We start from the raw sequence: 128833 nt of genomic DNA on the forward strand, positions 1-128833 counted from the left end.
TTTACGTAATAAATGTTGACCAGTATTATTTTCATTTTCTTGATCATTATTTTCCTGTAGAAACAAAATCACAGAGAGATAAATGTCCTGTGTCCAAACCTGCTTATCCATCTCTAGGAACGGTAGAGCCTGAAAAGCCATTGGATGTAAATTCCCATTTCTCTTCTGGCTCTGCTTCCCGCTTCCCTGAATTAGTCCAGATGATACATTTTCTCACTATCCTACCATAGTCTCCCTGTCCTGCACCACTTCTTGGGAACTCAGTCCCTTTGCTTGATTTTCATACATTAAAAATTAAGAAGGACACAAGAGCTTTTGGTGTATAGCAGACTTCCTGATATTTGAGGTAGCAAAGCAAACATCAAGTGGTTGACCAAGAGCCATCCCTTATCTAAATTTTTTTTTAAGAAGTTGTTGGCGGTAGGAGTTTAGTAAATTAATTTATTTATTTTTGCTGTGTTGGGTCTTCGTTTCTGTGTGAGGGCTTTCTTTAGTTGTGGCAAGCGGGGGCCACTCTTTACCGCGGTGTGCGGGCCTCTCGCTATCGTGGCCTCTCTTGTTGCGGGGCACAGGCTCCAGACACACAGGTTCAGTAGTTGTGGCTCATGGGTCTAGTTGCTCCGCGGCATGTGGGATCCTCCCAGACCAGGGCTCGAACCCATGTCCCCTGCGTTAGCAGGCAGATTCTCAACCACTGTGCCACCAGGGAAGCCCCCTTATCTAAGTTTTTAACAACCTGAGTACCTGTACATTTCATCCATCGGGATTCCTCTTTCCCATCTCATCTCTCTTCCACACTTTAACCCTTCTGGATCACCTAATAGAAATCCAAGTCCTTCTCTCTCTATTGTGCAGAGGAAGTTGGCTCTTGTGTGTCACTAACTCAAGTTAGTTGGCTCTTGTGTGTCACTAACTCAAGTCCCATCATTTTGCCTTTCCAGCAGCTATTAGGATACACAGCTTAAAAAAAAAAAGGATTTGCAGAGACATTGCAATTTCTCCTAAAAATTTCTCCTCTTTAGATAGCGATTGTAGTTTAAGAGGGAAATTTTTCCATCAGTTACACTTTTTTTTAATGTTCACATTTATTTCAAATGAAAAAAAATTATTGCAGTACAGTTGAGCTACAATATTGTATTAGTTTCAGGTGTACAACATAGCGATCCAAACTTTTTACAGATTATACTCCATTTAAAGTTGTTACAAAAGAAGAGCTACATTCCCTTTGCTGTACGGTACATCCTCGCAGCTTATTTATTTTATACACAGTAGTTTGTACCTCTTCATCCCCTACCTCTATTTTGCCCCTTCCCCCTTTCCCTCTCCCCACTAGTAACCACCAGTCTGTTCTCTATATCTGGGAGTCTGCTTCCGTTTTGTAATATCAGTTCCTTTGTTTTATTTTTCAGGTTCCACATATAAGTGATATCATACAGTATTTGTCTTTCTCTATCTGACTTACTTCACGAAGCATAATACACTCCAGGTCCATCCATGTTGTTGTAAATGGCAAAATTTCATTCTTTTTATGGCTGAATATTATTCTACACCTGTTACACTTTTATTAAAGTTGTTGCCCTTATCTTATGTCACTACTACGCCATGAGCTCCTTGAGGTCAGCAAGCTGTGTCCCGTCCCTGTGGGTCTTCCTTCCTTTCCTGCAGCCCCACACCACCCGTAACCTAGCACACTCAGCAGAAACGTGCAAAGAGAAGGTGCTTAGCAACAAGGGACGGGGTGGTGGAGAGGAAAGAGGCTCATCCTCCAAAGCTCTCTGATACGTCTGTTGATAGAGGCACATATGGCGATTCAAGAAATAATTGGGGGCGTCCCTGGTGGCGCAGTGGTTGAGAGTCCGCCTGCCGATGCAGGGGACACAGGTTCGTGCCCCGGTCCGGGAAGATCCCACATGCCACGGAGCGGCTAGGCCCGTGAGCCATGGCCGCTGAGCCTGCGCGTCCGGAGCCTGTGCTCCGCAACGGGAGAGGCCACAGCAGTGAGAGGCCCGCGTACCGCAAAATAAAATAAAATAAAATAAGAAATAATTGGTTCAGATGCTAACATTAAAAAAGAAAAAAAAGGTCATTTTGATAATCACATCCACATTTCTCTTGAAATCTCAGATCTGGCCAAACGAGACCTTCTGCCCACAAGGCAACAATCAGAGCTCAATACGTTGCTGTCCCCTTGAGTGTGTCACATACTCTCCCGAATGCCATTGAGTGAAAGCCAGCCCGCCATACCCGCATCACTATTTACATCAGCTGCTTGTCACCAGGAGGAGTGTGAATTTCCTCCACTCCTGCCCTGGAGGAAAATCTGACATGAGTCCAGTTGAAGTCTTCTAAATTTACCTGCCTTTTTTTTTTTTTTTTTTTTTAGTTTTCTGCCTCTGTCAGGTTTTCTCCTGGTCCTGACATTTTTGCAATACATTATGCATTACTGTTTTATTATTTGCTCACTAGACAAGGTCAGTTTGCCCTTTCAGTTGCTCTTCTTTTGGAAATATCAGCCTAAAACAGAGCAAAGGGCAATTTTAGGTAAGCAAAAAAAAAAAAAAAAAAAAAAAAAAGAGTTTATTTGGGAATAGCAGAGGAATTGCATTTCAGGACAAGCAAACTATGGTTAAAACATAGACAAGTCCAGGGGCTTCCCTGGTGGCACAGTGGTTGAGAGTCCACCTGCGATGCAGGGGACACGGGTTCGTGCCCCGGTCCGGGAGTATCCCACATGCCGCGGAGCGGCTGGGCCCGTGAGCCGTGGCCGATGAGCCTGCTTGTCCAGAGCCTGTGCTCCGCAACGGGAGAGGCCGCAGCAGTGAGAGGCCTGCGTACCGCAAAAACAAACAAACAAAAAACATAGACAAGTCCAGAGAATAAAAGAGGAGAGCATTCTTTTATAGAGGAAAGGAGAAAGTTGGGAGGGGTTGTTCTAAACAAAAATTCATTGGAGGACAATGAGAGTTCGAAGTGGTGGAGGATCTTATTGGTTGCAGACCAGGGGAGCCTGCGTTGCTGGGTAAGAGGAAATCTTCCTTCTTCTTGCTGAACTATGCAAGCTGTAATGAGTAGCATGTGCATGAAAGCCCTCCCTTCATGGCTTCCCAACTCCAATTTTGAGTTCCCCTTAACATATTCTCACACTAATGACATGCCAGGTCAACTACAGTGACAGCATAATGACTGCATTTCCTACCTGGAGCAATTAGCCCTAACCCAGACCTACTGAGTTTGTGGTTCAATTTTCAATGCACATTTTTCCAAGAGAACAGGTTGCAAAAATCAGGTCTTGGCAGTAAAGCATCATTTATTTGTTCTGCATCAGTGTTAAACAAGGCTCAGCTCACCAGATTCTGCAGACTGAATGTGCACCAACGAAATGCCTTTTACCTGGAAAATAACTACAAAGGCTGGAAAGCTGGACGCATAGGCCTTATGCAGTTTACCCAAATCATACTTGGCCAAAAGAAAAGGGAGTCTTCATGTGTGGTAACCTGAGATTTTCAGGAGAAGTGGAGCGGGGGAGGTGCGGATGCAATCTCTACAGAGGCTGTGATGCTGTGAATCTTTGCATAGGTCAGACTCATGGTGTTGCAGTCATAATTTAGAAACGTGCAAATTTATGCTTAGTCCCTCATCTCCTCCTCCTCTCTTTATGCTTCTCTCTCAAGGATCTCAGGATCCTTATGTTGCCCAATCTGCTAAGCGTGTGCAAAGTTACAAATTCCTCCCCAAAACAGTCACATTCCCTCGGAATAGCTTATTTGGGGACTATGAAGGGGAACACGGTAAAAAGAAGATTCTATCTTTTCAAATGCATGAGTAGTTAGTGGAAATAAGGGTAGTGCAATTACCAACAGAAGTGGAAAACTTCACCAGTGGAATCCTCCTTATCAATTTGGAGACCATCTTAATGGTCCCAGAGAACTCAGTGATGTTGCTGGAGCACTGGACCATTACACGGGATGATTTTGAGTCTCCCTTCTCCCAGCTCTTCTCATTTCCTTAATGTTTCTTGGTCCTTTCTCTAGATTAATGTTTCAGCCAAAATGCTTGCCTTAGATGGTATCCAGATGCTGAGAACATTGGAGAAATCCCTGAGGGGAAAAAAACCCCTGAGTCCATGAAGGTAAAGATGGGAGCTTCTATGGGCGAGTATGAAGCTCAATCTCTATTGTGATACAGTCTATGGGGGTCAGCATCCCCTGACTCATGCATGCCCCTTCACCTTAACCTCATAATATTCCTGGAAGGAGACACCAATAGTCAAAGATTATGAATAGGGGGGCTGAGGCCTGGGAAGGATGAGCAAAGACTAGCAAATAGTAGAGCTGAGGTTGGCCTGACTCACATTTATCTGACCCTGAAACACTCCAGTCTTTCCCAGATAAGATTTCATGGCAGAGGTGATTTTTACAGGTTATCTCCTCAAATCAAACAAGCGTGCAAACTTACGTCCAAAGTTAGCTTTGATTATTCTCTCAGACATTAGGGAGGATATGCTGACATGGTATTTATTTGAATAGTGTGACAAATCATATCCCGGAATTTTCCAAACAACATACATATGGACATCAGCTACAGTCAGTATTCTGTGGACTAAGGGGGTCACTGGTGGAGACTTCAGAACCATTGGTTCTCATTTGCTCCTCATTCAATGCCTACTAATAGCCAGGTTCTGTGCCAAGCACTAAGGAGGTAGGCGGAGATAAGACACAGATAGGCTGTACCCTCCAGAGTCCTCTAGTCAGAGGGGACAGGGAGGGGCTTCCCTGGTGGTGGTGGTTAAGAAGCCGCCTGCCAATGCAGGGGGCACGGGTTCGAGCCCTGATCCAGGAAGATCCGACATGCCGCGGAGCATCTAAGCCTGTGCGCCACAACTACTGAGCCCACGCGCCTAGAACCCATGCTCCACAGCAAGAGAAGTCCGTGCACCGCATCGAAGAGTAGCCCCCGCTCACCGCAACTAGAGAAAGCCCGCGTGCAGCAACAAAGGCCCAACACAGCCAAAAATAAATTAATTAATTAATTAATTAAAAAGAAAAGAAGGGGACAGGGATAATAAGGAAGAAGCAATACTTGTCCATCAACAGATGCATGAATAAAGAAAATGTGGGATGTATATACAATAAAATACTACTCAGCCATAAGAAAGAATGAAATATTGCCATTTGCAATGGACAGACTTGGAGGGCATTATGCTAAGTGAAATAAGTTAGACAGAGAAAGACAAATACTGTATGATATCACTTATATGTGAAATCTACAAATACAACAAACTAGTGGATATAACAAAAAGGAAACATACTCACAGATATGGAGAACAAACTAGTGGTTACCTACCACTGGGGAAAGGAAGTGCAGAGGGGCAAAACAGGGGAAAGGAATTAAGAGGTACAAACTATTATGTATAAAATAAGCTACAAGGATATATTGTACAATGCAGGGAATATAGCCAATGTATTATAACTACTCTAAATGGCATATAACCTTTAAAAACTGTGAATCACTATGTTATACACCAGTAGCTTATATAATATTGTACATCAACTATATCTCAGTATAAAAAGAAAAAGGAAATAACTATACAAATAACTATATAATTGTAACAAGAGCATGGGAGTATACATACAGGCGGCTAGGAGAACGTACAAGTGGCTCCTAATCTCCTGCAGCAGCTGGAGATCAGCACATCCTTTCCTGGGAAAGTTATTTTAAGCTGCCACCTGCAAGAGAAGTAGGGATTGCCTTTTAATTGGAGTGTTTAATATATTTACATATATTATAAGTTAATAATTATATATTAATTTAATAATTAATATATATTTAACTTGTATATATTATATATAATCCAATAATTAGATTAATCATTAAATTAATTTAATATATTAATATTAATATATTAAATATTTTAATATTTAATATAGTTACATGTCAGCATTCAAAATAAACAGAAATCAATGAAGGTATCAAACTTGAAGTCCCAGTGAGGTAGATTATTAAAGAATGCTAGAATTCACAAATTTATAGTAGATGAGAAGGACATTCCAAGGAATGTGAAGTTTTCAGGTAAAATTATACCTGTATCTATACCCATTTATCTATTTATCTGATTTATGATTTCTTTTAGACTTGTGCCCAAGATTCCTGAGGGAGCAAGGTGGGGAGATGGGGTGAGAGTGAAAAGTAAGGGAGCTGGCAGCAGAGACTCTCATGCTGCTATTAGTTTTCAAAGTATCTGATCCTCACAAAATCCATGTGAGGTAGACAGGTGAGGTGATATTGTCCATCCCTACTGTACATATGTGGAAACTGAGAATCAGGGAAGTGAGGCAGCTCCTCCAATATCACACAGCTACTGGGTGAACTAAGACTTAAAGAATTAAGACTTTAAGTCAGCCTTTGGGGAACCAAAGTTCACTGCTCTTTCAACACAGTGGCTTATCCTGAGAATCTTGCTTCTCTTTCCTTCTCCTGTAGGTTTACAATCCAACTTGGATGAGGTTATAAAAAATGTTGCCTTCACCAAATCAGTTAAGGGCAAGCATGCAGACCATCTTATTTTTGTGAATGCTGAGCTACTGCAGGAACTGTCTTCCTCTCTGCTATATTTAAAGAATTCACCTCCCAGCACTTCCAAACCCAAGGACTCATGAGTTGGTTAATGAACATATGCGGCCATTTCTTTACAGTTTAGGTGACTGTCCAATCTGGTTAGGAAAATAGAACATTTCTGTAAAGTACCTTCTGGTTTCCTACGGATTTGTACTTTAAAAAAATGAAAAATTTCCTAGGGGACATGCAGTCCCAATATTTATTGGGTGTTATATTCCTGGAAGAGCTTTGATACTTTAAAATTTCACAGGCATTATTTTTCAGATGATGAAAGCAAAGATTCTGAAGGAGATGGTATCTAAGCTGAGAAAAGAGGGGACATTTAAGAGTTGACCAGATCAAAAGGGGATGAAGAGTATTCCAAAAGAAGGAATCATATTTTTCACTTATTCATCCATTCAAGCAGTATTTATTGAGCACTTACTATGTGCTCAGATGCTGGGGAAACAGTACTGAAGGCAAAGGCTGTGTCACAATAATGCAGCTGCATTACAGGGAGGAGAGCTGTATACTACTTTGGTCCCTAAGTCTAAGTGGTGTTAGGAAAGACTTGAAGGATGAGTGGAAGCAAGCCAAGCAGAGAAAGATGGGGGAGAGAATGCTCTGAGCAAAGGTAATAGCAAGCAGTGTTCTAGGCCTGAAGCAAAACAGAGCTTAACATATGCACTGAACAGAAAGTACAGGATAATCTGGAGCACAGGTAGGAAGAAGGACATGGTGAGACATGAGGCTGACTAGCTAAGGAAGGAAAAAATTATATAAAGTCTTGTAAGTCATATCAAGGATGTCAGACTATGCTAAAGCTAATGGTTAATGAGAGGCTGTGGAAAGTTACTATGGAAGGTATATTAATCAAGATAGCCTGAATTATATTGCAGTGACAACTCCAAAATCTCAGTGCCTTAAAAAGACAAAGATGAGGGACTTCCCTGATGGTCCAGTGGTTAAGACTCCACGCTCCCAATGCAGGGGCCCAGGTTCGATCCCTCGTCAGGGAACTAGATCCCACATGCATGCCGCAGCTAAGAGTTCACATGCCGCAACTAAAAAATCCTGCATGCTGCAACTAAGACCCGGCACAGCCAAACAAATATATATTTTTAAAAAAAAACAGGCAAGGATGATTTCTCTCTTACTCTTGATCACTTTTGCAATTCAGATGGAGGCTCTGTCCCATGTATCCCCATTCTGGAACCATTTCAAATGTAGCTGCCCACCATGGCAGAAGGGAAAATCAAAAGGATGGTATATTGTGCATTGATTCTTAGGGCTTTCTACCCAGAAATGACACACATAATTTCTGCACTATTTATAACAGCCAAGACATGGAAGCAACCTAAATGTCCATGAACAGATGAACGGATAAAGAAGATGTGATATGTATATACACACACACACACACACACACACACATATACATGCCACTGTATTATACATGTATTCAATGGAATATTACTCAGCCATAAAAAAGAATGAAATAATGCCATTTGCAGCAACACGGATAGACCTAGAGATTATCATACTAAGTGAAGTAAGTCAGACAAAGACAAATATTATATGATATCTCTTATATGTAAATTTATATAAGAGAATTTATATAAGAGATGTTTAAACTCTCATCCCTGGATGTTACTCGCTGTCTTGGTGAATGAATTTTGGCATTTTTGTGGGAATGAGAGGAGCCTAAGATTTATGAAGCACAGTACCCAGACCCTCCCCAACTTCTGTCTGCTGGGACCTGATGGGAATCCTGAGACCTGGACCCTGAAGGACCAAACTGAAAGCTGTGATGGAGATGCCATGCCTGAGTACCAAGAACCTTGTCCCGTATCTTCTACTCTCAGATCCAGGCTCTGAATAAACTAAGTTTTCCTATTTAGGCCCGTGTGGACCACGACTTCCCAGTTATACAAAAGGTCAGCCAAAGCCTGAAATGGATGGCCATGCCCTGTACATGGCACCTGTGGAAGTGTGTGCCCTTGGAAATTTCTCCAGGAAAAGAAATGATGTCAAATAAAGACGTGGGGGGAGTTCCATGGTGGTCCAGTGGTTAGGACTTGGTGCTTTCACTGCTGTGGCTTGGGTTCAGTCCCTGGTCGGGGAACTAAGATCCTGCAAGCCGCACGCCACAGCCAAAAAAATATAAAAAAGACCCAGGACTGTAGTTTAATGAACGGGTATATAGGTAAATAATGAAGACACTAAAGCTTCTTGCTTGCTTGTGTTTCTGGAGTGCCCAGTAGAGTGTTTTTCACATAGCTGTTGTTCAGTAAATGTTCTTTAATAAAAAAGGAAAAACGTATTTGATTAAAAGAAATATTTGCTTAGTGTAATTTAAGAACCCTCTGAGCAGTTTGGATTCATGTAAAAGCAGTGTACGCAGAGTACACCAATTTCGTTGAACAAATAATATCTTGGGAACAAGACAGTGTGTGCACCGTACTTAAGCCAAGATGAGATTAAAACATCCCTGCAGGTGTAACCTGGACCCTGAGATTGAAATGTGAAATCATCAAGGAGACCAATTTCTACCATGCTTTCATGTACCACTCTAAATATTTTGAATGTGAATACTCTTTTCCTCCTTGAACCATTTCTTCTAAATGAATTCCCAGAATTCAGTGGAGACACTGAATCAAAGACGGAGTATGAACAACGTCCTGGTTCTTATACGGATGGCCAGAATGCCCTCTGCGGGGATGGCCCGGTGAAATGTATCAGTTTTCCCGCTCCATCCTTCCGTTAACGCCACGTAGGTAGCACCAGGCTGTACAGTAAACACGTGTATGTGGGCGGCACAGGAAAGAATTGAAGGGAGACAGTGATGCCCCCGTTTACAAATACATGACATACCCTGACGTGTTGAATCAAGGAGAGGAGACGTGCAAAAATAGTTGCTCCGAAAAGTGGAAGGAAATTCTGACACATGTTACAGCGCGAATAAACCTTGAAGACATGAAGCTAAGTGAAATAAGCCAGTCACAAAAAGACAAACACTGTACGGTTCCACTTCTCTGAGGTATCTAGAGTAATCAAATTCATCCAGACAGAAAGTAGAAAGGTGTTGCCAGCGACTGGAGGGGAGGGGTGGGGGCGGGGGAATGGTGAGCTGTTTAATGAGTGCAGAGTTTCAGTTTTGCAAGAGGAAACATTCTGGAGATTGGTTGCACAACATTGTGAATATAGTTAACACTACTGAACTATACAACTAGAAAAGGTAAGGTGGTAAATTTTATGTTACGTGTTTTTTACCGTAATTGAAGGAAAATAAAATTCATTATAGCTCATAAAAGAGCCTGCCAACTGATGTCTCTTGCTGTCTGCACTGCCCTCTGCTGGTCAACGATGCCCACGACGCAGGGAGGAACACTCCCGGCTTCCAGAATAAAATCAACTGCTCACCACTAGGGGGAGCCTTTTATTTTAGTGCTATTGGCTTTTAAAACTGGCAGAAGTATGCTCAGAGGGTAAAACCTCGATCGAAAGCCTGCACCATAAACCAGGAGGGTTGAAAGCCACCGCCATCCTTCACGTTTTCTCCCCTTACGCTTGCCCCTGTGGTTGTATGCCCACATCCTCTCAAAAGTTATTCCAGCCTCTATCAGATAAACCATAACCTGGTGACTTGAAAGATTAAAAGCTACGATTCCAGGAGAAGGGGGATGGGGAATAAATTAGGAGTTTGGGATTAAAATATACACAGTACTATATATAAAATAGATAACCAACAAGGACATACTGTATAGCACAGGGAACTATATTTAATATCTGTAATGACCTATAATGGAAAAGAATCTAAAAAAGAATATATATATATAATGGAATCACTTTGCTGTACACCTGAAACTAACACAACATTGTAAACCAACTATATTTCAATACAAAAGAATTTTTAATAATGAAAGTAATAAGATTTAAAAAAAATGTAAACGCTCTCAGGGGAATTTGCTGGTGGTCCAGTGGTTAGGGCTCCGCACCTTCACTGCAGGGGAACTAAGATCCCGCATGCCATGCGGCAGGGCAAAAAAAAAAAAACCCCAAAAACAAAAACCTCTCAGGATATCAGGATGTATCAGGATAGTGATTTTATCAGCGTAACGCACATTTGATCTACTGGCTTGCAGTGCACATCACAGATTGTTCTGACCCTTGGTGGAGTTTTCCCTAAATTGCTAGTCTCACCTAAAAAGGCCCATTGGCCGCAAAACAGGTTGAATTCATGGAATACTCTTCAGGAGGAGACCAGAAAAAATCAAAGTTTCCACTCAGGAAGCTGAATGTGCTCCTTTCGACTCCAGCAGGGAACTAGGTGATTTCTACTTCCCACTGTGGAAATGGGAAGGCAGTTGAGTGAGACAATGCAAAAAGCCCATAAAGGAGTGGTTTTTGAGATAAGGCTTGAAAGTTCATATTTGGTTGACTACTGCTGTGTAACTAGCCACCACAAAATTTACTGGCTTCAAACAATAATTCTTTATCATTCACTCTTCTGTGCTTTGACTGGGTTCAGCCGGGCACTTTTTCCTTCCATGGGAGGTTGGCTGGGAGCTCCTACATAGCCTCCATGGAGACGGCACGAAGGCTGAGCTAAACCAGGACACTGGCAGAGCAGGCCGTGCATCTCTCCAAATAGTCACATGGTCTCTCCCTCTCTGTATGGCCTCTCCAGGAGAATAGCTGGATGGTTCAGGGCTCTCAGGAGTGCAGGTTTCCGGGTCTTACATTTAGGCCCTAGTGAGGACACAGCTTACTGTCTGCCACATTGAATTAGTTAAAATGAGTCACAGGGCCAGCCCAGATTCACTGTGGGATAGGACCTCACAGGGGCATGAATCCTGGGAGGGGTGGTTAATTGGGGACCATCACTGGAGACTGGTTACAATAACGGTGAGAAAAAGATGCTGAGATATAGAAGGATGAGCAGAGAGAAGAGCCTGGATAAAAGCACAAAGTATCTAAAGACACAAAAGAATGGGCTAAAGTGTATGGTTTGTAAAAAAGAGTCAGTGGACAATTGGTTTGTGAGTGAGGCAACAGTCAGACTACTGGGGACCTTGTACGTTAGGCTCAGCAATTTGGACTTCATTTTGTCCAGTAGTTCTCAAATCCAACTGTGCCATAGAATCTCCTGGGGTCCAGGGAATGCCAGCTCCCCAAATACCATCAAAAAATAATCAGCTGATGAGACAGGGAGGACTCCATCTCAGCAGAGGTTTGGCAGTGTCTCAGAGAGGGAAAGGCAAGGCTAGAATTAGTGAGAACTGGAAGTTTGGTTTACGGCAGGTCCCTCAATGGAGAGGGAGGGTTGTCTTGACTAGGACTGGGTAGAGATCACAACACAACAGTCTAAGGCAGGCAGCAAAAGCAAGACAAGGCAAAGGAGTTGTGCTTTCCTTGAGGCGTTGATGGATATTCTGAAAAGAATAATTAGGCCACTTGTCTAGGCAAGAATCGCCTGGTATAGTAAAATTATGCTAATGAACAGATTGGAATACTAGGTTAACATGAAGAGTAAGCTCTGTGGAGTACAGGTAGTTTGTGTCTCAGAACTTTGTCAAAATACAGATTCTCAGAACTCATCTTCAAAAGTTCCTGTTCAGTGGAACCCAAGAACCTTTATGTTTCACAGGCTTCATTGGGAATCAATGCTATAAGCTGACAGGTAGCAGGGCGGACTGTCCCCAAATATGCTGCTTTGGTATATTGCTTTTTTCAAGCTAAAGGCATTTGGAAAACAGCAAATGCAGGAAGAGGCTTTCTCTGAACTTTCCTTATCTGTCTAAAGAGAAATCTTCCAAAAGGAACTCAATTGTCATAAACCCCCCTCCCGAGGAGCTCATCATCCAGGGAAGATGTACTACTCAACACAGGAGAGGAGACTACAGGTCAACACCAGAACCAGATGAACTTTATCACAATCACACCTCCCATCTGTCTTCTAAGGACCCATTCATCTTTCCTAAAAATCACTTGTTCTCCCTCAAGAGGTCTTTGTGGCCACCTCTTCTTTTCCTATTAAAAGGATATGTAAGCCTAAATTCTAAAGCCAACCTCTCTGAGCTATTCATTTCCCCCTGGGTGTCTCCCATGTATCCATGAGGTAGACATAAACCTGGTTTTCTCTGGTTAATCTGTCTTTTATTACAGGGGGTCTCAGTCAAGAACTCAGAGAGGTGGAGGGACATTATTTTTCCTGCTCCACAAAGCCGTGAAGCACTGTAGGTTAAGATACAACGACGGCATCAACAGGTTAATTCAGTGGCGCTGGTCAGGGTTTTCTAGCGTCTGTACCCACCGCCAGCTTTCCTCATCTCTTCGATGATTCTGGATCTTCTCCAAGCTAAGCTGCAGAGAATACGTGTATCCATCGCCAGGTGAGGCAGACCCGGGAAAAACCCACGAGGAAAAGTATCACAGGAAAGGCAGGGGGTGTGCAGGAAGCAAGGATTCCCGGGTGTCTTTGGAAGGAGGGGAGGAGTGGGGACTGGAAGTTTCTTTATCCTACAAGTCCCTTGGTCAGATGACTCTTGGGCGTCGATGGCAGAGGGAGGGTGGGTTTCCGCACAGAGGCAACAGGAGTCACTTAGAAGTTTAACCCAGAATCCCCATCAGCTTGAATTCAGGACGATTGAGTCCTTAAGACTGGAACTTAGGACCCCTGGGCTGCCCCTGACATTGAACACACCAGACTAAAAGTCCCCCAGACTTTTCAGCCTATCTTGCCCTTAATCGGCATAATCTTGGTTAAATCACCGCGTTCCTCTCCTCCCCCTCACGTTCACAGATGTTTACAGAAAAGAAGTTCAAGGAGATTAAGTCACTCATCGAAGATCCCAGAGCCACTAAGTGCCACGCTCTATCCCAAATCAGTTCTGCCAATCTCCAGCTAACTTCCCCCTCTGCTTCTTTATCATTATTGCCTCTTTCCCTTTGACAGGCAGCATGATTTTTTTCAAGCAGCATGATTACTTGGTCCTTGTCCTTATTTGAAAAATATATACGCAGATAATGCTGCAGTTAATAATGTTGTGATTCTGTTGAAAGGAGTTTCTTCCTCTGTGTTGTTATTTAGGACCACTTTGCATCCTCCTTCATCCATTCATTCATTCATGTATTCCCTCCTCAGATAAGCGTCTAGAAACAAGTAGGGTGTGGAATGAGACTGAAATCAAACAGGACTCTGGAGCTCTCCTGGGTACAAAAGCCCCTCAATGTCCCCTGTTTCTTGTTTGTAGGAAAAAAAAATAAAAACAAGTTTTGAGTCTTCTAGGCCTTCCCCAAGTTCCAAAGAGCAGGCTCAGCAGTTAATAGGCTAATATAGTCACAAGACTCCTAGTTCCTCCTGAAAGGCTATAGATAACAATCTGATACACACCTCTCAGTTCTTCTACAGAAACTAAGATCCACCCACCCAGGTGGATGATAGTGACCACCTGCTGACCACAAGCATGTAGATCCCAGACTAGCTGGAACCAGAAGGTTGAGACTCCGGAGACATCGCCCTGTTACTTCACCACCAACCAATCAGAGGAAAGTCACACAACCTGAAGCCCTCATTCCAAATTCTGCCTTTAATTCTTCCCCCAAGACTATTGGGGAGTTCAGGTCTCTTGAGCAGCTCGCTGCCCATTCTCCTTGTTTGGCGTCCTGCAATAAACCTTCCTGCGCTCCAAATTCCTCACTGGTGTCGGGCACACAAACTTGGTTTCGACCATAAGACCCCTACATGCAGGGGCCAATATTTAGCCAGTAACCCCAGGAAGGCCACTTGCAGCTAGTGTCCGTTCTGACTGGCTTCACCGGCAACTTGCAGGGTGTTAAATATTTGGACTGTTTTCTCTGCCTATCTGCCAGCGTAATTGCATGTGTGTCCCCTAGGACTCTCAACTGGAATTGGCACTGCCTCGGGCTGTGAAGCAGGGTGGGGCCTGGACCGAGCCTGGTTGTCAGGACACAGGGACTCAGAGCTGGCCCTGCTACAGTCCTTGCGCACCACACGTTCCCTGGGAATCCATTTCTCCACAGTAAAATCAACATACGGCCTGGTACCACTTTCGCAGAAGAAAACAGTATGTGTCCATGAGCCTGGGTTCACACAAGGAGACATGTCTGGAAGGATATATACCCACCTGATCACAGTGGTTATTTGTGGGGAATAGAACTGGGTGAAGGAGGACCTTTTCCCTTTATCTAATCTCTTGACTCTTAATTTTCCATAACAATCATTTGTTGTGATATTTTTTTTTTTTTTTTTTTGCGGTACGCGGGTCTCTCACTGTTGTGGCCTCTCCTGTTGCGGAGCACAGGCTCCGGACGCACAGGCTCAGAGGCCATGGCTCACGGGCCCAGCCGCTCCGCGGCATGTGGGATCTTCCCGGACCGGGGCACGAACCCGTGTCCCCTGCATCGGCAGGCAGACTCTCAACCACTGCGCCACCAGGGAAGCTCATTTGTTGTGATTTTTAAAAGTGAATAGCTAGAAAAGTCTTATTTGTTCCTGTTTTGCAGGAAGTCACACTTTTTATCCCTGGTCCCACGGGGGCCTTGACGTCTGACTCAAGGCTGTTCTGCCTGTGTGTTCCTTATGCTGCCTTTGAACAACCGGGGAATGTGAGTGCGGAGCACCATTTGACCCTCTTAGTCCCTGGGTCTCGGCCAAGGCTGCCCAGGGCTGGTAACAAAACATCGTCACGATTTTCCTCGCCCTCCTCTTGCTGGCATCTGATCCACGTCAGCAAAGGCTTAGACACCATTCAACTAATGCATGCTTATCTTCTTTTGTATCCACTGCCATAAAACACCCACAAACCTGCCCAAGGTCCTGGGAAAGAGCTATCACCCAACGTGATACGTTTCCAGTTGCTTTCAATTTATGACTTGAGGTGTTTGTTCCTAAGTCACAAGCGCGGAACGTGGGAAAGCAGTGTGATTACTTGTCCCTGTCATAGGAAGATACACCGAGGGGCGGGGGGGAAGCTTTACTGCTTTCCCAGAGAACGGGAATTTGCTTCTCTAGCAAATTCTCCATCCTAAACTACCTTAGGATAAGTAAATGACACTTTTTGATCAAAGAATTGCAAACATAGAGATCAGAAGAAACCACACGGTGGTAGAGAGAGCACTAGACTTTGGATTCAGACCAACTTGGGTGCGAATTCAGACCTTAAACAAGTCACTTAACCCATTTCACTGAATGAACACCCTATTTTGTGCCAGGCAACTTGCTGGGCATCTTACATCCAATAGCTCAAGCCTGAAGAGCTTTGTATTGCTTCCATCATGTAACAGAGGAGGGAAGTGGGACTCAGAGAAGAAAGCCACGCTAGTGGGAGGGCTCAGCTGCTGCGATGACGGAGCCCAGACTCCAATTCAGATCTTGAGATGTCAAGGCCAGTACCTATTCTTCCAGAAATTACTGTCTCTCCCATACACGATGGGGAGAAAAGACCTCTGCCCCAACCACACCACTGCAAACAGGTGTAACCAGGAGTGATACCACAGGGTTCAGTGATCCCACATGCCCTTTCCAGGAGCCTTCTTTTTTTTTTTTTTTTTTTTTTTTTTTTTTGCGGTAAGTGGGCCTCTCACTGTTGTGGCCTCTCCCGTTGCGGAGCACAGGCTCCGGACGCGCAGGCTCAGAGGCCATGGCTCACGGGCCCAGCCGCTCCGCGGCATGTAGGATCTTCCCGGACCGGGGCACGAACCCGTGTCCCCTGCATCGGCAGGCGGACTCTCAACCAGTGCGCCACCAGGGAAACCCCCAGGGGCCTTCTTGAACCCCAAAAACCCTAGGAGAGACAAATATCAAGAAGACCCTGACACTGAATAGGAAGAAGCAGCCCTGAGCCCAGATCTGTGGATGGAAACTGTGCTTTGGCATCAGATGAACCTGGATTCGAATGCTGCCTCCCCTGGGTACCTAACTGTGACACTGGGTACTTTCCCTGACTTCTCTGGGCCTGTTTCCTAATGTGTAAAAAGAGACTGGTGAGATCTTAGAATGGGATTATAAAGCACTAGCTCAGGGTGTCATTTAGAGCAGCTGCTGACCGCAGGGGGACAGGGGCCCTCGAGAGCTCCAAGCAGATGGAAGAGGAGGAAAATTCTTGGGCCCTGGACTGTTTGTGAAGTGTGCTACGCCCCCTTGAGAAGCTCTGTCCTGCCCATACGTCAGGGCTGTGGAACACTGGCGCAGCCGTACTTGATTTTTTTATTTTAGAGCTGCCCTGAACCTGCTCTAGTCCAGAAAGGGGCTCTTTTCTGTAATATCTGCTGAAGGCCCACAAGGAAATCAGCCTGGAGTGAATGTGACCTCCTAGACACAGTGCCCACAGGTCAACTGGGGAAAGGCCCCGTTTTCCTGGGCTACTTCCTCACCGAGGCTGAACTTGACACTTGGAATAATAGGACCCTAACTGCGTCCAGTGGCTAAGAGAGAGGTGGAGACTGAAATACCAGGTATTCAACAGATGAGGTTGGATTTCCTTCGCAGAGATGAATTCAAGAGGGCCTTCGGGCAATTCGCCACTCTAATTTACTCTTCCCAGGCCCGAAGCCTGGAATTAGTTTCACTCCCCTTGGTGCTTCTGATAGGAGACCTGCCTGCCATTCTTTCCTCTGAAGACTTCAGGAGAGGAACCTGGGAGGGGCTTGAGGTGGGCTGAGTCACTGCCTTGAGGCTCACTTAGCATCAGCTCCCAGGCTGAGAATTCCCCCTCTGCGACCCCAACCCCGGAGGAGCTAAGGCGCAGCAGGCTGCCCAGGCGAAGCTCTCCTCCAGCCATGGCCCTGTGCCTTACCTTGCGCCCTTGCTAGTCCTCCTCTTGGCCAGGTGCGGTGTGATGGGGGAACAGAGGGCGCCGGGCTTCCAAGGCTGCAGGCAGACCCTGAATGTGTCCGTGCTGGGGGCGCTGCCAGGAGGCGGCTGGGACAACCTGCGCAACGTCGAGCTGGGGCTGGTGCTCGGGAGAGACTATTCGCAGTGCCTCACCACCGAGGACGGCGAGTACCTCATCCCAGACCGCGCGCAGGTGGTGCCGCGGCGGGAGAGTATAGTGGAGACCCGCACGGAGCTCTTCGACCACCGGGTCAACGACACTGACACCTGGGCCGCCTCCATCAACGCTGAGCTCTCCTTCCTCCCCGACCTCAATGGTAAGTTCTCCGTGGACTGCCGGAACGTCAGGAAGTACAGCCTGGAGTACCAGACGGTCACGACCAGGGTGCAGATCCGCCACGTTTTCTACTCTGTGAAGGCCCCGGAGAACCCCGACTTCCAGCCCGACTTTCTGCGACATCTGCTGACCCTCAGCGACCACCTGGAGAACAAACAGACCCGGGAGGCCAAATACCTGGCGGAGACGCTTGTGCTTAGGTACGGCACGCACGTTCTCACCGACGTGGAGGCCGGGGCTGCCTTGGTGCAGGAGTACCAGGTGAGGCGGGAGCTGGTGGACAGCGAAGCCCGAGACAAGGTCAACATCACGTTCGCCGCCTCAGCCTTGTTCTTCCACGCGGTCAACGCTGGGGATGGGGTTTCCTGCAGGTGCAGAGCCGGCTTCTCCAGAACCTCGGGCGGAACCCGGTGGCCTCCAAGATGCACAGCCACGGTGGCGTGCCCTTCTACCCGGGCATCACCCTACCGAAGTGGCAGGAGGGCATCGGCAACCGGCTGGCGGCCATCCGTAGGTCGGGCCCGCCCCTGCCGGTGCTGCTCCAGCTGGAGGCGCTGCCCGAGCTCCCAGAGGCCCGGGTGGCGGCCGCGCGTGCGCTGGGCCATCCACCGCTACTACGCGGTCAACACGCGTCCCGGATGCTTGAAGCTTGGGGCTCCCGTCTTCGACCCCAGGCCAATGTGGACGATGGTTCTTGCGGAGGCCGCTGCCGCGCCAACTTCAGCTTCGGCGGTGTCTTCCAGGAATGCGAGGCCGTGTCCGGGCGGCGTGCCAATCACCTCTGCTGGGCCTATCACATCCCGAACCCGCTCACCGGTAAAGCCTCTTGCCCGGCCAACTACACGGCCAGCGCCCGGAGCGGCGGGCTGAAGACGTGGAGCGAGGCCGGTCCTGAGTGCCGGCAGCACTGCCGAAGGTGCCGGCTCTTCTTCCGATGCTGCTCGACGGTGTGCGCCACCCATGAGCATCGGAATGCCGTGCGCCTGGCTGCCTCCTGGTGCGCGCCCTCGGGGGCCTCCCTGCCCACCACTGCGGGCCTCCTCTTTGGAGGCCTGTATAGCTCAGGCAACCCAAACCCGCTCACTGGGTCCCAGGCTTGCCCCTCCCACTTCTACCCACTGACACTCTTTGGCGACCACAAGGTCTGTGTCAGTAGTGACTCAGAGCTGGGTCCAGCCCAGGCAGTCCCCTTTGAGGGTTTCTTCAGCTGCCAGGCGGGCAACCCCTTGGCTGGCCTTGTGAAGGGCCAGAGCCCTGGGCTCATGAAGGAGGTGTTCTACCAGGACAGCCCCACGGATTTCCCCATGAAATGCCCAGCAGGGTACAGCCAACACCAGGCTTACCTCAGCCATGGCTGCCAAATCCTCTGCTGCCTCAGGGCTGGGGTCCTCTTGGACCAGCAGCAGGCAGCTGTTAGGATGCCCCCAGTTATTCCCTGTCCCCCCTTGCTCGACAGAAGCAGCACCCCCAGGCTCTCTGTCCTGGTTGACTCCAGTGGTCAGCAGGGCTGGGCGAGGCTGCAAGGCTCTGACCGCTGGCAGCAGGCCAATATTAATGACCCATGCCTGTCTGCCAAGCTCTTGAGCCAGGCTGGCTGGGGACCCAGCGTGGGGGCCATTGTTGGCTCCTGGGTGGGTGCCACGGTGGCCCTGGTGGCTCTTGCTCTGGGGGTAAGCTGTGGCTTCAGGTTCTGTAAGAAAGGGGGTCACAGGAGGCTGCAGGAAGGCATCCCGACAGAGGAACAGAGGGCCTATGGGGCCACAGAAACCACTGAGAGCCCAGCTCGGTCTGAATGCGTACAGAATGACAAGAATTCTGTCTCGACTTTAACAAAACAGGACTGCTGCATCATTGCTAGTCAGAGCTCTAGCCCCTTCTGTTTCTTCTACTGCCTAGGTAAAAAGATGTAAGATACCTAATCATAGAACTGGCCCCACTTCCTGAAGGTACCAGGACTAAACTGTACTTCCTCAAGCCCGCCTCCAAATCACCTAGCCCAAGCTCAAGTCCCGTAGCAACCTCTCCCTAACGCCCTCTTGCTGAGAGGCGCCCCATTCTCCTTGGTGTGCTCCCATGTTGGGCGCCTCCCTTGTTGCAAGGAGCCAATAAACCCAACTTTGTTCAAATACAGCTCTATTCCTGGTGTTCTCTGCTGGAGGGGTGGGCGAACAGGGGAGACAGTATCAGCATTGACCCCAGGACATATTATGTAGCTTTGAAGTTAGAATTTTTTTTTTTGTAACTGTTATAAAATTCCTTCTGTCCATTTGTTTTCCCAGAATCATTGCCTTGAACCCAAAAAGTTTCCTCTTGGGCTTGGTTTAACTCAGAGGGTCTTTTTGTTTTTTGTTTTCCAAATAGGACCTGACCTACTTGTGGATGATGAAATGAATTAAGTTGTAATCAGCAAAATTTTTTTAATGACAGCAAAAAGTACATTGCATGAAACAGCTATAATAATTATTTTGTGAAATAAGTTAATCACATAAAATTGCCCATATCCAATATATATATATTTTTTTTTTGGCCACGCCATGCAGCTTGCGGGATCTTAGTTCCCCAACCAGGGATTGAACCCTCAGCAGTGAAAGCGCGGAGTTGTAACCACTAACAACTGGACTGCCAGGGAATTCCCTCCAATCATTTTTGATTCACCAAAAAATGTCAGTTTTGGATGGTTTATATGGGATCACAATGTAAGATGTGATACAAACTATCAAGATATGATCACAGTCAAAACACTGGAAAGTCAAGGGAAAACTCTTCCACTCTTCCATTTCATTCTATGTTCCATGAAACTTAGCTTTGGAAAACTAGAGTCGTCACCCCCAATGGAAGAGTTTTCCCTTTGGAGATCCTGTTTCTCTCAAGTACACCAGAGTACATTTTCATTCTTCAACCCAAGACTGCAGTCTCTTGGGACCAGTGTTCAGTTTTGCAACGTTCCTAGAACACAAGCCTCATCGCAATTTAAGCCCAGAGTGTGGGTCAGTAGTTGTCACAAGGACAAACAGGGTGTCACATTAAACCCTAACCTTGGAACCACAGGGCATGCAGGACCTAACCCAAATGGGCCCCTCGTGTGTGAATTTTAGAGCCAATTCCAAAGGTAGGTGGAGAGACCCTAGGGAGCCGGCAAGCGTGGCCTCACAGGGTTGACAAGACCCCATTTCCATGACCTGAGTGACCTGAGTCATTTTTCTTCTTGGTGTTTCATCTACTCTGGCTACAAATTGGAATATATCAGGATATTGATGAGATAGTGCAAACTCTGAGTCCTGAGAGGAAGAGGCAGTTGAAATCCAAATAACTCTAGATGTTTGAGATCATTTCTCCTACTGGTCTGATACGGGCACATTGGAGCCGACTGTGAGCTAAGAACTGACCGACTCGTGGCTCTCCTGAGCCTTCTCCAGACTCGTGGTCACTACCATTTGTAGAGACTTTTTCTGTTTTCCACAGAACTTAAGGTAGGTAAGTAGTTCTTATGCTATGGATGAGGAAATTGAGGCTCACAGAGGTTGACTTGCCCACAGTCATGTGACAAACGACTAGTGCCTACTACAGATTTAGAATTCATTCTTTGCAAAGATTACTTCATTTAATTCTTTGCTGAGCACAGTAGTAAAGCTATGGGCTTGGTCTGGGTCAAATATGGGCCTCTGGAAATCCCTTGTGCCTCAGTTTGGTCCTCTATAAAATGGAGTTAGCATGTTAAATTCCTAGGTTACTTGAGAAGATTAAATGAGCTAATGGACACAAAGCACCTTGGAACAGCCTGGCCTTTCTAAGTTTGAAATTGATGACACTAACACTTTGGGATCTTATTTGCCACTGCTTTAAGAGTGGGATACCAGAATCAAATCTGACAAACTGGCCTCAACTCCCAGCACAGCTGCTAACTAGCTCTGTGATTACGAGAAAATTGTCTCACCCCTCTGAGAACTAATCTCATCTATAAAGTGGGGATAATCATAAGACTGATGTCATACATTGTTGCAAGGATTAAATGAGACAATGCAAAGAAATACCTTGGTGCAGTGCCTCACAGCTGGCATGTCACAGTGAGCTACCACAATGTGCGGACTGGGTACACAAAGTTGTATGATTGGGGCTCACAGTTGAGTGGGTAAGACACCCACAAAACATAAATTACCCATTGTAAAAATGTCATAGAGCTTCAAAGAAAGCATTATGGGAAAATGCATGAGGGTGGCAAATTCTAACTGGGAGGGTGTTAATAATGTTTCTAGCACGGGACGGGACTCTTGTCTCAGCCAGGCCCCTTTTCAGATTTGCTCAGTTCTGCTGGCCCAGGAGAATCCTTTCAACAGAAACCGAATGCCCATTTCTGATGGTCTCAGTTCATTTCCTGGAATAGCCCTCCAGGCTCTAAAAACTGAGCTCTCCGACTGATACGAGCAAGATGGGGATCAGGGCATAATAAAAGATTTTGATGTGGAATAAAGAAGAAAAGGGGCAAAATGAACCATCCTGTAAGTGGGGTGGCTATGTAAGTGCTCATCGAAATCTGGACCCTGTTGAGACAAAAAGGAGGCACTATAAATAATTATATAGGACATGTCAATCAAAAGATAACGTCGCTCCACTTTTATAGGTGACTGTTTGCCATTGGGCCCCGGTCCACTTTATCACCCTGATCTCCAGCTAGTCTCTCCCCATGATACACATTCCCTGTGCTGATTCCCACATCATGTCAATTCCTGGCTGATGAAATATATATATATATATATATATATATATATATATATATTATATATATATAATTTTTTTTTTTTTTTTTTTTGCGGTACGCGGGCCTCTCACTGTTGTGGCCTCTCCCATTGCAGAGCACAGGCTCCGGACGCGCAGGCCCAGCGGCCATGGCTCACGGGCCCAGCCGCTCCGCGGCATATGGGATCCTCCCGGAACGGGGCACAAACCCGTGTCCCCTGCATCGGCAGGCAGACTCTCAACCACTGTGCCACCAGGGAAGCCCCTGGCTGATGAAATCTTGCTCATCAATCAAGGCTGGGTTCAAAGGTCACCTCCCTGAGAATACACAAGAATACATTTCTGTTCGCCCCCTCTCCCCCTACCCTCACATACTCCTTCAATTTCCCAGGAAGAATTTGTCTCTTACTCCTCCTAACCTCTTTAGCAGCATGTAACTACGAGCCTGTCACTTTGCACGAGTTCTCCTTCCAACCCACTCATGAGCTCTTTGAGTGGGAGAAAAGGAAGGTGTTGTGTTCATTGCAGTTATTTCCAGAGCTCAGCATCAGGCAGAACACCTGGTAGCTGCTCTACAAGTTTGCTGAATGAAAGAAAACCAGAAGAGATCTTGGGAGGCCCCAAGTGATTAGACCCAGCTATCAAATCCTTTTAGTTTATCTGCCCTTCTGGGATTCTTAACTGTATTATTTCATGATTGAACAAATTTTTTTTGTTGTTTTTCGTCTTGAGTTTCTTTGGGTTTTGGTTTTTTTGGTTGCACCGCACAGCTTATGGGATTTTAGTTGCCCTGGGATCGAACCCGAGCCCTCGGCAATGATATCGCAGAGTTCTAACCACTGGACCGCCAGGGAATTCTCATGAATGAACCAGTTTTAAGCCTCATTTTGCCCAGTCTAAGTGCTTGAATAAATACAAAGATAAATAAAACTCAGTTTTCACTGTCTCAAAATATTCTAGGCAAGTAGACAAAAAGTAAAAATAAAAAGGATGGGAGAGGGAGAGGTGGTGGCATGGGGTAACCACCACATCTCCAAGTTCCTTTTAGAGCTCTGAGTAACAGGGTGGACAGCCTGCTGAAATTCCATCCCAGCTGATGATAAAATGGGGGCTGATGGACAACTTGCTGTCACGGAGCTGCTCCTTGGATATCACACAATGTCCCCTCCTGGAACAGGCTTCTCTTGAGCAACTGGGTTGTTGCGATCTTACAGACACTGTAAGTCATATAAAACAAAGAGACCTTTCTCCTTATTTTGACTTCCAGAGAGCCTAGAGCCAAATTTTGGCCCCTTCTTCAACATTCTTGTTGCTAAACTCAACCTTAGTCCCAATTTTTCTGTACTTATATTCCCTCTTGATTAACTCATTTTTCAAAATTTTGTAAGATAGGCATTTACATAAAACACCGTGTATTATTTTTAAAAACTAAAGAAATGGATAACAGAACTGAGCAGTTGTGGAGGAAGATTCACGAGGGTGAACCTGGGAAACCTCTGAGCCCCAGCTTCCAAGCCCTCTCCTTATCCCAGTCGCAGTTTCACTACCTATAGCTTTAGCCTTGGTCCAAATCATCCTGTGGTGTTTGTTCTCTGTACTTCATAGAGAGGGACTGTTGTAAAGCAGATAGTCTCTGGTTATCTCAAGGAGTTCCTGAAAATTTGACAATGAAAGCGAATTTTAAATTTAATTTTAAAACTATGGTGTTGTTTTTAAAACAGGTTGGAAGGGGACTTCCTAGGGGTCCAGTGGTTAAGACTCTGTGCTTCCACTGCAGGGGTCACGGGTTTGATCCCTGGTCAGGGAACTAAGATCCTGCATGCCATGAGGCAGCCAATAAATAAATAAATAAATAAATAAAATAAAACAGGTTGGAGGTGCAAATAAAAGTGGCTGTGTGTTTGTTGTAAAAAGAATGTTGCAGCATTGAAAGGCTGGGAATCACTAAGTTATAGGCAAAAAAATCAGCAAGGTTGGGGGTTCAAAAATCAGACTGGGGTTCAAGGAACCTCTGCTGAGCTTCATGGTTTGGAGAGTCCAGGATGGGGAGAGCTCAGGAGGTAAGGAAGAAAGAAGGGTTTTCTGTTCTTTCATTTAAATCATTCATTTATTCATTCTTAAGGGGCTCCTAAGAAGGATGACCCTTTACTAAGTGGGGAAGATAAAAAACACTGGAGGAAAAAATATAGGGGAAAAATCTCTGTGACTTGAGTTAGGCAAAGATTTTTAGATATGATACCAAAAGCACCATTCATAAAAGAACAAATTAATAAATTGGACTTTGAAGGAAACCAGAAAGTCATCCCAAAATATGCTCTTTGACATAAAAATGATTTTGAACTAAAGGCAATTAAGAAGCAGCAAATGCAGAAAAATCTCCCCCTTTTCTGCCTAAAAGCGGAATATAGATTCTATTTTTACTAAGACAGACTCTTATCAGCCCAGAGAAGGCACCAGAGGAACCTGCAAACAAACTTTACTCCATTAATTTTCCTCCCATATATTTATCTTCCCATAGTTCCCCCCCGCCCCCCGGAAGCCTAAGCTTTCCCGTGTCGCGTCATTTCTCTACAAATTTATTATTCTTGCTGACGATGCTACATAAATTGGAATTCTAAGCCACCATTTTGAGTTACTTCTGGTTCAGTTTTCTCCTGAGTGATGTACACTGCATGCTTTTTTTAAAAAAAAATTTATTTATTTAATTTATTTGGTTGTGCTGGGTCTTAGTTGCAGCAGGCGGGCTCCGTAGTTGTGGCATGCAAACTCTTAGTGGCGGCATGCGAAATCTTAGTTGCAGCATGCATGTGGGATCTAGTTCCCTGGTCGAACCCAGGCCCCCTGCACTGGGAGCGGGGAGTCTTAGCCACTGTACCAGCAGGGAAGTCCCCACTGCATACTTTAATCAACTGTCGTTTTTCCCTTTTTGTAAAGAGTCTCAGCTGAAAATCTAAGGTGGGTAGCGGTAAAGTTTTGCCTCCCTTGCAACTTCCTCAAAGTTAAAAACTGGGCTGAGAGGAGAAGGACCCAAAGCTCTGAAGCATAAAATTCATACAGATCTGGGGTCAGCAAACATGGCCAAAGCCTGGGACCTGTTTTTGTAAATAAAGTTTTACTGGAACACAGCCACACTCATTTGTTTACGTGTTGTCTATAACTGTTTCCATGCTGCAGTGGCAGAGTTGAATAGTTGCAACAGAGACCTCATAACACAAAAGTATAAAATACTTACTATCTGGTCCTTAAGAAATAGTTTGTTAACCCTTCATATAAAGCACAGACTGTCCAATGGATGCCAAGATGTACTGATCCCTTCAACACTACAGTAACTAATTGGGGACTGAGGTTGCCAGATTTACAGTCCTTATCATGGTCCACTTTCCTCCATCCTAGGGCACCCTTCTCCTAGAACCCAGATCCTCTCCAAGTTAGCAACATTATCATTTCTGTCAAAAAGGTTGGGAAACATCAATATAAACAGTGATCATTCTACTACACACCACCTTCCATTCCCTTCATCACTATATCTACCTGCCTCCCTCCTCTCATTCAGGTAACCTTTGATGAGCATTTATATGATGCCAGGGAAAACACAGCCCCTGGCTTCAAGGAGCCCACACTCCAGCAGAAGAGAGACATAGACATAAATAACCAATATGCAGGGTACTAAGTCGTATAATAGCTATGTAAAGAAAAAATGTATATTTTTTGTATATTCAAATACCTCAATTTGAATCCCAGCTCTGCCAATTCCCAGCTCTGCAACTTTGGGTGAGTCACTTAACCTTTCTGAACTTCAGTTCTCTTATCTGTAAAGTAGAAATGATTATAACCTTGAGTGTGATGGGCTGTTGTGAGGATTAAGTGAGCTGCTTTGTGCAGAGCACCTAGTTCAGTGTCAGAGCTCAATATTATTATTAGCAGCAGCAGTGGTCGTCATAGTAATCAGTAGTAGAAGCAACGGTGATAGTAGATGGTGTACCAGGTGCAAGTCTCAGCAAAGACGACAGGGCAGTGATACAGGTGTATAGATCAGGGATGTTTTCACAAAGAAAGTGATATGTGATCTGGATCCTGAAGCAAGAACAGGAGTTAGTCATGTGGAAAGGGAGGTAGGGGCACAGATAGAATAAAATGAATAAAATGAAACACTTTAGAGATGCAAATTTTCCCAAGACAGGAGATGTAGAATGGGATGATTTCCTGATATGCCTTAAGTCTAGTAAAGCTGCAGTGACCATCAGAATCAGATCTGCACTTGGATTTGGACAAGAGAACACTTTCAGTTCCCATTACGACTAAGGCAGAAGAACTGACCTGACCTTTGGTGATTTTTATTTTTCCTTTCCTTCCTTCTTGTCCAGGTTTCTTTTATGCTGACTTTAAGAGGGTCATTGATCTAAAACCTTGAATGGTTCCTCACTGCCTATAGAATGAATCAAGATTCTTTAGCATGGGGTTCAAGACCCTTATTGTTGAGTCCCAACATTCCCAACCAGCTTCAATCTCAGTCACTCACCTCCCAACCCCTTCCGCCATGCTACCTGTGCTCCACATTCAACTCAACATATGTGAAAACCAGGCTTGCAACCTCCTGTTACCCCCAGTATCTGTTCCGCCTTCTGTGTGTCCTGCCTAATTTATTCACTCTCCTCCTAGTTGGGAGGGGGTGTTTTGGGGTTCCTCCCTCTTTCTAGGACTCACTATCCTTCTCCCCATCTTCCCATTCCAAACCTCTGTCATGATCTTCAGAGATTTTCTCTTTCGTCCACTCCCACTGTCAGTTTTAATTCAGGTTTTCCATCATCTAGATAATATTTTGCTTCTAGTCTCGCCTCCATAAACCTATCTGTGCATAGTAGCTTGAGCGCACATTTTAAACATGTCAACCCTAACATGTCACTTTACAGCTTAAAAATTGTCAATGGTTTCCCTTTGCAGTGTTGATCCCTTTAGCCAAAGACCTCCAGGACAATACCTATAGTCAAACAAAGTTGAGCTTATTGGCTGGTTGCAATGGGCACCTCAAAAAAAAAGGGCTAGGAGGGATTTGAAGCTATAAGCTTTGGAATTGGGTTAGTTAGTTTTGGGAAGGATTCAATGAGGCATAGTTTTGTTCTGGAGTTGGGTGCTATCAGAAAGCAGGGCCAGTTCTATGACTGGTGTCTTGGTCATTTTTATCTAGGAGGAGCTGTTCTTTGTTATCTACGTGGAAATACTCTTCACACATTGACTTCTGTCAGAGTTGGCTGTAAACCTGTTGCCTGTGTTCAGCAGTTAGAAGAAAATCCAGTTCCCTTTCCTCACAGAATCTTATTAGTAGTGAGGGAGAAAAAAGGTAGCCTCTGATGTCCAGAATTGAAATGACGATCACAGCTGGTCTGCCATAGTGTTAGAAGTCAGCCTGGGGCTCACAGCCAGTGATCCTAAACACGTTAAACAACCCCATAGAATAGCGACCTCACACAGCTCCCTGAGACCATGATAAATGCAGCAAAACAAGGTCACTTTATAGTTTTATCTAATCACACACAAAAGCAAGGTCACTGGGCCACCGACAAAATACCCAGTCATGGACTAGAGCAAATTCCTTAGGCCCTCCCCCAAATCACCCAGCCAAAGACTAAATCCTATATAAGTTCTTTCTAGAACTCTCTTGCTGAGAGAGAGTCTCCCACAGTGTGCGTGCTTCCTCACTGCAACAGGTGATAAACCCACCTGTTTAATTACAGGTGTGTTTCTCCTGGTCTTTGGCTGAGGGCCTTGGCACAGGCATGGTTCCCCTGCTCACTTGGTTTCAGCCATGTTAACCTTCTTTCAGGCTAATGTGGCTTTGAGGACAGAAAGCTCATTCCTGCCTCAGGGTTTGCACTTAATCGTTCTCTGGGACTTCCCTGGTGGCGCAGTGGTTACGAATCCGCCTGCCACTGCAGGGGACACAGGTTCAAGCCTCAGTCCAGGAAGATCTCGCACACGGCGGAGCAACTAAGCCCGTGCGCCACAACTACTGACCTGCGTTCCAGAGCCTGTGAACCACAACTACTGAGCCCATGTGCCACGACTACTGAAGCCCCTGCGCCTAGAGCCTGTGCTCCGCAACAAGAAAAGCCACTGCAATGAGAAGCCTGTGCACTGCAACAAAGAGTAGCCCCCGCTCACTGCAACTAGAGGAAGCCCACGCACAGCAATGAAGACCCAGCCCAGCCAAAAATAAATAAATTAAAAACAAAAACAAAACAGTCCCCTGTGATTGAAAAACCTTCAGGTCTACTGGTGGCTGCCTCCTTGTCATCATTCAGATCTCAGCAGGAAATAACCACTTGAGAAAGGCCTTCATGGCTCCTACTCCCAGTAATTCTGTATCACTTTTTCGAGTTCCTATATCATTTTTAACACTTGGTTATATTATTGTGTGTTCCTGTCTTCCCCCACCAAAATGCAGATTCTAAGAGATCAGGGACTGTGTCGTGTTCACCTTTATCTCCTAGTGCTTCTAACATTTCCACAAATAGCTGAAACATATCTTACCTTGAGCAAAAGAGCATCTTCTTAATGGGTCTCTCTGCTTCCAGCAGCTTTCACCTCTAATACAGCTCTGACTTAGCTGTCTGAATTCCTTTTCTGAAACAAAGAGTAGATGCTAGCATTATCCCTCTTCAAAAACCTTTCATAGATTCTTTCTTCAAGGCATCATCCCCTCACTCCTTGCACCTCATCTTCCACTGGGGCTCTTGGGGGAACATTCTGGAACATGCCACATGCCTTCCAGCAGCCAAATTTTGACAAGTGCTTCTGCTTCTACCTGAGATGTTCTTGCCCATCCCTCACCCCCCCCTTATTTTTTCCTGAGGGCAAAATCCTAGTCATTTTTCAAAGCCTAGCTCCCAAAGTGCCTCTTTTTTTCTTTTTTTTTTTTTTTTTTTTTGCGGTACACGGGCGTCTCACTGTTGTGGCCTCTCCCGTTGCGGAGCACAGGCTCCAGACACGCAGGCTCAGCGGCCATGGCTCACGGGCCCAGCCGCTCCGTGGCATGTGGGATCTTCCCGGACCGGGGCACGAACCCGTGTCCCCTGAATCAGCAGGAGGACTCTCAACCACTGCGCCACCAGGAAAGCCCCCAAAGTGCCTCTTTTGAGAGGCTTCCTCCAATCCTTCCTTCCTCTGGGCTCCCCCAGCCCCTGTTTAGACTCTGGTATGACTAACCACACCCCGATTTCTGTCACAGTTGAGTGTGTACCTGTTGTCTTTCTCAGGAGACCATGAATGTTTCCAGGGCAGGGAAGCATCAGCTCTCTCTGTGCCCCTGTTTCTTCAGTTGTAACATAAAAATCTTTGTACCTACCTCATTGGGTTCTTGTGGGGAGTAAGTGAATGAATGCACATACAGCGATTAGATCGATGAATGGCTGAGTAAACACCATATAAATGTCTGCTACTATCATTAATATTCATTTCCGTATTCTTAGTGCTGGTCCAAAGTAGGTGTCATTATGCATTGTTCTTGAACTTGGTTGGAGTCTGGTAGAAGGCTTCTGAAAGATTTAGAGCTTTATTGCTTAGAACCAGGTTGGGAACTTTTATTGGTCTATTTAAGTTATTTATGTAACTCCCAACCCTCCTTCCACCCCAAGCTTTGGGGATAGGAACTAGGGATTGCTAAGTAAGAAAAGAGAAAATAGTCCTAAACCTTTCCTAGTGGTGTCGCCTAACGGTTGGTCTGACCTAAAGATAAGAAACCTGCCTCAGAAATTTATTTTTAAAAAATTTCCCTGGGCCCTTTGTTCAAATGCTACTCACCTGGAAGAAATAACATATTTAACTGTTACCTACGAATGTGTCCCATTTTCCCCATAATATTAGGGGAGGGATGGGATACGGGACCACCAAATTATAGTAGAGATGGGGTCTGGGGAGGCAAAAGAAGTCTGGGTTATGAGCTGCTGTTCCCAGAGCTTCCAAAGGCTTGTTAGAAGGAAGGGTGCCAGAGAGCACTGGATGCAGAAGAGTGAAAGGATGCAAACAAAGAGAACTGAGGCTTCCTAGGATGATATTGGTCTAATGGAGAAGCAGGGAGGCCCAGTGGGGAATGCGCTGGACCAAATTATACTTGTAATTCTACTTTGCAGCCGGGACACCAGGGCACCTCTCTGGCTTCCTTGTGCAATGTGTTTAACGGTGAGATTGAACTAAATGAAGTTTGAGTTCCTTCTTGTGTTGAGGAGGGTGCTGGCCAATGGCGGGGTGACTCCGAGTCTGAATGCGTGCTTTAACACATCCTGGGCGGTACCTTGGCTTGCGTGTTTCCTTGGTTCTTTACAGAGCCAGCCAGGCTTCACAAGTCTGATGCTTGTGAACACCATCTTAGTGGATGTGGTGAACAGCCTGGTCTCACCGCTCCAGAGAGGTGGATGATTCCTGGAGGCTGTGCGTGAAACTGGGTTGGCCTCTAATGGCCAAAGGCCCATGGGCACAACAAACAGGGTGAAGTCTAGGCTGTGACCAGATGGATCCTGGGAAGCAACTGGTATTTCTAAGATAGTCTCTCCTCAGTCGAAAGTCTTCTGTTAATCCAAGCTGTTTGAGGTATTAAGTATACTTGATGTTTGTATGTCATTTACAAGTATTTTCAGATTCTCAGATTTGTCTAAACCATGTAACAACCTGTGAAGTCATTTCCATTTCATAAATGAGGGAGCTCAGAAAAAGTGACTTGCCCCAAAGTTTGGAAACATAATAGGGTTTGTGACAGAGAGTGATTTTGTACAAGTCTGTGGCTGGCTTTATCCAAGAGAAGTGAATTACAGAGATGGAGAATGGATTTCAGTCTAAGATGATCTCGATTGCTAGCTGTACCGTGGCAGCTGGCTATAGTGGAATGAGTCTTGGAGCCAGAACTCTCCAAATCTGTCATACACTAGAGGAGGGACCGTGGACAAGTTAACACTCATTCTCATTTCCCTTGTTTGTGAAAGAGGAGCAAATGACATAAGACAGGGTAGAGCTGTCTGACATAGTAAGTAAATGCAGTATTCCCTTTCATACGAGTTTGAACATGTGGATAAAAATACTCTTAGCCATGCTGCATATTTTCTCCTGTGTATTTTCCTCAACTTAGTTTCTGCCTTCAAACTGACTAGAAACAGGCTAGTAAGGATCCTTCTGTTTCAAAGGCTTGATTAGGGTTCAAATACTCGAAATTAAACTATATAAAAGGAAATATTTCTCATCTACAGGCTAGCTGATAAATGTAGGGGGAATCTACGTTTTTGAGGCTGACTGGCCTTGGGAGTTGATGCCCGTGGCCTGGCATCATAGAGATTTACCTAGCACGCTTGAGTGAGCCTGGCCCTGGCTGGGAGGATTACATTTCATCCAGTGTTGAAATCACTTGAAATTCCCCTTATTCATCCAGATACAGAAATAAAAGGAGCAACTCGTGGTCTTGCTGAGGCAAAATCTTTATTGTTAGCCATTACTGAATCCTTTATTCTTTCATTCTTGCATCTATCTGCCAAAAACAGACCCATCAAAGTAATCTATTATATAAAGAATCACATGCACATGGATTTTCTTATCTCACACCCCACAATCTCATCAAAAGATCAAATTATATGTTTACTCCATCTTAATCTGTAGACCTTAGAGCTCTATAGAAGCTTTTGAATGAAACAATGACATTTTTATCATTTTCACTTTTTAAATGTACCAACATTCAGAAGGTTCATTCTTGGGTCTGATGCTTGAAGCTGAGGTAGGATGAGGCAGGAGGACAAGCCACCCTTTTAAAATGCCCTGGCCTAAACATTGTTGGTAACACACACACACACTCACACACAGATAAATCAATTCAAGTGATATCCGAAAACTTTTTTTTTTTTCCTTTTCCTCTTCACCGATCCCTTTCTCATTCTGCTGGAGGCCCCTCTGCGTCCTGCATTTCTATTTTACTCAATAGGAGAAGTTGCTCAGCTACATCATGAGGAGTTGAGGATTCACAAACAGAAGTCATTCTAAACAATTTGTCAGGTATGTCTCCCACAAATATTTACTTGTCCTCTCCCTCTCTGACCAGCGGTCACAACAGTGAGTCATCCATTGGGCTTTAATCCACAGCAGCATGAAATAACAGCAATTCCAGGACTATGACCTGACACTTTCCATTTTTATTAAAATTCTCACTTCCCTCAAAACCTGATTGTCTTAAAGTCAATTTTATTCCATGCCTGGACTTTCAGTTTGTGCTAATTTGCAAGTCTTTCCCAAATTATCCTTGTAAATCAATGCGTGAAGTATTTATCAACTCTCATACATACAATTCCTTGACAGATTCAGAACTGAATCTCTCCCCATAGAGAGGACTTTTCTGGAGGGAGTGGGATAGAAGGAATCCCCTTTATGAAATAAGAGTTAGGGGATGGGAACTAAATTTATGCCTTTTAAGACCTTATTAATATATAGAGTTCTATGTATATGGCCTATTGTCAGTCCCTTATTCAGTTTGCTTCATCCATTTTAGATGAGCATGATGCAAAGTCTACAAACTCAGAGCCACACGTTTATGTCTTTGTTATTATGGCTAAGATCCCACATGCTGCAGAGCAACTAAGCCCGTGCGCCACAACCACTGAATCCCGCACACCTAGAACCCGTGCTCCGCGACAAGAGAAGCCACCGCAGTGAGAAGCCCGCGCACCGCAACGAAGACACAACACAGCCAAAAATAAAATAAATATAAATTTATTAAAAAAAAAAGAAATTTGAGTCGCGCCTTTCTTCATTAAATAAAAAAGCCTAAAAGTACTATACAGATAAATCTAAGCGCTTCACATTAATAAGCAAGTATTTTACCAATCAAAATACTGCTCTTAAGCACAAGTAACAACTCAAACAAGGAAAAGCTCGAATGAACTAAGCCTCTATGCATTCACTGCAAAATTTTATACTATTACCAAAATTACAAACAAAACAAAACGATAAACTTCTAGTGGTAGTGGACCCAAATGTTTATTATTGCCTCATTTTCTTCTAACCAGGCAACTCTTCTCTATTTCTCCCCTCATGACTTTTCTCTTTGTTTGGTACTCAGCCAACCTCTGAGACACAACTGAACTCCTCCCTCCTCCAGGAAGCGATTTCTGGCCCTCACTGATCTCCTTCAGCTCCATACCGCTTAAACCCATCCTACGATTCAGGTCTACCAATAGTATTGATCTCCTGTATGCCTACCATTTCCACAGATGCATCCTGGGGAACAGGGCCGGACCTCCCCTGTATTGCTACCTTGCCTCACCCAGAGCCCTCTTAGAATATTGACTTCATGGAGTTTTGGACATAAACCCATGTAGGAAAGGACACAAGCTATGGCAGCTAGCCCCCTCTGACTCATGGTCCTTTTAAGAATATAGAAGCCTCAAATACGTGAACCAAATTGATTTGGGCCCCCCACCCAAGACCTTGAGTTTGAATTGATTGGTAGCGTGAAATAAATGATACACCTGAGAACTTCTGGATTCCCATTTGCACCACGAGTTCATAGGCCTGACTGTAAATGACCTTTTACATTAATGCCCACATTTACTAGTTGGCGCTTTTCATACCGTTTCTCTCAAGAACGTTAAATGCAGAACTGTGCCCTTTGTTCTGAAGCATGGAGGCTTTGCTCGGTATTGTTTCAGAATCACTGGCATTCCCACTGGGAACAGAGTGGGCCTCATCCTCTGCTCATGACTAAGTCCAGAGACTCTGTCTGGTGAAGGAGTTCTGTGACTTTTTAACCTGAGCAGTATTCTACCCATTGCCCGTGAATGCCCGGGTTACAGTGCCTGTATCACTGCACTGCTGATTACAATAAATGTGAGGTAACCTGGTAAGCTGTCCCCAACCCCAAACTCAAGAACATTAGTGGATACTTGAAAGCAAGCTGTATGACTGCACACTCCCAGCTTCCAAAGTTCAAAAGTCTGGTGGACTAATCTTAAGATCTCCACTGCTCTCTTCTTTGCCAAATATGGGCAACAAATACTGCCTTTAACATTATCAGGACACAGTTGGGGGTTGCTTTTTCAGTGCTGGGGATAGATTACATGGATACATTTTCCAACTCTCTGCAGCAAAGAGGTGCAGTGATAGACGTTCATAATCAGGCCCTTAAAGTGAAGGGCACTAGGCTTTGGAATGAGAAAGATCTGGGTTCAAACTCAGGGTGCCATTGGCTAGATGGGTAACCTTGAACGAGTTATAAATTTCTGTGAGCCTGTTTTCTCATCTGCCAAATGGAAATAACACCACCTCCCTCAGCAGGGTTGTGAAAATTATGATATACATAAAACTCCTGACATATTGCTTCAATATAGTAGATACTCAATAAATGTTAGTTACTGTTTTTATTATCCAAGAGTTTGAATTGACTAGAGTTCATGACTTTTAATTCACTATTTCAGTCTTCTCAGAAGAGTCATCCAGGACTAAAGTTAAAAGTATATGGGAGGCTGTTAAATGCCTGTAAAGGTTATTTAGTGGGTAGGAAAGATCACAGCACTGAGGTGGAAGGATGTTGTCCCTGCCCCCACTCCCTTATGGCCCCAACACACACACACACACACACACACACACACACACACACACACACACACACACACACACACACACACACTCACACATCCCTCCCCCCCAGACTAAACCTGTAGGCCCTTTTGTCCATGTCTCCAGCCCTAGCTGATGAAAATGCCTGTGGTTTTAAAGGTTTTCAAAACTAAGAATGGGAAAGTGAGGCCTCAGAAAACTATATATATTCCACTAGAGGAGAAAGCAAGTAAGAGAGAGAGAGAGGGGTAACGCTACATTTTCTTGTCCTTAGCAGTATAATGGCCCCCACGTCCTGGGATCCCAGTTTGACAAGATGAAAGGACTCGAAGGTCATGGACGGACCTCACTGTCCACTGTGAAAGCTCTTGCAGCACCTTTAAGCCCCACAGCTTCTTCTCAAAGAGACCACCATCTCCAACAATAAGGGGCATCCCATCAGCCTCACTGGAAGGGATCTTGTGTTCCAGGAGCACCATTAATTCTTCCAGCTGGTAAGCAAAGGCAGCGACTTGGAGGAGAACGGCATGTATTGCTTGATGGAAGTCATCTTCAGCTGGAGTAAAATGCACCCGTTGGTCTTCTAACATTCTGGCCAACATAACATGGAAGGTACGGTAAGCTTGGAGGTTCTCTTGGAGTCGCTCTGCCCCACTCGCTCGCGCCACCGATCAGTGCTTGCCACTGGCACACCACGCACAGAGTCCAGGTTTACGTTCTCGTTCAGACCTTGGTGCTTCACCTGGTCAAGGATACAGAAAAACTTCACATCTTCTGTAATCACTCCACCAGTCTCACTTAATCTCTAAATCTCATATAAAATCTTATTCACTTCCCTGGTCAAGGATCCAAATTGTAAAGAAAATAGAGAGTCTAGATGAGGAACTCTTTATCTGGGAACCTTGACGGACTTTAGGAAGAAGCTATCCTCCCAGAAACTATCCATACTGCTTTGACTACCTGTTCATTTCTCTTGGGAGAATGTACAGCTTTCACTAGGTTCCAAAGGTTGAAAACCACCCACTGACTGGTCTAGAATAATTTTTCCTTCCCACTTGACACTCCCTCCTGGCAACTGGAGTATTATAATCATACTGGAGTTTAAGTATTTTAAATATACCTGAAGACGCTGGCCACACCTAAGCTCTAAAACATAGGCATCGTAGAATTTCTCTAACAGCCTCTCCATTGCTCACTGTCGATGGCGAGGACAACCCTTTATTACAGGAGTCAATTGCAATTATTTTTAAAAAAACTGGTATTTCAAAGAATCTGATTTCTGACTGCTGGGGTTTTATGAAGATAAACCAATTCTCAGAGAACCTAAATTCCGAACTCTCCACGGGGGCCTGGAGTGTTTCCACGGCAGGCCTTAGATGAAGACCGAGGGGGATCTTCCTCTATCAGAAAACCTGAGATCCATGGTTAGCTCCCTAAGAATCGGACACTTCCCCAGGTCCCCAGTGATTCTTCTACGAGACTTTTTTGATAGTGTAGGTGACCTTTCTATTTAGACACAGGAACACTTTTGATTGTATAGGGTGGCTAATAATGTAATAGGAGAAACTGGTTGGTTTATACTGTTCTTCTCCCAATCCTATAAACCTAACTCCATCTTTCGTTTCTAAGCTCAAAAAATCAGAACAATGTACATGAAGAACCCAAGCTTAGAGGCCTCATGGTTAAGCTATTCTGGCAGAATTCACACAGGTAATGAAATTAGGAACAGCCTCCAGGACATAAAGCCAATTCTACATAGAACCCCATGTATATTTTCTTATTCAAGGAACAACATGTCTCCTGAAGAGCCTAGAGAAAGTAAGGTCGTATGACTTTCCTTAAGGGAAGGGGCCATGTCAAATGACAGGTGCCCAATATATAAATGACTATATGATTAGGGCTTTTGTAACTGATAACGGGGCTGGAACATGATGGTAAAGGGCTGGATCAGAAGAGATGAAGTGAAAATAGACGACAGCAAAATAGGCAACTTACATAAGATTCCATAAGAGCAGTCAGGTCTGAACGGATCTTCCTTGCTAGCCAGACAGAGCGGCTACAGAGGTCCCGGCGGCGAGGGGTCAGCGGTGAATGCTCTGTGAAAGCCATCCCCTAACTCAACTGTCCCGGGAAACAAGTGAGCTGGGTTTGTTTCTGTCTATACTGGTCCAAATAAGAAATGTGACTCTCGGGCTAAATCCACTGGGCATTTCCCTACTAATGGAATTCGGCACCCACGCCCCCTGCCTGACTCAGAGGTGGCAGCAAATTCCTGGCTGTGGACTTCTGCGCCTGTGGAATCAAAGGCCCCTTTTCACTCAGCTTTCTGTCCTGCAGCGTCTGCCTCCAACTCTCTCCTCCACTCAGGGCCTAGTGTACTTGTTTTCATGTCATTGTTTTGCTTTTGCACTTGACAAGGTCATTATCACGCTGATCCTCATGACACCCCTGCCTGATGGAATCTATTTATATACACTTATAATCAGTTCATTTTACTATCACCCTCTCTGTGTTCCCCATGTCCTTTTCTTTCTTGGCCTGGTAAATTATTCAATAATATTAAGTTATTATTATTGATATAGCTGCCATTCATTAAGCATCTACCCTAGGCCAGACACTGCTAACAGCTTTAAAGCCTTTATTTGATCTTTAGAATAATTCTACAAGATAGTTTCCTCATTTTACATAAGAAATGGAGGCTTAAAGAAATTAAATAATGTGCACAAAATCTAATAACTAGGTTCAAAATTTAAATATAGGTCTTTGATTCTATAACTGTTTCTCCCACTGAGTTTCCAATATCATTCTCTAGGTAGTTTATATTTTGTTCCAAGACACAAAGTTTACATGAAATAGATCCTGTAAAACTACAGCATTTTTTCATTCCCATCCTTTTGCTGAGTATTTAAATTTACACTTGATTAAAAATCAGTTAAGGAAGCATCTGTAATCTCAATCATGGTGCCTTCCTTGTAGCTATAGGATGAGGACAGTACTATTTTAGGCCCGTTTTCTTCCAAAGGACAGGAAACACCCAACCCTGACTTGGTAACACTTCTGAGGCAGTCTCACTTAAGTGACAACATGCTTTTCTTTTTCTTCCTTATCCCAGTCATACCACATTGCTTCTTAACAAAATAAGAGAATGAGCTGGACTGTGAAATGAAGGCAGAGTTTAAAAGCACTTGGAGAGTTGTTGTTCTATTGCATTTAACTCTGTAGGTTAGAGGATGACGCCAATTGGGTAAGAGTTACAAGTTTCATCCTCAAATGAATCAGTTTTCACTATTTTGTATCATGGACATTACCTCTAAATTGAAACACATGCCTTCCCAGGAGGAAATTTCCATACGTAAACAATAATCGAGGGGGCTTCCCTGGTGGCACAGTGGTTGAGAGTCCGCCTGCTGATGCAGGGGACACGGGTTTGTGCCCTGGTCCGCGAAGATCCCACATGCCGCGGAGCGGCTGGGCCCGTGAGCCATTGCTGCTGAGCCTGCACATCCGGAGCCTGTGCTCCGCAACGCGAGAGGCCACAGCAGTGAGAGAGTACCACCAAAAAAAAAAAAAAAAAAAAAAGGCAATAATCGAGGGACATAGGGGAGAAAGAAATGAGGCTGGGGTGGCTGTCACAGTAGGCTTTTTAAGAAGGTAGGAGGATTCTACTTTTTTCTTTTTTTTTAACTTTGTATGGACATTGAGTTTTGTGAAGAAGCACTGATATTAAATGCTATCAGGGTTTTGTCATTATCAGAGCAAAATTAACCCCACAGCTTCCTTAACGTTCTCTTTACTAGATTAAGAATCCACCTTTCCTAAGGTTGAAACATGGAAAGGATTTCCAACTTTGTCAAATGATCATAGGATCATATGGCATCTCAGCATTAGAAATCAAGAACTGAACTAAGTCAAAAGTTAACTACCTGATTCTCAACAAGAGCAAACAACAGTATCCGCCACATAAAACCTGCTCTGAGGGCACTTGTTTTTCTTATTTGGCAGCATCAATTATTTCACCCCAGGATAACTGCAACTCAGTACAACCAAGGAAGACCAGTTGCTTCCATGAAGACAACTTTTATTTTTCTTCTTTACATATTTATTTTGGATATGCCTTACCTAGATTAAGAGAAAACAAGGATTTGAAAAGCAGAGTATCCCTTTTATTATAATTTCTTTTTACATAACCTTTTCAACCTAGATTCAGGTAACTACCTGTCTCTCCCACCAAAGGAGAAGGGTCCTGCATATTACAACAGGCAAAAAAGGCTTCTAGGAAATAAAATATTTTAAATTGATTCATTACAATTTTTCAGTTTTCTTGAGTACACTGGAAAGTGGGAAAAAGACAGGAGGGAAAAATGGTGCTTCGAACAGCCGGACTGTAATAACCTTAGTTAGGTTTAGTACACTCTTTATATTTTTTTCTCCAAACAGGTTCTAAGGAAGTTCAAGTGCTCTGTGTGAATGCTTTTCCATACCTCAATGTATCTATTTTTACTCCCAGTAATCTTGGCCAGTGTTTATCTAAATTCTCTGAAGCATATTAAGTCTCAATTTTACAAAATAGCCCTGGGCAACCACAAACAAGGGGAAAGATGTATTTCTACAAGATGTATTTCTATATCTTGTAGAAATAATAGTTGTATTAAGTACATTTTCAGAATTTAGAATTGCTAATTCAAGATGGAGAATATGCTGTGGGAAGAGTTATTAAAAAGGTAGCAGAATTTGATTAACAGTAGGAAATGTTGGGCTTCCCTGGTGGCGCAGTGGTTGAGGGTCCGCCTGCCGATGCAGGGGACACGGGTTCGTGCCCCGGTCCGGGAAGATCCCACGTGCCGCGGAGCGGCTGGGCCCGTGAGCCATGGCTGCTAAGCCTGCGCGTCCGGAGCCTGTGCTCTGCAACGGGAGAGGCCACAACAGTGAGAGGGTCGCGTATCGCAAAAAAAAAAAAAAAAGAGTAGGAAATGTAGAATTTTAAGATTAAGAGTTCCTTAGAAGGACAATGAAGTAAACGTATGAGGAGCAGAATGGAAAAGGGAAAAGAATCTAGTATAAGATAGTTTACTTTAACCAACTCTTTACTTTGCTAGCACCCTTTTCTCAAAAGGAAAAAATCTTAAGTCTGTGAAAAATATTTTAAAATTTATCGCAAACTGCTGTAATAATTTATTGAAACAAATTACAGGCAAATGAAGATGAGTAAAAAACAGAGAAAGGAGAAAGTTTCTGAGAACTAGCTAGCTGCTTTTGGTGGGGAGGAGTGTGATACAGGGAAGAATATATTTTCCCTCTATCTCATAAAGTTTTTTTTTTTTTTAAATGCAGTTTGCTTTTGTGTAGGTGGCTAAAACATCTGATGACTAACAACTGCAAATGTAATTTATGGAGACAAAGGATAAGATAAATGTGATGAAGACAAAAAGTAAAGTGGGGTATAGATGCTAGCTAGTGAAACAGTACAAAATGGACTTAATACGGGAGTGGAACAACTTTGTTTTAGACCCATCCAGTCAATCTTATAATATTTTCAAATTTACTCAACATACCGAAGTCATCTCCAAATCCTTACTGTGGGCAGGAAAGCATACTCTATATCCCTTCTAACCTTATTCCATTTTCTACCCTCACACTGAAGGGGATGGCAAATCTGCAACACTGAAAAGAAACAACAGTACATTTAAGACTGCTCACTGTAGGTGTTTCACTCCCTATTCCCTGGCATCCCAACCACTGACACTAGGTGGGTGTAAAGTAAGCCTCTTTCAGAGATGACGTTTTGTTACCCTTCTTTTTGGGGAAAAAAAAAAATCAAAAGAGAAAACTGATAAACTTTGTAGTTTTAGTGTTTGTGAAAAACAAGCTGTTCCTTATTTTGTTCTCAGCAAAACTTCATTCTTTCCAACAGCCATCATACATTTCTGACAAACAATGAATAGGGCAAGCCTTTAATTCCAGTTTCTGAGGTACGTAGGAGAGACTGCCCTTCTAATTCTCTAAAAATGGGCCAAAATATGCTTTTGGTCTTCTGGAAGTTATGAAGTTGTACAAAACTGTCTTTCCCATGGACAGTAAGTAATCCACCCCATGAAAATCCCTACCTCGAGGGAAATGATAATTCCTACAACTTCAGGTGAAAACCAAAGCATTATACAGATTATTAACTTTGTTGAAGGTTTTCTTCTTCTGAAGTGTTATTAAAAGGGAAACAAAACAGAGCAATTTTCTTTTACTTACAACTGTATGACTCAGACTATTCCTTCACTGATGGCAGTGTCCTTCACTAATTGGGAGCTGGAATCAACCAATGATAAAGCAAAGCAAAGCCAAAGCCAAAGCCAAAGCCAAAGCAAGCAAGGGGCCAGAGCTGGGGTAACAGGGAGGTCTGTACAAAGAAATGATGGGGACAAAAAAGAAAATCAACAAATTCACAAGAGAAAACCTTTTATCTATAATTCAGACCCTGAACAACCTTCCTGACCCCCTCAAAATTCCTAAATCTCGATGCTCTAAAAACTCAGACCACTAATTACCACAAACCTAACATCCTTCCCTAAAGAGGTTTCCGGAAAAGCACTAGGCTACTGTAGTGATTTTGTTAGTGCTGAGGACCAGCTTTCTTTAAAGGCCACTAGAGAGCTATGATTTTAGAGGCTGGCTGTGCTTCTTCAACCCTATATCTTGCCTTCTACAAGTATCTCTTATGCAAAGGACCCCATGTCAGAATAATCTAATCTCTCCCAGCCCCACAAAATATAGCAACAAAGACAAAAAAAAAAAAAAGAGAAATCAGACTTTGTTAATAAATAAGGAATCTCAGGTTCCACAACACAAAAACACACATGTTCAAAGTGCAAATTTCTGCCACTAGTCTGGGACTTTTCTCACTGATATAGAACCCTGTCTTATGGTCAGAGAGACCATGTAGACAGTAGTTCCCTCCCTGTTGGGAGCCTGCTTGCAAAGCAAGTGAGCACCACTGAGAACCTTATGGAGGTGTTGGGAGGGGGACTGAGGAAGGTGGTGAGGTGAAGAGGCAGGAGGTGGTCCCCATGTATCCTTCCTTTCCTAAACCCAGGGGGAATAGAGGGAAAGGGGGTGAGAGATGTGTGCTGTTTTAACAGCTCACCCTGCTAAGGGGCCCTAAAGTGCCAAGTCAAGCTGCCAGCCTCCAGAGATTAGAAGTATATGATACTTTGAAGATAAATGTGCTGCAGGGGATAGAAGCCAGAACCATAGGGAAGCAGTAAAGGAGGAGAAGGGGTTTAGAGAATATTAATATATTATTAAGAGTTAAAAGCTGATCCAGAGCACATCAGAGTTACAGGCTGAAAAAGGGGGATCTGCTGATGAGCAGGAAGTCTGCCTGGCTGGAACTGAGTATAAGAATAACCGTTACTTTAAGAGCTGCTGCTGCTTTTTCTTTGTCTAGCTTTCTGGTAAAGGCAACATCAATTTTATAAAGGGGACAACAGAGGGACAAGAGGGGATGTGTGTGTGTGTGTGCGCGCGTGTGTGTGTGCGCGTGTGTGTGCGCACGTGTGCTGTGATCCACAATGGAAAAAGCAGGCCCTTCAGTTATTTTACTAGATTTTAAATGCTTTAAATTTTTTTTTTTGTCCTTTTTGTCTTTTAAATACAAAGTCTTAGCTGTCCCAGTGCCCAAAGTCTTCCCTTCCTCTAAGGTCCAGTAGAGTCTGAATCTTCAATCAGAACCTCTGTGGTAGCACCGAGTATATCCGAGTTCATGACCAGCCCTTCAGTGCCCCCACTGCTGCCACTTCCCACAAAGATCTTCCCATCAGCCATCAGGCTCATCCGTTCTGTCCCACTACAATATGACTTTGACATCCCTTCAGCTTCTAGCAGAAGGCACTCTCCAGACGTGGAGTTTCCCAAGGGCTCAGGAAGAAGAGGAAGACCCTGACCGTCTGCAGGTTGTGTCAGGGACTCTGGATTAGTGCCCAAGATATCTGTGCTGGTGATGAGGGCGCCTGCATTGGCAGCCAGAGCTTCGGCAATCAGCACCTCAGGGTGGCTTTTTGCTTTGTGAGCCACTACGCTGTCCTTCTTCTCAAATTTTTTGCCACAGATATTGCAAGAAAACTGGTAGAAGGAGTCTGCATCATGCTTCTTCATGTGCCAATTAAGGGATGCCTTTTGCCGACAAGTGAATCCACAGATCTCGCATCTAAGGAGAGTGAAAAACGAAATAGCTGATCAAATAGAGAAATAAAGAGACTCTAATTTAGCGTCAGGGTGAGAATTTAGAGGTGACGTTTATAAGCAACAGTCAGTAATATATACTTCTTGTGAAAGATTAGGAAAAGTTAATAGATAGAAAACTAATCTGATTTTTTCCCCTTTCTGTTTGTTTGAAAAAGAGGAAAACAAAAGAAAAACATGACTAAGTAGCTCCCCTAATCAATACCCACTCTTTTTTTTTTTTTTTTGGCGGTACGCGGGCCTCTCACTGTTGTGGCCTCTCCCGTTGCGGAGCACAGGCTCCGGACGCGCAGGCTCAGCGGCCAGGCTCACGGGCCCAGCCGCTCCGCGGCACGTGGGATCTTCCCAGACTGGGACACAAATCCGTGTCCCCCGCATCGGCAGGCGGCCTCTCAACCACTGCGCCACCAGGGAAGCCCAATACCCACTCTTTAATTTGGTAGAAGTAAAATAGCAGTGCCGGCTGAAATGTCTGTAAAGGGTCTAACCCTCAAGTGGGGTATATGCACTGAGACCCCAGATGTTCACCAGTAAACAAGTACTCACTGTAATGGCTTCTCGCCAGTGTGAATCATCCGGTGCACTGCCAGATTGTGGGAACTCTTGAAGGCTCGAGCACAGTATTCACAGATATAATCTCGTTGATCTAAGAAGAAAAATAATGTGGTTATTTAGTGTTTCATTTAGAATCCCTCTTAAGTATTTTTTCCTAGCTTACAACAAGCAGATGATCAGGCAGGTGAATTTAGAGGACAAGCAATACTGTTTTTAATATATAAGCACTTTGGATAAACAAAACTTATAATAATATCATTTTTATCTCTTCTTAGTCCATTCATTCAGTAGCATACGAACCTATTTTAAAAAACAAAAATAAAAAACACAGCTAGACAGAAATATGAGAACTGGAATCCTAATCTCAATTTTACCAGTAATCCAGACCTTGGATAAATTGGTTAGCAAGTAAACAACTACATTTTACATAGCTTTTATTCTTAAAACAGCTTTTTTCACAGACTGTGAAAGCTGAATGCTTACATATAAAGAATCTAGCGTTCAACAACAACAAAAGAAGTTGGCATTCCCTGAAGAAAAGTGACCCAAATATAAAGTGCTACTCATATCTTCTATTTCAGATTTTTTAAAAAGTTACCCAAGATAAACAATTTAAACTTCTCTCAAAAATTCTATGGGGCAAAGGAACACTGGACTTAATTTCTTATCAACTGGTTGGGGAGAAAGTGGACAAACAGATGCTCAACATACATTTGTTGAATAAATGGCCACTACCCTTTCACTTAAAAATTACTAGAAATAGTCGCAGTAAAAACACAAGGCTAAGTCAAAAGGCAAACAGTATCCAATTTAATCTTACATTCTATCCCAAACAGTTCTAAAACCAAGTGTGGGAGAAGAGTCAAGTTTTCCTCAAACTTGAATGTACTGAGGACTCACCTGGGGATCTTATTAGATGCAGACGCTGATTCAGTTGGTCTAAGGCAAGGCCTGAGATTCTCCATCTCTTAATGGAGCTAAAGTCTGGTCTATGTTCTACATAATGAGTGGTAGGGTCTCAAAATGCACACTTCTAACTCAGGGACAATTTCTTAGTATCTCTCAGGTCTTGTCCACTTTTCCAGCTCCACAGTCGCATGACAAACCCATGTGGGGCATTCTACTTGCTTAAATAAATTGTATTTTCAAAGGGAGCCAGTAAACACTAATTTGGAAAAGGAAACCTCTCTAACACTGACATCATAAAACTGTATCAACCAAATATAAATATCTAGAATGGACTGAATTTCTAAAACACTGTTTGTCATAGTAGGCTTGTAATATTTAACTAAAACAGTCTAAACTGGTTGCCACAAATTACTTTTCTATATGATAAAACAGTGTAGCAGGGAGAAGGAGTGGAGAAATGGCAGCTTCTATCAAGAAACAGTGGAGACAGCATACTCTCTGAAGAAACATAGTGTAATGCAAAGACAGTAGACTTTGGAGTGACTAAGACCTGAGTTTAAATTGCGGTGCTATCAGGTGCCCGGCCCTGTGCAGTAAACAGTACTGTATAGGTTATCTCATTTCATCCTTGTAATAACTCAGTGTTACTGGTAACATTATTAGCTTTATTTTACAAATGAGGAAAAGTGAGAAGAAATTAAGTAACGTTCCTAAGTCACACATTTAGTAAATGATGGAAAGGGTATATATATGACACTGACCATATAACCTTGTGCAAGAGACATGAAATCTCTGCTACTGGAATTCCTAGTCTTACCCTCCAAGGATTATTAAGAATATCAAGTGTCTGGCATATGCTCAATTACCACTAATACCCAGCCTAATTTGTTCCTATTAGCTACACTGCACTGAGACTGTCAAGTGGATAAAAATGAATGACGTCTGAATCCATTCTATAACATGAATTACAAAGACATTCAGTTTCTCTTTTTGAGTCAATAGCTCCTCCTCCAACAGGAGGTTACATGTGAATTTAGTAGCTAGCCTTTACGATTCCAATAGGAGCAGAAGTCGAGAGCTCCTCTCAGTAGGTAACATGAACGATGAGCAGCCCTCCTTCCCGTTTCAGCTTTCTCCACATACTCCTCATTTTCAGTCCAGGTAGTTACTACGAGTATCTATTTACCTGAGACAGAATTAGAAAACCCCGGTTCTGCTAAAACTAGCTGTGTGACCACAGGCAAATTACCTAATGTTGCTCAGCCTCTGGTTTCTTAGCTGTAAAACAAACTTGGTGATGTTGAATCAGTGAATTTAGCTACTTGATAAACATTTTATTTAAAAAATACCTGTATGATGTTTGGCATGTCGTAGAAGTTGCTTCTGGAGCCTGAAAAGTCGCCCACAGGAGGGATGGGGACATACGTATTTCTTCTTCAGCAAATGCTGATATTTAATGTGGTGCTAAAACAGTAAAAGAAAGTGAAGGGGGATAAAAAATAAGGATTCCAGAAAGCTTAGCTTAGCTCATTCCTTTGCTAAGTCAAAAGTGCTGAAGGAAAACCAAATACTCTGTATATGAACAGGAAGCAGTATAATAAAATGATTACGAACATAGGCTACAGAAACAGATAGACGGTGATTCCAGACTAGGTCTGTCATTCACTAGTGGCATGATCTTAGAATATAATACTTCCAGATGGAAGTATTATATGGAGGTAATGATAACTGTGTTGTAGTGTTGTTGTGGGAATACAGAGATCATATATTGTCGGTGCTTAGTGCAGCAAATAGTACATGACAAAAGAAGTGTAGCTATCATTATTATAGTAGAACCAGAATCAGAAAGTAAGGCCTTAGTCTATGTTATACTTGCTGCTAAATAAAGATCAAACACTTCTTAAGCTTTAGTAATTATTATTTCACCTTCATGTTTTCTGCCAGACCTAAATACAAGCTGTATCTTTACTCATTAAAAAAAATCTGGGACTTCCCTGGTGACGCGGTGGTTAAGAATCCGCCTGCCAATGCAGGGGACACGGGTTCGAGTTCTGGTCCGGGAAGATCCCACATGCCGCGGAGCAACTAAGCCCATGCACCACAACTACTGAGCCTGTGCTCTAGAGCCCGCGAGCCACAACTACTGAAGCCCACATGCCTAGAGCCCGTGCTCCGCAACAAGAGAAGCCACCGCCATGAGAAGCCCGCGCACCGCAACAAAGAGTAGCCCCTGCTCACCACAACTAGAGAAAACTCACACGCAGCAACCAAGACCCAAAGCAGCCAAAAATAAATAAAATAAAAAATAAATTTTTAAAAACATGCAGAATGCACAGCAATTTATAAAATTATTTTAAAAAACCCTGCTCACTTAAAAAAACACCTAAAAACTAAAAATTTTAGAATTTATTCTAAATAGGATTCAAAAAGTCATTGGTTTTAGTTGCTAATTTTATTCTTTAAAAATACACATTAAAATAAAATCTGTTCCACTGTGTCTTGGTGTGTTGTTATGCAATCATTTCTTGTATCAGGAGTATTTACACCATGAACACTGGAATATTCCAAGATCCCAAGGAAATATTTAAGCTCAGGTTCTAAATCACTTAAAAACAACAACAACAACAGAAACTCAACTGAAGTAATTTGATGTTTACAAAAAGATTTTCCTTGACATTACACATTTAATGATAAAGCCTACACAAGTCCACAAATTGTAAACTCTCATGAAGTATGAGAACTAGAAATGGAACGTAACCTGCAAGCCTACCTTATTTAACAACTTCACTGACCTGCAAATAGCGAGGGTGAGCAAGAACAGTTCCACATCCTTCCATCTCACAACGGACATACTGGATTGGAGGCTTTTTTCTATTAGCAATATGTAGGAGAAAAGTTAGCAACAGAAAAGAGGCATTCTGCACAGTGGCCAAACTGCACTATAGGGAATAGGTATTTTACAGTATGAAGAATTAAAATCTCTAAGTTTATAGCTTGCATAGAATTTATGTTAGAAGTAACCAGAAACTGCCAAATGTTTAGAGTTTTTAGAAAAGAGCACAAAACAAACTAGTAACTCCCCAAAAGGCAAAGAAGTGTTAAAATTTTTAGAAACTTTAAGATCCTGCAATGGAAATAAAAACATAGTAACTCTGCATCAAGGACACTAATGAAGTTGCTTTTGTGAAATTTTTAACTAGCCATTCCCACAGGATAATTATGAGGGCTGAACATGTGAGTGAAGTGCCGACCACCAGAAAGAAGGCACAACACAGCAGGAGTATAAATTACTCACCTCCTTTTGGGTAATCGTGGACTTTTGTCATCTTTTCGCCTTCTTCCTCTCCTATAATTAAAGAGCAGAGTAACTGTCCACATATTCCAGATTGAAGCTTATATAGTAAAGAAGAGCTGAGGACATACCCTCAAGACCAAAGAGCAGGTGGCAGAAACAAAGGATAACCCAGAATACATAAAGCCAAAGACATATCTGGCAAACCAAACAAAGATTTCACTCTGAAGCAATTTCACTTACAAATAAGTCTGCACCACAAGTTAAAATATATACCTTTCATAAACTACACATTTCTATGGAAGATTTGGATAAACCTCAAGGTTACTACTTGAAGACTTGTTTCAGTGAGAAGTCTATCACTTATATTTAATCAATTTAAAAAGTAGAATAAACAAGTCTATTATCTAAAAACCCTAAGAACATAAACTAGACTCTCCTTGCAATAGAGACAAAAGCCTAGACACTTAAAAAAGCTATTTCTGCAACAGGAAATAATTGCTAGCCAAAAGTTTTCACCTGATCAAGGTTATTATTACATCATTTGCTTTATTTGCCCCTCTTCTGAGGATCCATATTTGCCATACTCTTCTTGCTGCCTCTACCTCCTCGGCATCCCTAGAGCTATTATTGTCCTACCCACTCAACTGAACGTCTCTTAAGTATTGCTTTGAATTAAACTTTTGAAGCTTTTGAGCAGAGTCTTTCCAATGAAATTGTCAGCTGCTTGAGACAGCAATATGTATGTCAATATCATTCCTCACACTCCTACCCTTTTTCCACTAGTGGCTTGAAAATCTGTTAAATTTCCATTTTTAGTAGGAATTGCCTACTCACTTCCTAGGAGGCTCCTCATCTTCTCTAATTTCATTCTCTTCTTCTTTCACCTCTACCTCTACTTCCACTTTTATTTCTTTCTTCTCTTTCTCTTCTTTCACCTTCCCTGATTTTCTCCGTGGCTTTGGGGTTTCCCTGAAAATACAAATACATTTCAATACTGGTATCCAGCAAAGGACCCTTTCAAGGACAACTGTGACAAAAGGGTAAAGCCAGGAGTTATCAATGATTTATTATAAAATTATGCTCCTCAGGCTTCCCTGGTGGCGCAGTGGTTAAGAATCGCCTGCCAATTCTGGTCCGGGAAGATCCCACATGCTGCGGAGCAACTAAGCCCGCGCGCCACAACTACTGAAGCCCACACGCCTACAGCCCATGCTCCGCAACAAGAGAAGCCACCGCAATGAGAAGCCCGTACACCGTAACGAAGAGTAGCCCCTGCTTGCCACAACTAGAGAAAGCCCGCTCGCCACAACTAGAGAAAGCCCACACACAGCAATGAAGACCCAAGGCAACCAAAAATAAATAAATAAAATAAATTTTAAAAAGAGAGTATGTTCATAATATATAAAATGAATAAATGCAAAATTTAAAAAATTAAAATAAAATTATGCTCCTCAGTCCATGAAATGTGGTTTCCAGCCAGCTATTCCTCATATGTACATCATACATATATTTAGAGCCTATGAGACAACCCGCCCCCTCCGCAAGCTAACAATGCCTTAGAATCAAATCTCACTATAGCTGTAAAGAGAAACAAAAGTAAAAAATTCTAAGTATTCAGGCAATTCATGATACCTTAAGATAAAACAGGCAGACATCATAATAATCTGAATATGATCAAAACAAAGTTCTATAAATGGAAGAGAGGGCTATATGAGGGAGTAATAAGATAATGTTAGATTCGCAAAACAAGTGCATAATTAATTACTCATTTAAAATTAAGTCCATATCCATTAGTTTGGCAACAAGGTGAAATAAGAGCATGCAACGATGCTTTCCTAACTTATTTTTCACTGACAAATCTGAGACATACCTTTCTAAGTGGGGTTTGTAGGTCTCATCCCTTGGATCATCTTTGAACGGTATTTCTTCTTCACTGATCAACATCTCGTCTTCCTCCTCTTCCTCCTCATCACTGCTAAAAAGAAGCAAACAGAGGTTAGAAATTCCAGCTGTATGAATTATATCTGACTTGATTTTATTCAGTAATTTATTTAGAGGTAGCTGAAGATTTACAGTAAGTTATCTAGGATTTTCATGCTTATGGTGTAGTTGGACTGCAATCTAGCTGCTTATCCTAAAGAATAATAATTGAAACAAAAAATACATAAATCCTAGACATGCTATCACTCCATTAAAGGCAAGGCAATGATGGCTCAGTGACACTAAGAGTTAAAAAACAACTGACAATTATTTCAAGTAGAAAACAACTTCTGAGTCATGTGATATGACTGACTGTGTTCTACATCCCCAAGGGCTTAAATACGAAATATGCAAAGTTTCTTACCTAATGCCACCTGGAGACTGATGCTCTTCTGCAACATCTAGAAAAAGTCCAAAACAAAACTTTATCTATGTAGGAATAGATATTTTCTCTCTGCAGCCAAGAGACTCAAACCAAATTACTGCCTAGGGTAATTACACAAAAGGAGAATTATCTGCAAAATGTCAAAAAGGAATCCTTCCTATAACACCACACTTACCCCTGAAAGTTAAGCTGTTCTGGTAAATGTTCAACATTACGTTTAAAATCAACAGGCAACTGGTTAATAAATAACCATACTCTATATTCACTGTACCATAATCAAGCTGATCTGTATTTGGTTCTGACTTGCAGATGAGTTGCAATGAACCAGTCTTGGACCTAGAGCTTCGGGTGTTCTCTGTGTCACGATGCCGAGAGGCAGATGTCCTGCTACTGCTACGCCAGCCCCGGCTAGGCTTAGTTGCAGCAACGGAAACTTCCTGAGGGACGGTAGAACCTTCTTCCTCTTTCTCTTCCTTGGGATCTAAATGAAAACATACATCATTCTTTTAAAGTTTATAGTTAACCAGTAACAATCTCTGTATATCTACTCTTATAAATATAGTCAATGGAAAGATGATAAATGGTTTTTTTTCTCCCCCCACCCCGGGGGGGAACCTCAGAATTTTACTGATATAATAGAAACAACAAGACGAGAGTAAAATTTGATAAAACTTATCCTTATTGTCATCAGTCTAAAGAAAAAACTTTGTATGTTGCAAAGTAGTTATTTTACATTTATAGTATATTTTATATATATACTAAAAAATAATGCTAAGAGAAATATACCTAAGATCTAACCTTTTGTTCTATATTTTAACCTTTAGATCTAAGACAGAAGAAACTAAATTGAGTGAGTGGTCCCAAAAAGACCAGATCTACTATAAGAAAGAAGCACACGTCTAGACAATTTAATAATCAAACAATGCTTCAAGTAAGTACTGAAGAGGAATTCCATAAAGAGGAATTCCATGGTAGGAATGCCTTCCCTTGATTCTATTCAATAATTTTACTTAGTATATTAAAAGTGAGCCTATATTGACCATGGAAGATCCTTTTAATAATCTCAGAATGGTAGTCCTTTCTAAGAAGAGCACAGAATTTAGGTCTTAAGACTGATACATCTGACTATATAAACATAAAGTTTTCTGCATGGCAAATTCCTCTATAAGCAGTCTAACAGCCCAACAGAAAAACGGCAACTCAGTAAAAACATGGTTTTCAGATATATGAACAAACAAAAACAATGACAACAAAGCTCAATCCACTCATAACAAGAGAAACTCAAATGAAAATCATATTGCTGTAGCATATTGGCAATGATCCAAATGTTTGTATTGGCAAGGCTGTAGGAAAATAGGAACTCTTAATAGAGATAACAGTGTGAACACCAGCAAAACCTTTCTATAAAGGACAATCTGGCAACATCTATCAAAATTATAAGTACATATACCTTTTCACGTTCATTTCAACTACTAGGAATTTATCCTACAAAACTATAATCACACTTATAAAACCCACATCCATAAAGTGTCCAAATATTATATATATGTGTGTATACCCGTGGTATAAATAAATAAATCTATGTATTTATATCTATATATCACAGCAACACTTCTGGACAAATTTCAAGAAATTGAGATAAATACTGGTCACCTTCCAGGGGAAGGTCCAAAAATGCTTCCAGTAATTCCACCTCAAAGTATCTACCTAGGAAAATGAACTGGCACATGGAGGTTCACTATGACATGTTTGTAACAGCCTAAATATGGAAACAACCGAGCTCTCCACATTAAGGAGCCACTGTTTATTAAATAAACCATGATATATCACCAAGATAGAATAAAACATATGGAGGTATCTGTAAAGAATGACGTGGAATTACTGGCAAAAATGTTGTTAAATGGAAAAAATAAAACTTCATACACACACACACATATAGTATGGTAATTTTTTTTGCTTAACCTTTAAAAAAATGATCTGAAAAACTATAGTTTCCTCCACTATGGAACAAGGTGGTGACTGGGGGATATTTCAGCTTTAACTACACTGTTTGAAAGTTTTATGAGAACATATTAAGGTAATGAAATAACATTCATTTGAAATGCAGATATGAATAGCAGTGGGAACTTTTAAAAAAACGGACATAATTGTTAAATCAGATATACGTTTCCTTTGATTTCCCTTTCACCAGTAAAATGTCTTTCTTACCTTTCTACTATCTGAGCTACTTCAAGTATCAAAATAATAATAATAAAAAGTTTACAGTTGAAAATATCTTAAAGATTAACTAGTCTAAGTACAATCCAATGAATTTTCCCCTTAAAGTAACTGGAATGCCAATGAAGACAACTTGTTCAAGATCACAAAGTTATCTAAGCAGACTTGGATTTTAAAATCCTGTCTTGAGACTAGTAATCAAGGAGTTCTACATGTAGGTCATGGCTGCTTTTAAGAAAATTTCTTCAAAGGGAGCAATTCAATACCCTCCATAAAGTACTGAACATTAAATAATGAGGAGAAAATTATTTCTTTTACTCAACCCAGCTACGCTAATTTGGACTTTAAACCTATTCCATAACTTCCTATACTCAATAAAGCTCTTTTATACTTCACGATGAAAGGACTGTATGCCTACATCTTCTCATACTGTGGATATTATCCACTGGACAAATAACAGCAATTTGATGAGAACTGCTTATCCTTATAAAGCATAATAGCCTATTTTATTGAATAACATACCCATTCCGTAAAACTCTATAGTTTAAAAACAAAGCATTGTCAGAGAGTGACATCAGCAAAAATGTCCCTTTTCAGAAACACACACACACACCACACACCTGCCAGAATCAACTTTGTAAGAACTCTGGGATATTGTCATAGGTTTACAGCAACCAAGTAAACACTGAAGCAAGAAAAAAGTTAAACAAGCCACGTAAGGAAATCTCTGTCAAATCACACGTTGGGCACAAGCTTAACCAAGCAGAGCCTTTAGAGAGACCACACAAGACAAAGAATATGATTTTTTAAAATATGGTCAAACAGCTAAAGGAAATCACTGACAAAGAACTAAAGGAAATCAGGAGAATGATGTCTCAACAAATAGAAAAGTGCCAACAAAAAGACAGTAATTATAAAAAGGAACGAAACAGAAATTCTAGGGCTGAAAAGTATAATATCTGCAATCATTAAACAGCAGATCTGAGAAAGGAGACAAATCAGCAAACTTTAAGACAGGTCACAACTGAGAGCATCTACTCTGAAGAATAGAAAGAGAAGAATGAAGAAAAATTAACAGAGACGAAGAGACCTGTGGGGGACCATTAAGCAAATCAACATACAGAGTCCCAGAAGGAGAGCAGAGAATGGAGCAGAAAGAATACTTGGAGAAATAAAGGATAAAAATGCCCCCAAATCTTAAAAAAACCACAAATCTACACAGACAAGGAACTCAACATCCTCCTTCCAAGTAATGTTACATTCACAGGTACTCAGCATCTTTTGGGGGGAAACAAACTGATAGCAAGTGGTTCCATCAATATCAGACAAAACAGACTTCAAGCCAAAACACTGTTCTAAGAGTCAAAGAGGGACACTGTATATTAATAAAAGGGTCAATCAATCAAGAAGATACAAGAATCATAAACCTATACATACCTAATATATGAAGCAAAAAATGACAGAATTGAAGGGAGAAATAGGTATTACTAAGATAATTTGGAAACTTCAATATCTTACTTTCAGTAATGAATAAAATGACTACTCAGAAATTCAAATAGGAAATGAGGACCTGAGCAACACTATTAAAACAAAATTAAACCTAACAGATATATAATACTTCACCCCAAAACAACAGAATACACCATTTTCCCAAGTACACACAGAAGATTCTCCAGAGTAGACCATATATTAAGCCACTCAAGTAATTTAAAAAGATTGAGGGACTTCCCTGACACCACGCTTCCACTGCAGGGGGCAAGGGTTCGATCTCTGGTCGGGGAACTAAGATCCTGCCTGCCATGGGGTGTGGCCAACCACCACCACCACAACCACAAAACAAAAGAACAACATATCATAAAACATGGGCTGCAGAAAAAGCAGTGTTCTGAGGGAAATTTATAGACATCAATGGCTACATTAAAACAGAAAAAAAAATCACATGTCTAATCAATAACCTAACTTCACACCTTAAAGAAAAAGGGGGCAGAAAGGAGCAAACCAACCCAAAGCTAGCAAAACGAAGGAAATAAAGAGTAGAGCAGAGATATCTAAGAAAATAGTAGACCAACAGAGAAAAATCAATGAAACCAAAAGTTAGTTCTTTGAAAAGATCAACAAAATTGACAAACCTTTAGCTAGACAGAGGGGAAAAAAAGAGGAGGCTCAAATTACCAAAAATCTGAACACACTTCTAAGAAGTGAAGACGCTGAATTAGTAATCAGAAACCTCCCAGTGAAAGAAAAGGCCAGGAGGAACCACTTCCCAACTCATTCTGTAAGGCCAGCATAACTCTGATACCAAAGCCAGACAAAGACATCACAAGAAAACTACAGACCAGTATTCCTGCAAACCAAATCCAGCACATATTAAGACTATGCAGCACATTAAAACTATGATCAAGTGGGATGCATCCCAGGATTATGAGAGCAGTTCAACACACAAAAATCAACTGATGTAATATACCACATTAATAGAATGAAGGAAAAAAGAACCCACACGATCATCTGAATTGATTCAGAAAAAGCATTTAACAAAATCAACAAACTTTCAAGATAAGAATGCACAATAAACTAGGAATAGACTAGAACTTCCTCAACCTGATAAAAGGCATTTATCAAACCCCTAGAGCTAATAAACTCACTGGCAAAAGACTGAAAACTCCTTCCCTAAGATCAGAAACAAAATAAGGATGCCCTTTCCCTCCACTTCTATTTAACACTGTACTGGAAGTTCCAGTCAGAGCATTAGACAAGAGAGAAAAAAGGCACATATATAGGAGGAGGAAGTAAAACTCCTCTATTTGCAAATGAAATGACCTTATTTCTAACGAATCTGCAAAAAAAACCCCCAAACTATTAAAGGTAATACACAAATTTAGCAAAGTTGCAGAATACAAGATAAACAGACAAAAATTACTTTAACTATACCAGCAATGAGCAATCCAAAAAGGGAGTTAAGAAAATGATTCCATTTACAATTCAATCAAAAAGAAAAAAACTACTTAAATATTGCTGAAATGGCAATATTCCCCAAATGGATCTACAGATTGAATATAGTCCCTATCAAAATCTCAGCTTCCTTTTTCCCAGAAATTGAAAATGTGATCCTAAAATTCATATGAAAATGCAAGGCGCCTAGACTAGCCGAAACAATCTTAAAAGTGAATTGGAGGACTCACTTTGTCCAATCTCAAAAGTTACTGCAAAGCTACAGTAATCAATCAGTACTACAGTGTGGGACTGGCATAAGGATGGACATAAAGACCAATGGAACTGTACTGAGAGTCCAGATATAAACCCATACGTCTATGGTCAAATAATTTTCGACGTGGTTGCCAAGACCATTAACGGGGAAAGAATAGCTTCTTCAACAAATGGATATCCACATGCAAAGAATGAAGCTGGACCCTTACCTTATACTATACACAAAAATTAACTCAAAATGGATCAAAGACCTAATTGTAAGAGCTAACACTAAGTAACTCTTAGAAATGAAGAAAATCTACGGAATGGAAAAAAATATTTGCAGGTCATATATCTAGAGTCTAATATCCAGAATATAAAAAACTCTCAATTTAACAACAAAAGACAAACCATCCAATTAAAAAATGGGCAAAGGAATTGAACAGTTATTTCTCCGAAGAAGATACACAAATGGCCAAAAGTCACACAAAAAGATGCTCAATATAAGTCATTAGTGAAATGCAAATCAAAACCACAATGAGATTACCACTTCATACACACTAGGATGGCTACAATAATAATTTTAAAAATGAGAAATAACAAGTGTAGGAGAGAATGTGGAGAAATTGGAACTCTTGTACATTGCTGGTGGGAATGTAAAATGGTGCAGCCACTGTGGAAAATATCTGGTAGTTCCTCAAAAAAAATAAACATAGAATTACCATACTACCTGGCAATTCCACTCCTGGGTATATACCCCTAAAGGTGAAAACAGGTATTCAAACAAATACTTGTGCATGGATGTTCCTAACAGTACAATCCACAAATGTGGAAACAAGTGAGATGTCTGTCAAACAATGAATGGATAAACAAAATGCAGTATATCCACACAACGGAATGTTACTCATAAAAAAAGGAATGCAGTACCTTTGGGACTCACATATACACACTGCTATATTTAAAACAGATAACCAACAAGGACCTACTGTATAGCACAGGGAACTCTGCTCAACATTCTGTAATAACCTAAATGGGAAAAGAATTTGAAAAAGAATAGATACATGTATATGTATAACTGAATCACTTTGCTGTATGCCTGAAATTTAACACAACATTGTTAATAAACTATACTCCAATATACAAAAATAAAAAATAAAATAGATTGTTTTTAAAATTCATAAAAAAAAAGGAATGAAGTACCAATAGGTACTAATACATGCCACAACACAGATGAACCTTGAAAATATTATGCTATAGGACAAAAATCAGACACAAAAGTCACATATCGTACAATTACATGTACATGAAATATTCAGAATAGAGGTAAAGTCAGAGTAATGTTTTAAGGTAACTAAGGTAAAAGCAAATTAATGTTCGTTAGAAGCTAGAAATGGGGGTGGGGTGGGAAATGACTACCTTTAATGGGTATAGGGTCTTCTTTGGTGGGGACAGAGGTGATGGTGGCACAATACTATAAATGTACTAAATGTCACTGAATTCTGTGCTTTAAAATGGTTAATTTTGTTACATGGATTTCACCTTAAAAAGAAAATACAAAGGGAAAAAAAGGAGCACTCCAGGTTCTCAGAGTAGAAACTGACAACAGAGGATAACCCACACATTAGGATAATCATGACAAGACAGAAAAGAACCAAGTTCTGTCTGTGTGATGCTTCAAAAACAATTTGTAGTTGTTTCTCATAACAGTAGGTGACTTTGAAGAGGCTCCTTGATACATAAGTGATAAGAAGAGAAAAGAGCCACAGTAGCCCAGGTGAGGGAAGACACCAGGCAAGCCACTGCAGGCACAGTGAATACAACCACGTTCTGGAAAGAGAAAGAAGGGACAAATCAAGAGTGGCTGATGCTATGAATTGAGATAAAAAGATACTGGTACTACTGGCAGGAATGTTTCTCCCAATTCTTCTAGGTACCAAAAGATGAAACATAAAGTAAATTTTCTCAATCCTAGAGCAACCAATAATCCTTTCAAAACAACCTAACATCAAATTCCAAAAGGTGACAGCCATTTTCATCATGACAAAATACTTCAAGTCTTAAGGTTTATCGTAACATGACCTGGTCCTCCTTCAGATTGCCTCATTTTCCTAACTGAGGCTTAGAGAAATTAAATGACTTACCCAAGATTACAGAGCTAACATTGATTTGGGGTAAATAGGGAATAGTTGGTTGATAGGCTGGAAGAAACCAGAGTAAAAGTCTCATCTCTATTTAAATATTTACGTTTCTTTTGGGAAACTAACAAACCTTAAATACTTGTTAAGTGCCTAATATTTTTTCCCTTTTTCTAAACTTAGTCCTCATAATCCTGCCAAGTAATTATTATTTTTATAGATGAGGAAAGCAAGTAACTGACTTTCCCAAGCTCACATATTAAATCGTGGAGCTGAGACTTGAACTCAGGTATATCTACGTCCAAAGTCTATATTCTTTCTACTATACCACACCTAATCATTAAAAGAGGAATGGGAACGCGCCAGTCCAAGAGCTTAATTCAGATTTGGTTCATTTCCACCCAGCCTTAGGTTCAGAGCCAAAAGAGCAGCTCATTTATGTAAGATACTGACCTAAAAGACCACAAGAAGAATTACTTCAAGGAAGTGAATTCTTAATCTAAAACTGCATGTTTAGAACATTCACAGTATCACTACTCACAGTAGCTAACTAAAAAGTGGATCAACTGATGAACAGATAGATCAAATGGAGTATTTCCATGCAAAGGAATGAAAATATTTATACATGCTACAACATGGATTAACCTCAAAAATCTTATGCTAAGTGAAAGAAGCCAGATTCAAAACAAACCTCACATATTGTATGTACAAGTTTATATATAAGATGTCAGAAAAGGCAAATCTATATAGACTGAATTACACACTTAAGAATGTGTGAATTTTAAGGTATGTAAATTATGCCTCAATAAATATTAATAAAATATGCACCGCAGCACTAGTCATAAAGGCCAGTGATTGAAAACTACCCAAATGCCCATCAGTAGTAAAATGGATAAATTGTGATACATTCCCCCACAATGGAACACTACGTAGCAATGAAAATAAACAATCTATAACAAATACAACATAGAGGAATGTCACATACAGTGAGCAAAAGAGGCCCTACAAAAAGAGAACATAGGGCTTCCCTGGTGGCGCAGTGGTTGAGAGTCTGCCTGCCGATGCAGGGGACACGGGTTCGTGCCCCAGTCCAGGAAGATCCCACGTGCCGCGGAGCGGCTGGGCCCGTGAGCCATGGCCGCTGAGCCTGTGCGTCCGGAGCCTGTGCTCCGCAATAGGAGAGGCCACAACAGTGAGAGGCCCGTGTAATGCAAAAAAAAAAAAAAAAAAAAAAAGAGAACATAATGTATTATTCCATTTATATAAAATTCAAAAACCTGCACAACTAGTTTGTGCTGTTCAAAGTCAGAATGGTGGTTATACATAGGAGTGGTTGATCATGTTCTGTTTCTTGAGCTGGGTAATGGTTACATGACTGGACTTGCCTTGTGAATATTCATGAAGCAGTACACTTCCAATAAGTGTACCTTTGTATACGTATGGTATGTCTTGAGCAGCCAATCAATCAGTAAATAAAATCACCTGTAATTGGGGGGACACCTGAGAAATATCAAATGTCCTTCAATCAAGTAATAGTTAAATAAACACAGAACATACACGTGTAGTCGTCATGGTTGGATGCCCACCAAGTATCTAATTCATCTCTTCCTCTCTCCTTAAAGAATCAAATCCACTATTAAAAAGAGGGTAAGCTAATGGTTTTGAAACTGTAGTTTGCAACCTCCTTTGGGTCCTCAATACCCTTTCAAGAAGTTTTCAAGGTCAAAATTCTTCACAAAAAAACCTGTTGGGATTTTGTTTTTGTTTTTTGGCGGTACATGGGCCTCTCACTGTCGCAGCCTCCCTCATCGCGGAGCACAGGCTCCAGACGCGCAGGCTCGTCGGCCACGGCTCATAGGCCCAGCCGCTCCGCGGCATGTGGGACCCTCCTGGACCAGGGCACGAACCCACGTCCCCTGCATCAGCAGGCGGACCCCCAACCACTGCGCCACCAGGGAAGCCCAAACCTGTTGGGATTTTGACTTGGATTATACTGCATTTATAGATCGATATGAGGAGAAATAACATCTTAACAATATTGAATCTTCAAATTCATGAACAAGGCACATCACTCCATTTATTTAGGTTTTTAATTTCACTCAGCAATGTTTTATACTTTTCAGTGTATAGGAATACTTCACATCTTTTATCAGATTTATCCCTAAGTGTTTTGTATTTTTGATACTATTGTAAAAGATATTTTAAAAATTTTATAATTTCAATGTTTTGCTGCTAATACACAGAAATACAATTGATTTTTGTATGTTCATCTTATATCCTGTGGGGTGACTTCAAGAGGCCTTGCAGCTTTTGGACCATTGACCTGAGCCTACCATGACATGAAAATGTGAACTGAAAGGCCACTGAGGAGAGGGACAACTGAGAAATAACAAATTTTTGTATCTTAAACCACTAAGTTTTTGAATGGTTTGTTATACAACAATGCATTAAGAGTTTAGAGAGTCACAGTAAAGAAAATGGGGTTTAGAAATTTTCAAAGAGGTAAAGTTACAGAATCAGTCAATAAGAAGGTAGGATGTAAGTTGGGAGTTCAGGATCAAAGAAGTAAGCCACACGCAAGGAAGCAGGCAGGCAAAAGACAACCTCAGTTACCTCTAAGGGAATTAACTGCACTGAAGCTAAAGGGGTATCTGCCTGGATGTAGTTAGATCAACCTGGCTAGTTTTAATTCAGAGGAGCTTGATCCTTCTTGGACTTAAAAGGTCAGGGGTCATTAAATCAGAGAACTTTTTTTTGTGAGAGGTTCTCATCCACCTATGATCTCAGTGTGAGGATAATGTTATGCTTGCACGTAGAGACGGGTGTCTCTTCAGGGGTTTCAGATTCTTATATGCTGAGTGTCGGCTTGCCCACTCAGGACCTTAGGCTTCTTCTGCTTCAGTTTTCTTCTACCAGGGCATTCTGTTGCAACTCTCAATTGGTTCTGGCAGGGAAAGGAATCTCAATATAAAATCACTATTATATATAACAGAATAAACTGTGTTGAGATGGTTCGGATATGCTGAATCATAATCAGCAAATCATTATAAAGTTATTTTTTTATATGTAAGGGACAGAAAGACTCATTTACCTGAGTGATGAAACATCCCATAACTGAAAGGAGCTGATAATCAAGGCTTTCTAAGCCTATGTCACAATCCACACTAACCATAAATGAGGTATGTCTGCACTTCAGGAAGAACCACAGGAGGTCTGGATGTTTGAATTAGAAAAATGGTTTAAAGGTTATGGGGCATTGCCAACATGGAACAAGATGTTGAGCTGATCATTCTCATACTGAGAGAAATAATATGGTTCCTGTTACCTTAAGATAAAGGGCTAGGAAGGAAATAGGATAGATAAAATGCCTATCTAAACTACTGTCAGCCTCTTGAGACGTAAGCATTATAATAGTCAGAACTTGAGTTTCGGAAACCAGATCGTACTACTCTGTGTATTTCGATAATTATCTCTACTTCGTTTTCCATAAATAATTAGTAAAGCCCATTTTGAAATATTAGCCAATCTCAGCAATATTAAAAGCAGTCAGGGAAAGCGAGTCCTTTTAATGTTTCAAGAAAGAATTGTGAAGACAATGTTCTGTACATCCTTTGCACAGAAACTCAAATGGTAAAAATTAAGTTAGATTTTTCTCGTTAGAGTGGGAAAAAAAGGTGGGAATTCCTGTTCTATATATTAAAGGATGACACAAATATTGTTTAAAAATACTAGAAATGAGAGGATAAGAAATAATCAAAGGTATTCCAACTCAGGAAAACAGAAACACTCTGATGAAATTACAGCTATGAAAGTTATTAACCAGATAAGGCAAATAGTCAAAACTTTAAACAATCTAAGTAAATTCATAGATCTGTTATGAACTCATTTGGTGATTCTGTCTAGGCAATCTTTTCCAAACATCACTACTCCGTAACAGGAAGAGTAACTAAAAACAGTAAAATGATTTTGAATAAAAGATGAGACCCAAACTTTTATACAATCAAATTTTCAAGCACCCAGGATTCCAAACTGTTTCCCATAAGCTCTAATTTCATGAGCTATTCTTTAAATGGAGGAAAAAAAAAGAAAAAAAGGAGGGGGTGTCTTATAGGTAATTCTGCATATTTTGGTATTTACATTGCATAGTACCCGAAATCAAAGTCTCTGGGAAGTCCTGCAATAAATAACTTTGATGACTCAAACACTGCCCACATTTATTTGACTCTGTAATATTTGTTATTATCCCATGAAACTCTTGAAACATTTAATAAAGATTAAGATACTACTGTCTCCTTTTTTACAATTTATCTTGGGCAGTTCTGGTTGGAGGTTTGAAAAGTGAAAGAAATTAAAATTAGCAGACAAAGTAATGCTGGGATAATTAATAATTACATTTAGTCAAACCATTCCTTTACTTCATTACCTTAAGTATAACATTGGTTCAAAACAAAGACCGGAATGAAAACATAAAGCCAAGTTAAAAAGGCATTAGCCAGGCCCCATCCCTCAGAATTTCTGCTAACATTCTTGGAAGCTCTACAATGATGGTGATAATCTCTGGCAGTGGTAAACCAAGCTTTCATGTTTTAAGCGATCACTTGTTGAATGAATTAATAAACACTATTTGCAAACCAACTTTCCATTCTTTTACATATACCCATCAGGGTTAAAGAAATGTAGTAGGAACAGGGACCTACACTAATATGTTTCTTTACTATTATTTCAGCTTGAAAAATGAACATGGCATTTTGCAATTTAATAATTTAGAAACAACGACAAGCTGTTTTTTTGTGTGTGCCAAGTCATTTATTCTAACATGTCCAAAGTTCTTATCTTTAGTTGAAGGGCAGCACATAATTTCAAGTTGTTTGGAGTAAATAAGAGTAAAAACAATCCTGAAAACATCTTTTCAATGTAAGAAAACAAAAAGATAGCTGTACCTTTAGAAAATCAACCTCCATTTCTTTATTCACTATCTAGTTGTATAAGATAAGATATACTTCTGTACCTATATATACTGTTCATAGAGTTGAACAGCTACTGTACAAGTAAACTAATGCAGAGACTGAGATGGGGGTTGGAGAGTATTTCTTGGAAATTTTACAAACTTAACAACAGCTACCTTTTATTGAGTCCTTACTGGATTCAGTGTATTGGATTATTTGCAATAAAAGGAAGAACTTGAATTCAAACCCTGAGCTCTAACTCTAGATCCAGAGTATTTAACTAGTGGATTAAAGTGGGATTGATTTAGACTGAATTAACCACAATGCAGTTTTAATCTCTCCTCAACTGCAAAACTGTACATAACATGCCAACCTCTGGTTTAAGAAACTGACACAAACAGTGATTAATTTATCTCCAGCAGGGTTCAAAATTTCCACCGTATTCTGTGACCTCGCCTCAAGACAACCCAAAATAATTTCTTTAGACGTAGTCTTTAGACACAGGAGGTACTTTTAGCTCTGATAAAGGCAGGTTGCGGTTTTTGCTTTTTGTCTTAATAGAAACTGCTCTGGTACCTGACTGCCACCTGTCTACATTTCCCCCTCATCCTAAAATTTCTAAAATGATTTCTGAGTAAGGAACACAAGACTTTCCATTCTTAGCAGACATATTCTAATTTCTAAGTATCAACAGCAACAAAATCCAAAACTTGTTAAAATAGTCATGCAAAACTTTCTACACAAAAAACTTGCCTAGTACAAAATACTTACGCCTGGTATACTATGAAATATTAGCCTTAGATTCTAAAATTCAGAGAAAAAAGAAACCTGGTCACTGACGTCTAATTATTTACAAAGCAGCCACCAATTCAAGTTACTGGTTCCTAACCACACTGTCATTCTTCTCAATGGCATCAATTCAGGTTTTACACTTGCCTTATACATATTTGCAAAGCATTCTTTGTAAAAGAAAAGTCTACGTAAGAAAAGTAAGTATTTATGTTATATATATACATAATGAATTAACTGATCAATCCTTTAGGACTGGACCAAGACCAGACACTGTAAATGAAATATGCTTAAAAGTATCTCTGTTCCAGTTTTAAGAAGGACGCTGTGTATCTGAATGCAGCATCAAGGAACACAGCCAATAACTAGGGGAAAAAAATTTAATAAATGAGCAACTGGCCCAACATGACAGGGGCAATTTTAATAACCCCATCTGCAAAGCCCGAATAGTCTTTTTAAAAAAGCATTTAAAAGGATAAAGTGAACATCAGCTTCCCTTCATAATCCAGATAAGCAGAAGAGTACATTTAATACATGTATTTGGTTTGCTTTTTGAAAGACCTAATGACCCGATTTAATTATTCACCAGGCTAAAATCTTAGAAAACTCTTCTCTCCACATTCTTCAAACTGCATTTATAACATGAGTCTCTACAAGCATCAAGAGTTTGTCTATACTCTACTCTCTATACTCTGTATATATAGTCTACATATACTGTCGATATATGCTGTCTATATCATTCCTCTCTGTTACTTTACTGAAAAACCAAATAGTTTTAAAAATTGCAATAAAGTGACATCAAATAATCTGATTTCCCATTATTAGGTTTCTAAATAATGCCAAAATGTTCCACTTGCCCAAACCTGCTGCTAACTTAAATAGGTTCTATCTACTCCAGTAATTCTTTACTAAATAAAAGTCACTTTTAAATAGGAACAATTTGAATTATTAGGCTGAAGCTCATTCTAATTTCTATCAGATTATAAAGCAGTCATATAATGTACATGAGGTAAGAATGACTCAGTCTTACCTTTGTCAGATGATACTTTTTCTGTGCATCTGAAAGAAAAGAGAATCAAATATTAAATGAATAATCTTGCACACTTTCTTAAAACACAAATATTTACCTCTTTCAGGTTCATCTCCAGAGTGATGCAGAAAACATCTAGAGTAGTACTGTCCAACAGAACTTTCTGGAGTGATGAAAATATTCTACATCTGCACTGTCCAATACGGTAGTTGCCATGTGGCTACTGAGTGCCTAAAACAGCTATGTAACTGAGGAACTGAATTTTCAGTTCTGATTAACGTAAATTTAAATAGCCACATGTAGCTATCATATTTGACAGCACACAGCTAGAGTATCATTCAAAAGTTGTTTTTAACTGTAAAAAGATATTAATACAAAGAAAATATTGCTAATTTTGTTGTATTAAATGGTCATAAGAGAAAAATGTCCTTATTCTACACAAATGCAGTAACTTGGGGTGAAATGAAATAACGTTTGAGATTTCCTCTAAAACACTTTTACCGAAAGAAAACGAGGGGGAAGGGGGATAAAGGTAGCAAGCATGGCAAAATCTCAATTGTTAAATTTAGGTGATAAATACTGGGGTTTCAATATACTATTTCTCTACTTTGTGTTTATTTGACAATTTTCATAATAAAAATTTAATGAACCTAAAAGAAAACCCTAAATTTATTCATTTGTTAAACCCAAGTCAAAATCTATTTCTAAAAAGGCAACAGATTGGACCTCAGAAATAAATGTAACTTGCACTTTACAAATTGGAGAGGAACAGTAAAGAGGCTAATGTGTAATAAAATACTGGCTAAAAAAAATGTCATCCCCATGTTTTTAATTCAGGAAAATTTCTATCACACATAACTGTCGAGTAAGGTATAATGAATCCCCTCACAGCCATTACCCACATTCAAAGTTGACATGTCTTGGATCTTTACCATAAAGATGCCACACAGCATCTGAGCAGTACAGTTTTCTCTTTTTCTCTGAAAGCAAACCTAACACAAATGAAGACTCTTATGTTACAAAAGAATATCTAAACAAATACAGAAGCCACCGCATAATATAAATATTCTGTTCTCTTTAGAAAGACTAGATATCATTTTCTCAACCCATTTTTTAAATAAAGCTTGGTATAACTTTAAATTATGTTATTAATGTCCCAATTAACAACTAACACAAGAATACTGCTAACCATGTTAACTCTAAATGAAAAGTACAGAAACAATTGTTAGATCTTGAAACACTATACAATTAACTTTCTGAAAACCTTCTGGAATGGTTCAATGTTTCTTTTACCACACTGATCACTGTTAAGAGGAAAACTCAGGATTTCAGGCTTAAATACAATTGAAGCCTTCTCCAAAGAGTCAAGAAAAGTTTTTCCAATTCAGAATGTTACTGCCTCTTCATTCTCACTATTATGACCATTGCCTTTTCCTTACAAAAGCAGCAAGAAGGTATCATGCTAAGGTTTACTACCATTTTACTTCCAGCAAGACAATAAACCCAAAATGGAACTCCATATACCAGAAAACAGAGCAGTATTTGTTTCCTTCATTTGTAACCCATCTGAGCCTGTAGGTTTACCTCTAGTAATATTCAGTTTTAGCCTGTATTCCCTGTGGTGAGGAAAGAACACCTTTCCTCAACAGCTAAATGAGAAATTAAAAAAAAAAAAAGTATTTAAGTGTTAAATTCTGAAATGCATCAGATAACTAAAGGACTTATTATCACATGGGAGAAAGAAAATAAGCCTTTTACATTTAAAGTAGTCTTATTTTAACAATATATTGTTTCCATATTAGCAGAAAGCAAGAATGTTTTAACTTATGAATCAGAAATAAGCTGGAGTGTGTGGGTGTGTGTGTACATATATAAATTCCCATATACGTATACACACACACATATACATTTTTAAGTTAGATGAGTATATAAACATCTGTATTTGAAACACATATACATTTTTAAGTTAGATGAGTATATAAACATCTGTATTGAAACATAAGAATGTTAACTCCAGAGTTTATTGGTTAAAATACAGCAAATGAAAAGCCTAATTCTTAGTACTGATATATAATCTTTCTTCAAATTTGGCTTATCTTTCCTTAATATTAGCCTTTAAGTTTTAATTTATAATGATTATAGATTTAACTTCATGCCTTTATCTTGAGCACATTCACTGAAAAATTCTTTATTTCCCTTCACAAAGAGTTCCTACTCTTTTCATTAATTTCTGAACATTTCAATGCAAATAGAAAAGTTGTTATAAGCTTAGGAAAGTTTCTAAAAATGATAATTATCATCTAACTATAAAGCTCATTTCACAAATCATAAATTATCAACTAAAGGTGAAGCATATTTAAGGAGATTAAGTGACTTGCCCAAGGTCACTTAGTAAGCAGTAGAAAGCAATGTTTTTTCCTCTGTTATTTTGCCTTGTAAGAGGAAAAGAGGTTACAATCAATCCAAGTCTCTGTATTTACTGACATTATTAAGCTACTGTACACTCTGCTGTCTCTTCTATCAAGAGAAACAAATGTAGGTTTAACAGCTGATGACTGGAAATTTATTGGGGGAAATGTTATTTGGAAAGTAGGGCTGAATCAAGGTGAGAAGGCACTAGACCAGGGTTCAGTAAACTGAAATGTCTTAAAGGACTGTTTCTCACTTAATTAGTTTCAAAATTTATTTTATCATTCTGAAAACCTGTAAACCATGTACACATTTGACAAATCTCCACTAATCAATGCATCTTCCTCCTTTACTGCAAAGTCCTTGAGGATAAAGTCCATGTCTCATTTTCCTTTATAAACCCTGGGTCAACACAGTACCAGGACCAGTTACTGCTCAATCAAGGTTGGAGCTGAAATGCTTTAGTTCTTTGATTTCCAGGGCATGCAGTAAATTGAAAATGTGTAACAAAAAAATTATTACAATGAAAATGTATTGTAACAATCCAATCAAAACTGGATTTATATATATATATATATATATATATATATATATATATATATAAATTAAGAGAGAGTTCTGAGGCTAAGTGAAGGTAAAAGAACACTACTCTCTTTTATGATATTGGATGACAGAGAAAGGGACTTTAAGAATTAAGACTATTCTTCCCTCCCCACAAGGAATATTGTGAAGAAAAAAACTGAAGGGGTTTAATTAAGTCATCTTCATCCAAGTTCAACTACAGTAACATTTATAATGTGGAAATAAAAAAAGACTCATTAGTACTTTTTTGCCAAGAGTTAGGGAACGTAATAAACCATGACAGCCGGTAAAACTACCACTCTATGTATAATCTTAAGAGATCATTTCTATAAGTAAAGCTGGTGGATCAGTAGGAGGGAAACGTGGCAAGGAGATATAGGTATGGGTAGATGAAGATAAAAGGGAATTAAAAAAAATATATTAAGATATTAACCTTCCTGTGTATGGTAACAGAAAAAGAATTAAAAATCCAATTTCACAGAATTTACATGAAAAAGACCACTACACACTAGTTTTACCTTTACCAAAGACATCACTGCTCAAAACAGTAACTTTTAGTAAATATTTCCTACATATCATGCTTTGTGTTAAGTGTTTCACAGGGTGTACTTAAGTCTCACAAACGCAGCTCATAGAGATTAACGTTATCGCCTATAGATAATAAAGTTGAGGCACGAGCAGTTTAATTTGTCCAAGGAATTTATATCCAAATAAGGCTAATGATATATCTCTTCAAATTTATGAGAATACAGAAGCTTAAATTTTCTGTGACCATGAAATTAATTTACAGCAATTAGAATCCTAATTGCAGCTGAACCATTTGTAAGTACATATTTTTGTTGTCCACAGAAATTTAGTTTACACAATTCTCTATATTATGTTAATTTAAATAACATCTAATAATTTGAAAGCACATATAATACACAATAACCCTTTGAATTTTATTTCTCTTTCTGAGAGTCTTCTAAGACAAGCATGCCAAGGTCACAGACTTCACTCTTAATTTCATAACAGGAGTGTTCTAAATCTATCGGGTCTGTACAAGCAAAATATTGCCATGCTCTCTGCTGGGGAGGTAGGGTGGTGGTGGAGGTGGGGGGGCATTTAAAACTGATTTCTCCCCCCACCTTCAACTTTCCCTGCTTTTACTAATTTTTTTCACTTGAAAGTCAAAAGACACAAATGCCTTCAGTAACGAATTCAATGGCTAATGTGATTAATTTCTAGAATTTACAAACACGTGTGCCTCAGTATTTTCAGCACAGAAACATTTTAATAAACAATTTAAAACATTTATATTTCTGATCATCTTAGTTTCTCTATGATCTCTAGGTAATAAAGAAATTACTTTCAGATTATTCTAATTTTTAAGGACGAAGTTCCTACATTAAAACATATGCAAAAACAAACACATAAGCTACTTGTCAAAAAAACTGAAAGAAAACGCCACTCATCTTGTTACATGAAAGACTCTATACTTAAAAATGGCAAGCCACGTTTTACCCGACTACTAAGTCCCAGGTTTTTAAAACGAGTGAAAAGTGATGTGAAAATTCAGTAGAGTGAAAAAAGCTACATAACGATACTAGTACAACTGGCTCTTAAGCTAATTAATGGGACGGGTGGGGGGTGAGGGGAACGACACAATTTTGAAGGCTAAGATCTAAGCTCATGCTGTAGATTTCCTAATGGGGATGTGATGTAATACAGGAGAGCCGCCCTATGCGGGAAAGGGATAGGCTGACAAAGGGAGCGCAGATGCCAGAGTGCGGGAGAAGCCTGAGGCGGCAGGGAAGAGGTGGGTCACTAAGGAGCAGAAGAAGTGTATCCTACAAAGGACGCCTTCAGGGAGTGGGGAAGTGGCCGGACAGACAGACAAGGGGGGCGGAGGAAGCCAGAGAGAAGTGATAAGACCGCTAGGGAAGCGGCGTGACATCTGCCATGCGAGCCGGCAGGGGGCAGAGCAAGCAGTATGTCACGTGGAGTGATCGCTACGGGAGCCGAGAGGGTTGCGTGCGGGTAGAGGGGGGTCTTTCCCACCGCCTGAAAGACTGCGTTACTCACAGGAGTCGCGGACTCTTCTTGCCCTGAGCTGGAGACGGGGGCTTCGCGGCCTGGGACTGCTGCCCTGGGGCGTCGGGAGGCCTGGCGCTGGGGCTGCTCCTCCGCCGGCGGGGATACTCGGCCTTCCTCCGGCGGGACACAGCGGCGGCGGCGGCCGCAGCGGCCCGGCCCCGGTCCCGACCTCCCCTCAGCACGCGGCTGCTAGTGGTCCCCCCAGGGGCCGCCGCCGCCGCTTCAGGGGGCTGTTGCTGGGGCTCCTCCGGAGCCGCCTTGGCCGCCGCCGCCTCTCCCCCTTCCTGGTCCTGCTGCTCCGGGGGTCTCGGCTCTTCCGTCTCCCCCGGCATCGGGACTCGTCCGCCCCCCACCCCCTAGTCCCAGGCGGCGGAGGCGGAGGCGGCGACGGCCGCGGCGCTGCTCCCCCCGCCCCCCGGAGCGACCGGCTCACTCTCACTCGGCGCTCCTCGTTCCCCCCCTCCCCTCCGCCCGGCTCCGAGGGCGCCCCCCCCACCCCCTGCCACTCAAGGCCTTCTACCGCAGGCGGCGCGCGCGCGCCCGCCACAGACGCGCAGCGGACCAATCGGAGAGGAGGAACGGCTTCTTCGCCCCGCCCCCCAAGGTCTCTCACGCAGCGGCGTACCGGTTCCCTCCCCCACCCCTCCCTTCAACCAATCAGGAAACGGCTCCAAGGGAGCGCGCGAGGTTTTCTTCCCCGCGCACCCGTTCTCACCGTTAAACGGCTGTGTCTCGCGACAATGCCAAAATGACCTTTCTCCCCCACCTCCGGAGCTCAATGCGCGCTAAGGGCAGTGGGAGGGGCAGGTCTCGCGAGGAGGTTGGTGGGAAAAAAACGCACCTCTTTCCCCGCCTCGCGCGCACCCTGGAATGGCTGCGCGCGCACCTGCCTCCCTAAGGAGCCGCTAATGCCACAAGGGCTCTTTCTATCCTTCTTCCTTAAGCCGCGGAAGTAGCCTCGGCGTTCTTCTGCCCCCACCCCGATCCCACTTTCCTGTCTGTAGCCTTTCTGTCCCCAGCGCCGCCAGGTCTTGCGGGGAGAAGGGGGAAATTTTTTTGAGCTGTCGCTTCTCCTTTAAGAAAAAAAGCCCCGTCGGCTGCCGGATGAAAGTCTCTGAAAAAATGGCGGCGGTAGGACAGAGGCGGGGTCGTGAGGGCAAGAAGGGCCCGCCTTTTGGCGCATGAGCATGGTTAACTTGCCCAGGGGCATCCTGGGAAATGAAGTTCAGCTTATTCTACGCCTTAGGAAAAAAGATACGGAGCCAGAGGCGGAGAGGATGCTGGGAGTGTCTGACTGATGCGCGATGGGAAAGGTAGTTTACTCTTTTCGAATTTACTCTTCCGGGGAGGCAGTGTTTCCGGGTTAGGCCTCAACGCCTGCGGAGATCTGACTACAATTGTGGGCCCAGTGGCTGGTGGGGTTTGCCTGGCAGGGTTTTCCGTAGTTTCGTACTTGGTGTTGGCGAACCATTTGTAGGGTGGACACGTAATAGCCCTCATCTTTGTCTGGTTAGGTGGCACCTCATCTGGGACCTATTAGCGTTTATATCTGCAATATTCGTCTTCTGTGTCTGACCCACTAACCTGTGAGCGTCTGGAGGTCAGGGATTGAATCTGGTTCCGTTGGATCCTAGGGGGGCTAGCACAATTCCTACCACTCATTTGATCCTTAATAAAAGTTTGTAGAAGTAATTGTAGAATTGCTTTTTTACTAGATGTTGTCGGGGCCGAGGAACTGGTATCGGCTGCTTAACTTGGCTGTGGTCCCTGGGCTGGAAGGAAGGGAGGTGAAGGGTTGTTAGCGTGACCTACCCGGAAAACTGAAGGCCTCCCTCACACTCCCCACCCTGAAACCATCTGCTTCTGCGGTTTTTAAATGTTTCTGCTGCACAGGAAGCATGGTCAGAATAGCAGCTTTGTCAGAAATTACTTTTCTCTCCGCTAGCATGTGAAACTAAATTGCCCTAACGCATCAAACGGGAGTTTCCGTTTGCTTGTCTCCAAGTTGCATTTGGTGATGGCTGTGAGCTTTTTGCGTTGCTTCCTTTTTTCCTTTCATCCATTATAATCGAGGAGCGATTTGCAGGAACAGTTCTTACCCCTGGAAACTAAAGCATCCGGGGTTAAAAATCTCCAACGTAAGTGAATGGAAACAAGATCTCGGAATCCAGTTCTAAATTTCACATTAATCATTTAGTTAAACTGCAGATGGAGTCCAATATCTGCAAGACAAATGCTGAAGAGCATTTTTCCTTCCAGCATTTTGGCTCAGTTACCACTTCAGATTGGGCAAATGTTCGTATTCTCTGTTGAGTGTTTTGCACTTTCATGCGGGTAACGGCATTTCAGTTGTCAAAACTGTTGAGCATAGTGTGGATGGGAATTTTTCAAACCTATGTTTGCAGTGAGCAGACTTTTAGAATGGCACTGACATCCAATGGCTGCTCAAAGTAATGCAGAGATGGGATCTCCTTTACATTAAAAACATTTTTTTAAAGTCTTAGAGTCACAATGGAATGGAGAATGAATGATTCCTTTAGATTAACCTTAAAAAGACCACTGTGTTGTAGAGGAAAGATTACAGGCTTTGAAGTTAAATCTGTTATAGTAAGTAACAAAGCCACCTACTAATTATATTATCTTTAGCAAGTTTCTATCCTTTGTATCTATTTAACCACTGGTAAAAATGGGGATAATATCTATTTCACAGGACGGTAATTTTAGTTCTTTGTGTACTGCCTTCTCATAGTAGGCCTTTTGTAATTGTTTTGTTTTATTCAAGGTGAATAAAATCACAGTGGTTAAAAAAAAAAAAGTGAAAGTTAACCTCAGTGTCACTTTTTAGAGAAACTAAGACAATATAACTAGGCAGGAATTGTGCTTAATCGAGAATGTCTGCATCTTAGAACCTGGTGTCTTAAATCTTCCAGTTTCATTCTTCATGACCCCTATAGTTGTTTGCATTTTGAACCACTGAAATAAACTTGGCCCTGAGAATCCAAATGTGAACCTGGTCCTGAGAATCCTGTTCTGCCTTTTTTTTTTTTAATCTTTTTATTCTTTATTGGAGTATAGTTGATTAACAATGTTGTATTAGTTTCAGGTATATAACAAAGTGATTCAGTTATACATATACATGTATCTATTCTTTTTCAAATTCTTTTCCCAATTAGGTTGTTACAGAATATTGAGCAGAGTTCCCTGTGCTGTACAGTAGGTCCTTGTTGGTTATCCATTTTAAATATAGCAGTGTGTCCATCCCACACTCCCTAACTATCCCTCCCCACCACTACCCCTCTGGTAACCATAAATTCAGTTCTCTAAGTCTGTGAGTCTGCTTCTATTTTATAAATAAGTTCATTTGTATCTCTTTTTTTTTTTCTGCCTTTAATGGGTTGATGATCTATTCAGAAAACCAGGTAAGCACAATTTCTGGATAATTAAGCAAAATGAATTGGGTGCTAGTTAACTCTGATGGAAATTTTATGAAGGAGATTGTGCTTCCGTGGTCCCTCAGGGGAAAAAAAATCAGATTCCATCATGCACAGTTACAGCAGGATATCCACACTGGGCAAAAACACAAATGCAAATCTGCCATTCCCATGAATTCAAAATGAATCCAGGCACATAGTAGGTTCTCAAATTTTTCAAAACTAGTTTTGATTCTTATCACCCTGGCCAATGCACAGCCAGAACTCAAATCCAATTACTCACCTTTTATGTCAGGCTCATTTTTTAAAACTCTGACCTACAAAAAAGAAAAAAAAAAAAAAAAGAAAGAAACTCACCAAATCAAATCAAAAGAGAGGAAGTGCTAAGCAAATACAGGAACCAAAAAGGGTTATAGAGGCTGCTTCACGCTGGCTCATTCAGTTCCTTTGCGGTCCTCTTCTTCAACACATGCCAAAACAGTTCCTCACAACCTGTGGTACCAGAGCATCTTGGGTGTGTGACGATGGAAGAGTTGGGTGAGTGAGGAGCTTCTTGGAGGAGAAACTCTGAGGGAATGAAGACTTGGCTGCCATCTCCATGTGTGGTGGGGTATACTTCTAGCCAGATGGAGGATAGTGTTGGAAGATTTTATTTTCACTTCTTTCCTGACCTCAGGCCAACCAAGAATGAAGCATGAGGAACTATGTTATTTTGGGGAACTATGGGTTTGCTGTTTGCAGAGGCACAATAGGCAGAGAATTTGGTGCTAACCACAGAGTAAACGCTGCACAAATACTTTGGGGCTGAATTGTGATTGAAATTGTCATTTTATTATGAGCATTTTGCCTCTTGGGGGCTGCTGGAGATCATAGGGTGTCACAGAGTTGGCAAGTTCAGAGATGTGATTTGGGGGGAAAAAGAAAGAAAAAGGAGGGGGGTTAAAGGGTGTTCTGAGAAGAAATAGAATAGAAGTACAAGAATGAGGGATTCGCAAAGGTTGGAGAAAGGCCAGAGCAGTTTCATTTGTTCCATGGTTTAGTATTAAATAAGATACAGCACTATTACTCCAGTGCTTTCACTGCTAAGATGTTTATTGAGAGCAGTTCTGAAGGAACAGATTACCATGGCCTGCAAATATGATACCTCCTTCCACTCCAAAGCAATTGAAACCAGCAGTGAAGCCATTGACCACACTGCTCAGAGAGATCCCTGATTTCAAACCTTTGGAGTAATGTAAGGTCTGTCATTCTTGGGACTCATTCCATATCTTTTGCCAACTTTTGTTGCTGTCATCCTTACTAACACTGAGTCACCTTTACCCAATGTTCACGCTGCATAATTACACGGTGTCCTGGGTTTTTGTATGTTTGGGGTATGTCAAAAGTGCCAATGACAACAATAAAAAACATCTTGCATGTTGTCTTTATAAAAAAAATGTATTTTGAGGGCTTCCCTGGTGGCGCAGTGGTTGAGAGTCCGCCTGCCGATGCGGGGGACACGGGGTCGTGCCCCAGTCCGGGAGGATCCCACCTGCCGCGGAGCAGCTGGGCGCGTGAGCCATGGCCGCTGAGCCTGCGCGTCCGGAGCCTGTGCTCCGCAGCGGGAGAGGCCACAACAGTGAGAGGCCCGCGTACCACAAAAAAAAAAAAAAAAAAAAAGTATTTTGAGAGCTGGAGGAGTAGAGGAAGGAAGGAAGGCAAATTACAGGAGGGAAGAGATGTTAATGAGAAGGAGAAGGGTATTTAATGTTTAATAAATATTGAACTGTTTTGGAAATAAAGTCTATTTTGATAGTTGGAGTAGAATATATTTTGGATTTGGGGTAGACTCCCAGTTCTTATCCTGTGTGAAGGTTGGAGAAGTTCACATTTCTGTACAAGTTCCTCCAGAGTCCAGTTCTGCTTTTTTATTTTAGGGCTACCTCATGGCTTTAATGTAGGTAATCGGCAAGGGGAGTAATGCTTTTTCAGTGTAGCTTATTAAGCTACATTTGTACACATGTTAATCATTTTAGTGTTCCAAGCAACCTTCTGAGATAGGTTTTATCCACTGTTTTTTTTCAAATGAAAAAACTAAGAAAAACAAAATAACTTGTTCAGTGTCACTCTTAGGAGCATCTGACACCAAAACCGATTAAGTGACAAGGTGTTCTCCCATTTTAGCAGTTTGTTGGCTCTGGTGTTCCAGCCAATAGGATAACCCAGATAATTTAATATTTTTTTAAAAAGTAGATTTGTGCAGTTTTGCATTTCCTCAGCAGGATGAATGGTAGAGAAATTTGGTCCAGGAATGTGGAAAGTACCAAGTGGCCTGGAAGGTAACATTCATGTATGTTATCCAGGTGGCTAAACATCATTAGGCTGTTAATAGCTACACCTCAATCGCTTCTTCAAATTGTCATCGGCTCAATAACCACCCAAAAGACTTAGGGTGGGTGTTTCCTCTCCAATGTGGAGAAATAGCATGGAGGACAAGTCAGCCCAGGCGGGCCAATATTTCCTCTCTGCAGTACTGCCCCCAAGGTTAGTAGTTTATATCCACCCAGAAAGTCTTACTTAAACCCTCATTACATGGGGATGCTAGATAAAGGGGAAGCGGGAGCAGACTCTGGCTCTGAGTGAAGTCGTTACAGTCTAGTGAGACCTTCAAGACACCTCACTTACTTCCCTTCCTGTGAATGTTGACACTGTTTGATTTCCACAGATGAGGCGCTATGAAAATGGACTGCAGCGTGTTCAGTCTGATACCCCCTACCCTGCACCAGTAATCCCATATTTGTCATGCTGAAATTAGGCATCTTCAAATCACAGCATCTGGCCAAAAGGGAGATAATCTCGGGGTGTTGGTGATATGTACACTCATAGGAAACAGGAAGAGAAAGGCCTGTTAACTCATGACCCAGAAAGGAGTTTTAGTAACTCTGGTTAGCTGGCGCTTCTAAGGGTAACCTTCTACTCCTAGTGGTATTGTTTGCTTCTCTTGCAGAGGGTCTTCCCTCTCCCCTCATCTTTATTGTAAATGCCTTTTTTTTTTTTAAGATTTAATTTTATTCATTTTTGGCTGCGTTGGGTCTTCGTTGCTGTGCTCAGGCTTTCTCTGGTTGTGGCTAGAGGGGGCTACTCTTAGTTGCGGTGCGTAGGCTCTAGGCACGCAGGCTCAGTAGTTGTGGTGCACAGGCTTAGTTGCTCTGCGGCATGTGGGATCTTCCTGGACTAGGGATCAAACCCGTGTCTCCTGCATTGGCAGGCAGATTCTTATCTGCTGCGCCACCAGGGAAGTCCCAATTTTTTATTTTGAATCCAAGAGGAACCATGACTTCTGTTTGGAGCAAAGCTTAAGAAATAGAAAAGAAAGAAGCTATATCTTAATAAAGGGCTATAGAATAAAAATTTGGAACTCAGAGATTTGGCATTCAGTTTGGCTAGTAAAGTCCTGAGAGAAAAAGTTTTACTTTCTATTTCTACCTTACTTTTTCTTTTCTTTCCTCTTCTTTTTAAAAACCTTTTATTATAGAGAATTTTAAAATTTACAGAAGGAAAGAAAATAGTTAAAGAGATCTGAGGTACCCATCAATCACCTTAAACAATTATCAACTCTTGGTTAATCTTATTTCATGTATACATCCACCCATGCCTTCCATTCCTAGATTATTTTAAAGTGATTTCACACATTGTATCATTTCATATGTAAATATTTCAGCATAAATATATATATATACATTTATACAAATAACCATAATACCATTATCATATCCATAATATCCTTAATAGTAATTTCTTAATGTCGTGAAATACCATTATCACACCCAAAATATTAACAGAAATTACTTAATATTATCAAATATCCTATCACAACTAAAATAAGTTAACAGTACTTACTACTTATTGAATTTTCAGTCACTGTTCAGTATTACTAATTGTTTCTTTCTTTGTTTGGATTTTGCTTGTTTATTTAAGAATCATACATTGAAATCGGTTGTAAGTCTCTTATGTCTCTTTTAACCTATTGGTTCCCCCTCTATCTCTTCTTTTCCATTACAGTTTATTTGTTGAAGGATCATTTGCCCTGAAGAGTTTAGCTCAGTTTGCTTATCTCTAAAATGGTGCATAAAATTCATTATATTTGTGAGCTAGATTCTTGAGAAAGATCTGTAGAGGATTTCATTTGTAAGAAATGTGTAGATCTTTTCTTATGCCATTAAGAAATACCCATCCCCGAATATCTGAAATAAAATCTTTTTTTTAATGACCTGTAAAGTTCATTTTCCTCAGCTGAAGACTTTAGAGCTAGGCAGATCCTTAGAAATAATATAATCCAGTGTTTTGCAAAGTTGAAAAACTACAATCTGTGGTAAGATATCCACTGGAGATCTACTAGTGGGTCTCGATCCGCAATTTAAAAAAATACTGTTGTGATACAACTGCTTTATTATGTAGATGAGGAGACAGCTTCAGAAAGGAAAGTGTCGTGCCAAGATGATCCAGAGAATCCACATGGGAATGGGGTCTGGAAGTTTTGACTTGCAGGGGCCAGGGATCAGGTAGCCCAGGATAAGCCGGGTTCTGCACTCAGTAGCAGTGTGGCCTTAAACAAGGTATTTGTCTCTTTCTTAATCTACAAAATAAGGACAATGCTATCACTTGCCTCAAAGCATGAGGATGACTAAATATATAAATATATAATTAAATATATAAGAAGTATATACACTCCTGAGCACAATGCCTGTCCTGTGTTAATTTTATTATTAATATTAATTTCCTCAAAACAGAAAGGTAACAGTGTAATACTCATACAATAAAGTCCATTGGTTTTTCCCAAGAAAACTACGAGAGAAACAAATCTCAGCTGTTTGGATTACAGCATCTTGCTTGACTTTGCAACATCTGTTTCCCCTCTAATCCCTTTTTCTCCCCACACCTTAAATGACAGAATACTTATACTTTGCTTGGAGAATTTTGTTATGTGCTGGGATATAAGAAAAAAAATTATCAGGATTAAGAATAAGTTTTACTGTACAGGTATGTTTTGGAAAACTGTAATGTAATTGCATATATTTTTCTGATGGGAAAAAATATGTAGCATTTACATTTTTCTAATTGGAGATCTTCATGGGTGATCCACTCTAAATAAATGATAAAAATGAATATGCTGCAATATAAAAAGACAAATTGTAGAATAAGACTATGAAATTGAATGCAACCGTAGGAAATAAGAAGCAGGCTACAGTATGTAGAGGGCATTAAACATCTCCTGGTAGAATAGACCATATTCTTGAAGTCAAATAAGGAGTAAGGGAGGATGTTTGAATTTAGCCTTCTCTTAAGACCCAAGAGAAGAGGGAGATGAATGGAGGCACAGTGGGGCTATTTAAGAGGATAATTTTTCCAGAAAACGTACATATTCTATGTCATGATTCCCTTGTATCTTTTGATATAGATGCCTTGTTGGAGGAACTGGAATACTCCACCCTCCAGGAGAGTGATGAATACTCCAACACAGCTTCTCCTCCCCTGGATCAGCATTCCAGAAAGGAGAGTAACCATGCTGAGACCTCAAGTGCCCCTTCCATTCCGGATGACTCAAGTCCCTTTCCGGTAACTTTTCATTTATTGGAGTACCTTGAATATAGATATTTGAGTGCATTTCTGGAAATTAACTGTATCTTACATAAAATGATGCAAAAGGAAAATCATATATCCAAGAAAGAGAGAAGAATTACTCAATGATAAGTTAAAGGTGGTTGTTTTCAGAAAGAAGAGGAGAATGGAGAAAAATCATCATAAAAGAATAAACCTTTGAGAACTTTTTTTTTTTCCTGAGGGCCTGGCAACAGGCAGAGTATTCCCTAATTCACTTGGGATATTCTGATATCACCATCTGGGTATCAGAGATGCATGTTGCAGTTTGACTGGACTGGCACTCAGTAAGGCCAGAGGTCACCTGGGCAAGGCCAGGCAGCAGCTCAGCCAGATCTTCTCAGGATTTTTTAGGATAGCCACTTTCCAGCTCTTATTTTCTGCTGAACATATTAAGAAATTCAATTAGTATATCTAGAGATGACGAAGCTCTAGGGAACCATCACAAACAAACTAAACTTATAAAAGATTATGTATAAAACCCCCCCAGAAATCCAATTTATTAATTTCTGGTTAGAGTTTAAACTATCAAGTAGAACAGATACTAGTATTTGCTGATATATGTATTCCCTTCCTATGGATAAGTCTACATGCATCTACTTTATGATTAGAAGGTTACTTGATGAGAATGGATTAGTGTAAGAGGAATTAAGTAGGTGCTCTTCATAGCTGGTGTTTCTCAACTATGATATTCTGATTCATCCTTGTACACTAAAGGAAATCACTAGTAGCACAGACTTGAAATTTGAGCCTATGGGTAGGTTTCCATTTTAACTGTTCTTCCTTCCAGCTACATACATACAGTTTTAAGGACACACATTTATGTCTCTACTAAGGAGCTATTGTCTTTGTTCTCACTGTGAGATTATAGCCATAGATTCCTAACTGATCCCCTATCCTGACCGCCCCCCTGCAATTTATTCTCCAAAAAGCAGCCAGGATAATCCTGTAAAACTTAAATCAGATCATCTTATTCTTCTACTCAGAACCCCAAGATGAATTCTCATCTCATTTGGAATAAAAGCCACAGTCTTTACACTGACTTTATGGGGTGACCTATGTCTTGGTTCCCTTGGAGGAGCCTGGGTTTATGCTTATTTTCTTGACATCCTGTTACTGACTTTACCTTTTACCCCAGATTTTCCATTTTTTTTGTGTGTGAAATCTTTAAAATTAGTATTTGCATTAAAGTAAACCAGCATGGATTAATAGACCTCCATTTGGTTCTTCTGGCTTCTCTCACAGTCTCATGTAGTAGCATATAAAACACACGTGCAGGGCTTCCCTGGTGGCGCAGTGGTTGAGAGTCCACCTGCCGATGCAGGGGACGCGGGTTCGTGCCCCGGTCCAGGAAGATCCCACATGCCGCGGAGCGGCTAGGCCCGTGAGCCATGGCCGCTGAGCCTGCGCGTCCGGAGCCTGTGCTCTGCAACGGGAGCGGCCACAACAGTGAGAGGCCCGCGTACCGCAAAAATTTAAAAAAAAAAAAAAAAAAAAAAAAACACACGTGCAGTGAACAGAGTTCTTATTTTATTGTAGCTGGATCTAAAAGACTAATGACCACTTGTCTCTCATTTCCTGATCTTGATAAGACAAAATCTAACTGACAGCTCCCTTTGAAGGATAATATGCAAGGTGCTGGCCGTTAAAGCTAAGAGTTCAAGCACAGCCGTCAGGGGCAGCTAACTCCTCTGGTCTCAGGTGGTGGCAGGAAAAACCTTGAGGTTTTTTTTTTTCCCCTGATGGCCACTTGGTATAGCACCACTCATGCTGTGCTGTGGTCCATGTGGTGGTCTGTGAGATGCAGGGAGCCTCTTCAGGGTCAGAAAGAAATATGGGAAATTGTGACTTAAGGTCATAGAAGTTGTGTCTAGGAAATAGAGGCTGAGCATTCTTGCCATAGAGTACAGTATAATCTAAATGTTCTTGTTAAATCAGTTTTGTCACTAATTGTATATTAAAGCTATAACTGTTAGTTTTATTATTTGGTAATGCTTTTAAATTTTGCAACAAACCAAACCAAAAACCAAACCAAACCAAACCAAAACCAAAACTGCACGTTTAATTGTCTCAAGAAACTTGGCTCAAACCAAAACCAAAACTGCACGTTTAATTGTCTCAATAAACTTGATGATGGGACTTACCTGGTGGTGCAGTAGTTTAGACTCTGCACTCCCAATGCAGGGGGCCTGGGTTCGACCCCTGGTCAGGGAACTAGATCCCACATGCATGCCGCAACTAAGAGCTCGCGTGCTGCAACTCAGGAGCCCATCTGCCGCAACTAAGACCCAGAGCAACCAAATTAAAAAAATAATAAAATAAAATAAAGTTGACAATGGATGTGTAATCTAAGTATTTGTTAACGTTTACCATCCACTGTGGGGGGAATAGAATTATCACTGTCCATTTGAAAACCACAAGACACAACTATGGGGAAGAAGCATCAGGATCTACTTCAAAAATTAATGTCTAATTTAAGAAGAATGGGCCAGCAGATGATAATTCAATATGTGAAGCTGCAGGAGGTATGTTTACATGTCATTGAAAAGCACACCTTTCCATTTGGATCAAATTACTCTTCTAAATTAATTTTGCTCGTTTTCAATTCCAAGTTTTCTTGTGCTTGTAAGTAAAGTGAATTAGTGATGATTAATTAATTGATTCCCTTTGCAAGCCATCAAATAATACCAGATTAAAAATAATAATAACAGATTAAATCAATTAGAGACCTCAATTAGAAAATTTAATTTCAAAATGGTTTAATTTTTACATCCAATTCAAAGAATCAAAGCAAAATATTTAGAAGTTCATTCTTTTGTCTAAAATGAGATTGTTAATGCCATTGTAAATTTAGTTGAAAAGTTCAAGAATGGAGACAAAATGTTGTTTTGGGGTGGTGATAATACTAATACAGATTTTGGTGGAGCAGAGCATAGTGGTAAAATCAATGTTCTTACATACTTAAAAGCCTATGGAGCAGATATGTACTTGGAATTGGTTGTGATATGCACAAAATTCATGACTGCATCCAAATAAGCTTTAGTATCCCACCAATCAAAATAGAAACTGCAATTGTTAAAATTTACAAATTATATATGTATGTATATTTGTACACAATCAGAGTATATATATAGCTCATCTACAAAACTTTTGTGACAGAAGCTCTTGTTGAATGTAAAAATATATTAGTGTGGTTGTATGTATTTTCTCTCTTCATTGCCTGTGAGCCTGAGCCTTTGAAAAACCACTTTGTAAAGCAGCCTAAATTTAGGCCACATTATGTGCAAAATCAGTTGGAAATATTTAATCAAATTATTTAATGAATGTAGCATGAAAAGTCAGCTTTTGAAGTTTTTAACAAGTTGCAATTATGTGAAACAAAGCTTACAGAAAGGAAGAAGCTCACATTTCTCCCTACAAAAGCCTGGGAGGAATTCAACAAATCAAAAGATGAGAGTTCAAATGGTTTAATTACCTAACTTGAAAATCGTGCTTTGGAAACATCTTGACTTTGATGGACCTCCTGATCTTAATTGGATAAATTTATATTCCCACCAGAATGGGATGAAATTGTAAAGGCCTGTGATTTTGCAGTATCTACATTTGATGAAGTGTTAAAAGGCATCACAAATAGAGACAAGTTAAGAGCTCTGTCCTGTAAAAATATTATTGAAGAAAGGTGGGCCGAATGGAGGCAGAAATACAGCACATGTGAAAATATTGGAGCTGAAATAATTACACATTTTAATATAAAAAATAGAATTCAGAGTATCTTCCATTTAGCAGAATCTGCTCTGAACTTATAGGTTCATCAGCATCTGGAGAGAGAGTATTTTCTCAGTTGAAACTATTATGGGCTATGGAGAAGCAGTGTTAACAATTTCAAATATACTAACCATAAAATGAAGCTTTGTGGAGGATTGCAATTTTATAAAAAATATAAAAATAAATAAGATCATATTGAAAAGAAAGACATTTTTCAGAAAAATTTTCACATCACAATGTTAAAGGCAACAATGGCTAAGTAGCCAATTAAGGTATATATAAATATATCTATATCTCAAGAATAATTATTTACTTATGCTATTTTTAAATGTTTCAATAATCAATATGAAAGGTTTAAAATTTTTTGGCTTTCATGTTCATAGCTGTGTGTCATTTAAAAATATTCTAGAAAATTTTATTTTGAATAAAATTAGTTTATTGGTTCACCAATATAATAAAATAAAATTTTTGGTCCATAAATACATATTTAAAAAAATTAATGTAATATTAATTATTTTTTAGTCCCCTCTTTCACTCTCACAGGTGTCCCAGTTTGAATAATGAATTATATGGTCACCCTACTTGCATGACTTGGCCCCTTATACTCTTTGCCCCTATCTCACTGGTTCACTCGCCTCCTATCTGTTCCATAGATGCTGCAGGGTGCTGTCTATCTGGATCATGTTACCCTTGATATCTGCATGCTTCCCTCACCCCCTATAAGCCCTTGTCCAAGTGCCCCTTTCTCAGTGAGTCCTTCCCCAACCAATATATTTATAAATGCCATCCCTCCCCCATTTCTTATCTCCTACCCTTCATTAATTTTTATTATTTTTTATATTAATTTATTATGTTTCTCACCACCATAATGTAAGGCTCAGGAACCATTTCTGTTCCTTTGTTTTGTTTTGTTTGTTGACTCCTGCATCCCCAGCCCTGGCACATGACAGGCACTCAATAAATATTTGTTCGTGAAATAAATTACTGGCCAACTACCCTTTAGAGTCACTCATTATTTCTTCTGGTATGTTAAACTTAATTGTGTTACAGTCTTCCCCTAGACACCATCCTGTCTAGTTAAAGGGGCTTTGCTCTGACTCATTTTGTTTGTTTTATGGTTCTTTTCTGAGTACCATGACTTCTCTATGTCAGTGCTTTTAGGGCAGGGAGGGGGACACCGTATTTGTTCACATGCCAGCTACTGTGCTTAGAATTTGACCTTTCTCTGTGGGATGACTGGTACTCCTCTGCCTTGTGAAAGGAGATTTCAGAGATAGGCTAGTTATCATCCCCTTTAGAAGCTAAAAACATCTTCTAACTCTGGGTGTAGATAAGTACCAACATTTTTTTTTTATTTAAAGAATTATTTTATTGAGGTATAGTTGATTTACAATGTTGTGTTAATTTCTGCTGTACAGCAAAGTGATTCAGTTATACATATATATACGTATTCTTTTTTGTATTCTTTTCCATTATGGTTTATCACAGTATATATATATATATATATATATATATATTTTTTTTTTTTTTTTTTTTTGCGGTACACGGGCCTCTCACTGTTGTGGCCTCTCCCGTTGCTCCGGATGCGCAGACCTAGCGGCCATGGCTCACGGGCCTAGCTGCTCCACGACATGTGGGATCTTCCCGGACCGGGGCACGAACCCATGTCCCCTGCATCGGCAGGCAGACTCTCAACCACTGCGCCACCAGGGAAGCCCCACAGTATATTTCTTTTAACATCTTTATTGGAGTATAATTGCTTTACAGTGGTGTGTTAGTATCACAGGGTATTGAATATAGTTCTCTGTGCTATACAGTAGGACCTTGTTGTTTATCCAGCATCCAACAGAAATTCATTCTTTCTTCTCTTTCACTTATATGTCTTAGGTGCAGCTCGTGTATACTACCAAAATCCAGGAGCCCCATGTCCACAGGTATTTTTTAAATTAAATATTTAAAAAATTAAGTTTATTAGATAATTGTTGTCACCTGTGTTTGGACCATAATTTGCTTTGTAGGTGTTTATTATTAGAATTCCTACTACCCTCCCCCTCTTTCCATGATCTGTGAGCAGAGGTGGATTTCTGCCCAGCTGACTTGGCACTTTCTCAAGGAGCCTGGCTTTTAGATGGGTTGTCCAGGCTGGTGGGCTCTGCTATTTCCTTTACCACCTGAAAAAGTGTAAATAGTCCAAGTCACCACAGACGTTTTGGCCCAGCCATTTCAGATATCATGCTTCAGTTCACAAAAGAGAAAACACCTAAAGAAATTTCAGCAGGATGCTGACAAAATCAGACCTAGGATCAGGGCTGCACTAAAACAGTGTGTCTCCATGGAAGATTAATGAATATATACTTCTTTCCATATTTGCTCAAAATGTATTTAGTGATGGAGGGATTTCCTTTTAATAAAAGTTACATATTGAAACAGATCCACTTACTAAATTATCTCTTCTGGCCAAGGCAGAATTGACAGTCTAAAAAAATTAAAAGGCCACTTTTCCTGTCTCTCTTCAGTTATAGCTTGCAATTTTTTTAAAAAAGTGAGACAGCATTCTGGGAAACAAAGGGTTAAAAATGTAGATAGTAAAGGTCCATGCTTGGTGAAGAGTACTACACCACATATTACTTGGTTTCAGAATTGCAACCAATAGTGCACACACGGTGTAAAAATAAGGGAAGGACCTGTGCTATCTTTTGAAGTCTTTTTACAACTCCTCACTTTAAGTCACTTTCTACTTTGATGGGAGTGAAGCCAGTTTACTAATACGTATGCCAGCTTATTCCAGTTCTAGGAAGCTGCCTGGTGGGCCTGTCTCATAGGCCTTCCTGTCTCTCCCCCTTGTAAAAAAATGAAAACAAAGCAAAACAACAACAACAACAAAACAATACCTGGTACAAAATAGGCTCTCAGTTAATATTGATTTTTTTTTAAATTGAGAAAACCAAGACTTTAATGGAAATACTAATAAACACAGGAACGTATACGATGAGAACCAGCCCAACCAACAGCCATTTTCCTGTGTATCTGGCATTGTGATCAGTTGATGGCATGCCAATGGTAACTTATTGACACCCCCTCCTCTGTGGTACAAATCTGTGATCTATTTCCCATCAGACCCTTTTCTCCCTCTTCTCTTGCTCTGCTCTGTACTCCAGGGGAGCTGAACCCTGCAGGTTGGGTTTTCCAGGCTCCAGGGTCTGTAGGCTTTTACTGGTTTCAACCAATGGGAGGCACTGTGGAGAGACTGGAGGGTGAAAGGCAGGGAAATTTAGGGCCTTTGCTCCCCCAATCTCTCTCTCCACAGTGTCTCTGTCAGCAGTTATATCTACTTTTATGGCTTCAGCTGGAGAAAAACAGGCCTGCTGTGGTTCCAGTTTATGCCTGTTAACCTGGACTCCTGGGCTCTGGTAACTTTGCCTCTTTGCTTTGTCCCTTTGGCCTCATGGCTTCCTGCTGTAGCTAATCTCTGGGTTCCCTCAATTTTTCTGTTTGCTTCTTAGCTCTCCCATCACCTGTGTAATCAAATTTCTGGATTAACTTCCTTCTTCTTACTCCTAGTGTTTGTATTTTCCTGAGTGGACCTTGATCGATGTACTTAACCATTACTGAATGATACTTATTGTGTAGATCTGAGTGGGAGAGTGATATGAAATCCAGGTGGCCTAGTAAATATGTAATGGACTGATGCAAACCCAAGGCTGGTATAATTCAGAGCCAGCAAGGCTCACGTGTACAGATGAAGCATGAGACACAGAAACAAGATTCCTGCATTGTTTCCAGCATTTCCTCTGGCTTGCTTAAATTAACCAAACATTAGTTTCAACTTTAAAAGTACCAATACCTTGAAATACTAGTCATGAATATAACAATATGATAGTATTTAGAAATGTATCTTTTATATGAACAGAAAGAATTTTGGTAAGAATAGGGAGGGAGACTTCATAAAAATATTGCAGAGGAATGAATGGGGAAAAAAATTGAAGCCCCTCACTTGAGAAGTCTGGATTTTTTTAAATGCATCTCTTGTATTTGTATTATTAAAACCTCTGAGTAATGAAGTTGTTGCTGATGGCATGCTAAGCGCCTGTATCATCTTCAATAGGTCTGGGGACAAATCAAAGGAGCTCTGATTTGAGGTTTCTCCCTTTTCACAAACATTTCCTGTAGTGAGGCAAACATCAACTCTTCAAGGTCTCTTATTTCCTATTTAGAAGTTTATATTGTTGACTCAATTACTCTTAGGGTATTTTGGCAATGATCTGTTTCTCTTTATACACTGCACTAGGAGTCTAGTTAGAAACCAGTTAAGAGTTCTTTCAATAAGCACAAGTATACCCCACCTGTGAGATGGACAGGTTTTTATGATTTTACAGACCCATATAAGAAACTACATTTATTCTACACTGGGGCACAGGGCAGAAGAATGTGTTCCCAGTCCTGCTGCCTTTTGTATTTCTGAGACACATGCCTGTGGCGGCAATTACTGAGGGATTATGCCTGAAAAGAGTTGTGAGAGAGAGCTCCTCTGTACTTTGTTGGAAGCCTCCAAGAACTAAATCAGTCACTTGTAATCAGTCATCTGACCATTTTTGTTCTTAGATTAAACACCCCTACTCCAAAAAAACAAAAAAACAACCCAAACTTATGTGGGGCAGGAGGCCATGTTGTACCTAAAAGGCAAAGTCTTTTAAGAAGGGAAGAGATCCACTTCCTCCTAAATTTTCCTTGTTAAATGCTCAAACTGAGTCAGTAGCAGGACATGTTGTACCCAAGAGATAGTCTTTTTTTCTTAAGAGAGGAAGATAAGCATCTTCCTTCTAATTTTTCCCTAGCTGATAAATACATAAAAATAAGTAAAATAGTAAGATTTTGTTGTCATTTTTGAAAATATATTTAGTGAAAGACATAGAATATTTGGTTTTATTTATTGCTGTGTGTGTGTGTGTGTGTGTGTGTGTGTTTGTGTCTCTGTCACACACACACACAGTTTGGTGGGTTGTTAGCTAAGCTTCTTGGTTAATGTTGATTGCAAACATTATTCCAGAGTCAGTTACCTATATAACCCAGTGATTCCACTTCTCAGAGCATACTCTATGGAAATAAATATCAAATATTTATGTAGCAGTGTTGATTATAACAGTGAAAATCAGAAGCAATCTAGGTGTCTAACAATAAGTGATTGATTTAATAAATTATGACACATTATGCATTTGGAAACTATATAGCCTTTATATATCATTTAAAAAGATAATTTAGTGATAGAAAACACAAGCTTCACAGTCTGCAGGCCCAAACTCTGTTATTTGCCATCTGTATTGGGTAGAGCAAAGTTTTTCACTTCTCTAGGCCCCAGTTTTTTCATCTGGGAGTGATAAAACTTACCTTTAAGGTTTTTATGAGGATTTAAAGAGAACATGTGTAAAACCCTTTACAGAGTGCCTGGTGTAGTATACACACTCAATAAATGTTAACTATTACGTTTGCAAAGATAAGAATGTGCATAAGGATATGGAAAAATGTTAACTTTAAAACATGAAAAAAACAGTAATATTCAAATTTTCTAAAATCATACACAATCACAGAAGAGTGTAAAAGTATAAGCCAGTATGGGGAGGGGGAAGGGTAAACTGTGACAAAGCGAGAGAGAGGCATGGACATATATACACTACCAAATGTAAGGTAGATAGCTAGTGGGAAGCAGCCGCATAGCACAGGGAGATCAGCTCCGTGCTTTGTGACCGCCTGGAGGGGTGGGATAGGGAGGGTGGGAGGGAGGGAGACGCAAGCGGGAAGAGATATGGGAACATATGTATATATATAACTGATTCATTTTGTTGTGAAGCTGAAACTAACATACCATTGTAAAGCAATTATACTCCAATAAAGATGTTAAAATGAAAAATAAATAAATAAATAAATAAATAAAATAAAATAAAAAAGTATAAGCCAGCATGTCTAGAGAATTAACTGCCTCTCAAAAGGAAGATTATGTGTGGTTTAGTTTTTTCTTTGTATTCCTCTGCAGTTTTAAAATGTTCTACATTTAACATATTAATTTTGTATTTAAAAATAATTTTAGTAGGACTCACAACAGTGTAACTGTATTAATGTAGTATATGGAAGGTTGTTTATGGAATCATTATTTATGAATGTGTGCATGTGTGTATAACTAAGATACACGTGAGAATTGTACTGCTGATGCCCCATCTGCCACCCCTACCGCCTCACCTGTTTTCATCATTGTTTCTTTTCTAGTATAGAGGACCTTTGTTTTGAAAATACAACTTCATGTACACAATTATTTTATAAACTCACATATATAAAAAGTCAGAGAGGTATCTTCTGCTTAATATTGCTGTAAACCTAAAACTGCCCTAAAAAATAGTCTTTAAAAAAAGTCAAAGAAGGGACTTCCCTGGTGGTCCAGTGATTAGGACTCTGTGCTTTCACTGCTGGGCCCGCGTTCAATCCCTGGTTGGGGAACTAAGATCCCGCAAGCCACACTGGCACCACCAAAAAAAAAATAGTCAAAGAAATGTGAGATATACAGGGTAAGATGTGAGACCACCTCCAGTAGAGTCTTTCCTCCCACCACCTAATTACCAGCTCCTTAGGTAACTGTGCCGGTAGGTATGTCTTCTTACAGACCTTTGTGTATGCATATTCATACTTATGTATCTGTGCTTTTAAAATTACATAAATGGAAGGATATTTTTCATACTGTTCCGGGCCTTGCTTTTTTAAGTTAACAATATAAATTAGAAGTCTTCCTTAGTTCATAAAATTCTATGTCGGCATTCTTTTTAGCACCTGCAGGGTTATTCTATAGCATGGGTGGACCATAATTTATTTGACTGTATTTTCATTTAGTTTAGTTTCAATTTGCTCATAAAAACTATTCTGTTTTTGTGTTTTAAGGAATGTTCTCGTACTTATATCTTTATAGATATGTCCAATTTTTCTGTAGGATAGAGTCTTAGACGTGAAATTGCTGCATCCAAGGGTATATGCATTTGAAATATTGATAGATGCTGCCTTGCAAAGGGTTTTATAATTTATGTAGCTACCTATAATATATGTAAATATATCTGTGTAGATATAACCCTGACTTTTGCCAACACTGCATATTGTCAATCTTTCAAAACTTTGATTCATGGGGAAAAAATGGTATCTCACCATTTAATTTCCATATTAAAGATTGAGATTGAGTATATTTTTATGTAGTAAACATTCAAATTTCTTTTTCTGAAACTTACTTTTTAAAAAATCCTTAGCTCAGTTTTCTCTTGGGTTATATTTTTACTATTGATTAATCAACTTTTAAATATTTGAATATTGTTTATGTTTTAAATATTTATTCATGTTAAATTTTTTAATACTATCTTTATCAATATGTTTTCTTTTTTGACATCACTTCAGTTTTATGCCTTTCTTAGGAAAGTCTTTATCACTCCAAATTATTAAAAAATCCTCCATTTTCTTCTAGTATTTTTGTTTAAACATTTATATCTTGAATTCATTAAAAACACATTTGTGTGTACAGTGTGTTAGGGATCTAAATTTATTGTGTTCCAAATAGGTTATCATGTACCTTGATTCTAATAGTCTGTTTCTGATTATTTGAAATGCCATGTTTACCATATGCAAAGTGCTCATAGGTACCAGAGTCTGTTTCTGGGTTTTCTAGTCTACCCTACTTTTGATCTACTTGTCTGTTTCTTTACCAACATCACACAAATTAAATTATTATCACTCTATAGGATACCGCATCTACTGGGACAAGTTATCCCTGTTTGTTTGGTTTTTTTTTCCTTCAAAATTGCCTTGAGTGTTCTCGCTTGTATTGAATTTTAGCATCAGCCTATGAACTTGAATAATTTGGTTATAATTTTTGTATGGATTACATTGAATTTATAGTTTAATTGGGAGAAACTGACATCATATTATGCATCTTTATTTAGGTAGGTCTTCTTTTTAGTGATTTTTCTTCATAGAAATCTTACACATTTCTTGTTAGATTTATTCTTTAATACTTGATATATTTTTTTCTTAGTATTGTGAACACATTTTTCTCCTCATTGGATTTTCAAATCAGTTACCCCTGGTCTATAGGAAAGACACTAATTATTTCATTTTATTCTTGTATCTTGTAGCCATCTTGATTTTTAAAAATTCATTATAATAGTTGTTATATCATTTATCTCTCATTTTCTAGGAATATTATTATATATTTAAAAAGAGTGAGAGTGCTTTACATTTTTCTTTAAAATATATAAAACTCTTATTTTTACTTTTAAATGCATTTGCTAATGCACTCTGGAATAATATTGGAGACTAGCAATGACAGTAGGAGCCTTGTCCTCCTCTTCCCTTAATTAGAAATGTGTTTAGTATTTGACTATTAAATATGAGGCTTGTTATAGATTTTTATAGACATATTTTGTCAGGTTATGGAATTTTTCTTCTTCTCCTCGATCTTCAGCAACAGGAATGGTGGTTAAATTTGTTTTCAATTGCTTTTCAGTACGTCTCAATGTGTTTATAAAGATTTTCTCTTTCTCTGTTAGTATAGTGAATTATAATAATCCTTTTTGTAATGTTGAACCATTCTTGGATGACTGGTGTGCACACTACCACACACACACACACGTACACCATTCTGTCTTTGGTTTTAGTACCAAGTTTCTGAGATAATCATTGAACCTATTGGGTGATTTTTCCATATTTTATTATGTACTTGGTAATTTATACAACGCTCCCAAAAAGCTGTTAGTTTTTTTGGCTTGTTTTCTGTTTAATTGATTTATGCTTTTATTCCTTCTGTTTAATTATTATTTTATTTTTTATTTTTTGCGAGTCTTGGGTTGGATGTTTCATTTGCTTCTGGTCTTTTTTATTTTTCAATATTGCACCTAAGTCTATTTATATTTTTCCTTTCAATAACATTTTGCTTTCAACTCTGAAGAGCATGTGTGATTTTATAGCTATTTCTAAATAGTTTGAAAATTGTTAATTTTTTCTTTCTCCCAAGAATTACTTAGAATTACTTTATTTTTACTTAAGTAGATAGAATATGGTCTGTATGATTTACTTCTTAGAATTTATTAGACTCTATTTTGTGTCCTTACATGTGGTTCATTTTACTAATGATTATGCAGGTATTTGAATAAAAATCTGTTTACTGTTTCTGGGGCCCATGGACCAATGTCTTCTCTGTATTTATTTATTTTTATGTATTTTATATATTATATAAATGTTATTATATGTTATATAAATATATATTAAACATATAAATATATAGTATATATATTTATTTTTTGTCTTTCACTTGACAGTAACTGAAAGAAGATATACTTTATAATTTTATTTTATTTTATTTTATTATTATTTTTTGCAGTACATGGGTCTCTCACTGTTGTGGCCTCTCCTGCTGCAGAGCACAGGCTCCAGACGCGCAGGCTCAGCGGCCATGGCTCACGGGCCCAGCCGCTCCGCGGCATGTGGGATCTTCCCGGACCAGGGCACGAACCCGTGTCCCCTGCATCGGCAGGTGGACTCTCAACCATTGTGCCACCAGGGAAGCCCTATAATTTTAAAAAGAATGCTGTTAAAATAAAATATACACATTGGACCGTGGTCTTCAAACTCTTTTCAGAGGCTGCTTTTTTCCTGGTCGTTGGGGGAGAATGGCCACCCAGCTATAGGTCCGGCACTTTTCTTCATGCACTTGAGAACAATAGGCAGTTTTTGAGACCAGAGGGAGACATGGAGACAAAGGCAGGGAGACCTTGTTCAGATGTTTAGTACCTAGTTTTGAAAAATAGTCTCTGTCTCTAGTTTTAGTCATATCTAAGGGGTTAATAGTTAAAACTGCATTTTCTGGTATTTTATACATGGCCTAACATTTATTTGAGTTTGATGTGTTGGTATGATTTTTTGTTTTCTCCCTATAGTGAGGTCCAGGAGCCAAAGGAATCACCACCACCTCCTAAAACCTCAGCAGCTGTGCAGTTGGAGGAGCTGATGGCCCACCTGTGTGAAATGCAGACCCAGGTGAGCACAGTCCCTGTGATACAGCCTTCAGGGTCTTATCTCTGTGAACTCAGCTCTGCATTCCCCCTTGAGAAACTCTCCTAAGTCATTATTTATTTTGCCATACTAAATTTAATTCAATGGATGAACTCAAATTTGTACTATGTATTTTTTTTAAACTGAAGTATACTTGATTTACAATATGTTGTATTAGTTTCAGGGGTACAGCAAAGTGATTCAGTTGTGTGTGTGTGTGTGTGTGTGTGTGTGTGTATAACTGATTCTTTTCCCTTATAGGTTATTACAAAATATTGAGTATAGTTCCCTGTGCTATCCAGCAGGTCCTTGTTGGTTATCTGTTTTATATATAGTAGTGTGTATATGTTAATCCCAAACTCCTAATTTACCCCCCTTTACCCCTTTACCCCTTTGGTATCCATAAGTTTGCTTTTTATGTCTGTGGGTCCATTTCTGTTTTGTATATAAGTTCATTTGTATCCGGTTTTTTTTTTTTTTTTTTGCGGTACGCGGGCCTCTCACTGTTGTGGCCTCTCCCGTTGCGGAGCACAGGCTCCGGACGCGCAGGCTCAGCGGCCATGGCTCACGGGCCCAGCCGCTGCGCGGCATGTGGGATCTTCCCGGACCGGGGCACGAACCCGTGTCCCCTGCATCGGCAGGCGGACTCTCAACCTCTGCACCACCAGGGCAGCCCTGTATCAGTTTTTTTAAGGTGTATTATCTGGACAAAAGATACTGTGATATGGGTTCTGATCTCAAGGGGCTTGGAGTGTGCTTGATAAAATGAGGCATAAGACTCTGTGACACCTATAGAATAAAAGAAAGATCGTTTGCCACTAAAGCTGGATAAAGTGTGGCAGGGCTGTTAAAGAGAACCCCCTGAGTGGGATGGAGGAGACCCGTGGGAAAGCTGGGTCAGGGCAAGGGAGAGCAAAGTGTGGCTTTGACAGTAGGAAGGATGAGTCCTAAACTCATACTGAGATAAAATCTGCCCCCTTGTTCTAGTCTCCAGAGCATGGGTGGCAAGCTCACTGACCTGGCAGGGAATGGAACTGGCATAAATGGACCTAAGAATTTATTAAGGGAATTATCATCTAGAATTCATTCTTTTTTAAAACTATTTTATGTTGGAGTATAGTTGATTAACAGTGTTGTGTTAGTTTCAGGTGTACGACAAAGTGATTCACTTATACATATACAGGTATATATTCCTTTTCAAATTCTTTTCCCATTTAGGTTATTACAAAATATTGAGCTAGAATTCTTAAGGTAGAGAATCCATCCATTCTGAATTGGTTGGGGGATATGATATGCACCCATGAAATGACTATGAAATAATTTCAGGGCAGTGTATAAAAATGTGTGTGATTGGAAGGGCAGGAAGCTTATCTCTGTGGCTCACCTTTGGACTTCCAATGCCCAGCACTGTTCCTGATACATTATGAATAATGCATACTTATTAGAGGGACAAATGAATGAATGTCAGAAACAAGGTTTCTTTAATGTCTGCAGTAAAGCTGGGTGCATTCCTCATTGCACTGTATATCTGAAAATACTAGAAAAAAAATCTTTCTACTTTTTACATACCCTTTCAAAAGTATTCTGGAATATACCAGCAAATAGCTATAGATGTAAATGTACGATGTGTAGCTATAGATACATTATTGTGTTTTTACTTAGGTACTTTCAGGCCTTTTCCATGTTAACCTTTTGAACACTACTCTCTTCAGCATTAACTAACATTATGTAAGAGAGGAGGAAGGAAATGTGTCATATGATAAGATTCTTGAAGGGAAATGAGCATTTTGGATTAGTGAGATAATGTGAGGTTATTCCAGGCAGTAAAAAGTGGATAAGTAGAGGCGTGAAGGCAGACAGTAACAGATCACATTCAGGAGACTGCAGGGAACCTGGCTGACTTTAAACAATGGAGGCTTTTTACTGAGGAATAAAAGATGAGATTGGAAAGGTAAAGCGAGGGCAGTGGATGGGAGACTTTGAATGTCCATCCGATGCTGCAAATTCTATGCTGGAGGGGCTTCCCTGGTGGCACGGTGGTTGAGAGTCCGCCTGCCGATACGGGGGATGCGGGTTCGTGCCCCGGTCCGGGAAGACCCCACGTGCCGGGGAGCGGCTGGGCCCGTGAGCCATGGCTGCTGAGCCTGCGCATCTGGAGCCTGTGCTCCGCAACGGGAGAGGCCACAACAGTGAGAGGCCCGCATACCGCAAAAAAAAAAAAATTCCATGCTGGAAGCAATGGAGAATCATTGTAGTTCTCTGATCAGGAAGTATTAGATAGATGGTTGCAGTAGCCCAGTTGGAAAGGAGTTGAGAGAGATGGAATCTCAGGACAAGAGTTGACGAAGGATAAGTTGGGCAATTTGTAATTTGTTCTGTTTTGTAATTTTAGGTTTTTCCTTTGAACGTTTTATAATAACTGTTCTGGAGTTTTGCTTTAATAAATCCAATCCATCAGCAAGTCTTATCTGACAACTTCTCACTGCCTTCTCCACGGACACTGGTCCAAGTCGTTTCTAGTTTGAGCTGTTATAATGGTCTCCTGCCTAACTAGTGCGTCTAATTCCACTCTGGCTTGCCCACACCTAATTCCTCACTCGGCTACCACAAGGATCTTGTAAATCAGATTCTTTCACTCTCATGCTTGAAACAAAATGGTTCCATCACCCTTGGAATAAAACTGCAGCTTTTATCCTGAGGGCCCTATGTGATCTTTGCCTCTTTTTCCATCATTTTTTCCTGACTCACTCCCTCTAGCCCTACTAGGTCAGCCCTACTGACGTTTTTTACTTTTCTTTTTATGTGTCAGACTGTCTCCTTCCTCTGGGCCTTCCTTCCCTCTGGAATGCTTTTCCCACAAATATCAATATTTCTAGATGTCAGTGCATCACTCAAATATCTGCTCAGATATCACCTCCTTAGAGAGCCTTCTCTGATCACCCTCATCTAAATCAGTTTTTCCTCTCCATTCCACCCTCTCTCATTTGTCTCAATATATAACTTATATCTTATCTCCACCTGAGATATACATCATATATTTATTTCTTTAATTGCTTATTGTCTATTACCCAGAGAATGTAAACTGCATGACGGCAGACACTTGGTTGGTCTTGTACGTTGTTCTATACCAAGAGCCTAGAGCAGTGACTGGCACAAACCAGGTGCCCAATAAATATTGCAAAATAAATGAATAAAAAGAAGATAAGGTTAATTGTTGACTTGTAGTCATCATGAGAGATAAAGTATCATCTTCATATATTCAATATCCTATTGCCAGAAAAGATTTGCAAACAGAGGAAGATTAGTCAGATTTCATTTGCCCTGAGGAACTTAGAATGAAAAGGAAATGAAAGCATTTTTATTGGTGTTACAATGTTAGATTCTCCCAGTGCCTTGGAGGAAGGTTAGCGAAAGACTAAGGGATCATGCAGAAGATGCCAGTGAGGATGATTCTCTTTATGGTTCTCTTCGTGATACAGGTTACAGTGAAAGCAGATACAAGCAAGAAACAGTTACCAGACAAGCAGGATCACAAGGCCTCCCTGGACTCAATGCTGGGGGGCTTGGAGCAGGAACTGCAGGACCTTGGAATTGCGACAGTGCCCAAGGGCCATTGTGTTTCCTGCTGGAAACCGATTGCTGGAAAGGTGGGATAGGCCATGACGTTGATCCTACAGCCGTCTATGTCAGTGTGTATGTCTGTCTCCATCCCACTAAGGATTGCTCTTTCTCCTTATGTTCTAAGACAGTTTAGTAATAGTTACTGATCCCTTACAGTGCTCCGGGCACTGAACAAAGCACTTTACAAGTATTCCTTTATTTAATGGTCACATTAGCCCTTCAGGGGTCACAAGCCCTTTATAAAGATGAGGAACCCGAGGACTCAGGGTCATTAACTGACATGTCCAAGGTCTAGTAGAGGTAGAGGTAAGATCCAAACCCAGGAGAGTCTGGCTCCCGAGTTTGAGCTCTTAACCATTTTCTTGTACTGCCTTCACCCAGAGGAACTTTCTCACTGCTCCCTCTGTTCAGACATTCTGGGTGTAAATCAATTGATTTCGATTTTTAGCTGCACTCGGCTCCGTATCATGGCCACAAACTCCTGCTCGGGCATCATCCTTCACCAAAACCATTATAAAGGGCTTTGAGACCTGATTTTGCGTGGGGTGTGAGATGAGGTGTTCAGATCAGAGGAATAAAAACTGTCATTGGCCTTCTCCTCTTCCAGGGATCCCTTCCATGCCAAGATATAGTTAGTTATCTCTTGTCCATCCCTACTATGCTCCATTTTGTTTCTCCCATCCTCTGGGGCAGTATAGTGGAAATGATCGTTTATAGGCTTTTCTCAGTGTGATCACTCAGGAAAGTTGGGCACTGTTTTACTATCCATAAAGTACGGACAAGAGACCACATGGGTAGAACCTAGGTCTAGGCCTCAGTGTTGTGTAACTCCAGGGGGAGTCGTTTACATGGAATACTGTTGGAAGAGCGCCCTCCAGAGTCGTGCCCCCTGTGGACCCTAGAGCCCCCAACTGGGCCCCCGCTTGCCAGGCTTTGTTTTGTTCTCCAGGTGATCCATGCTCTAGGGCAAGCATGGCATCCGGAGCACTTCGTCTGCGCTCACTGCAAAAAGGAGATTGGCTCCAGTCCCTTCTTTGAGCGGAATGGCTTGGCCTACTGCCCCAAGGACTACCACCACCTTTTTTCTCCACGCTGTGCTTACTGTGCTGCTCCCATCCTGGATGTAAGTAAATCGCCCTTCCCCCTGCTTTCATGTATCCTTTACTCCTCACTTAGAGCTGGGGTCATGTTTTACAGCTCCGTAGCATTTTAATCTGTCCGGTGTGTTTCTTTTCCAGAAAGTGCTGACGGCCATGAACCAAACCTGGCACCCAGAGCACTTCTTCTGCGCTCACTGTGGAGAGGTGTTTGGTGAAGAAGGTATGACCCAGGGTGGTTACAAGAAGACCAGCAGAGCTTTTCCCTGATCTGCTTTGTCGGTCCTGGTTCTTGCCTCTACCATCCAAGTGCCCATTTCAGTACCAAATGCCATCCCTCCCTACCTTTTTCCAACATTGATGAATTTTGTTTAAATTGACTTTTTAAATCAAAGAAATACAAATGCATAGTTTAAAAATGCAAATCTTACTTCAAGAGTAATATTAAAAAGAACAGTCCCTTGCTTTTCCTTTTTCCACTGCCAAATCCAGTTCTCCTCTGTAAATTTTTTAGCTTCTTCTATTATTTATTTGTATGTTTTAAATAATATATTACTATATACTGATTTTTTTCCCCCTAGTTTTAACCATTATGTATTAACTTTCTACCAGGAGAGATGAGGATTTAGAAATTTTATTACTACCCCACCTACCCCCAACATAATTCCTCCCCCATTCTCTCAGTTAAAATTAGGTCATAATTATAGGTCAGATCAGTATTCAGTGTGTATATGTTGACAGTCACATAAATATTGCTCACAGCTGAGCCACGTAACAAACTGATATAGTAGAGCATGGATTTTGGGGTTAGACTGTCTGGTTCAAATCTGGGCTGTGGTATTTATCAGCTATGTGATGTTGTTCAAGTCGTTTAACCTCTTTGTACCTCACTTTCCTCATGAGTAAAATGGGCCTAATAATAATAATAATAATGCTTACCTTCTAGGGTCATTATGAAAATTTTAAGAGACAGTATCAGTATAGCGTTTACAACAATGCCTGGCACATGGAGGCTGGTAACGATGATGATTATCATTATCATGGTGTCCTTTTCATTTACACTTGTTCTTTTCCTGAAGTTAATATTTGGACCCCTTTTTCATTAGCTTAATTTTCATTGTACTTATCACTAATTTATCTGACAGAGCTGTGAAACCCTTCTCAAATGGGCCAGCCACATCTGGTAATATGTCAGTTCCATGAAGATGTCTCTTCTTGGAGACATCTGTCCAGGAGGCTTTGACCCTTCTGCTCCTGCCTAAAACGGTTTCTCCTCAGGCCTGTTGAGAAGCCGTTATTCTGGGCCGCTATCTTGGGAATTATTTTTACTATTTCCCTCTATCTTTCAATACATGTTATTGCCTTTATTTTGGTGGAGCACACCTCCAGTAGCTTCTGAGAAAGAATGAATAGGAGGTAAAAGTTTTGAAATAACTTGAATATCTGAGAATATTTTGTCTACCTTAAGTTGCCCTGACATAGAATTCTAGGTGGAAACTATTGCCCTTCATCATTCTGAAGACATTGCTTCACTGTCTTCCAGCTTCCATGGTTGAGAAGTTTTTTCTTAAAATTTTGTTCTTGTTCCTGATCCTTTCTATGTGACCTGTTTTTCCCCTTTTGCAAGCTTTTTTTCCTTCTGTTTTCTGAATTTTCTTGATTTTTTTCTGACTTCTTTTCATGTTTCTTTTGAACAAATATGATTCATGCATGGAATCAGAAAGCTTCTTTATTTTTTCTGTTTCTGTCCTTTTAGAATTAACTCACTGGGAAAAGTTTTCTTCTAAATAAAGATTTGGGCAGTCCCATGTCTTTTTTAATTGTTCTTAATAAACTCTTCTAAATAGAAAATCAATTTAAGACACAAAACACAAATCTAAGTCCTTAGGTAATTCAGTCTGTGTGAGAGCTAGAGCTTTCCAACTTTAAAGTGACAGCTACTCTCTCCCCTGGTGGGGCCTTTAAGCTGCAGGAGGCCAGGGAAGGGGGTTGTGGCCTTTCATTGGTCCTTTCTTGCTTCCACTCTCATACCCATTGCTAATCTTGATAGCTGACCCCTCCAGGGTTGAAACAGGGGTGGAAGAGGTGAGACTGGAGGGCAGGAAAGTTCTAACTTGTCTAATTTGCTTTGTGCTCTCCAGGCCTGGCAGATACTTAACTCTGACTTTCTCTTTTTACTTGGATGTTTTTGTGGATTCAGTCCGGATCCAATTACAAATTCTTGGTGGCCCTTTACATGTCTTGGCTGGCCGATCTCCCCTTAGTACATGGATCTTTGAGGATCCATTCCACAGAGACTCTTTTCTGCAGGATTTTCATTGTTCCCTCGAGGTGATCACTTAGAAATGATTATGATGGTTCCAGATGAACTCTTTCACTCATAGTTTCACATATGGACCATGGGAAACTTGCATATTTCTCTTGCAGTCAGTGGGGACGGCAGTTAATTTCAGGCGCGTCACTCTATTCAGTGGCCATAGGCCCCTTCAGCCAGATGCTCACCTGGGCTGAACCAAGTACCGTCAGCTGTACCCCGCTAATGGCAGGGGACACATACCCAGCTCTCTGAGTGATCCCACGGAGTTCCCTCTCTTGACTTGAGGGTAGCCGGAACCATACCGCATGCTTCTCGGTGGTGGTGGTGGAGCACTCATAGCACAGTTTTCTCCAAGGAAATCCCTCTCTCAACTTCCCCTTCTGTTTACCTGTTTTGCATCCTAGGTGTGAGTGAGGAGTCTTGTTACAGTGGTCTTTGGCAAATGCTGCTGACCTCTGGTTGCCCATTTTTTATTTAAGAATGAGAGGGACACTAAAATGCTAACTGGCAGCTCTGTGGGTGAGGCGGAGCGTGTTGGCTGGTGGACTCAACTGTATGGCACTCAGGTAGGGTGCTCTGGCCATTGTGCTGCGGGACCCCTGGCTAGTAATATTTTAGGTCTTTCATCTTGAATAGATTTCACCAAAGAGATATTCTCCTTTGCTGACATTACAAAAGTTAGTGAGAGAGATTGGGGGATGGGGTTTTCACCATTCGGCATGCCAACTTTTATTTAATTCTCAATTTTTAGTAGAAAGCTTGACTTCTTTTCTTATGATGTCCAGTATCCCTGATCAATGAGACCCTCTGGTTTGAAATTTATAGAAATAATCACTGCATCTTGTGGTAAGATGAGAGATCTGATTTTCTGACAGCTCTTCAGACTTCAACCAATCCTGTTTTCAGCCTTGAAGACTATTTTATGCATTCAGTTCCTGAGCGCCTTTGACGTTTTGGAGCTCAGGATGGCTTGAGCTTTACTGGCACCTCCCCTCTTCAGAGATTTAGGTTTCAGCTTGTTTTTTCTTTCTGCCAAGCTACATGCCACTCTAATACCTACTTTAAATTTTGGAGAATTTTATTGATATCTCATCTGTGGCATGTCCTTTCCTTTTCTCTTTTTTCCTATGAGCCTTTCTGTTTTAAATAATTCTTTAACTATTGTGGTGATGTTTCAAGAAGGCGTGAAGATAAACCTGTGTGTTGTGCCATTCTCCTGGAGGTCGGGTCCTAAATATCAGGCAGGTTATTTTGTATATTCCTAACTATTATTCATTTAATCCCCACCACAACTTTGAGAGAATAATTTTATCCCACATTTTACCAAGTTATAGATGGAAACACTGAGCATCAGGGAGGTAAAGTGATTTTTTTAAAGTCATGCAACTCGAAAATCAAAGAATTAGAATTTAAATTCAGGTCTCATTTCAGCAAGTTCCATGTTTTGTTCTGCACCATCATAACTGCCCCTTGACAGAGACTCAGTCCCTCTTCTGCTGCTGTTGTCTCTTTACTTTCTTGGCACCGACACGGTATACTTTATTTGAAGACAGACCTGGATAGAGTAGCACTGGTAAAATCCATTGTCAGAGTGCTTTGTAGTAATGTGCTTGCTCACTGAAGCTTGTTCAGTGCTTTTCACAAATCATTAGGTCTTTCATTTTTAGATTGCACTTTGGTTAAGCAGCATTTTTCATTGAGATTTAATCTAAGTCATGGTCAGTTTATATTGCACTGGTAGCCTTAGAAGTCTGAGGGTTTGTTGAGTAGAACAGTCAGCAAGTGAACACTGCTCACGGATGATTATGATGTGGAAGTTGCCTGAGAGCAGAATAACAGGATGCAGACATATTTCAAGAAGAGACGTAAGTTAGATACAAAAGAAGAATACCCTGTTCATAGATGATCAGAAAGTACCATGAAGGTAGCTAGTTCTTACTGTTTTTGACTGGGACCCCTTCTAACCAGACAAGGCTGATTTGGTCATTTATGACTTTACATGACAATATGAAGCCACACTTAAAACATACTTATTGAGACAAGTGACAAAAAAGGCCATTTACTAATCAGAAGCTCCTCTTGGGTTGTATTTTTGTTTTCATCCTTTGTTTTCTGTAAATGGGTCTCCTGCCATATGGTTAGTCCATTAATTAGTCCAAGGCATCCTGCCTTGCCCCAAGTCACATAGTCACACACAAAGTTTCTGTAATGACAGCTGAACTACTGAGCCTCCTGGGAAATTCAATTCGTCTGCATTTTTGTTTCAGTTCAGAGAATTCCTCTTTAAGGTTCAGGTTTCTAAGCACATCGGGCCTTAGCACCCTCAGTGCCGATGTCTTTCCTTTTCATTGTTCATTATCCAGGCCATGCAGGTGCTCCCTAATTTCCCCTGTGGCTAAGAGCCTCACCAGAGTATAAACACCCTTCTTCTCTCTGAGGCACTTTTAATTGTTAGTGTTTCTCATCCGTCCTCCAGAGGTAATTGGCCCCAGAGAGAGCCTCCAGGAAAGTTAGTGCTGAAACTTCCTCAATTTATTGGATTACTAAATGCAGGGGTATCACAGCAAGTTTGGCTGATTGCTTTTGATTAGTCGCCTGAGACTCACCTGAGTTGAAACGGAGGCTGTTACTTCTCTGCTGTCTCATTCTTGAGACCAGATACCCTGTAAATGCCTAGGTGAGAGTCATTCCTAGGTCAGTCGGAATGTCTTATAATTTTCTCAAGTAACGCCTACTTATAGGCAAGCACAGTTTTACGCCATTTGCTTTATGAAGCATCAGCGTCACCCTGGGGACTTGTCAAGAATACAAATTTTCGAGCCCCGTCCCAAACCTACTGAATCAGAAACTCTGGGTGGGATGGGGCCCAGCAGTCAGCATATTGACAGACTCTCCAGGTGATAGATGCACGTTATAGTTTGTGTGCCACACAAAAGCAAGAAAGATGGTGTGGGTGTTGGTTTGTTTTTCTTAAATAGCAGGACTGCCTGCTTTCAGTTTATTTATCTATTTACTTATGTATGTATGTATGTATGGCTGCGTTGGGTCTTCGTTACTGCGCGCGGGCTTTCTCTAGTTGCGGTGAGCGGGGGCTACTCTTGCTGCGGAACACGGGCTCTAGGCATGCGGGCTTCAGTAGTTGTGGCACACGGGCTCCGTAGTTGTGGCTCATGGGCTCTAGAGTGCAGGCTCCATAGTTGTGGCACAGGGGCTTAGTTGCTCTGTGGCATGTGGGATCTTCCTGGACCAGGGATTGAACCTGCGTCCCCTGCCCTGGCAGGCAGATTCTTATCCACTGTGCCACCAGGGAGCCCCCATGCCTGCTTTCAGTTTTGTATTTGATCAGACTCTAGACATTCTTCAATAAAGTGAAAAAGCGAAGTGAGCTCTTCTGTGTGTCAGGGGTAGAAAAGAATACAGGACAGCTTATAAGATTATTAGTTTACATTCTTAGATATAGAGACCTCAGAAGTCTATTAAATTGTCTGCTTTTCAAAGAAAGCGTAGTTGAACAAGGTAAGGCATATCAAGAAGTGACCGCAGATGACAGACCACTGCAGCTACATGATTTGGGCCCCAACCCTGGCTACGCCTATTGCCTGTTTGGGGTCTGGCTGCTACCGTCAAAGCGTATTTCTAGAAATAATGTTTCTTGGATGGGCTGCTTTCGAATCCACAGTGCATGTTTTGCTTACACGCTATTTTGGTGGGGCACAGTTAGAGAGCTCTCATATTTACAAAGTTATTGGGTTATGATATTTAGGCTCAGCTAATACTCTCAGTTCCCACAGAGAGGTCAAGGTCGGAATGCATTTAAGCTAGGGGTGTGACATTCCAAGTTAGGCTTTGAAGTTAGGCCTAGATTTGAATTTCAGCTCTTCCACTGACATTGGTTATACGTAATTTCTTTGAGCTTCCTTTTTCTCACTTGTAAAATGGGAGGAATGCTGTGAAGAATCTAATTTTGATTTAATACTGTAGGGAGAGCCCTCAGTTGGAACTAGTACAAAGTACTTCCCTGCACAAATGGGATTGCTAATAGTCCTCTTCATTTTAGGTAGACTCTCCTTGTAAATGCTAAAGAGAGTTTCTTCCAGAAAAGTTCACCTGTTTATACATGTTCTAGTTAATCTTGAAGTGGGGCAACCCTCTTCTGAAGCTGATGGTCTCAATTTTGCTATTGTAATATTGTTCACATGTCTGCTCATTCGTTAAATATTTATTGAGCAGCTACTACGTGTGTGTCAGTTACTATTCTAGGTACTAGGGAGACAATAACAAAAAACAAAGTTCCTGCCTTCATGGTGCATGTATGCTAGTGAGAAAGACAGACAATAATCAAACTAGCCAACTAACTAATTAACTAACTTGCTCTATGTGTCAGGAGAGGTTGTGGGGAGAGTGACAGGGTTCTGTTTGAAATAGGGTGATCTGATCAGTTGTTCTCTTAAGCAGACTCCTGAGTTAAGTGAAGAACCAAACCATCTGGGTATCTTGGGAAGTGATTTTTGAAGCAGAGGGAATATATCACTTGAATAAGTGCTTGAGGATGCATTAGTTTATTATATTTTCCTTTTTCTTAATGTAAAGACAATAAGAAGACTTTGCATAAAATTTCATTTATAATCTATTACCTTCTTAACCTAATGCAACAAAAAATTTGCCCTACCAATATTTTTCTACATTTATTAATATTTATGAATACAAAAGTTATAGTGTATCTGAAATTCCTTTTTTTTTAACTTAAGCATTTCTCCATGTTGTTTCATAATTTTATAATAATAACTTAAATAATATCAGTTATTCCCTTAGGGCTTTCTTTATGTAAACAAATTATAATGGATTATATGCCTGAAGATGTTCATTGAAGCATTATAGTTCCAAATACTGAAAACAACTGCAATAAATGTGCTTGTAATAGTATAGTTAGATTACTTCTGGTGTCTTAGTAGTGTTGTAATGACTATCTATTTTTTTAAATTAATTAATTAATTTATTTATTTGTGGCTGCGTTGGTTCTTCGTTGCTGCACACGGGCTTTCTCTACTTGTGGCGAGCAGGGGCTACTCTTGTGGCTACCACAACTCTACTGTTGTGGTGCGCTTGGCTTCTCGTTGCGGTGGCTTCTCTTGTTGCAAAGCATGGGCTCTAGGCACATGGGCTTCAGTAGATGTAGCACACAGCTCAGTAGCTGTGGCTCACGGGCTCTAGAGCGCAGGCTCAGTAGTTGTGGCGCACGGGCTTAGTTGCTCCACGGCATGTGGGATCTTCCTGGACCAGGGCTCAAACCCATGTCCCCTGCATTGGCAGGTGGATTCTTAACTACTACACCACTAGGGAAGTCCTGTAATGACTATCTTTAAACGTAGAATCTTCTTCTCTTGAATTATTTGTACGGATTAATTTCCAGGATTGAGATATTTATATATTTAAAAGAAATCTTTTTTTTTCTTAATCTTTATTGGAGTATAATTGCTTCACAATACTGTTAGTGTCTGTTGCACAACAAAGCAAATCAGCCATATGCATACACATGTCCCCATGTCCCCTCCCTCTTGAGCCTCCCTCCCATCCGCCCTATCCCACCCCTCTAGGTCATTGCAAAGCACTGAACTGATCTCCCTGTTCTATGCTGCTGCTTCCCAGCAACCAACTATTTTAAATGAGGTAGTGTATATATGTCGATGCTACTCTCACATCACCCCAGCTTCGCCCTCCCACCCCATGTCCTCAAGTCCATTATCTATGTCTACCTCTTTATTTCTGCCCTGCAACTAGGTTCATCAGTACCATTTTTTTTTTAGATTCCATATATATGTGTTAGCATACAGTATTTGTTTTTCCCTTTCTGACTTACTTCACTCTGTATGACAGACTCTAGGTCCATCCACCTCACTACAAATAACTCAATTTCGTTTCTTTTCATGGCTGAGTAATATTCCATTGTGTATATGTGCCATGTCTTCTTTATCCATTCATCTGTTGATGGGCATTTAGGTCAGTTCCATGGCCTGGCTATTGTAAATAGAGCTGCAGTAAACATTGTGGTACATGTGTCTTTTTGAATTATGATCTTCTCAGGGTATATGCCCAGTAGTGGGATTGCTGGGTCATATGGTATTTCTATTTTTAGTTTTTTAAGGAACCTCCATACTGTTTTCCACAGTGGTTGTATCAATTTACATTCCCATCAACAGTGCAAGAGGGTTCCCTTTTTACCACACCCTTTCCAGCACTTATTGTTTCTAGATTTTTTGATAATGGCTATTCTGAATGGTGAGAGGTGATATCTCATTGTAGTTTTAATTAGTGATGTTGAGCATCTTTTCATGTGCCTCTTGTCCATATGTATGTCTTCCTTGGTGAAATGTCTATTTAGATCTTCCACCCACTTTTTAACTGCATTGTTTGTTTTTTTTGATATTGAGCTTCATGAGGTGTTTGTATATTTTAGAGATTAATCCTTTGTCTGTTGTTTCATTTGCAAATATTTTCTCCCATTCTGACGGTTGTCCTTTTGTCTTGTTTATGGTTTCCTTTGCTGTGCAAAAGTTTTTAAGTTTAGTTAAGTCCCATTTGTTTATTTTTGGTTTTATTTCCGTTACTCTAGGAGGTGGGTCATAAAAGATCTTGCTGTGGTTTATGTCAAAGAGTGTTTTTCCTATGTTTTCCTCTAAGAGTTTTATAGTGTCTGGTCTTACATTTAAGTCTTCAATCCATTTGGAGTTTACTTTTGTGTATGGTGCTAGGTAGTGTTCTACGTTCATTCTTTTACATGTAGCTGTCCAGTTTTCCCAGCACCACCTATTGAAGAGTCTGTCTTTTCTCCATTTTATGTTCTTGCCTCCTTTGTCATAATTTAGGTGCCCATACGTGCGTGGGTTTATCACTGGGCATTCTATCCTGTTCCATTGATCTATATTTCTGTTTTTGTGCCAGTACCATTCTGTCTTGTTTACTGTAGCTTTGTGGTATAGTTTGAAGTTGGGGAGGCTGATTCCTCCAACTCCGTTTTTCTTTCTCAAGATTGCTTTGGCTATTTGGGGTCTTTTGTGTTTCCATACAAACTGTAAAATTTTTTGTTCTAATTCTGTGAAGAATGCCATTGGTAGTTTGATAGGGATTGCATTGAATCTGTAGATTGCTTTGGGTAGTATAGCCATTTTCACAATCTTAATTCTTCCAATCCAAGCGCATGATGTATTTCTCCATCTATTTATGTCATCTTTGATTTCTTTCATCAGTGTTTTATAGTTTTCTGAGTACAAGTCTTTCACCTCCTTAGGCAGGTTTATTCCTAGGTATTTTATTCTTTTTGTTGCAGTGGTAAATGGGAGTGTTTCCTTAATTTCTCATTCTGATTTTTTGTTGCTGGTGTATAGGAATGCCAGAGATTTCTGTGCATTAATTTTGTATCCTGCAACCTTACCAAATTCATTGATTAGTTCTAGTAGTTTTCTGGTGGCATCTTTAGGATTGTCTATGTATTATATTATGTCATCGGCAAGCAGTGACAGTTTTACTTCTTCTTTTCCAATTTGTATTCCTCTTATTGCTTTTTCTTCTCTGATTGCCGTGGCTAGGACTTCCAAAACTATGTTGAATTAAGAGTGGCTAGAATGGACATCCTTGTCTTGTGCCCAGTCTTAGTGGAAATGCTTTCAGTTTTTCACCATTGAGAATGATGTTTGCTATGGGTTTGTTGTATATGGCCTTTATTATGTTGAAGCAGGTTCACTCTATGCCCACTTTCTGGAGAGTTTTTATCATAAATGGGTGTTGAATTCTGTCAAAAGCTTTTTCTGCATCTATTGAGATGATCATATGGTTTTTATTCTTCAATTTGTTAATACGGTGTATCACATTGATTGATTTGCATATATTGAAGAATCCTTGCATCCCTGGGATAAATCCCACTTGATCATGGTGTATGATCCTTTTAATGTGTTGTTGGATTCTGTTTGCTAGTATTTTGTTGAGGATTTTTGCATCTATATTCATCAGTGATATTGGTCTGTAATTTTCTTTTTTTGTAGTATCTTTGTCTGGTTTTGGTATCAGGGTGACGGTGGCCTCACAGAATGAGTTTGGGAGTGTTCCTTCCTCCACAATTTTTTGGAAGAGTTTGAGAAGGATGGCTCTTCTCTAAATGTTTGATAGAATTCACCTGTGAAGCCATCTGGTCCTGGACTTTTGTTTGTTGGAAGATTTTTAATCACAGTGTCAGTTTCATTACTTGTGATTAGTGTGTTCATATTTTCTATTTCTTCCTGGTTCAGTCTTGGAAGATTATACCTTTCTACGAATTTGTCCATTTCTTCCAAGTTGTACACTTTACTGGCATGGAGTTGCTTTTAGTAGTATCTTAGGATGCTAAGGTGTATTTCTGCGTTGTCTGTTGTAATTTCTCCTTTTTCATTTCTAATTTTATTGATTTGAGTCCTCTCCCTCTTTTTCTTGATGAGTCTGGCTAATGGTTTATCAATTTTGTTTATCTTCTCAAAGAACCACCTTTTAGTTTAATTGATCTTTGCTATTGTTTTCTTTGTTTCTATTTCATTTATTTCTGCTCTGATCTTTATGATTTCTTTCCTACTGCTAACTTTGGGTTTTGTTTGTTCTTCTTTCTCTAGTTCCTTTAGATGTAACATTAGATTGTTCATTTGACATTTTTCTTGTTTCTTGAGGTAGGCTTGTATAGCTATAAACTTCCCTCTTAGAACTGCTTTTGCTGCATCCCGTAGGTTTTGGATCGTCATGTTTTCATTGTCATTTGTCTCTAGGTATTTTTTGATTTCCTCTTTGATTTCTTCAGTGATCTCTTGGTTATTTAGTAACATATTGTTTAGCCTCAATGTGTTTGTGTTTTTTACGTTTTTTTCCCTATAATTGATTTCTAATCTCATAGCATTGTGGTCAGATAAGATGCTTGATATGATTTCAGTTTTCTTAAATTTACTGAGCCTTGATTTGTGACCCAAGAAGTGATCTATCTTGGAGAATGTTCTGTGCGCCCTTGAGAAGAAAGTGTAACCTACTGTTTTTGGATGGAATGTCCTATAAATATCAATTAAATCTATCTGGTCTATTGTGTCATTTAAAGCTTTTGTCTCCTTATTATTCTATCTGGATGGTCTGTCCATTGGTGTAAGTGAGATGTTAAAGTCCCCCACTATTATTGTGTTAACTGTCAATTTCCTCTTTTATTGCTGTTAGCAGTTGCCTTATGTATTGAGGTGCTCCTATGTTGGGTGCATATATATTTATAACTGATATGTCTTCTACTTGGATTGATCCCTTGATCAATATGTAGTGTCCTTGTCTCTTTTAGCATTCTTCATTTTAAAGTCTATTTTATCTGATATGAGTATTGCTATGCCATCTTTCTTTTGATTTCCATTTGCATGGAATATCTTTTTCCATCTCGTCACTTTCAGTCTGTATGTGTCCCTAGGTCTGAAGTGGGTCTCTTGTAGACAGCATATATATGGGTCTTGCTTTTGTATCCATTCAGCGAGCCTGTATCTTTTGGTTGGAGCATTTAATCCATTCACGTTTAAGGTAATTATCAATATGTATGTTCCTATCACCATTTTCTTAATTGTTTGGGTTTTGTTTTTGTATGTCCTTTTCTTCTCTTGTGTTTCCCACTTAGAGAAGTTCCTTTAGTATTTGTTGTAGAGCTGGTTTGGTGGTGCTGAATTCTCTTAGCTTTTACTTGTCTGTAAAGCTTTTGATTTCTCCATTGAATCTGAATGAGATCCTTGCCGGCTAGAGTAATCTTGGTTGTAGGTTCTTCCCTTTCATCACTTTAAGTATATCATACCACTCCCTTCTGGCTTGTAGAGTTTCTGCTGAGAAGTCAGCTGTTAACCTTATGGGAGTTCCCTTGTATGTTATTTGTCCTTTTTTCCCTTTTTCCTTTTCCTTTTCAATAATTTTTCTTTGTGTTTAATTTTTGCCAATTTGATTACTATGTGTCTTGGCATGTTTCTCCTTGGGTTTATCCTATATGGGACTCGCTGTTCTTCCTGGACTTGGGTGGCTATTTCCTTTCCCATATTAGGGAAGTTTTCGACTATAGTCTCTTCAAATATTTTCTCGGATCCTTTCTCTCTTCTCCTTCTGGGACCCCTATAATGCGAATATTGTTGCATTTAATGTTGTCCCAGAGGTCTCTTAGGCTGTCTTCATTTCTTTTCATTCTTTTTTCTGTTCCACAGCAGTGAATTCCACCATTCTGTTTTCCAGGTCACTTATCCGTTCTTCTGCCTCAGTTATTCTGCTATTGATTCCTTCTAGTGTATTTTTCATTTCAGTTATCATATTGTTCATCTCTGTTTGTTTGTTCTTTAATTCTTCTAGATCTTTGTTAAACATTTCTTGCATCTTCTCGATCTTTGCCTCCATTCTTTTTCCGAGGTCCTGGATCATCTTCACTATCATTTTCTGAATTCTTTTTCTGGAAGATTGCCTATCTCCATTTCATTTAGTTGTTTTTCTGGGGTTTTATCCTGTTCCTTCATCTGGTACATAGCCCTCTGCCTTTTCATCTTGTCTGTTTTTCTGTGAACGTGGTTTTTGTTCCACAGGCTCTAGGATTGTAGTTCTTCTTGCTTCTGCTGTCTGCCCTCTGGTGGATGAGACTATCTCTATATTGATATTTCTAATATAAGATTACAGGTTTTTTCCTTTACTGAAATTGTTTTATATTATGCTTGTATCTTTTTTTCACACTGAAAACCTTGCCTAGCAAGGGTATTACCAAATTACTATAACTGATTATTTGCTTTCTTATAAATCTACCCATATTATTTTAAAGAAATCAATATAAATGTTGCAAAAACAAGATTATTGAAAAAAGCTTAAAATTTCTTTGTAGCTCTTTTTGTCTTTAGGATAGATCCAGTGTGACTATACAGTCAAAATACTGTGTTTTAAAGCCACATGAATGAATCATTGCCTTTCTTTAGTCATATCATCAATTTGATATACAGTTAAATTAATTTGCTTAAACTTGATTTAATTTTTAGGGATTGATTTTTTTCTATTTTATATTTTTTAAAAATTTTATAAAAAAATACTTTAAATCATGAATCCAGTTAGGAACTCTTGTATTAGCTATATTTTTCTGAGATATAATTATCAGATATTTTCCTCAGTTTGTCCTTTGTCTTTGTCTTTGCTTATGATATCTTTTCATCATGCATAAGTCATTCATATGTATTTTTAATGTAGCTAAATTTATTAGTCTCTAACTTGCTTTTGAAATGTGAGCCGTTTTTATTACAATTTTCTCATTCCTCAATTAAAGAGGAACCTATCCATATTTAATTCAAGTATTTGTAGGGTTTTCATTATTATATTTAGATCTTGCATCGATTTGGAAATTATTACTTAATAGTACTTTATTTTTTAAATATTAGGCACTAGGGATATAATGTGACCAGAGCAACAATATCTAGTTTCTTTCAGAGCAAATGTTCCATTGATGTACGACAGACCACAAAATTTCATATAATGGAAAATGTTATAAAGACAATAAAAAAGATGAAGTGTAGATACAGGCTAAAGAGATGCCTCTCTGATAAGATGATATTTGAGCTGATTTCTGAAACACAAGGCGAAGCTAGCCATATCAAGGCCTGGAGCAGAACTGTACAGGCTGAGGGAATACTCAGTACAAAGGCACTGAGGAGGAATAGACCTTAATGCTTATTAAATGCTTAGTATGAACCAGGCACAATATGGAAACACTTTACCTGCATTATCTCATATATTTCTTCTAAGAGCCCTTTTGGGTAGATATCTATTAGCACCATTTTGAATATGAAGACCCTGAGTTTGGGAGAGTTTAAATTATTGGCCTCTTCTCAGTCTCTAACTTGGTTTAAGCTCCCACAGTGCAGTAGTGAACCCTTGATTTTTCTCTCTCCAGGCTTTCATGAGAAGGACAAGAAGCCGTATTGCAGGAAGGATTTCTTAGCCATGTTCTCACCCAAGTGTGGTGGCTGCAACCGCCCAGTGCTGGAAAACTACCTTTCAGCCATGGACACTGTCTGGCACCCAGAGTGCTTTGTCTGTGGGGTCTGTATACTCACTTATCTCTTGGAGTTAGGGAAAGTCAGGGTTCTGCTTTCTGAGAGGCAGCTGGTAAGAGGGTTCACAGCTCGGGATGAGAACTTGACAGGGGACTTCTTAAAAGGAACACAAAACACAGCCTCCATTGTGGGCATTTGCTTGTCTGTCTTGCCGATGGGCAATATTCTAGCCTCTATTTGTCAAGAACCCGAGTGAAGTCCCGCACTGGCAGGAAACTGGCAGGGATTTCAAGGCTGAAGTTTTGCTGATGCTTTTACTGCTTGACATCTGCCTCCCTTTTCTTTTTCTTCTCTCCACCACCCCACCCAGGACTGCTTTAGCAGTTTTTCTACTGGCTCCTTCTTTGAACTGGATGGACGTCCCTTCTGTGAACTCCACTACCATCACCGCCGAGGAACCCTTTGCCACGGGTGTGGGCAGCCCATCGCTGGTCGCTGCATCAGTGCCATGGGCTACAAGTTCCATCCCGAGCACTTTGTATGTGCTTTCTGCCTGACGCAGCTGTCGAAGGGGATCTTCAGAGAGCAGAATGACAAGACCTACTGTCAACCCTGCTTCAATAAGCTCTTCCCACTGTAATCTCAGCTATACCTACACCCTCTTCTGATTTGCTATAAAATTTAAACCAAGAGAGGAAAGAGTACATTTGTACTTACTGACCTTCTGCTCAATAGGCTTACAGAGAAAGCAAAGATGATGAACAAATAAGGGAACGTCTAGATGTTACATGACTAGGCTTGTGGTATTAAGTTTTGATTTAAAGTCTTACTTTTTTTTTTTATCAGGTACTTGAATTTAGATCTGGGACCTGCTGTCTAGTGCCTCTGCAGATGTATTTTCCACATGCACACATTCATTCCACACTGGTTTACTCACATTTCTCCATTTTCACCCCTATGATGACTCTACTCAGATATTCTCTTTTCTGGCCCTCGTAACTGGGTCTTTTAAGCTGCCCACATTTCCCTGTGACTCACTTTCTCACAATCACTGCTGCAGACTTTATTCTTGCTGTTGGGAATCATGATATCACTCTTAAGCTCCTTGCATTTCCTTTCAGTGTATTTCTTTTTCAAGAGAAAGTAGATTTTTAACTGGACAACTTTGAATACTGACATCATTGATAAATAAAGTAGCTTGTGGTTTTAATGCCTCAATGTCATATTACTTTGGTAAATAAACTTTCTGCTTCCCATGTTATATACTAGGCACAATGTGCAATTAAATTTGTATCATACCTCTTGTTTACTTCCATACAATGGACACTTCGTTTAAATCAAAAGAAATTAAAAGGGGGGACTCCTAGTCACTAACTTTTCTCTTAATTTGGGCTCATAACATTCACTTTATTTTATTTTTTGCACTTTGATGATTGATTAAAAGATGGCAAAGCTTCTTAAAAGTTTTTCATCACTTTGTTTACCTATGGAAAAAGTGATTTCCACTAGGCAATTCCAAATTCATATTTGCATATGTATGCATATCTCCAAACTCATAAATTTGTATCTATTTGTCCAATTTTCTTGTATATCAATTATATCTCAATAAAGCTGTTTGAAAAAATGAAACATGCATCTTCCTTAATTCATATTTGTCTCATAAAGACAAACAAGGTGGCTGTTCTTAGAGCATCTCTGAAGAAAGATGCTATAAAACCTCATTTCACCATTTTCCAGTTAGAATTAGGAAATCCCAGGCCCACCTAAAAAAAATCTCCACTTAATTATTTTTTCCCCTGAAAAATATTATAAGTAAAATTGTACAGGGCTTCCCTGGTGGCGCAGTGGTTGAGAGTCCGCCTGCCGATGCAGGGGACACGGGTTCGAGCCCTGGTCCGGGAAGATCCCACATGCTGCGGAGCAACTAAGCCTGTGTGCCACAGCTACTGAGCCTGCTCTCTAGAGCCCGCGATCCACAACTACCGAGCCCATGAGCCACAACTACTGAAGCCCACGCGCCTAGAGCCTTGCTCTGCAACAAGAGAAGCCACCGCAGTGAGAAGCCTGCGCGCCACAACAAAGAGTTGCCACCACTAGCAGCAACTAGAGAGCCCGCGCAGCAACGAAGACAACAACGCAGCCAAAAATAAATAAATATATTTAAAAAAAATTTTTTTTAATTACTGAGGAAAACTCCTTCACTGGAGGTATTTTTAAAAATAGGGCTGAAGTTGGTGTCTTTAGATTATTAATGCGGGCCCAGAATTTCTTGGAGAACTGAAATGGATTAAATGATTCTTGCTAAGCTGTATCATTTTGGTCTCCTTTATTGGAACGGATGATAAGGGGCTTTTGAAAATTAAAAGGAAGTAGTAACAGTTAATTCTATAAGATAGGAACTCCAAAGGCATCCAAACTACGTGGGAGGTCACCCAGGTAGTGAGCCAGCAGCTGGGTTTTTGTCCTGTTGGGCTGGCTGAGAACCAGACTAAGCAAAATATATGTTCGATCTCTAAACATCCTCTTTACTGCATGTGACTCTGTGATGTCATTTGCAGATGTTAGTATGGTTGCTTTGGGAATTTGACAAAGGAAACTTGGGTTTTAACCCTTAAGAAAGAACATTCAGGGGCTGACTTTTTTTTTTTTAAGGATTAGCCTTTTTGAGATTTCAGTAGAATCTATGGATTTAAAAGTTTCGAAGAAAAACCAGAGTTTACTAAGGTGAAATTAAGAAGTGAAAACTTTTTCTTTTCATGATGAAAGTAAGTGGTTATATATTTGTTCAAAAGGAGATGCTGCCTTCAGAACCAGGGTTTTAGCAACAAGGAAACCACTCAAAATTTTAAAGTTCGCCTGTTTAAAAAAATACTATTATCACACTGATATATACCTGTTGACTCTTGGTTCTGAGTAAGTCATAGCTTTTAAAATATAAACACAGGGAACTCTACCTAATGCACTGTGGTAACCTAAATGGGAGGGAAGTCCAAAAGGGAGGGGATACCTGTATGTGTGTGGCTGATTTATTTTGTTGTGCGGTGGAGGCTAACACAACATTGTAAAGCAACCGTACTCCAATAAAAATTAATTTAAAGAAAAATGTAAAACCTACCCTCAAAAGACAGGTTTTTCCCACCTGTGAGGCTATATATTTTTATAAAATAATGTGCCATAGATTGGGGACTCTGTTCTCAAGGAGGAAATCCTCAGTTTGGCCAATGATTCTTTGGAATAAGTACAGAGTCCTCCAAGGTGGTACTTCGATAAAGATGGCCATCCTTTTTCTATACGAGTTCTAGCACGTAACCTTGTAGGATGGCTGCTGGCTACAGGCTCCCTGTTTGTGACCAGCAGAGGGAGAGAGAGTACTTTTCTCTATCTTTGCAAGCAAAAGTCCTGAGATCATCCTAACTGTACTAGCTTAGGTCACACACCCACCAGTGATTTTTGCTGGGGAATTGTACTACGCAGCTTGCCTTAAACCAGACTAGATCATTTCCAGAGTTAGGGGCAGGACTAAGTTTCTAAAAACACAGGGGCTCTGTGGAGGAGATGTGAATATTGAAAAATCTGGGTACTGGTAAAAAGAGGGCAATCTTGAATTTATATGACTGTGTTCAAAAACAAAAATATTAAAGAGCTTCTGAGTTTCAAGATAATATGGAAGGTAAACTAGATCTTTCCAGTGCCCTGAGGGAACATGCCTGAGAACTTTACAGGATGTTAAAGCAGAGGAGAGCCAGGAACAGGATGTTAAAAGCAACATATGGCAGAGATACTGACCTTCCCTAGGCCCTGGGGGGTGGGGCGGGGCATGGCATTAAGAAACATCAAAAAGCACTTTCAGTGTGAGAATCTGAGAAGGGAGATCTTCTAGCTGAAATAAAGGTAAGAAGGAGTGACAACTCTCTCTAGGGGCAAGTGTCTCATGTGTGAGCAGGTCCTTAATAAGGGCAGAGGTGGCAGCCACTAAAATATGAAACTAAAAAGGTGACTACTTACCCTCAAAATATTGTGGAGGTTGTGTTATTAGATAAAACTCTCCATCAGGGCAGCATGTAAGTGCTGAGAACCCAGAGATCAAAGGGGAAATGGAAATCTACTGGGATCCCCTGGAGGGGGAAGAAAGAATTCTCAGATCAGTGCTGATGCCTGAGTTGTGCTTGTTACAAATGTATAATTTTGCCCAGAGGCAGCAATGTCTCAATCTATTCGGTAAAATACTGTTAACGTAGGAGGTTCCTCCTCCCCAGTTACGGTAAATGCATAGTGTTTAAATCAACTTCCTGTGAAAAGACATCTCGTAACTGTATTTAGGTTGACAGGCCATGGATTCTGATACTTGCATAGACATGCTGGCATCCTGGTGAGAGCAATCCATCTTGCCTCCCTATTTTAGGTATCACCAAATCTCAACAAACATTGCATTCTAGGAATAACATTTCTGCCTGGGAAAACTATCCCAATTCCAGTGAGAGATATCTCAGATCACGGGTGTAAATGATACAACTCCTATAGCTGAGAATGACCAAATCAAGAAATCAGACAGGACTTTTCTTCCTGTAAACTTTAACTCAGAGTTGGTGAGACAATTTGATTTTGGATTTTATTGCCTTTGGACTTTGATATGCTATGTTGCATTATATGATGGGGCTAACTGGGGATATGAAACAGAATGGAAGTACATTTCTCAGCATCATTTTTTTTCAGTCTAGTTTCTCCACAAGGAACTGCACGGCTTCCATGTTTCAGTCCATGGGCTTAGGTGGGGCTGACTTTACGCTCAGCTCCAAGGCTCAGGCCTGACCAGTAAACGTTCTTTGTTCTTCTGGATCAAGGTGATTAGATCAGGGGTAGATATGTGACCCTAGCAAAGCCAATCAGATTGCTCCCCAGGACCTTCCCTGGACTTATTGGGAAAGAGGCCCCTGATTTGTTTAGGATTCTGGCTCGGAGGATATTAAAAGCCCTTTGCTGCTGCGAAGTAGTATCTTTAGCATCACCTGGGGAGCCTGAGAACGAAGCCTACACAGAAGAAAGTAGAGATAAATAATGGAGAGGCAATGTCTTCTTTTTTTTGAGCCACTCAGTCTTAGCATATCAGCATCTTAGCGTCAGACTGGGAAGCTGTAACTTTTCTTTTTTTGCTTCAGCCGATTTGAATTGGAATTGTGTCACCAATTAATTGAGTAAGCAGAACAGACATATTCTTCCTTTTGTAAACTTAAAGTATTGTGAATAAATGAACGAGTAAACTCTATAGTGGTACAGAATGTACACTGCATGTCACCATGAAAAACAAATAGACCAAAAAACTATCTGCTCACTGCCCAGTACTTTTTACATTAGAGCACAGTGAAATGCTGTATTTTAAGTCTGAGGCATCCTGTGCATAGCTCATATATTTAGAAAACAAACTTCTTGTTCCTGTCCAATTTGTTAGTAAAGTTGAGTAATGTGTATCAATATCACTAAGGGGGCAAAAAAGAGGGAAGGGTGCTGCCATCCTCTGAGATGCAAAAATGTGTTGAAAATCGTGTTATATATGCTCCTTTGTCTAGTGCCCCTGCATAGAAAATGAGTAGATCTTTAATGTTACTGTAATGCTGTGTATTTGTAGTGAAAAATAGTTCAAAAAACTTGATGCCTTACTTGCAAACAAAAAAGGAAAAACATTGGAAAATTATAAGAGAATTATATTTACCTTTACCCGAAAGTTGGTACTTGAAGAAAATTGGGTTTATAAGCGCTTGAGGAAGACAAAGAAGACATTTATAGAGATGCTGAGAGGAGATTGTAGGGATACTTTTTAGTGCTCTGGAGGTTGAGGGTGATGGTTTTCATTATGTCCAATGACACTGGGAAAATATGACTTTCCCTGTCTGGTGCCCTTGCATTTTCAGATATGAGTTAGGAAATATTGGAGGCTCAAAAATAAGGTGGGGGAGCTTAGAGAGAGAGACGTTTTCCTAAAATAATCTGAACATTTTGAGAGAGGGAAAGAAGGAGGGGAGAAAGTTATGGGATATACAAGAGAACTTGTGAGTTGGACAAGGTGAAATTTCCAGAGCTTCCAGTAAAGAAGGAAACATGGGGAAACAAGAAGGGTGACATACAACACACTCTGTGGGGAAGAGTGGTTGTAATGGGGATCCCGTCACTCAGTTAATTCCCTTACGCAAATTGCCTGGGGACACTACCTTTCAATCCTGGAGTGTCTTTTAGTTTGGGCTTTCCTAGAAGTGGACCCTGAGACTAGAATTCGTGTGCAATAATCTATTTAGGAGGGTGTTGCTGGATGTACAGGTGGCGGGGGGCAAGGGAATGAGACAGCAAAGGACCAATTCAGCGTTCGTTAATGAACAGGTTGCTGCTGGGGAAGTTGGAGCTCAACACTCTTCGTGACCTCTGAGGTTTATTGTAGACCACATGGGATGCCAGCTAGTCCCCCCCACCCCACCTCTGCCTCCCTCTATGCAAGCTGGACATGCTTCTGACCAAAGAAAGCCTTTAGTCTGAGTCACAGGTGCTTGCAGTAGGAAGCATCAGCGTGCCCCTGGCCATGAGTACCACCAGATACGGAAACTTAGAGCATCTGTTGGGGAAAGTTATAAGGAGGTAAGCATGTAAGAAAAAATTCACTGGAAAGGTCTTCGAGTCACTGATGATCACATTTGGAATGGGTCGTAAGCCATTTGTTTGCAGAATTTTAAAATGTTCCCAGTTCTAGAAAGCTTAATGCATTACACTAGCTTACAGCTAGTGTAGTAATGGCGGAGGGGACTTAGGGAGGAAGAGAGTGGGCAATGGGATTATTATTTCCATTTTACCTATGGGAAAATGATCAATTACATGAATAGGCCAAGATCACTCAATTTTAGTGATAGCACTAGAACCAGGCCAATGTCTGTTTAGTATCCCTTGCCTGGGACACTTTCTCTTAGGCTTTACTTCAACAGTGTAAAATACATCTCAGAAATATGTCCCATGAGGTGAATTTTCAAGAGATGAGTGAGGGCACCAGGGCAGGAAGGGTGATCCAGTGGTGCAACCTATGTTGTTTAGGGGTATAGTGGCAAGAACTGTAGCCTTGGTGTCAGACAGACCCAAGTTCACAGGCCAATTGTACCACTTACAAATTATGTAAAATTAGTTAAGCTATTTATCTTCTCCGAACTTCAGTTTCATAATATGCTCAATGTGGGTAATAATACCTCCCACGTGGGTTTGCCGTGAGGATTAACCAAGATAATAAGTGCGAAAGAGCTTTGTAAACCTCCAAGAACCATACATAAAAGGCATTAACAAAATAGTCAAAGAGATATGCAAGGAAGTCAGTATAGCTTCCCTCTGCAGAATTTCCATGGAGACTGTGAAACCATGGCAGGTTTTAGTTGTTTTTGGATGATTTTAGAAATCTTTTTTAGGGATAAGGATGAAAGCTGATGGAATTGAAAATGCTGGGAGATTAGGAGAAGAGCTTCAGTGTGAGCTAATAATCTTCCTTTGCAGCAACATATTGACAAAGTAATGCTCAAGACAGAATGATTTCCATGGCACAGGAAATCCATCCAGTTAGCTGCTTCCCCTAGATAGAAAACAGCGAACCCAGGTTAAGGAAGCAGAAAGAACCAAGGGAAAAGAGTTCAGGAACCTTCCAAGGCCATGATGTTCACTGCCTGTCAATGGCTTAACCATAATTCAAGTGAAATTCTCAGGCATCATTATTACTTGTATTAGTTTTGCCAGAGGTGCTATACCAAAACACCACAGACTGGATGACTGAAACAGCAGAAATTTATTTTCTTATAGTTCTAGAGGCTGGAAGTCCAAGATCCAGGTGTCGACAGGTTTGGCGTCTCCTAAGTTCTCGTTCCTTGTCTCGCTGATGGCCACCTTCTCTTAGTTGTCCTCACATGTCCTTTCCTCTGTACATGTGTCTCCCTGGTGTCTCCGCCTCTTCTTATAAGAATAACAGCCCTATTGGATTAGGGTCCCACCCTTATGGCCTCATTTAATCTAAATTACCTCTTTGAAGGCCCTATCTCCAGACACAGACACATTGGGAATTAGGGTTTCAACACATAGATTATTTTTTCTTTCAATTGAAGTATAGTTGACTTACAATGTTGCATTCGTTTCAGACAGACAGCAAAGCAACACATGGACTTTGGTGGGACACAATTCAGTTCATAATATTACTTAAAAGGATACAGTGGCAAAGATATAATTCCACATGCTTTCTGGTCATAAGCTTGGTGGCTTCACTCTGTTATCTAATTCCAAACTCATCAACAGGCAAATTTTGATCCTTTTTTTTTTTCTTGATCTTTTTTTTTTTTAAATAGGCACTTTATTATAAACACAGGTCATAAAGTCCCAGACTTACCATTAGCCACATAAATATAGACCCTGCTCACTGTTTAATATTATCAAGCTTGTACAACTTTAGCATGGTTTTGAGGCCAGCAACCTCAGTGTCTATCTAAGTGGGGGTCTGATCTTGCTGAGATGTAATATCACTATTTCTGTTCTCATTACCAGCAGCTTTCTTTTGTTCAATGAATACAGTTCTTTGATTCTGCTCTTTTCTACACTGAAATCTAATTTTGTATCTGTTCTGATTTTTATTACTTCATCCATAACTTGTTTTAATTGATATAGTTCAAGTTTCATTTTCTCATTTTCTGCTTTGAAGGATGGAAATTTGCTCCTCTTCATAATAATCGTATCCTTTTTCACATTAGCAACCTGAGACATTATCTGCTGAAGAATGATGTCCTGCTACATCTTGGTGACATATCTTTGTAGATGAGATCCATGTTGGCCTCCATGATCTTGACCAATGCAGATGCAATGATTTCTGCTTGTCGAGTAGTAAACCCATTTCCTTCAAGTAAACACACTAAGGCATGGGTTTATGGCTCATTTGGGACTGATGTATTTGAACTTTAGTTAAAATATGGTGACAGCTTTTTTTTTACAATTTTTTATTTAATTTATTTATTTGTTTATTTTATTTTTTGGCTGTATTAGGTCTCCGTTGCTGTGCATGGGCTTTTCTTTATAGTTGTGGCAAGCAGGGGCCACTCCTCGCTGGGGTGCGTGGGCTTCTCATTGAGGTGGCTTCTACTGTTGCAGAGCACAGGCTCTAGGCACGTGGGCTTCAGCAGTTGCAGCTCACGGGCCCAGTAGTTGCGGCATGTGGGCCCTAGAGGATGCGGGCTTCAGTAGTTGTGGCTCGCGGGCTCTAGTAGTTGTGGCTCGTGGGCTCTAGAGCACAGGCTCAGTAGGTATGGCACACGGCTTCGTTGCTCTGCAGCATGTGGGATCTTACCGGACCGGGACACGAACCCGTGTCCCCTGCATTGGCAGGCAGACTCTCAACCACTGCACCACCAGGGAAGCCCTTGGGACAGCTTTATGATGTGGGTCTTGACTTCAGGTGTAGGCTTCTGTCCAGCTCTACTGCTTACTAGTTCTGCTACCTTGTGCAATATCATTTGACTTTTTATCATCTCTTTGTTCATTCACTCAGTGGACATGAACATCTCTTTTGAGATATATTGTGGAAACTAAAGCTGCGTTAGAAGGGTAGCTCTAAGGATGATCAGAGTTGAGAAGTATTTTTTGGATGTTTGTGTGCTGAGAGGACGAAGGTCACAGAGATGGAGATATTGGAGGCTTAAGATGAATAAGGTAATCAAACTAGATACAACAGGGGACAGATGAGATGGAGGCTGAGATGAGGTGTTATCCTCAGGAATAAGGATGGTCCATCTTCTCTGAGTTTACATATGCAAATGTGCTGTGATACAGCCGATGGCTGTTGGTTTCCTCTTTAAAGGCAAGGGGGAGATATATTTCAAAGCACCAGTTTAAACTGTTTCTTTTTTATTTTTCACTAACAAAGAAGCCCTCAGGGTTTGCAAATCTACAAATAGATAATCTTCCTTTTTTATTCTTAATGAGAAGCATACAGTGCTTTTTAACATTACCACGTCTGGTGATCTGAATGTTAGTTTGGTGAGTTAAAGACAAATAAATTTGCCCTAAGTGAGCTCCTCAAATGACATCCCTGTTCCTAGTCCAATTTCTTAAATAGAAAATCAGGTAGGATTTGCATAATTTGGTAGGCAATTACTGTTTACAGGACTGTTCTAGGTTCCAGGGGAAAACCTAAGATAGTAAGACTTAGTCTCTGTCTTCAAGGAGCTTACAGTCTAGGCAGAGTCACACATTCAGCCCTAATATGAGCTTGTCCGTACAGGAGGGTTTCTTCCTTGGCAGCAGAGGTCAGGGCAGTGAAACACGAAGGACCTACAGGTGGGAAACGTGGAAGTATTAGGTTCTGGGAAAGGAAACAAAAGGAGGAAATTTGGAAAAGTGATATAAAGAGAAGGAGGCACACATGTTTCTCAGAACCTCAGAGAAAAACTTCATGGTAGAGAAGGCTCTAATTTGAATCTTCACGTGGAAGCAGGAAAAGAAAACTGGGGCATTCCAACCTGGGGCAGGGGTGTGGGGCAGGGTAGAGAAGCATGAAGTAAGGCAAAGGGGAAAATGTGCCTGATAAGGTAGGTGGAGAAAAGAGCTCCTTTATTGAGGATCTAAGGTGTGCCTTTCTGGGTGTGCGTGGATAAAGCAGGATACTTGGTAGTAATAAAGAGAATGAACATAATCACACTACTCTATATATAATCAACAAGGACCTACTGTATAGCACAGGGTACTCTCCTCAATATTCTGTAATAACCTATACGGGAAAAGAACCTGAAGAAGAACGAATATATGTATATGTATAACTGAATCGCTGCTGTACACTGGAAACTAACACAATATTGTAAATCAGCTCTACTCCAATATAAAATAAAAATTAAACTAAAAAAAGGAAGAGAAATAAAACTGCAAAGGTTGGTTGGGGCTAGTTTGCTTTGAATGTCAGGCTGGAGAGGCTGCACATTAATCTGTAGGCAACATGCAAGTCATCGAAGTTGTGAACTTGGTGGGTTGAAGGGAGAATGCAAGGCAGAGGGAGGTGTGACCACGCATGAGGTGAGGTTCCAAGCTTCTCACGCACGCTCCATTGTCCCACCAGATTTTATCTACAAAATACATATTTGAAGATAAAATTATTAATAATTTGAAGATGACAACTGCAGAGCATTAAACCCCAAGGATGAGGCCCTTCTGAGCATGGGTCCCCTTGTGACTACACTAGATGCATGTCTGTGAAGCAGGGTCTGGAGTGGCCTTTAAGAATATTGTTTCAGGGGCTTCCGGGAAGATGGCGGAAGAGTAAGACGCGGAGATCACCTTCCTCCCCACAGATACACCAGAAATAAATCTACACGTGGAACAACTCCTACAGAACACCTACTGAACGCTGGCAGAAGACCTCAGACCTCCCAAAAGGCAAGAAACCCCCCACGTACCTGGGTAGGGCAAAAGAAAAAAGAATAAACAGAGACAAAAGAATAGGGACGGGACCTGCACCGGCGGGAGGGAGCTGTGAAGGAGGAAAGGTTTCCAAATACTAGGAAGCCCCTTCTTAGGTGGAGACTGCGGGTGGCAGAGGGGGGAAGCTTCGGAGCCACGGAGGAGAGCGCAGCAACAGGGGTGCGGAGGGCAAAGCGGGGAGATTCCCGCACAGAGGATCAGGACCGACCGGCACTCACCAGCCCGAGAGGCTTGTCTGCTCCCCGCCGGGGCGGGCGGGGCTGCGAGCTGAGGCTCGGGCTTCGGTCGGAGCGCAGGGAGAGGACTGGGGCTGGCGGCGTGAACACAGCCTGCAGGGGGTTAGTGCGCCACGGCTAGCCGGTGGGGGAGTCCAGGAAAAAGTTTGGACCTGCCGAAGAGGCAAGAGACTTTTTCTTCCCTCTTTGTTTCCTGGTGCGCGAGGAGAGGGGATTAAGAGCGCCGCTTAAAGGAGCTCCAGAGACGGGCGCGAGCCGCGGCTAAAAGCGCGGACCCCAGAGACGGGCATGAGACGCTAAGGCTGCTGCTGCCGCCACCAAGAAGCCTGTGTGCGAGCACAGGTCACTCTCCACATCTCCCTTCCGGGGAGCCTGTGCAGCCCGCCACCGCCAGGGTCCTGGGATCCAGGGACAACTTCCCCGGGAGAACGCACAGCGTGCCTCAGGCTGGTTCAACGTCACACCGGCCTCTGCCGCCACAGGCTCGGCCCGCACTCCATGCCCCTCCCTCACCCCGGCCTGAGTGAGCCAGAGCCCCCAATCAGCGACTCCTTTAACCCCGTCCTGTCTGAGCGAAGCACAGACGCCCTCCGGCGACCTACACGCAGAGGCGGGGCCAAATCCAAAGCTGAGCCCCGGCAGCTGTGAGAACAAAGAAGAGAAAGGGAAATCTCTCCCAGCAGCCTCAGAAGCAGCGGATTAAAGCTCCACAATCAACTTCATGTACCCTGCATCTGTGGAATACATGAATAGACAATGAATCATCCTAAATTGAGGAGCCATGTGGATGAAAGGCTCTTGGTGCTGCAGTCAGGAGTCAGCACTGTGCCTCTGAGGTGGGAGAGCCAACTTCAGGACACTGGTCCACAAGAGACCTCCCAGCTCCACATAATATCAAATGGTGAAATCTCTCAGAGATCTCCATCTCAACACCAGCACCCAGCTTCACTCAACAACCAGCAAGCTACAGTGCTGGACATCCTATGCCAAACGACTAGCAAAACAGGAACACAACCCCACCCATTAGCAGAGAGGCTGCCTAAAATCATAATAAGTCCACAGACACCCCAAAACACACCACCAGACGTGGACCTGCCCACCAGAAAGACAAGATCCAGCCTCATCCACCAGAACACAGGCACTAGTCCCCTCCACCAGGAAGCCTACACAACACACTGAACCAACCTTAGCCACTGGGGGCAGACACCAAAAACAACGGAAACTACAAACCTGCAGCCTGCAAAAAGGAGACCTCAAACACAGTAAGATAAGCAAAATGAGAAGACAGAAAAACACACAGCAGATGAAGGAGCAAGATAAAAACCCACCAGACCTAACAAATGAAGAGGAAATAGGCAGTCTACCTGAAAAAGAATTCAGAATAATGATAGTAAAGATGATCCAAAATCTTGGAAATAGAATGGACAAAATGCAAGAAACATTTAACAAGGACCTAGAAGAACTAAAGATGAAACAATGATGAACAACACAATAAATGAAATTAAAAATACTCTAGATGGGATCAATAGCAGAATAACTGAGGCAGAAGAACAGATAAGTGACCTAGAAGACAAAATAGTGGAAATAACTACTGCAGAGCAGAATAAAGAAAAAAGAATGAAAAGAACTGAGGACAGTCTTGGAGACCTCTGGGACAACATTAAATGCACCAACATTCGAATTATAGGGGTTCCAGAAGAAGAAGAGAAAAAGAAAGGGACTGAGAAAATATTTGAAGAGATTATAGTTGAAAACTTCCCTAATATGGGAAAGGAAATAGTTAATCAAGTCCAGGGAGCACAGAGAGTCCCATACAGGATAAATCCAAGGAGAAATATGCCAAGACACATATTAATCAAACTGTCAAAAATTAAATACAAAGAAAACATATTAAAAGCAGCAAGGGAAAAACACAAATAACACACAAGGGAATCCCCATAAGGTTAACAGCTGATCTTTCAGCAGAAACTCTGCAAGCCAGAAGGGACTGGCAGGACATATTTAGAGTGATGAAGGAGAAAAACCTGCAACCAAGATTACTCAACCCAGCAAGGATCTCATTCAGATTTGATGAGGAAATTAAAACCTTTACAGACAAGCAAAAGCTGAGTTCAGCACCACCAAACCAGCTCTACAACAACTGCTAAAGGAACTTCTCTAGGCAAGAAACACAAGAGAAGGAAAAGACCTACAATAACGAACCCAAAACAATTAAGAAAATGGGAATAGAAACATACATATCAATAATTACCTTAAATGTAAATGGACTAAATGCTCCCACCAAAAGAAACAGATTGGCTGAATGGATACAAAAACAAGATCCATATATTTGCTGTCTACAAGAGACCCACTTTAGACATAGAGACACATACAGACTGAAAGTAAGGGGATGGAAAAAGATATTTCATGCAAATGGAAACCAAAAGAAAGATGGAGTAGCAGTTCTCATATCAGACAAAATAGACTTTAAAATAGAGACTATTAGAAGAGACAAAGAAGGACACTACATAATGATCAAGGTATCTTTCCAAGAAGAAGATATAACAATTGTAAATATTTATGCACCCAACATAGGAGCACCTCAATACATAAGGCAAATGCTAACAGCCATAAAAGGGGAAATTGACAGTAACACATTCATAGTAGGGGACTTTAACACCCCAAATTATTTCAGATCAGAAATAAATGAAAAAGAAACGAAAGAAATGATAGCAAAGATCAATAAAACTAAAAGCTGGTTCTTTGAGAAGATAAACAAAATTGATAAACCATTAGCCAGACTCATCAAGAAAAAAAGGGAGAAGACTCAAATCAATAGGATTAGAAATGAAAAATGAGAAGTAACAACTGACACTGCAGAAATACAAAAGATCATGAGAGATTACTACAAGCAACTCTATGCCAATAAAATGGACAACCTGGAAGAAATAGAAATGCACAACCTGCCAAGACTGAATCAGGAAGAAATAGAAAATATGGACAGACCAATCACAAGTAATGAAATTGAAACTGTGATTAAAAATCTTCCCACAAACAAAAGTCTAGGACCAGATGGCTTCACAGGTGAATTCTATCAAACATTTAGAGAAGAGCTAACACCCATCCTTCTTAAACTCTTCCAAAATATAGCAGAGGAAGGAACACTCCCAAACTCATTCTACGAGGCCACCATCACCTTGATACCAAAACCAGACAAGGATGTTACAAAGAAAGAAAAACTACAGGCCAATATCGCTGATGAACATAGATGCAAAAATCCTCAACAAAATACTAGCAAACAGAATCCAACAGCACATTAAAAGGATCATACACCATGATCAAGTGGGGTTTATTCCAGGAATGCAAGGATTCTTCAATATACGCAAAACAATTAATGTGATACACCATATTAACAAATTGAAGGAGAAAAACCATGTGATCATCTCAATAGATGCAGAGAAAGCTTTTGACAAAATTCAACACCAATTTATGATAAAAACCCTGCAGAAAGTAGGCATAGAGGGAACTTTCCTCAACATAATAAAGGCCATATATGACAAACCCACAGCCAACATCATCCTCAATGGTGAAAAACTGAAAGCATTTCCACTAAGATCAGGAACAAGACAAGGTTGCCCACTCTCACCACTCTTATTCAACATAGTTTTGGAAGTTTTAGCCACAGCAATCAGAGAAGAAAAGGAAATAAAAGGAATCCAAATCGGAAAAGAAGAAGTAAAGCTGTCACTGTTTGCAGATGACATACTATACATAGAGTATACTAAAGATGCTACCAGAAAACTACTAGAGCTAATCAATGAATTTGGTAAAGTAGCAGGATATAAAATTAATGCACAGAAATCTCTGGCATTCCTATACACTAATGATGAAAAATATGAAAGTGAAATCAAGAAAACACTCCCATTTACCATTGCAACAAGAAGAATAAAATATCTAGGAATAAACCTACCTAAGGAGACAAAAGACCTGTATGCAGAAAATTATAAGACACTGATGAAAGAAATTAAAGATGATACCAACAGATGGAGAGATATACCATGTTCTTGGATTGGAAGAATCAACATTGTGAAAATGACTCTACTACCCAAAGCAATCTACAGATTCAATGCAATCCCTATCAAACTACCACTGGCATTTTTCACAGAACTAGAACAAAAAATTTCACAATTTGTATGGAAACACAAAAGACCCGGAATAACCAAAGCAATCTTGAGAACGAAAAACGGAGCTGGAGGAATCAGGCTCCCTGACTTCAGACTATACTACAAAGCTACAGTAATCAAGACAGTATGGTACTGGCAAAAAAACAGAAAGTTAGATCAATGGAACAGGATAGAAAGCCCAGAGATAAACCCACGCACATATGGTCACCTTATCTTTGATAAAGGAGGCAGGAATGTACAGTGGAGAAAGGACAGCCTCTTCAGTAAGTGGTGCTGGGAAAACTGGACAGGTACATTTAAAAGTATGAGATTAGATCACTCCCTAACACTGTACACAAAAATAAGCTCAAAATGGATTAAAGACCTAAATGTAAGGCCAGAAACTATCAAACTCTTAGAGGAAAACATAGGCAGAACACTCTATGACATAAATCACAGCAAGATCCTTTCTGACCCACCTCCCAGAGAAATGGAAATAAAAACAAAAATAAACAAATGGGACCTAATGAAACTTCAAAGCTTTTGCACAGCAAAGGAAACCATAAACAGGATGCAAAGACAACCCTCAGAATGGGAGAAAATATTTGCAAATGAAGCAACTGACAAAGGATTAATCTCCAAAATTTATAAGCAGCTCATGCAGCTCAATAAGAAAAAAACGGTCAGAAGACCTAAACAGACATTTCTCCAAAGAAGTTATACAGACTGCCAACAAACACATAAAAGAATGCTCAACTTCATTAATCATTAATGCAAATCAAAACTACAATGAGATATCATCTTACACCAGTCAGAATGGCCATCATCAAAAAATCTAGAAACAATAAATGCTGGAGAGGGTGTGGAGAAAAGGGAACCCTCTTGCACTGTTGGTGGGAATGTAAATTGATACAGCCACTGTGGAGAACAGTATGGAGGTTCCTTAAAAAACTACAAATAGAACTACCATATGACCCAGCAATCCCACTACTGGGCATATACCCTGAGAAAACCATAATTCAAAAAGAGTCATGTACCAAAATGTTCATTGCAGCTCTATTTACAATAGCCCGGAGATGGAAACAACCTAAGTGTCCATCATCGGATGAATGGGTAAAGAAGATGTGGCACATATATACAATGGAATATTACTCAACCATAAAAAGAAACGAAATTGAGCTATTTGT

General features: G+C 40.7%; 4 protein-coding genes and 1 pseudogene across 10 annotated transcripts; 2 read left to right on the forward strand and 3 right to left on the reverse strand.

Moving 5' to 3' along the window:
• The first annotated feature begins 17456 nt into the window (after positions 1-17456).
• LOC132526157 (macrophage-expressed gene 1 protein-like) lies at positions 17457-19699 on the forward strand. The gene is made up of 2 exons (XM_060160048.1): positions 17457-18050; positions 18161-19699. Exons 1-2 carry the CDS (start codon positions 17457-17459, stop codon positions 19697-19699), a joined length of 2133 nt encoding a protein of 710 aa, XP_060016031.1.
• Positions 19700-35295: 15596 nt separating this feature from the next.
• On the reverse strand, positions 35296-37617 carry CNTF (ciliary neurotrophic factor). Its single transcript, XM_060159088.1, is given in 3 exon segments — positions 35296-35763; positions 35766-35847; positions 37101-37617. Coding segments are annotated over 3 exon segments (600 nt in total). The 5' UTR covers positions 37215-37617; the 3' UTR covers positions 35296-35359.
• A 1629-nt stretch (positions 37618-39246) lies between these two features.
• Positions 39247-70246, reverse strand: ZFP91 (ZFP91 zinc finger protein, atypical E3 ubiquitin ligase). 4 transcript variants are annotated; one of them, XM_060159090.1, is made up of 11 exons: positions 69814-70243; positions 64759-64787; positions 50730-50939; positions 50438-50474; positions 49964-50065; positions 48928-49062; positions 48094-48144; positions 47591-47669; positions 46148-46262; positions 43881-43980; positions 39247-43299 (listed from the first exon to the last, which is right to left on the reverse strand). In XM_060159090.1, exons 1-11 carry the CDS (start codon positions 70155-70157, stop codon positions 42789-42791), a joined length of 1713 nt encoding a protein of 570 aa, XP_060015073.1. In that variant the 5' UTR covers positions 70158-70243; the 3' UTR covers positions 39247-42788. The 4 variants fall into 4 exon arrangements, with proteins under 4 accessions (XP_060015073.1, XP_060015072.1, XP_060015075.1 ...); XM_060159089.1 differs by having other exon boundaries at positions 49964-50068; XM_060159092.1 differs by lacking the exon at positions 48928-49062 and having other exon boundaries at positions 69814-70246.
• Positions 69500-113411, forward strand: LPXN (leupaxin). Of its 4 annotated transcripts, XM_060159094.1 has the most exons (11): positions 70387-70429; positions 70906-70956; positions 71072-71138; positions 78694-78851; positions 84546-84592; positions 92615-92714; positions 96209-96376; positions 97300-97473; positions 97589-97670; positions 111703-111851; positions 112176-113411. In XM_060159094.1, the coding sequence occupies exons 3-11, from the start codon at positions 71123-71125 to the stop codon at positions 112443-112445; spliced, it is 1164 nt and encodes a 387-aa protein (XP_060015077.1). In that variant the 5' UTR covers positions 70387-70429; positions 70906-70956; positions 71072-71122; the 3' UTR covers positions 112446-113411. The 4 variants fall into 4 exon arrangements, with proteins under 4 accessions (XP_060015076.1, XP_060015078.1, XP_060015077.1 ...); XM_060159095.1 differs by lacking the exon at positions 70906-70956 and having other exon boundaries at positions 70315-70429; XM_060159093.1 differs by lacking the exons at positions 70387-70429; positions 70906-70956; positions 71072-71138 and adding an exon at positions 69500-69547.
• A 6753-nt stretch (positions 113412-120164) lies between these two features.
• LOC132526159 (mitochondrial calcium uniporter regulator 1-like) lies at positions 120165-120723 on the reverse strand (annotated as a pseudogene).
• Between the last annotated feature and the right edge of the window lie 8110 nt (positions 120724-128833).

The sequence above is a fragment of the Lagenorhynchus albirostris genome, chromosome 9 (genome assembly GCF_949774975.1).
Source record: "Lagenorhynchus albirostris chromosome 9, mLagAlb1.1, whole genome shotgun sequence".
Lineage (NCBI taxonomy): Eukaryota > Metazoa > Chordata > Mammalia > Artiodactyla > Delphinidae > Lagenorhynchus > Lagenorhynchus albirostris.

Excerpts from the sequence above, each read along its gene's own strand:
- LOC132526157 (XM_060160048.1), top strand. The coding sequence starts at position 17,457 with ATGGGGGAACAGAGGGCGCCGGGCTTCCAAGGCTGCAGGCAGACCCTG. Across the intron at positions 18,051-18,160 it reads CCTTGGTGCAGGAGTACCAG|GTGCAGAGCCGGCTTCTCCA; the intron begins GTGAGGCGGGAG and ends GGTTTCCTGCAG.
- ZFP91 (XM_060159089.1), bottom strand. The coding sequence starts at position 70,157 with ATGCCGGGGGAGACGGAAGAGCCGAGACCCCCGGAGCAGCAGGACCAG. Across the intron at positions 64,788-69,813 it reads AAGAAGAGTCCGCGACTCCT|ATGCACAGAAAAAGTATCAT; the intron begins GTGAGTAACGCA and ends CTTTTCTTTCAG. Across the intron at positions 43,300-43,880 it reads ACTGGCGAGAAGCCATTACA|ATGCGAGATCTGTGGATTCA; the intron begins GTGAGTACTTGT and ends CACTCTCCTTAG.
- LPXN (XM_060159093.1), top strand. The coding sequence starts at position 69,508 with ATGCCAGAGTGCGGGAGAAGCCTGAGGCGGCAGGGAAGAG. Across the intron at positions 97,474-97,588 it reads GTGCTGCTCCCATCCTGGAT|AAAGTGCTGACGGCCATGAA; the intron begins GTAAGTAAATCG and ends TTTCTTTTCCAG. Across the intron at positions 111,852-112,175 it reads CAGAGTGCTTTGTCTGTGGG|GACTGCTTTAGCAGTTTTTC; the intron begins GTCTGTATACTC and ends CACCCCACCCAG.